Genomic DNA, 128,113 nt, shown 5'->3' with positions numbered 1-128,113 from the left:
AATGACTACTGTCCTTCCTTCCTTCCTTCCTTCCTTCCTTCCTTCCTCCCTTCCTTCCTTCCTTCCTTCCTTATTGCATCCCATAGCTGAAGCTCTCTGGGTGATTTACAACAATATATAAAGGAAAACAATAAAATACAGTACAACGACCATAAAAAGCAGCATTGCTAAAATCAATTTAAAATAGCTTAAAATACAGTAAAAGACTATCGTATACAAGTAAAAGGCTATTCTATACTTTGACAAGCTTCCAACGTTCAGTCTCGTTTACTCAGTCTGTTTGAGGCACTTCACTATTACAAGGAGTTCTGCATTGTGCCTTTGCAGAGCACACTGTCTGCTTTGGCATTAATGTTATGTAGAAAGATTTGGAGGCTTCTCACCACCCCACGGTAGCTGAAATAGCTAGAATTATTTCCAGTCGTTTCAGTGCATGGACCCAAAACAATCTACTGATTTTGTGGGGGTGGGGGAAGTCTCAGCTTTCCTTCCCAGAGCTACTGTGTAGGAATGCTTTCTTCAAACCTAAAGCTGTATGTGAGGTGATCATCAGAAGGTTACTGCTTACACTGAGGGGGGAGATAATCTTTACCTTCCAGCTAAGACCTTCCCCAATTTATTCCTGTTAGGTAGACTTTTTAAAATAGCACAAAAATTGAGGACTTTTAAAGACAAGTCTAACTGCTGTGCATGGAATGGGATAAGAAGGAAGCAGCTCTCAGACCACTTTCAGCCTAGGAACCAGCCGGGGGCCCTCTGTAATGACCACACACTGTGCTACCAATAAGGAAGTCTTTGGCCCAGTAGGGTGACCGAGGGGGGAATCAGAGGGGTGCTATACAGCCGGAGTAGCCGTTGCGCCTCTTTTCTGCTATTTTCTGAGACTGTGTGCTCAGGAAAATGGAAAAATGAAAGTAACCCCAATTATGAAAACATGGCGTTTTGACAGCTGTTGAAGATCAAGCTTCTTTTTAAAAGTGGGTTTTTAACAGGCTAATCAGGAGGTTTTGACAGGGACATATGACTATAAATATAAAAGAACTCCCTGGTGAATCTACTAAAAAGCCCATTTTTAAAAGCCTTACCTTGTCGAGCTAGCTGCCAAAACTTCCATAAAAGGGGTAAATCTCACTTTTCCGCCTTCCCAAATATCTAACATCTCAGGAAAGGATGGAAAAAAGCAAGGACACGGACCTGTTGCTTGTTGTTTAATTGCAAAGTCATGCCTGACCCATCACGACCTCATGGACAACATTCGGACAGGTTCTCCTGTCCTCCACCATCCCTTGGAGTCCACCCAAGCTCATGCCAACTGTCCCAGTGACTTCATCCAGCCACCTCATCCTCTTCCATCCCCTTCTCCTTTTGCCATCAATCATTCCCAGCATCAGGGTCTTCTCCAGTGAGTTGTTCCTTCTCATTAGGTGGCCAAAGTATTTGAGTGGACATGGACCTACTCACCTCAAAAAGGACTCAAACACAGAAGGATCACGCTGCAAACGGGTTAAGCTACTGGCCATCTTCTCTCACAAAGGGCCCTCAAGGCTTGGCTTGCCTGGACAGCTTACTTTTGACAGACAAACAGAGAACACAAATTAAAATGCAAAGATTGTTGCAGCCTTCTTTCTGGATGGTTCCTTCAGGAGAACTTCCCATAACATTGACAAAAAAAGGCTTTTTCTTACGATTACCCAAGGGTTCACACCTGCCAATGACTTGGAAACTAAGAAAAAGCAAAGGGCAATTTAACAATGTGGTAAATCAGTGACAGCTGTTCCAATGTGCTGCTTGGGGACTTTGGAGGAGCTGTCACTAGCTGTCACTTCAGCGATCACTGGCAAGAAGGACATGTTAAGAAACAAAAACCTTAAGTAGTCAATTTGCAGCTCTGAAAAGTAACACCAATTCAGATACTATTGTATACACACATACATATCATGTGAACAACATGATATAAAATAGTGGAGAATGTCTCTGCCAAAGTCATACATTTCTAGACTTGCTACATTTGTGAAACTGGATCTCAAACAGCATGTGCCACGTGGAAATGTTTTTGCACATGGCACATACAGGTGTGTGGCTGAGGGTAGCATATGAATTTCAAGGTTGACAGTCTTGAAAAGGAATGCAAAATAAACGGAGAGTCACATGTCGCTGATGTTCCAGGGAGGGAGGGGAACATGAAGTCCAGAAGGCTGGAGATGTTTGGCTGTTGTAGCCACCATAGCTGCTCTCTTAACCACAGAAGCTGCAGAAATGTGGAACAGATGTGCAAGTTTCTGACAAGAGAGTCTTGTTTTCTTGCTTCCATGTCAGAATGAAAGGCAGATTTAGAAAACTGTGGGTGCCCTCATCTCCTCCATTTGCCTAGCAAATAGATGGCTACCAGAGCAATGGGTAATTCAGGAAGTCGGAGCAACTTTGGAAATGGAGACAGGTTCAGAAATATTCCTGGGGTGGCCAGACTTGCTCATTGGAAGAGCCACACGGGGGAAGTGCAGATGTTTGATAGCTGCAAGTGGGCACCCACAGGCGGTGGCTGCGGGCAGCAAGTGGGCACCTGTGGTCAGTGGCTGTGGGCAGCGAGCAGCAAGCCACAAGCTGCAAAATAAACTCAAAGAGCCGCATGCAGCTCCCAAGCCTCAGTTTGGCCACCCATGGTAATGTGTTGTTATTTCATTTTGCTAGCTGGGAATCTGAAAGCTCCGGCACAGAATAACGTTGGCTGATTCTGGAAGAATTTTGAGGCAGAAGGTTAAACTTTGTGGACCTTTGTTGAGCTTCCACTGAGATGAGAACTTGGGTACCCAGAGGAATTTTTCCAGTGGGAGTCAAAGCGACAGAGAAGTTTTTGGTCCTAACAGGCATAGATAGGCACCACAACACACCTGTGTACAGAAGCCTACACAGAAAAGTAGAAGATACTGAAAACTGAACAGCACTAATGCAGAAGAGTGTTACATTCAAGAAGCAGTATGATCACTAAATTTATTTGAATTTGAAGCAAGGACTAAAAAGAAAAAAAACAGCAAGAGAAAAATGCCCGCTACGCAAAACAGTACATCTAGTATAGGACTATTATCTTGTGCGTTTCATGGCATCACTGCACTTTGCAATATTGACAACTTCACTACATTAGTTCCAGAATGGTTTCTGCTAGAAACATTGGTGAGCCCTCTCCAGCTCAGCCTTTCCCAAGCAGAAGTCATCCAGAAGTTTCAAACTGGAAACCTAGTATTCCCAACCCTTGAGCACCGTGACTGGAGCTGAAGTCTAAAATCTCTGAAGGAACCAGGCTGGGGAAAGAGGCTGTAGGCAGAAGAAGAAAACATCAGAAGAAAAAATTGGTATATGTCATGTGGTTTTAAACTTCTAGAGAACCCAGGGCATTATTTTCACGTTTCACATTGTTAGCCATTCTTCCACAACAGCCAGCAATACAACTTTTGCATGGCTTGAATGTCAAACTACAGCAATATTATTTTGAAGCTGCATATTTTTCCTTTAAAGGAACATTCTCTCTCTCTCTCTCTCTCTCTCTCTCTCTCTCTCTCTCTCTCTCTCTGTGTGTGTGTGTGTGTGTGTGTGTGTGTGTGTGGTTAATATTGGGATGGGGGGGTGAGGTGCCCTGCTCAGCTTGCAACACACCGGTAGTTTCTGCTCTAAAGGCATTGCACAATCGGTGCTTTATTTCTACAGTAGATTAGAAAACACTGTGGGGGCTGTGTGTTACACTGTCTCCGCTCCAAGACCAACAGTAAGAGAGAGATGAGAAGAGGCACACCTGGATCTTCCACAAGGGCTAAAAATGGCAGGTTTTCCCTCTGCCTCTCTCTCACACACACACCACATTCTCATCCTCAATAAATTGCACTATGGGTTTAGTAACAGCAGTCCTTTATTGTAAGGTAAAGCAAAGGTAAGGTAAAAGCAAAGTATTGTACATTGTAAAGGTAAGTTTTAAAATGTTTAAAAGCTCAGAAAAACATACTGTCAAGATTCATGTAGCAGTTGTTGCTGCTACCTTTTGTTTCTTGGTGGACATGCTACTGCCCAAACCCAGCCATGAGAAAGTCCTAGATTTTTACTTCCTTTTTAAATCAGGCTGCAATTACTTCTTAACAGGAATGACTGAAAAAATGCAATGCAGAGGCATGACCAGATTCCTCCATGCTGAAGTGGCTTCCTTCAGGGACTGGCTGCAGCACCTCATTCCACGCACACCTGCCTCATTCTGGTCTCTGGTTCCACAAAAACACACCCCAAGATGGGCAGGTGAGGCCCAACCAGAGGAAGTTGGTATATCAGCTCTGGGGTTGGGATTCCATCGCGCTCAGCTGAGAGGAGCAGCACCGTAAACGGCAGAGGACAGACTTGGAAGGGGCAGTGAGGCTGACTTTCTGGAAAGCCCAGCTATGAGGCACCAGGCCCTCTTAGGCCTTTGGTGTCCATGCAAGTGGCCTGCCTCGTGGAGCACTTCTTGCTGTCTGTCTGTGACTGCAAATCCTTGACTCTGACCACTCTACAAGGCATGTATCGCGGGACTGTGACTCTTCGTGCACAGTAGTTAGTGCGTGCTTTACAAATGTCACCCTCCCACAAGGCCTCTCCTGGAGCATTCCCATTCTTTTTTCTGGACTTGGATAGTGAGCTACTGTTCGGCTATCACGCTAAACCACACATGTCTATTTCTGCACCTGTGCTGTCCCACAATGCATAATGGAACATATAGGAGGGCAGAAAAAGAAAGACATGGCATGGGGGGAGCACCACCATTCCAAACTTCACCCATGCTTATGGATGTCTGCAGGAGGAGGGAGGCAAGCTCCATCGACCCCTCAGGGATAAGCCATTCTCTCCAGTCTCCCAGCTTGCTTGCAGTTCTCTAGCCTTTCTAGAGCCCAGGATACGAGACAGGATGTATAGCCACTATTCTGCTTCTTCGTTTTCTAAAAAGCCAGCCAGCTCCCCCTGTTAGCATTGCTACCCATTAATGAAAACATAGTGCATGTCCATGGATGAGGATCCATTACAATCAGTGATGCTGGCTGGGATGCCATCGAAGACACGGTGCATTCCCTGGAGTCAGCATCCTGCAGCATGCAGGTTTCACTTACATTGGTTCCATTCCTTTTGAATAGCTTGATGCTGGCATGCTTGCCTGAGCATCAAATACCACAAAGCCGAAACCTTCACAGCTGACGCTGACATCTGGAACATTACATAATGTAATCAGAGAAAAGCCTTCCTGTTTCATGTGAGCATCTGCAGTTTATTCCATAATAAGTAATCATAATTTCCACAGCCCTTTTTAATGAACAAAATGCATTTCATCCCTTCTGTCTTTCTATGAAGGAAAGATGAGGATAATTTTTTGATAGTTAAACTTGGCAGAGAGCATACAGAAATAAATTGCGATCATGGGGTGGGGAAAAGAACACACATAAAAAGAGCAATTAGAGAAAGAGATGATGAGAATGCCAGGAACCTTAAAGCAAAAATGGTGGTGGGAGGGAGAGATTGCAGTGGCTGGTACTGAAATAAAACATATTTATAGTGGGCATATTAGAAACTGGTTGAAAAGTGAAAATCTGTTTTTATCTTTGAATCTATAAAATCTGTAAGAAGTATAGTAGAAAGAGGTAGGTTGCTGTACAGGCCGGTACAGAAACAAGGTACTGTTTGACACAGCATTAAAATGTGAAATTTGCTGTCATGAAATAGGGCAATGGACTCTTATGCGGCTTTAAAAGAGGGTTATGCAACTTCAAAGAGGATGATTCTATTGAGAGTTATTAGCTGTGACATGGATGCAGCATAGCTCTAGATGTGAATTACTACAGGAATGGCAGCTGCCTTACTGATGGGCTTTCCTGAGACTTATGGCTGGCGGATCACTGTTGCAAACAGTGTGGCAGGCCCTCCTGCTGATGCAGTAGGTATTCTCACTCATTCTTACAGCAGAATCCTTCAAATTCACTGAAGTAAGTTTAAAGAGTCTCATTTTGGAAGCAAAGAAGTAACTGAGGCTGAGAGAAAATGGCTTGCATGTAGTCTTGATCAATTAAAACACATTTTCTGGAGTAGCAAAGAGTCCCGTGTCACCTTAAAGACTGGCAAATGTATTCTGACATGAACTTTCATGGAAACTTGTGTGCCACATTTTGATTTCATCTGCCATCACAGTTTACATCTATACCCTGCCCTAAGCCAATACCAGCTTGTGGAAATCTGCTAGTTTGCATCTGATGAAGTGAGTTGCGTCCATGAAAGCTTGTGCCAGTATATATTTGTTGGTCTTTAAGGAGCCACAAGACTCCTTTCTTGTCCTTTAATCCAAGACCCTGAACCCCAACTAATTCTAAACGATGGTTGTAAAGTTCTAAGGTCAGTTCAGTTATAGTGCAAAACCAGAAAGGATAAAAAGCTAAATAAATAAAAGTTAAAGATCATACTAAACAATCAGTGCAAAGTCCACAGACAATTCCTACAGCTGCGTATACGTGACTGGGTTGCTATTGTCTTCCCAAAGATAACAGAGGCTGGAGGTTTACAACAGGAATAGCAAACTCCGAGCCCTTTAAAGAACTTGGTGCTAAAAGAATTTAAGTGTCTTCTGTGTACAGCAGAGGTGAAAACCATGTAGTTCTTTAGATGTTTCTAGATTCCAACTGCCACCAGCCCAAGGCAATATAGCCAGTTGGGCAAGATGGTGGAAATTGTATTTCAGGATCTGGGGGGCTACATGTTCTTCATTTCTGATGTGCAAGTCCATTTATTAAATGAAGGCTAACACTAAACATTCTGTACAGTGTCACCTGGGACCTCTAGGGCTTTTGCAATGGGATACATACACAAAGCCCTGGAAGATTCAGCCTGCTTACTTTTCTGTATGGTAGTGCAAACAGTAAAAAGCAGCAGTCAGAAAATTCCCTCCATGGAAACTAACAATGCTTAGTTCAATGTTACATACACAAGGGTGTCTCACAAAAATCTCCCTTTAGATGAAATGGTTTGTTTAGAGCCATTGTTTTAATAGAATTCAAGAGAATGACAACATTTCATCTCTAAAAATGAGTGTTCTGGCTTGTTTAGCACTGTGCTTGAGACAGATTGATTCTGAAATGGGAATAAGAAGCAGCGGCTAGAAAACCATTAATGAATTGTTCAGATCTTTTCCAAAATGTCTACATCATTTGCAATAAAGGGAGGAGGAAAAGCTATCAGTGATTTCTATTATTGAATTGCAGTTGTTTTGGTTTACTTTCTGGGGAAAGAATTTTTGAATCGCCCACTCAAAACTTCACGTATCAGTTAGCTTTAAAACTGTATACTAATTATATCTGTAATCTAAAAAGTCTGTTCATGCTACATTTTCCAAGGATTAAAATAAGATTTTTAAAAAACCCAAGCAAGTTAAAAATAAAAATATTTCAAAATGCTACATTTGAAATAAATTTAACTTTTCTATTAAAAAAATCTACTATTTGAATTATCAGCTGCAAACAAAGACATCTGTTGTTAAGAACAAGATACCAGCTTAAACATACACAGTATTTTAAACAAATGGATTCATTCTGAATGGAATTTAGCACCCTGTAATTTAGTGGGCTGGAGGAAATCAGATCATTTATTCTTTGCATCATATCTGAATTTGAGTTGAATGTCTGTAAAAATAAATAATGGTATTTTGCCCATTTTCTTTTTATACATTTAGTAAAGGCAGAATTAAATGTGATCATTTTTAATTTTACAGTCAGTGTTTGAAGCATATGCTTTGCACTGAAGTAAATGTCATAAAAAAAAGAGACGTAATTATTTGAGGGTGCAGCCCTATGTCCTCCCAACAGTTGGCACAGAAAGAAACATACATTCTGCTCCTACGCCCACAGTTGCAACTGGGAATGGGATATTCCAGAGGAAGACACTGGGGCCAAGGGCTAGGCCAGGGGTCAGCAATCTGTGGCTCCGGAGCCGCACGTGGCTCTTGAACCCCTCTGCTGCGGCTCCGTCGCTCAAAACACTCGTGACAGCTGCTGATCTGCAGCTGAGGCTCCAAGTTACAAAATACCAATAGGTGATGATGAGGAACGCTGCACTAGCTGGTTAAGTACATTGCAACATTGCAGGGAAAGAGTGGAACAAGCTTCCTCCAGGCTCTCATGTTACACGAAACTGCTGCTGAAAGGATTCTCTTTGTCCCAATGTAATCTCCTTCATCTGAATGTTAAAAGCTGCGCTTGGGACCTGTCACAATTCACAGCACTTGACTGTTTATCTGCTAATCACTCACTAAACACACCTATATCTCTGTCGATCTGCAGACCCACCCCCACGCCAATTTATTGAGCCTCCCCCCCACCCCCCCGCATAGGCCAACCATGGATAAATTGAAGAAAAGTTTCTGAAGAAAACCAAATGTTTAATTATACATGGGTAGATTCATTTGCTTTTACTGCTGACGAACTTATGGGGTTTGCTGTTTAATGCACGCAGCCCTTTAGCACTGACTTTGACTCTTCAGGAAGCTGTTCTCCTATTCAAAATATACGAAAGGAGTCCTACTAGTTTATAATGTAAGATTAAAAATAACAGTTTTTAGTGACTGAACAAGAACTGCAGCTAAATCATAATGAAGATATACATAGCATTAAGGTAAAAAACAATATATGCAGTGTTATCTCCATTTTAGATGGCAAAAGGGTTTTGCGGCTCCCAGTATTTTCTTCTGTATGGGAAACGGGTCCAAATGGCTCTTTGAGTGTTAACGGTTGCCGACTCCTGGGCTAGGCCAATCCCTATCTGAGCTGCATTCTGCTTTCTTCCCCCCGCTGGGCACTTCATCCTAATGACCACGTGGCATAAGGTGCTGTGGCACTGCTGTGCCTCATTCCATTCAGAGGCTGATGTGCAGTGAGACAGTGGGACAGTTTATTCAATTCCCACCCTCCGATTTCAGCAGGCAGATAACCTAGGTGAGGCAAAGCTTGCTAGGGAACAATAATGGAGGAAGCCCAATGCTTTCCAAGAGAGAAAGCTTTCTTGCTGACAGTCTTGCAAGACCACGCCTGGCATTTTGAACTTTACATCATTTCCCTCTTGTCCCTCCTTTTGTGCTTTCCTCTTGTCCTTGAAATTCTCCCTTGTTCCTCTGGCTTACAGCAGAATTGCCAAAGAAAGTGTGGTAGAACTGCATTGAGTCTTAGAGGGAATACACACGGGGCACAGCTAGGCAGTTCAAACCAATTTACATTGATGGTGTTTTTATAAGCATCACTGAAGAAGGCTATCTAACCTTGTTTAACTGCAAGCATTCTCTAAAGCTTAGCATGTCAGTGTTAAGTGAAGGCGTGAAAACAGGTACTTCTTTCCCTTGGGGAGAAAGCGCATGTTGCCTGTGGCAGGGGCAAAGAGAAGAAGGAAAGGGAGGAAGTAGAGGAAAGGAGCTGATCAAGGCACAGATCGAAGTGGGGGAGCAAGATAAACAGCTGTGGATACAGGAGCTCCCTAATGACCGAGAGCATCTGGAGTTGTCCCTTTTATCCAACAGTTCCATCTACTGGACTCCTGTGCAGAGACTGAGAACAGCCATTAGGGATGTTGGAGTGAAGCAGTTACATCTGCATCATCTCGGGAGTAAGCTGATGAGACATCCTCTAGGCCAGTGATGGCGAACCTATGGCACGTGTGCCGCAGCAGGCACACAGAGCCCTCTCTGTCGGCACGAGAGCGAAGCCACCCCAGCATCGCCCCAGCAGCCGAGCATCGGATAACAGCGCACATAGGACCCATGTGCATGCTCAGAAAGGAGTAGCGGCACCAGGTGATGATGTCACAAGCCACAACTCATTAGCCGTGACTTGGCCAAGCTTTCGCATGGCCGGTTAGTGCGCTGCCAAGGATATATATATATATATTTGCTTGGACTGGTTGTGAGTTGTTTTTTCTAAACTAAAACCTAAGTATTCAGGTTTTATTGCAGTGTTGGCCCATTGCGATAAATAAGTGGGTTTTGGGTTGCAGTTTGGGCACTCGGTCTCTAAAAGGTTTGCCATCACTGCTCTGAGCCATACCCATATTGTGAGGTTTAATAATAAGGCTGACTCTGATGAACTGAGGTTAAATTACACCAGGCAAAACAAAGATGAAAAAAGCAATGCAAAGAATGGAAGATTCTGACAAACCTATTTTTCTGTGCTATATCCTAACTCAGACTTGAAAATAAATAAATAAATAAAATAATAGTCCAGAGAGTCTTCTTTTCTTCTCCAACTGAGTAAACACAATCAGGATCTCAGTATCTTGGGTCAGTCAGCCAAACTTTCATGTTTTTATTTGAGTTTGCATATTGATCCATATCTAGACAGATTCCAGAGTGGTGAACAATAAAAAACAGATAAAAGCCCAAAAATAATGCACTAAAACCAAGTAACATTAAATCCACGGTCATCTGCACCATGGCATAATTAGTTGTGTGGTCCAACACTTGAAGAATGGGCCTAATTTTTTCCAGAAATAACCTGAACTTATTTTTAAGTGTGCCATAGCTCAACAACAAGATAGGGCCCGTATGAGCATCCACCATCTTGAGCCAGGATCCCAGCACTCGCAGACGGGCTCCCGCAGATGGCTGCCCAGAGCGTCTTTCTCTCTTTCTCTGAATCCAGTGGTCTGAGCAAAGCCAGGTAGCTCCACAACATTCCACTAATAAATCCATTGGCTTTAACTTGAATTGAAAGCTAAAGAATCGCACTGTACAATTTGATGCACATTCATGTAGACTCATTTCTATCACTTTAAAACTAATCTTGATTATAGCTTCCTTCTCAGCAAGTTTTCTTAGTTTCCTCAACCCTAGTTGTAAAACAGGATGCTGTTTTACTAATTTGTGGACTTCACTTTTCTTCCATACTGGTTCTCAAACTCTGCAGAGCACTTGTGTTGTCTCGGGGTTTAGTTACCTATGGTGGTAGGTAACAAAAACAGTTTCCTGTAAAGTACAGTTTCCTGTAAGGAAATTATAACTTACTGATTTCTATCTAGGACAGTGTGTACAGAATTGATGATGAAAAATGACACTGGACCTTTTTCAGTCTTACAAGAAAAGCAAAGGTATCCCTTCTATCCAAGAAGTAAAGTCTAAAGGCATGCCTAATGAGCTCTCTCAGTTTGGAATCAAGGATCTGCTCAGCTGCACACAGACATTTATTTCAAAGCAGTAATTTTATGGCAGTACATCTCAGCGTCTTCTTTCCACTTTACTGGGTCCTTAGTTCTTTTTTTTTTTTCTTTTTGGAAAAAGCTTTGGTCAGATTCCTTTTGATAAAAGGTGGCAACATAGTGTCTCCCTCCTCCCCATGGACACATAAATGCTCCAGCTGCATTTGTTTGCTAGGGACAAGCCCTATCTGCTACTGACTCTTTTAGGTTATCTAGAAGTTAAATTTCTGAGTTGGATGCATGTTTTCTTTATCACACATGTGCTATGCAAATAAACATGCATGAACACTAAAGCACTATGCATGCATGGCTTGCTTTTCCATACTGGAGCTGCTACAGCACATTTGTGTAAGCACAATTTTTATTTTGCATACAATGAAGCCAACATTGTAACATAAACCAGCGACATATAGCATTTTGTTCACCATAGCCATTCACCAGATAACACCTTTGGATTTCTAGTGGAGCGTAGTTAACGGAGAGAAGATGCAGTTCAGTGGCAACTCCCTGGTTTGTTTGCAGAAGGCTCGTTTTGTTCCTTGGGATTTCCAGGCAGGGTTATAAAAAACTCCTCTCCAAACCCCTGCAGAGTTGCAGTCTGCGTTCATGGGACCAAGGGCCAGCCACAAGATTAGGCAGCTTCCTATAGTTCATATATTATGTCTTTTGTTAATGAAGGTTTCAGTAAAAAGGTCACGTTTTGCTATTGCTTGTATTAACCTGCTGCAGTGAGTCAGCTGTTCTGATAATGCTGCCATCCATATTTTATAAGCCAGCCTCGAACTGCGAAGCCCAAATGGGATCCACTCAGTGCAGTGCTGCTCAGTGTCTAAGCATGAAGCCGATGACTTCCTTTTGACTCAGGGGCTATATGATCTGCCTGCTTAATCGGATCCCAGTTCAGTCCTTCAGAAAGGCCTGTTTCTGCTCAGCCTGCGTTATACCTTCCCTCTCACTTCAGTTTCTGTTTCTGTGTGCTACTGAGTCATGTGCATGCCAGTCTAGCAGTGTAAGTCCTACAACTTTAAAGCTGTAGTTTTTCTACATTTCCCCCAACCTTTGCCTGACCTCAAGCAGGGGACAGGATATGTAGGACATGCATTTCTTTTCTTCCTGTGACCAGGTTGGATGATTAGTCTGTATAGCAAGCTACGATGACTCTGCAAAACGACCCCACTGAAAATAACCGCACCACCCTTGTTTCGCACATGCATTTACCAGACGCTTTAAAAGAAACCCAGCCGAAGCAACATGAATTCTTGCTTCTGCCACAGTTCTGAAACCGCACTGTGGCCTGTGTCATGTGCTTGCTCTGTAAGTGCAAATGATACAGTGCACACGACCTTTCAAACTTCTCCATAAGCACAACACTATGCACAGGGACGCAGCATTTGACTATACTATAAACAGAGCGGATGACATGCAGTATTCATTAACTTTTGTCCCACAAAGCAGCCGCTGAGTTTGAGAAACACACTGGCACAGAGGCGCCTTGTAAATGCACAGGACCGCACTACCAATCCTGATAGAATAGTGAGAACAGTCTCACTAGGCTGGTCTCCTGGCAGGGTCACCCAAGGAGGAGTGGTCAAGGCTGAGGCCAGACGAAGATGCATCCACCGTCACATCAACAAGAAGAATGGATCTCACTAATTATGATGGGGATGCAGAACCTTCTGAAGGGCAGCTACTGAGGCACAACAGTAGTTGAAGACAACACCGGCAGAGTGATGCTCAAGCTAAGTCTAGTTAATACTGCACAGAAGAAGCCAATGATAAGCCACTTGTGCCTATTTTTTACCCTTACAATCCTGTGATGAAACAATCCAAAATGAAACAAGAGATAGTGCCAGAAGATGATACCCCCAGGCTAGGAGACACTTTACGAGCTACTGGGGAAGGGCAAAGGACAAAGACAAGTATTGTTGTCACTAACTAGATCAAACAAGAAAGGGAATCTGTGCAGCTGACATGCACAGAGGTGAGAGTAAAGTCAAACAGTAGCTTCTTGCTTGTGGCACCGGTTAGGCATCAAGAGAATCAAATGTAGAGGCACACCCGTTTCTTTCAGGACCATCCATAGCTTCTTGCAAGCTACACAGTCAAAGGCTTTGCTGTAGTCAATAAGCAGAGACTGGTCTTTTTCTGAAATTCTTTGGTGCATTCCAGTAGCCAACATATATTTGCAATATGATCTCTAGTGCTTCTTCCTTTTAGAATCCAGCTTGGACGTCTGGCATTTCTCACTCCATAGAAACATAGAAACAGAGCGAGTCAGAAGGGGCCTCCCGGGCCATCTAGTCTGACCTCTGGCACCAGCCGGCTCCGCTCACGACATACCCACCATGTGGACGTCCAGCCTATCCTTGAACACCCGCACTGATGGGGCCTCAACGACCTCTCGTGGAAGCCCATTCCACATCCTTGGGGTCCTGACTGTCAGGAAATGCTTCCTGGCATCCAAATGGAACCTAGGCTCCCTGAGCTTTGCTCCATTGGAGCGTGTCCTGCCTTCCTCTGCAGGGGAGAACAGGTCTCTACCCATCTCCATGTGACATCCCCTCACATACCTGTATGTCGCCAACATATCCCCTCTGAGTCTCCTCTTCTTCAGGCTGAAGAGACCCAGTTCCCTCAGTCTCGCCTCATACCCCATCCCCTGCAAACTGGCCACCAACCTTGTGGTCCTACGCTGCACTGACTCCAACCTGGCTATATCCTTTCTGTAATGAAGGGCCCAAAACTGAGCACAATTGCGGGCGCACTAGAGTCGTGTAGAGTGGTAGTAATACCTCTCTTGATCTAGAAGCCACACTTCTGGCTATACAACCAAGGGTGGCGTTTGCCCTCTTGACCACCGCATCACACTGCTGACTCATGTTTAGCCTGCAGTCAACCAGTACCCCAAGGTCCCTTTCACAAGTGCTGCTCTCCAGCCACTTGTCACCTAACCTGTACTTATGACACCTATTCCTATGCCCCAAGTGCAAGACCTTGCACTTATCCACATTGAACGCCATCCTGTTGTCTCCTGCCCACTTCCATAGTCTGTCCAGATCCTTTTGGATCTGGAGTACCTGCTCCTCAGTTGTGGCCACTGCTCCAGTTTTAGTGTCGTCTGCGAATTTGATCAGCAGACTGTTCACCCCTTCTCCCATGTCGTTAATGAAAAGATTAAATAGGATCGGCCCCAGGACAGAGCCCTGGGGGACCCTGCTTGTTACTGGCCTCCATCCCGATGATTTCCCGCTAATGGTTACCTTCTGCTTACTGTCAGTCAACCATGCCCTAATCCACCGGACAGTGCTTTGGTGTATCCCAAAACTCCTGTTTCTCCACCAGGATATCATGGGGCACTTTGTCAAAGGCCTTGCTGAAATCCAGGTATACTACATCCACTGCATCCCCTCCATCTAGCCATCTGGAAACCTTGTCATAGAATTCCACAAGGTTTGTCTGGCAGGACCTGTTTTTGCAGAAGCCATGTTGTGTGGCTGTCAGCCTCCCTTCCCTATCTAGCATCACTAGATCTCTCTCTATTATGAGCCTTTCCATTGTTTTTCCTGCAATGGACGTAAGGCTAACCGGTCTATAATTCCCCATGTCCTTTCTACTACCCCTTTTGAAAATTGGGACCACTGACGCCATCCTCCAGTCCTCTGGAACTTCACCCATTCTCCACGAGGCCTCAAAAATGGAGGCCAGCGGGCGTGAGAGAACCCCTGCCAACTCTCTAAGTACTCTTGGGTGTAACCCGTCAGGGCCTGGCACCTTTGTAATGTCCAATGCCCTGAGGAGCCCCTCGACTTCAAGGGGGGTGACTCTAATCTGTGCCTCTAAGTCCCCACCCTCATCTAATCTCTATGCGGATATCCCCCATCCTGCTTTGGGGAGAACACAGAGGCAAAATAGTCATTTAGCATCTGTGCCTGTTCCCTCATATCAGTCACTGGATCGCCTTCCTCCTTATTTAGTGGTCCCACCACTTGTCTCCCCTTCCTCTTCCTATTTACATGCTGAAAGAAGCCCTTTTTGTTGCTCTTGATATTCGTGGCAAGTCACAGCTCATAATCAGCCTTAGCCTTGCGAAGAATCCTTCTGCAACGGGCTTCCTCCTCCCGGTATACCCTTTTGTCTATTTTCCCCAGTACCCATTTCCTACGGAGGTTCCTCTTTCATCTAATCCCTCTAACCACCTCCTTTCGCATCCATGGCGGCACTCTCCTCCACCTCCCCACCTTACTGACTAGAGGTATCGTCAAGGCTTGCGCCTCCAAAACCTCCCTTTTGAGTGCTATCCACCCCTCCTCAACTCGCTTACCTTCCAGTAACCTATCCCAGGAGACTTTCCCCAGTCTGGCCTTCAGTTGGCCAAAGTTGGCCCTCTTGAAGTCCCAGCTTCTAGTGCTCGACCTGCTGCACGTCCCCAGTCCCCTGATCTCAAAGCAAAGGATGAAGTGATCACTCGCATCCAGAGCTCCCCTAATCTGTACTTTATTTATTTATTTAGAAAGTTTCTATGCCGCCCCATTCGCCGAAGCCTCGGGGCGGCTCACAACATGAATCAATTAAAATAATATAAATTATAATAATATAAATTAACAATATAAAATAAGTTACTTCATCTATCAGTTCCTCCCTATTGGTCAAGACCAAGTCAAGGATGTTTCCCTCCCTTGTCGCCTCTTGGACCCACTGTGTGAAAAACCCTCCCTCTATAGCTCCTAGGAAGCAACGAGACCTGACTGTCACTGCCGAGTGAGTCTCCCAAGTAATATCCGGGAGATTGAAATCTCCCATAATTACTGTGACTCTCCCCCGAGATATCCTTAGAATCTGGCCTGTCAGGACATCATCCAGGGTCTCAAGTTGACCTGGAGGGCGATAAGATACCCCCACTGTCAGGTCTCTTTCCCTGTCAAAACCCCTAAATTTCTCACTCCATATACGGTGTTATTCTTTGTTGCAACACTTTCAGTATAACTTTGTTTGCATGGGAGATTAATACAATGGCCTTCTTCTGCATTTCCCTTCTTGAGCATTGGAATATATATTTGTTGAATGTTTTCAGTCTGTGGGTCATTGTTTTGTTTTCCATATTTGTTGATCACTGTAATAGTTAAGACAGAATATGAAGAAACAGAATGGTTTCCCTTAGGCAAAGGTGTCACACAAAGATGCATTTTATCTCCCTATTTGATCAATCTGTATGTAGAACCTATCATAAGGAAAACTGGTTCGTATGAGAGGCAGGAGTGAAAATTGGTGGCAGAAACACCACTAATTTAAAATATGCAGATGACAATCTACTACTGGCAGAAAGCAGCAATGACTTAGAACAACTCCTGTTAAAGTAAAAGAAAGCACTGCAGGTGAATATTAAGAAAACAAATATCATGTCCACAGAAGAATGACAGAACTTTAGTGCTATTAATAAAGAAACTGAAATTGTGATTTCACATATGTTGCCTCAGTCATCAATTCAAATACAGACTGTAGCCATTCAAAGGACTGAGACTTGGGAGGGCAGCAATGAAGGAACCAGAAAACGTCACCAAATGTAAGGACATTTCACTAGAGACCAAGGTCAAGATCGTTCAAACCATTTGATCACAATGGCTCCCAATCACAATGCATGGCGATGAAAGCTAGGCTATGAAGAAAGCAGACAGGAAGAAAATTGAAATTTGAAACATGGTGCTAGAGAAGAGCTTTGCAAATACCCTGGACCATCAGAAACTCAAACAAGTAGATACTAGATCAAATCAAGCCAGAGCTTTCTCTAGAAGCAAAAACAGAGGCCGTGATACTTTGGACACATCATGAGAAGGCAAGGCTCCCTGGAGAAGGCCACCATGTTAGGGAAAGTCAAAGACAGAAGATGAAAGGAAGTCCAAATATGAGATGGATTGAATCCATAAGAGAAGCCACAGCCTTGTACTTGGGAAAGCTGGATCGTGCTGGCATGGACAGGGCATTTTGGAGGGCTTTCATTCATCGGGTTGCCATAAGTCAGAGAAAACTTGATACCACATAACAACAACAAAATAGATTCTGCTGCAGAAACCTTTCACCAAAGGCTAATCAAAAATATAAAAAAGGATATTCAGTTAGATGCTTTCTGTTGTCTTGTTATGGCAGCAGGTATCTATGTCAAGTTCTTTGTTACATCTTCCTACTGTTTTATTTGTGATCCCAATTTAAATTAACTGCTTGACTAGAATATTCTCATCTAAATTAACTATAATCAGGAAGGTTATTTTAATGGAAGACCTAAATGCATGCACTTGAATGAAATTCCTTGGATTAGAACTGCTTTTTCCTCTATATATTGTGAATAAACCTTCTGATCTACAGCTCCTCTTAATTTAATTTTATATCACTGAAAATAGCCATTCTGGGTTTACATCACATTATAAGCTCTACAAAAAATGTAATCTTTGTCCTATTATGCACACAGATCTCATTACTGGATTTCTTCTTTTCCATCTTAGAAACATCAGAACCACTGTATTCATAATATTATATTCCCAGGCTGCTTATGATGCATTTAAAAATGCTTGGAGGTTAAGATCCATTGCATTGAATTGGAATGACTAGATTAACTGAACTCAGGTCCACTGAAATCACTGGTTCAGGATGGTCACTGCTTAATTTACATCCTGTTGATTTCTCTAAGGAAAAAGTGAAATTTAGTCCAGCTCTAACCCGTTTTAATTAAAATGAAATAGTGCTTTATCCAAGTAAAGATACTTTTGCATTTCTACAAAGAAATACAATCCTATAACTGTCTGCTCATAAATAGGTGCCAGACTTAACAATGGGACTTACTCTGGGGTAAGTCGGTATAGAATTAAATCACTTTCGCTTTTTATTCAGTTCACTGAGTGAACATGCCCTCAGCTGTCCATGTGATGGTAGCCCCCAGTTTAGACTACTGTATCTGGTGCTATCCTTGAAGCCTGTTCAGAAACTGTAGAGTTAGTACAAAATGTGGCTTTTAGATTACTAACAAGAACCATGTTGTGATCACACTAAGCCTGTGATTTGCCAGCTGCACTGTCTCCCCAGTTTGTTTTCCAACACCCTGCTTACTCGTTTACCAGTGGAAAAACAAGGCATGAGCCCAGCAGCTAGTGCACAGATATTATTCCAGTGCTCTGGGCCTGAATGGATGTTAACCCTGCACCTTCTGAGCACCACCAGAGCACAGCTACAGGCCATCGGTGCTTGTGCTCTTCTGTAGCCTTCCACGTAACTACGTCTCTCTTTACAAGGCATCCTTATCTCTGTGATGGGCAATACTGCATCTGATAGCCAAGCGAGCCTGCACTTTTAGCAGCATTTGCGCTCCTTGAGGCTTTGTGGCAGCTTGGCATTTGCCTCCGAGTCCCAGAGGGGGCTAAGCACGTCTTGGAACTGAATGCAGAGAGTGGAGTGCAGGCGATTCACTGATTGTTTACATAAACACAAAACAGCTGTTAAGAGGAACTATTATGTCATCCGCTGGAAAGCATCAGGCAGCAAAGCAAAGGCTCTGCCATTGGTAGAAAATGTGCCAGACTTGCAAAAAAAATGCTTATCAAATATTCACACACACACACACACACACAATATTTTTCAATCTTATCGCTTGCTAGTTAAACTGCTATATTTAACTGAGTTATGTATAGTAGTGTTTGTGAATCCACACGGAGAAGATAAAAACTCCCCAACCCCACTCACACCGCTAGGATGCAATTCTATCAGTCCAGAAGTGTTGGGCTAGGTGGACATTCACGCTGGACTTGATGGGAGTTGCAGTCCAATGCATCTAGCCGGCCTCGGATCATGGAAGACTAGCCTTGAGTGAAAGCAAGGGGCAACGACCACAAGACATCGCACTGCGACGACACCAGGTTTAAACTATAATGCACAATCATGTCCAATGTTTCCCGTGCAGCACTCTTGAGTCTGTAGCAGGAACTGAGTCCCGACGACGACACGCTACCGCCAGCATGAGGCGGTGTGCCTACGCACAGCAGTCGCTGGGGAAGGCGGCGCGGGTGCTGTTGCATGCACCGCCCGCAAGCGGAGGGCTGCCCGCCGCGCAAACGGAATGCTAAACGCAGTCCGATCCAGCATGGCTCGCAGTCCCTTCTCCGCGCGGCGGGCAGTTTGCGTGGCGAGGGCGCAGCGCCTCTCCCGCGGGCGCCTTCCCGGGCCAAAGCGCCTTTCGCTTTCGATCCCTTTTCTCCGCCGCGAGGGCGGGGCTCTCGCCTAAACGACGCTGCGAAGTCGAGGGCGTAATAGAAACATATATAGGTATATATTTAGCAACGTCGCCAGCGTTTTTTGATGCCGGCAGTTTGCGGCCTGCCTGCCTGCCGCCTGCCGACGACTTGCTCCTCAAGACCCGGGCGAGGCGGAAAAACCCGTGATTGGCCCCGAAGCCTACACCACTCTGTGGTCGGCGGCACCGGCGCGCTCACACGCGGACCGTAACTAAGAGCCTGCGAGCGCCCGAGGCGGGCGGGGGCAGCCTTTCCGGAAAGGCACCGGCTCCGTCGCGGCCGTCGTGCCCGCTCTGCTCGCGGCAACTTTTCCCTGGAGGATGAGGAGGACGCGCCGGCGCTCCCTTTCCACCTGCTGGGTGGCTCTGCTGGTCTGCAGCCTGTGCTGCCGCGGCTTCTGCGCGCTCCCGGCGGCCTCTTCAGGTACGGGAGCGGGGCTTCGGCCACGGGCTCGCCTTGGGGACGGGACCCCAAGCTGTGCGCGCACTGGCGCGGGCTGACTCGCCCCAGCCCCCGGGGACGCGAGCCCGGCGGGGGAAGGAGGAGCTGGGGGGGGGGGGGGGAACGAGTGCCGGCCAGTGACTGCGCAACCTCGCCGGTGGAGAGGCTTGGAAGCCTGCGGCGTGGCTGTGTGCCTCGGGATGTTGAAGCAGAGGCAGGAGCGATGCATCTGGAAGCGCTGCTGCGGAGGGGGCGAGCTCTTACGGCGGGGGGCGAGTAGCGGGCGTGGGACAGAGGGCGGGAAGTCCTGCAGGGAGACCAGCGCTTTCCCCTAGCCTGCAACGGGGATCCCCACGGCGAGTGGAATTTCCCTCGAAGGAGCTCTGGCCCTCGGAGAGTGGAATTATTATGTATTCCTAGAAAAATACATGTTTATCTAGGCGGATCAAACAAAAGCAAACAGCCGTTCCGTCAGAGCGCACGGACGGGGCGCAGGCTTTTTTCGCTCACTTGCGTATTCGGTGACAGGCTAGAGCAAAGTTTGGAGCCATGATTGGACTGGGCTTTTAGCTCTGTGACAGGGCTTTGCCCAGCTTGCGAAGTACTGCTAAGCTGCAGAGCATGTGTAGAGTACCCCGTCGCTTGGGCCAAGCGCTTCTGGTGTGTCTGTGGCGCAGAAGCCCCAGCGGCGTTTTCTGCCCATGAGCTCACACCGTGTCGGCAGGGCAGCCAAGGGTCGACTTTCGTTTTTGCTTCAGCAGCTATGGAATAAAGCGTTGCTGCAGGAGTTGCTTGCGCGTTCCCAGGAGCCGCTTGCGAGAGAACCCTTTCTCGGCATGACTCAGAGGCCGAGGGACTGGCCTGCTTCCAGTTCCCATCGAACTTAATATAAAGAAAGGAACGCAGCCCTTGGGCGGAGCAGGGGAATTCCAGAAATGGACTGGAGCTATAAGAGAAAAGCTGGGTGGTGACAGGCGAGGGCCCTGCTGATTGTTTTGTTTCCCTTCAGGGAAAAACAAGCTGCCTGCAAGCAGGCTTGACGCTTCCCCCATATCCTACAATGCCTATGTGCTTTGTAAGATACTTGCCTAACAGGCAGGGGTTCAACTCCCTCTGGTAACTATATTTCCATGGTGCAGGCAGCTGGTGCATTGCTTGATTTTTACCTGTAGTGCTGTGATAAAAGTCACTAGCAATAAGGGTTGTGGTACCCACGAAAGGTTATGCCATAATAAATGGTTAGTCTGTAAGCCATAGTATACCCACATTTTTCTGAACAGCAGGGCCCAATCCATGAAAGCAAATGTTGTGCCAAAATGTTGGTACATTGTTACCTCTTCCCTGCATTATTAGAAATTGTCCTTTCCCCCTCCATCTCCTGTGCAATTGCAGGACAGAACTAGCTTTTGAGGAAGCTGCTGTTTGGGCACACTGGGTGAAAAGGGAGGCAGGTATTTTGTTTTTCAAGTAAGGGCAAGCAGCCAACAAACATTAGGAAACGGGCATATCTGGTAAAAACAGATTATAGCCAGCAGTGTTAGGATGTGTCCACATGAGGTTTTTGACAGTGCTAGAATATTGATTAATCAGATCAGGATAAGCCACAATGCAGTCATACCATCTGATCCCTTTCTGATGTAAAGAAGTTATGTCTTGGTGGAATCATGGCAGCAGAGTGAAAGCAAAGGAGTCTTGATTAGCTTCAGGCTTTCCTGTTCCTTTCGAGTTTGGCAGCAGTCCTCCTGGTGGGAAGGGAAAGGGGACTGAATGGATTTTCCCTTGTACAAAGGGTTTGAGGATGGCTTGGTCTTGATTATTCAGTCAAAAGTTTTACAAAAGACTTGCTCCTGTTTCAGATGAAGATGATGAGTACCTGCAGTTCAAAACTTACCATCTCTGGTAAAGAAAGGTTTTGGAAAATCTTGTGCAGCCTAGCTCCTGGAGGCTGTTTTCTACTTTTGAACTAGCAGTGAAGCCCTGGATCTGTCATGAATGAAACTTGTTTGTGGACATAACCCAAGGGATTAGCTTTTTTATGTAAGAATTAGTTCTTGGATATAATAGGTAACCACTAGTGGTTGTAGAACTAAACAGCAGTTTAATGATGAAGTTAATAGGTTTAATAATGCTAAATAAAGTGTCTGCAAAATTCAAGTGTAAAAAGACTTCAGAGAAACTTGCCAAGCCAGCATTTAACTGACTCACACTTCCACAAAGGCAACAACAGAGAAAGTTGCTCAAATTTTTCATGAGTTTCTTCCACATTACAATTTAGGAACCTTTGAAAATTTCCAGGCACTCTTCCTGTAAGAGGGGAGAAATATGTAGGGCTGTAGCTAGTTTGTTTTTTAGGGGCAGCTCTCAGTAGCTCGAGCTCATTTGCATGGTTTGTTCAGACTCCTCTTGGTCTGTAACTGTAGTTTCCAGATGCTTTACAGGTTGTATTCAGAGCTCCTAGCTACATGATAGGAAAGAGGATGACTGCTTGTTTGTTTCTTTCTGGCAGGCAGTGACTAGTGCAGCCTGGTAGGACAGGTGTAACCTGGTAGGAAAGGGAGAATGATGAGAGAAAGAAACCAAGGGAGGGATATATTTATAGGTCTTGCACTTAGGTACCAAAAGAACCAAAAAGCCCAAGGCTTGAAGATACAACTCATAAATCTTACCCACAGACACGTCTGTGTTCGTTAGAATTGGTTCCCACATCTGTGTGTCCTTTCTCTGTCCTAAGATACATAATGAACAATTCTCAGGTTTAAAAAGACTCTTATCTGTGGTGAGCATTTGCCTGTGAACTAGAGTGGCATTCAGTTACAGTTGGAAAGGACATTCTGTCTAACAGCACTTTTGCTTTGTATAGTTTCTCTTTTCTCCACCAGTGGTGTGAACACTGGCAGCAGCCCTGATCCCTCTTCCGCTGGAGATATGCCCCAGGTATCTTTCCTGGGAAAGGGCTGGCGACATGGGTGTGCACAGCAGCCATAGCAGCAAGCTGTGTTACACAACATAGTGCTAGGCAGCTATGTGTATGGCTCTTATGTGTCTCCTCCAGCCTTTAAAGTGACTGGGTCATAAAAGGTGGGAAGTAGGAATAAGAGATTGGTGCAAGAACGTGGCCTTGCAGCACAGCACAGCCCTATCTCCAGTGCTGGCAGAAATTTAGGGTGCTTCCAGAGGGGTCAAAAGACTGCCACAAAAGGAGCATAGGAAACACAGGAGGGCTACAAATCTGTATACCTTGTAAATCCTAGCACAGTGAAATCCTAGTCTGGAAACACCTTTAATCTCAGGGAGTAGCCAGCCAGATGGTAACATTACTTTGGATTTATATAGCAATTTTCTGACAGTTCAATGCACTCCAGGTAGATCATCTTACTGATACTAGGAACAACCCTGTGTGAGTTGTTATCACATTATATCGACCCTATGTTGCAAAATAGTGTGCAAAGATGAGATGAACGCTTGATATTCATGGTTGAGGTAAATGACTCAGGTTTATCTGGTGAGTTCTTGGCTTTACACCTCTCAGTTTTAACTGTCACTCCAGTTCACAAATTGACAGAAAGGCTTATAAACGGGGCATGATTGAGATAACCACTTGATTTTCCACTGGCAGAATAAAGTTTGGGCATGTCAAATTGGGTTAACAGCCTTTCCTGACCTCCGTTTTCTTTATTGAGCTCTTTGTTTAGCACTTTACATGCACTTATCTAGCATATTGCATTAGAATGGTTCAAATAATGTTGATGTTACTTAGCCAGTTCTTGACTCACAGTAAATGGTAAATATTTTTGTAAAGTTAAACTTCATGGGACCGAATCCAAAGGATTTAGGATGCACTTGCTTTAGGATTTAGGATTCACTTGTAGAGTAGGACTACAAGTGAAATTCTCTCACATCATTTTCAAGGATTAACAAGGGTAAAGAAATCCTTATCTGCCAAAGGAAATCTTTCAATATTTGTTTTCATTTACATTAGTGTCTTTTAAAACATGTACTGCCAATTAGTTTCTTCATTGTAAATCTTCAGATCTTTTTAAACTTTGTAATTTTTCCATTTTTCTTCAATATTTATGGAGCAAGCCATTATACCACACACAATGTCAAGGGTAAGATTGTGATCACATTCTGTCTCAAAAAGACATTCTGTTTTGTGACATGTTTAAACCAACGCAAAACAGAAGCTGTATTTACACTGCTCAAGTAAAAAAAAGAAAAAATAAACATAGTGGAAGAACCACCAAATATAACACCCCCCGTTTTTGTTGCATTTTTAATGAAACGACTGAGCCCTAGGCCAGTAAATGCTTTCAAAACTCATGGCTTTCTGGCAAGCTGGAGTGAATGCTGACCATTCTTATACCCACCCCCCTCAGAATTATCTATGAAAAGTTATGTGGGCAGTGTGTGTGTGTGTGTGTGGGGGGAGATAGTCCATTTATTCATGTGCATGTTCAACAACCTGCTTTAGCATTGGATGATACTCAAATGGAAGTTGAATAGGGTGTTTCAGTTCAGCGCATTAAACACAGCATAATTGTTTTCTTCCAGCAAATTGCTAGAGGCATGGCTCCAGGGACTGTGCCATGAGTGGGCTGCAAAGGCACAAACATGCTTTTTTCCAGGAAAAAAATGTTACCATTCCGGCCAAATAAACATCTGAATAAAAATTTTAAGTCACTGTTAACTTGCTATTTTTGAAGGTTTTAAGAAAACTCCTAGTTTCCTTTAGCAGGACAATAAACATCATTAATTTATCACTAGAATCTTTAAAAAATACCAAAGAGTACAACACAGAAACACTCCTTTTTCACACCACAGAAGAGAGCTAATGTTCAAATAGTGGGGCTAGTCCATTTCCATAGAATGTGTTAGATAAGAAGCAAGTTGTCATCTGTGAGCAGTTTTCTCTGTGCAAGTTGGTAACATTCTAACAGATGTTAAGAGGCAGAGCACCCGGAGCAGGGCCTTCTCTGTGGTGGCGCCCCGCCTACGGAACGTGCTCCCCAGAGAGGTCCACCTGGCGCTGTCGTTATTTGTTTCTCGGTGCCAGGCCAAGGCCTTTTTATTCAAACGTTATTTTAATATGTTTTAATATTGAACTTTATTGTTGTATTTTATTAACTTGCAGCCAGAGTGGGTCGTCAGTTTATTTATGCTGTAAGTTGTCCAGGGATGCAAGTAATTGGACGGCATACCAATTTTATAAATAACAATAATAACAGTCACAGATTTGGGCATCATATTAACTTCAATTCCAAATGGGTGTTTGGGACTGAGATATATATGTTCATGATGAATGGGAGTTACCTTAGAGTCTGTAACCTATACTCTGAAATGCTTTTGTAAACATGCAGTGTTTTTATGTGTAAATTAATTTAAGCTCTAGAAAGACAGATTTATAGAACAGGGTAACTTGCCAGTTTATGCTAAATTTTAAAAATTTCCATTTAATTTTAAATTGAAGTGAGGATTTTGGGTAAGACTTTTTGAAAATATAAAAGTTCTGAAAATTATGTAAATATGTACAAATACAATAATCCTAATCATTCTAAATTTCTGAGAAAGAGTGAAAGGATGCTATTTCACAGGAAAAATAGATTTCCTATGCTTTGTCCATTTCTTTGATGGATTACATTGATCATTTTATCCTTGATCAAACTTTAGTAGCAGGTTTACCTTACATTGCTATGTAGCAGTAAAATTTACTGGTTTCAAAATCAGTGTGTTGAGATTTACATTCTGGTGAATTGGATTGTGTCTAATAAATTAAGGCTCCATCTAGGCAAGACAGAAATACTGTTCTTGGGTTATTTGTCTGCCCTGGTGAATGGTATTCCACCTCTCTCTAAAGAAACAGGTCTCACTCCCCCTAAACCAAACCTGATTCCAGGTGCTTGCTCTAACCTATAAAACCCTATATGGCTGGGATGTGCAATATTTGATGGAGTATATCTCCCATCCACAATTGACGAGTACAGTACAATTAATATCTGAGGCCTATCTTCAAATCCAAACCCCAGGGAAGGCTCAGAGGGCACAAGGAGTGGGCCGTTTGGTGTGGCAGCCCCACTGCTGTGGAATCATCTCTCTACTTGGACCCACCTGGTGCCAACTTTGTCATCCTTTTGGCACAGAGTTGAGAGAACCCTCTCTTCCAAGACACTGAAAAATATCTGCAATGATCTAATGATTTGATCAGGGTATCAGTGTATTTTTTTCACATGTCTGCTCCATACTAAATACAGCTTTAGTTGTTAACTGTTTCATTTTTTTAAACTGTTTTTTACATTTTGTATTATGGGGAAAATAATTGTATAGGGTGCAGAGATTTTTGGGTGGAGGATTATGGTCCTGCTAGGAACTGTTATAAACCCACCTGAAAGCGTCAACTATTGGGTGAGATAGAACCGAAACAGATAAATCATCTCACTTTGGGTTCCTGCAACACGTTATCTGTGGGCTTGTCCCTGGGGACAGTCCTGCAATTTGCTAGTCCAGCCTAGGCTGTATGGCATGGGACAACTTGAATATAGTACACCAGGTCATGCAGAGTGCCCGCTCTCAGCCTGTTCTGGAGCTCACTTCAAAGTGCAGCCTTCAACTTTCAGATCCTTAATGATTTGAGACAAGGCTTTTAAAGATCCCACCTTCTGCACCTTAAAAGGTCCTAAAATCATCTTTCTTTAGAGGTCCTTCTCCATGTGTCCCTCAAGTAATATGCATCAAGTGGCCTCCGTGGAAAGGGTGTTTTTGGGGTGGCATCCCAGTTATTGAACGCTTTCTCCAGTCAGGCTCATCTGATGTTCCTTTTGATATCAGGCTTTGTTTTAGAGTTCTGAATATTTAATAGTTAACATTTGAACATTTAATATTGCTAATTTGCTGTAGTGTTTTTTTACTGAATTGTGGTTACATTTTAATGTTTGTTATTGTAAGCCAAATTTAGAATGTTTTTATGAGGTGGCATTTACAAACACTGTAAATAAATAGAAAGTGCTACAGTCTTTTAGGGAGGTGTTCTTTTAGCGGGCATTCTGTAACATGGCACCCTTATAATATTGCCTGACTGCATCTCACAAAAGAAAAATATTAAAGCATATGCCTTTCTTATGCAGATAATAATGCTTTTGCCATCCGCCATGAAAAAACCAACACGTGCATCAAAGTTAAAAACCGGGAGATAACCGCAGGAGACTGTCGAGAGACAAAAGAGACCTTATGGGCCTGGGTCTCCGAACATCGCCTTTTTAATTTGGGATCCCAAAAGTGCCTTGGACTAGATACCAAATCCCAGAATACCTTGAAAATTGTGGATTGTGACTCGGACCTTCTTACACTGTGGTGGCGATGTGTTGATGCCGCAATACTTACAGAATCTGAGAAGAAATTGACTTTAAAGAATGGAATTGTGTCTGTAAGCATTGACGCTTCCGATATCTGGAGAAGAAGCAATTCCAGTGATTCTATTTGTAAACTTCCATACCATGGTATGTATTTTCTTTGTGTCATTTGTTTTTTTGGGAGAAAGATGGGATTTCAACATGGGTTTCATTTAGTAAATGTAGGTGCTGTTCCTAGAGCAGTGAACATTACGGAGTGAGTGGCTGTCAGACAAAACTTGCAGAATCACACTGTTTGCACCTGGCTTAGTGTGGTGTCTGAAAGTGACCTACAAGGTTTTGTGGTTTGGTTTGGTTTTGGTCATTGACTTTTAAGGATGCTGAATTGACTAGTAGGTAATTGGTGGCCTGGTCTGGACATTATGAAAGCATACACTGCAATGGACTTCAGGCTCAGATACTTGACTCTTCCTCACATGTGAAGACACTGAAAGTTTCTCTGTTGGCCTTGAATAAATTGTAGTACTGGCCCAACTCAGGAAACTGTGGATAGTCTAACTGTACCCGTTTTCATGATTTGAGATCTTATTACTTTATTAAACCATGGTTTACAGGAAACAATTTCCCTAAGTTTGAACACAGTGGGAAATTGAAACTAACTCAGGTGCACCATGAAAGCATTCCATCTGTTATTCTGATGCACAGAGGAGTAGAAAGGAAGGGGAATCCATGAACTGAAGGTTCAGTGTGAATTATTCTCATGACTCAAAACAATAGCTTGTTCTAAGTTTTATAATTTAAAGTATAGTCCTAACGTATGTTTAAAAAGGAAAAGGTTCAGCAACTCTCAGCGTTCCCTAGACAACTTTACTCGCAGCATCTGGGGGATGCTGGGAGTTGTAGGGTTTTGTTTTGTTTGCTTATCTAAAAAGGGATAGGACCACACTATTAGAATAAAAGGGTTAGCACGAAATAGCCAGCATACTAGCAGGTTTAGATACCGGTTAAAACCCATGTAATTTTTTTCTCATTGGCTGGGAAACTGACTAGGCAATAATGTGTTTCAGTGCACAGAAAACCCTGCTGTACAGTTCTTACATGTTCTGTCCCCTCCCTGTTCTTAAAAAGATCAATAATTTTGCAGCAAGTTGTAGTTCTTCTCTTGCCATGTATGCTACTCATCCACCTTTAAAAGACATCTAGGCCAAGTGCTTCAAGTGCTCCTGGCAGGCAGGGCTCTCATCACCTAGACCTGGATAAAAGAATGCAGCCCCTCTCTCTGCAGGTGCTGCTTCTGCTAACTGTGGCAATCTTACACAAGTGTTCCCTATTATTAATTTCATGTCTGTACCGCCCGTAGCTGAAGTTCTCTTGGTGGTTTACAACAAAGTATATAAACAATAAAATGTTATTCGGTAATTTGGAGGTAGGGGCTGAGGTTTCTTCAGTGAGGTTTCTCATTTTCATCTAACCCAAGTGAAGCATTTCCATCCTGAATCACTGCCTGTGCTTGATAATGGACTGGATAAGGGCCATGTGCCCATATTACCCTGATAATGCATCACTTGCACTGGCTCTGACCCAATATAAGGTGCTTGTTCTAACACCCAAGCCCCTAAACAGCTTTGGACCAGAATATCTGAAGGACTGCCTGCTCCCATATGTACCTACCTGGCCCCTAAAATAAGGCAAGGAGGCCCTTCTGAGGAAGCCATCCTCCAACAAGATAAGGAGGATGGCAAATGGAAGAGGGGCCTTCTAAGTTGCACCCCATCTATGGAACGTCCTTCCGGGAGCAGCTTGTCTGGTGCCATCTTTACAATCTTTCTGATGCCAGGAGAAAATGACTCTGTTGGCAAATTTGGCACCAGGCTGGCCATGGCAGGGAGGTTGTTCCAAAGATGGGGGCCACCACCAAAAAGGCTCCCCTCCCCAGTTGCCACCCTCTGAGCCTCTTGAGGGATTAGAACCCAGAGGAGTGTAGTGTCTGGGCAGTTGGGGCTGGGAGAGGTGCTCCAGCAGGGGTTGTGTCCCAAGCTGTGTAAGGCATTATAAGTTAGGACTAGCACCTTGCATTGGTACTGGCCTCATACAGGTAGCCAATGCAAGCGGGCCAGAACTGGTCTTCTGTGTTTGGGCCTCCAAGTCCCGGTTATTAAGCTGGTTGCCACATTCTGCACCGGCTGCAGCTTCTGAAACATCTTCAAGGACAGCCCCATGTAGAGTGTGTTGTAGTAAACTAATTTAGAGATTACCAGAGCATAGATTACAGAAGTCAGGCTATCCCTGTCCAGGTAGAGGCACAGATGGGCTGCCAGCCAGAGCTGGTAGAAAGCATTCCAGGCCACCAATGTCTCCTGAGCTTCAAGTGACAAAGATGGATTAATGAGTACCTCCAAACTACAATCAAGGAGCATTCCCAAGTACCTAGGTGCCATTCTGTGTCACACCACAGGCTGTATAAGGAATTAACAAAATACGTTGAGATACAAGTGCAATTTCATAAAACGTGAGAAATACTTGGCACACTGGTCATATACTGTCAGCTAACCATCTGTTGCGCGACTGAGGCAAAATACTTCAGGAATGCTTTTCAGTTGAATCTAAAGCTTGCCTCCTGTGGATGAAAAGGCTCCTCCTTCCTTCCAGAGATGGCTTCTGATCTGGCAGAATATCTCTGCTAGTGGGATGGAGAGGAGGCAATATTAGCCAACGTCCCCTCCAGCTGAAGTCCTCCGTCCCCCTTGAAAATCTGCTCTGGAGGATTGGTGGACCTTCTGGAATAGTTAGAGAAATGGTACGGAGGTCTGCAAGGGGATGGAGAATCTGCTTTCCATTCCTTTCCATGGAGAGAGTTGCGAGTGTCCTGAGCAGAACTCAGCTCAGGTGATGTCACCACTAGTTAAAGGAATCAGTCCTCTTGAACCATACCATCTTAATTTCATTCCGGCTCCATTTGCTAGCAAAACCTGCTCACAAGTTCTGGGCAAACTCTCAGTCCTCTTCATCTCTCTCCTCTTTTCCTTCTGCGTCAGGCTCCCTGCCTCCCGTCTGCCAGGCTGCCTAGTGAAGCTCCCTGCCCCATCCCCTTGCACACCCAGCTGTCTACCTCCCAAGTTGCCTCTGTTACTGCATACTCTGAACAGTGGCCAAGATCCACATTGGCTAGAAAGGTGCCTGGCATGGCTCTTCAGAAAGGCGGCCACGTCCAAACGCCTGACTTGAAGGCTTATTCCTCAGAGCCAGTAACTGTGGCAAGGGTGTCCCTGGAGATTTCTTGTACTGTGGTGGGAGCAACACAGTAGCGGCAGATTCTGCTGACAGGACTGGTGGGGAGATGAGCGGACAATTTGCTGCTTTGCCATCTTAATTCACAGGAAAGGTGGTCCTGCAACTCACTGTCTAATTCTGCAGTAGTTGGGTGCAGCCCTGCGTGCTTTGTATAATTGTAGGCATCACCCAACTGGAACTAGTAATCAAGGGGTTCTGTGTGGGGTGTTGGACTAGGATAAGCTAGGTTCAGCCATTCAGGCATGAAATGGGTTAGGTTCCCAGATAATGAGCCACTGGATTGCTTTAGCACCCTGGACATCTTCGGGTAGGACTGACTAAAAATGTAATAAAGGATTTGTTAATCCAGTGAATAAGTCAGATCCAGAGTAAATGATGACTTTATCATGACCAAGACAAATCCTGTTGATTTGTTATATGGTACTAAAGCATGCATAACCTAATTTGGATCCAACCCAATGTTAGTTTTTCAAAGCACATGCATTAAATCTGTTAATTTGCATTGTTACAACTTCAAAACATCAGTGTTTAAGAATAGTTGATTCACTCGATTGAACTCATCTTTTTTGACAAGTTGAATTTCCATTTCACATGTTAGCTTGTATTAGGTTTACCGATGAGGAGCTTGTAATCTGAGGAAATGTGGCTTGCACAAGGTCATGTGTGGCTGATCTAGAATTTCAAGTTAAGTGTCCCAGATCCGACTACAACTCTCCGTGCTCTGCTCCACATTTTAAAGAATTGCTCCTGGTAATAGGACTCAGTGGTAGTTCTTTTAATTAGAAGTTAATTACTGCTATAGTCCTGTACTCACTTACCTTAGAATAAGCCCACTGAACTCAAGAAAGTTACTTCAGTATTGTAAGATGTAGATTGCAAAACAGGAGGATAGGTCCTCGGGAATGACAGATGCTGCATGGAAGAAATAAACAAGCATGTCCCATTTTTAAATTACTACCATAATATATATCCTTTTGTTGTTATAGGCCATGCTTTATTTCTAGCAATACATGTCCTAGAAGAAAGGAACCAGGTAAATCTTGCCATGTAAAGCTAGAACAACTGGAAATGAGAATACTATAATGATTAAAGTTTCTGACCCCTTCCCCAGACTTCTGCATTTAGCACCCTTGAAGTATGCAGGTGTTATGGAGTCTTGCCAATTCCATTTTACCTAGGCATTCTCTATGACCGGCCTCACATAAAGTGCCTGTAGTTATACTACATCTTACAAGACATACTCTTTATGAATTTGTGGTTCTCACTGGGGAAAAACATTGAGCATGTCTGAACAAATAAATCAAGGCTGCCTGTGTCTTTCTCTCTTGTTGCTGCTGTGCAACTTGGTTGATGAAGTCCATGTTGCAAAGCATATTTAGTTTTCTGTTCTTCTGTAACTATAACTTAATACAAAAATGTGCTTTTCTGGCTGTTGTTTTCCTATTCTTTTCTTTTTTTGCGGGGGGGGGGAAGGGTTGTATTGTGTCTGTTAGCTAATAAGCCCATGAACAGGAATGTGCTTTTAAAAACTCAGTACAGTGTCTTAATTTAATGTAGAAATTCTTAATTTATAAATTAACAACTGTAATAGAATCCCAAAAGACGTGTTCATGGACTTGTGCCATGCAATAGGACGCATTCCCTGTACTACCCCAGAGTATTTGTATGTAGGCAAAATTGTTTGAGCCCCACTGTGGGAATCTGATGGGACTGTCAGGTTTATCATATAGACCTATTTTAATTACACACCTACAGTAAGTAAAGTTGTTGTTTCTTTTAAGTATGAACTAGGATAATAATGTTGAGTTACTATTCACTTACACATACAATTTCTGCAAAGCTCAATGGAAGGATATGCAGACTTGCTTTGCTTGACAAAGGAAAAAAACAGTCAAATTGACTGAAGCAGATGAAACTGTTAATTTTGTATTCCTGTTGAACTGGACTGAAACAACTGGAGAAGTTGATGTTCTTGAGAAACTTTTCACCAGCTAGACTGACATCCCTCTTTAAACTTAAATGCTTTGTGATCAGTTCCCATCTGTACCAGCAAGACAGCTTTTCAGTTTCAGTTTTAAATGGATATGTTGCCTGAATTACATTTTAATGCTTTGCTTTTTAAATTTGTTGTTGTTGTTGCAGAGAAGGAACATATAAGCCAAATAAAAAATACATATAAAAATATATTTTCACCAACCGAAGAACTTGCCTGGTTCATCCAGGATGTAAAGATTTTTGGCAAGCAGCTGGATTTTATATTTTCAAATCAACAATTGGTTTGATCAGCAACCGTCAGAGGATTCTTTCACTGAGTTGACACAGGCACTCTGAAACCTGAGGCTATCACATCACTTGGCAGAGCTGAATTTGAATGATTGCAAACCCTCCCTCTTCACATAATTTTATGACTCTGGCTGTATAGGTATCCTGACAACATTCAGAGAGCCTTTTATATCCCACACCCCCTACTAATCCGATTTTTATAACATCTTGTAACTTCTTTTTATAACATAGTACCACCTGATTGATGGTGGAGGCTCAAAAGCCTGAAAATTTTTGTGATCTATGAGTTAGCCTACTAAAAGTATTTCAGCATACAGTTTTTGAATACATGATATCCATGTGTGAATGGCATACAAACAGCCTCCTTGCATTAGAACTCTTTTCCCAGTTATGTCTTGATGTTTCCACTACAAAACCTGTAATGCAATCAACAATATGGTAGCACTTGTTTCAAAAGAATACATTATTTAGCATTACAACTGTGTTGAAAGCTAAACAACTGCTGTAGGGAGGAAGATCAGATAAACAGTGTAGTCCTGGAATTACTGCCCTTAAAAATATTAAGATAATGTGCTTTGAGAGTGATTAATGTTTTCAAACCTAAAATCAGTTTCCTTTTCCTTGAAAGCAAGAAGAATTTGTTTACCAAGATTTCCATAGCTTAGTGTTCCACCAGTGTTCCCAGAGACTTCTGTTTTGGTTCCAACTTCTCCTTTGCTGTTCTTCTTCTTATAGTTTATCATTTATATTAAAATTCCTTATTGGCAGTTGGGATTGCTTCGAAGCAAAGAGAACTTCTAGCTATTTCCATGTTTGTTTCCTATAAATTCCATGGGGCTGCATGTGGGGCCCTGAGACATTCCTAGGAAATGAAGATCATGGCGAGCTGATAGTTTCCTCCAGTGTGCCCATTTTGTGGTGGTGCCCAGAATAGCTTTTCAAATTGCTAAATGCGCCCGAATAGGTTGCCTAACTCACTCTAGCTTGGATGCGTCCTCTCAGGAAGGCCTGCTTCCAGGCTTGTGGCAATTTCTCCATAATGCTTCCCACCTAGATACCTGAAGGGACATATCATAGCAGAGGTCGAGCACTGCAATACCAGATGAGGACTAAGGCATATCAGTTTCAGGTCCAGTAATTTCTGCTGCTACTATGAGTAATTATGCCTTTGCAGAAGCATTATATTCATTGGCAGCTCTGTTAGATCATACCAGTTAAAACCTGAAAATATGTTTTGCCAGGAACATGATTGGGTGGACTCAAAGCGACTGGCATTGATAAGGGAGATCAGTCAAGCTGAAGAAAATTGTTAGTCTCTTTTTCAAGTCCATAAACAACTTGTTCTAATCCAGTTTCATAGGAATGCAAAACTGTCTGGCATGCCAGTTTTACTTGTTTTGTGAAGTATAGAAAGGCTCTCCTTGAATGGATTTTTGCAGAAAATATATGTGGAATTTTATGACAACTCAGCACGGCTTATTCCAGTTTGAGGACCATTCAAGAATTCTGTATGGTGTAATCTTTAGCTTGATCAAATCTTACTTCTTAATACATTAATTCAGTTAAAATGTTTAGAAGCCACCTTTAAGGATAAATGAACTCACAAGGCAGCTTTCAAGGTATCCACCAGAGACAATAACATTTCTATGATATAAACCAGCAAGAATGATAAAAACAAAACTATTCAGCCCACGAAATACAGAAATCCAGTAAATCATTGGGATTGTAATAATCAGCATTCCAACAAACTCCATCTCAGAAAAACCTATGTTGAACCCCACTGGGGGCATTTTGAACCCCACCTAGTAATAGATTCAGCACTATGCCATTTATCGTAAAACCCTATTCTTAGTCCCTTGGTTTTGGAATATACATTTGTGCTTCTCACAGAATACAGAGGAAACAACACAAAAACCATTCTGTCCAATTGATCCATTGATCAATCTCTTGCAATCCAGCTATGTCTGCATAACACAGAAGGACAAAAGGTGAGGTCTTTCCCACCATGTCATGTTGTTCTACAGTTATACAAACCCCATCGTTGAAGGCTTGAAGTTGCTGTTAATTTCTTACTTCCAAATGACCTGTATTGGTTGATTGATATATATTCTACATGCTAAATACTTCTCTGGCCTTTTCTCTGTAGTAATTTATACAAGGGATGGGAATTCTAATGGAAAGCCGTGTGAGTTCCCTTTCCTGATGAATAAGACATGGCATCATGACTGCATACGCAATGGAATGTTCGAGGATGGTCTGTGGTGTTCCACAACGTCCAATTTTGATACTGGTAGAAAATGGGGTTTCTGCTTAAAACCAGGCAAGTAGCATTCCTGTATAAAACAACATCTTGAAAAATTTATTTTACTTCAGTGTGTCTTGTTTATTTTTACACTTCATGGGCAGAAATTGTATTAAGCTCTTGTGTTGTATATCTGTACTTCTGTTTTTGTGTTCTATGTTATAAATTAGAAAGAGGATTTTAATTGTTTAATTATGGAGCCAACCAAATAATAAGGATTGTAAATGCTTAAAATAAATAAAATGTTCCAGTGTTGGTGCAGAACATATGAGGAATCAATGCTGTGATGTAGGACGTGATTCACTTGTATTCTATGTATTTTCACCTGGGTTTTCACTAGTGGGATTTGGGGACAGAAAGCCCACTTGTTACCCTGACCATTGGAACATGCAAGCAGACATCACAAGAAATGACTGTGTACCCCTTTCTTAGTCTCCACTTGTTTTACATGTGCATGGAACAGGAGGATGCTGGGTAGGGAGTCCATGTCCAGATGCACATGGACTTCTTGTTTGCTGCACTGCTTTGGACTACTGTCCATACACTATATGTCTGTATCATTCTCAAGTCAATGCCATTTTATTGAGGGCAAAACACAAATCTACTGAGTGCTTGTGGCACTCAGTGCTGCCTGCATGGGACTTAGGTTTTAATTATTCTTTTGCTTTCACCAGAGGATGGTTGTCAAAATACATGGGAGCATGATGCAGATTCTGGAAGCTGCTACCAGGTAAATACACAGGGTCCCCTTTCTTGGAAAGAAGCATATATCTCATGCCAGAGGCAAGGAGGAGATTTGCTGAGCATCACCAGTGCATCTGAGCTACACTACATTCAAGGTAGGTTCATTTGTGTACAGTGAATTCTAGAAGAAGCAGTTATTAACATAGGAGACATAAAGATCTTTGACATGAGCAGTAGTTTTGAGGTAATTTTCTAACTACCAGCTCTCATACCCTGAAAGAGAGAATGTCTTCTGTACAGCAGAAGCTCTCTTTTCTCTACACCTGAGCTATTCAAAATCCCTGCTACTCAAGTTTATTTCATAACACAGAAGGCAAAGTTGTCCATGAGGTTTTCTGAACCAGGAAAGGTTCTTAGTTTTCCCCTCCTTTTTTCTGTCATTATATTGTTAACTGTTGTGTACATACTTGCTGTGGTTCTTCAACTGTGCTGAATTTCAGAGTATGGCTAATCAAGTATTTCTTGCCCTTAGTAGTTGGGGAATATCAAATCTATTTGTGTAATTGCATAACAAGCTCTCAGGATCAACCAGGGTAATACGGGGTATCCATGAATAAGCTCTCCCATGAGGTATCTCTCTCTCTCTCTCTCTGTATGCAGGGAAAAGTTGGTTTGGGAAAGTTGGGGGTGGGATATTGCATTAATTTACCTACCCTTTACCATTTTTCCTATCCAGCATTCCCTCAACTCTTATTGGTCACACAGAAGAAAACATACTGGGATGTGATTTAGATAGGAAAGATGATGCAGTAGAAAACAATACTTCCCTTGCATTATTTCCCCAACTCAGTTCTTCCTTCTCCATGAAACTGCACAATGTTGCATCAATGTTTAGTGTTAGGAAAATAAGATCCTCTTCCCAGATTCTCCCGCTGTCCTCCCATGCGGCTACATGGAGAAGTTCCCATTTTAGATTAACCACAAATTACTGTGCCACTGTACCCCAAACAGTGGTAAGCCACAACTTACCATTAGGTGAAGAAAACTAGCTTCATCTGCTATGGTTTAAAGGTGGCTTGGATTTGAACAATGCAGAGTTAAGACTAAGCAGACTTTGTCTAGGCTGTGGTTAATCTAAAATGGAATGAAAAGCTTCAAAACTCTTCCATGAGGTTGTTCCAGAGCAGAGTATGTGTGATCTTAGGGCTTGCTGTGACTTATTCTCATTATACTAAACTGTGATGTCTGGACAAAGTCATTAACTACTTCAATTTTTAAAAATCAGTTAGGGGAACAAAACACCAGGAGATTTATGGAACAGGATTTCCTTCAATATCTCTAGCTGAGTCTTGTCCTATAGCTATTAAGTTTCAGTTGTGAGGATTCTGCATGATCCTCTCTGACGAAGAGGTTCAGGGAGAGTTCTGCACAGAGTACCTTAAAAGAAGTCAGTATTACTTAGTAAATAAAGTGCTAGACTTTGGCCTAGCAGTGTGAGTTCTAAAGTTCCTATTCAGACATTTTTAGCAACTTGGAACAAATTACTATATCTCAGCCACAGTTCTTCATTAAGAAAATGAAAAGTATGAAAGATAAATCATGTATAAAAAGTCAATAATGCAAAGCTTCAGAATTCATTTTTTTTCTTTTTTTGGTCTCCCTTTCTGGATGGCTACTTCTGAACCTCATTAAATGTTGTTCAGATTTGTTCCCAGGTGAATATTCCTACATATCCAAACTGCCCCTTGCTCCAGTTCATTCATGTAGATCAAGGTATATCTTAGCTTTCTACAGAATTGTGTTGAAGCTTGAATTAAAAATAATCTGTTGCATATAGAAACATTCTGTGTAATCCATGTTATGCAAGGATTAAGAAAGGATTTGCATGAGCAGTTCTGGTTTTATTTTCTTCTGGGTGGTATTCTTCTTGGGCACAGGGCCAAGCAGGTTAAATGTGCTCATTTTCAGTTAACTTAATCTATATATAACATAATCAGCTGCTTTTCAAAAAGCACTTCACAGATTCAGATAAGCCCCAAAAGTACAGAGATTTACCCTTGGCATACTTGCCAGAAAGTGGATCTTTGACTATTATGGCAGTTTCAGGTTCCTCCCCCCCCGCCTTTTGTAATCATAATTCTGCAACTTGCAAGGTTCACTTCCTTACACTGCAGTCTGTGCACATCTGCTCCAAGTAAGCCCCACTGAGTTCCATGGAACTTGCTCCCATGAATGTGTGAATGTGTACTAGGAGGGTAACCTTACTTTCTTGCCTTCATATATTTTATCCCTAGAGAAAGTGCAGGCTTTTCTCAACAACTACTGTGACAATAGTGACGCAGCGTGCAGCATTTAATGACACCACCATCAAGAGACCATAGGATTGTTCCCTTAGTGTCTTTTTTCTCTAAGCAAAAGTACATCCCATTATGTGGTAGTGGGATTGCTAGAGCTGGACTTAGGATAATCAAAATATATTGAATTTCTTACCTTAGGATAGTAAGGCAAATTCTACAGTATGAAAGACAGCAATATTTTATCAAGGATATAATGTTTTGCTTTCTTCACCATGTGTAAACTTAGAATAGCTGTATTTCTGATGTTTTGCGATGATGGGGTAGAAGTTGCAGCTCTGGAGCTATAGACCATTGCTGACCATGGCCAACAAGAATGAAAACTAATAGTTGCCATCTGTGCCCTAGCACTAGTGATGAGAACTTTACTCTAGTGTAAACCAATGCTAGTGCAAGGTGCCTAGCACTTGCAAAGGCAGTGGGGAAAAGTGACTTGCCGCTGAAATTCAGTGGCAAACATTGCCTTTGCAAGTACTAGTTACGTTGTGCAAGTGTTGCTTTGCAGTAGCACAATATCATTAGCACTAATGCTGGAGCATAGCATTCCTTTTAAAGGATATTAATTTGCCACTAAGCTCAATAAGCTTAGCATATGGACTTGCCCTTCATGCAGATTTATAGGGGCATTATTAGATTCCAAGTCAGAATTAACCTTGTTAAAAAGAACTTACATTTTAATACAAAAAAGTTATTAAGCAGTAACTTTTCAAAACAACCATAAAAGTTATCAGCTTTTCTACCATCATATTACAGATCATGCAGATCTCGAAAAGAATCCGTCTCCATAATTTCAATGCTGCTTTCTACAGGAAGCAACTGCTTAGGTCAGCGTTGTGCTTCTTGGCAGAGAAATGCTCACCTGCATATAAGTAATATGGAAATTCAAAATGCAGCATATATTTCTATTGGTCAGAAAAGGGTAAAAAATCCAGTATTATGCAACAACTTGAACAAATACATGTGATGTGTCTAGCCATGCTGTGTCATGCCCGTTTGCAGTGTTCTTTGTTTTAAACAGATCTGAATTGGCACCCCAAATATACTTGTAGCATCACAGGCATTGCTAGTATTTTGAAAATATTTAAGTTCTCAAAATGATGTCCTCACTTATCACTGGTGATTTCACAGGCACTGTCCAATAAATTCATTTATTGTTTGAACACATTCTACACAGCATTTATAACACCTGTGGGAACAGTGCCTGCATTTTCCCATGCTGTTGTATTGCAGCTCAGATTCTAATCATAATCATAATATCCCAGGTAAGGAAAAGCTACACTGAAAGATGCTGTTTGGATTCAGGGCAGCAGTTGAGTCACAAGTATGATGTTGTTGCTTGAACACCTATAATTATATCAACATCTGATATTTTTTTAACCCTCTAGCTAAAGATGACATTGCAGACATGTTTTGGATTGGATTAAACCAACTGGATAATTTTGGAGGCTGGCAGTGGTCAGACCATACGCCATTGAACTTCCTTAGCTGGAGTCCAGGTAAACGCACCTGTCGGTTAGTCAGTGTGATCTTATGCATGTGTACTCAGAAGTAAGTTCCACTGCGTTCAGTTGGGCTTACTCTCTGGTATGTGTACACAGGTTTGCAGCCTTATTAAATATTTTAATAGCACACTATCAAGAATATTATATTAAAACTTCCATGAAGTTTGTGACCATTTTTAAAAGGAGGAAGGAACAACAATGCACACGTCGGTTCTTCCAAGTCCTGTAATTATGCAGACTCTGATTTCTTATTCACTACTCTAAATACTAATTTTTATTCTTCTGCAGAGATGAAGGATTCATCCCCTCTGGATGGAACTGCGTGTGCAATTATGGATGCCAACAAGGGTGACTGGAAGAGTTATGCTTGTGAGACGGCACTTCCTTATGTCTGCAAGAAACAATTCAACAGCACTGAGTCAGAGCTCCCAGGTAAATCAGGATCGGTTTGTGGTTGCAGCTGCCTCTCACTATTAAACCACTGTCATCTTCTTCAGGCATACTTAGTTATGAAATTCTGTTTGCAATAAAAATAGCATTGCAAAATGTTCTCGGCAAAGACCCAAACCCATACCAAATATTCATCACAGTAGAATATAATGAGATGCAAAGGGTGAGAAAAGAGTGCAGAAGTTCAGTTTTTGCAGAAACCAAGTCTGGAAAGAGTTTAAGGGATTTTCACCATCACCCAAGAGTGGGACCATAATTACCAGTACTTGAAAAGTTTAGGCAAGTTTGCTCCCTAGAAGTGTGTGTGGGATTGCAGTGTGCACATTTACCTAGGAGTAAGTCTGACTGAACTCAGTGAAACCTCCTTTTTATTAAATACATGTAGGATCAGACAGCATGAATATCTCTTGGGCTGGGTTTCATTATTTGTATTAATGCAAGGTAGGAAGCTAATTGGAGAGTGGTAGCATTTTAAAATAAAATGTACATTCTTGTCAGCATTGGTATGAAGGGACAGAAGACCAAAGACAGAAAATCGGATTGAAGCTTCATGGGTAATTATGTGCCAATGGCAAGAGTGGGGTGGGAATCATCTCCTGTTCTTCTGTTCCGTGCACCAAAACCCTTCAGTCCACACACTTCAGCCTGCATGGGCTTCTTTCCAATCTTGGAAAATGCAGAAGTGGAGGTGGCAGAGAATGTACTGCACTTACATTCCAAGATGTGATGTTAGCATGATTTATTCTGCACTACTTTGATTTATATTTCTGAAAAGCATTTCAATGTGACTGCAAAATTGAGTGGGAGAATCTTTGCAGAAGGATGCTGCCTTATACCAGGTCAAACTGTCTCTCTCATCTAGCCAGGTATTGTCTACTCTGATTGGTAGCAGCTCTCTAGTTTCAGGCACGTCTTTAATGGCTCTTTTAACTGGAGATGCCAAGGTTCAAACCTGAGATATTCTGAATGCAAAACATGTACTCTGCCACTGAGCTACAGCTCCTCCATAGTGTATGGTCAGGTTGTGCCATGTTAGTTGCACGTTAGTTCTGTTCTGTGCTTTTAAGAGGTTGGGACTTTTACCATCACCTCCCAGTGTATATTGACCAGCAAATAATTCACTTATTCTCTTTATTCCCAGGAGTTCAAAACTATGAAGAGACCCAGTGTGACTCTAACTGGTATCCTCACAATGGATTTTGCTATATGCTAATGAACGCTTCCGCTTCCTGGAAAGATGCATATCACTCATGCAGTGCGAGCAGTAGTAGCTTAATCAGCATAAATTCCTTAGCAGATGTGGAGTTACTTGTTACACAAATCCATAATGGTAAGTTTGGCTAAACATAGCCGAGAATGATCTACAGTATTCAGCCTAAGCACCTCTCTCAATTTAAGGATAAGTAATGTAATGGAAATTAGCTTTCGATTAGTTATTATTTCCCATTTGTCACAGTTTCAAGAATAAACAAATACATAATTCAGCCTGGGTTAAATGCACTGTGTGTCGTGCCTGACGGCTCGGGAGAGACGTCTACTCATGAGGAAGAGACAGGAGCCAACAGTGAGAGTTTGGCAATGGACCAAGGAGACTTATATTTGAGAACCAGTGCTCAGACAGCCCATATACAGCCTGGCTCTCAGGCTACTGAGCAAGAAACCTCTCCACCACCTCATCCCTCGGCCCCTGAGCATACAACCCCCCGCAGGCTGATGGGGAAGCTCCTGAAGGAGTAGCTTCCTCTGATTCTAGCTCTGGGCTGCCTGAGGAAGGTGCCCCCCCCCCAGCTCCTAGCTCTGAAACTGCTGAACAGAGTTCAGGAGGGCAAAAGACATGACGGAGAGTTTGGCACATGCCCAAAACAGGAGAGCCTTAATGCGACAGACCCAATTACGACAACGGGACAGGGGTCTGCCACACCCTCGGGCGGAAAGATGAGACAGGAAGGTTTGATGCCACATGTTGCTTTTGAAGAGATAGGGAGCTCGTTAGTGGAGCTTATCAGTTAAATCGTAAATTTTGTAGTGAGTAGCAATAAAAGTTTTTAGCTGATATATGGTCTGCTGTATGAATTAATTGAAGCGTGAGTTACCTCATGACACTGTGGTGGCTACATCCTTTTAAATGTACTGTAAGAAGTCTTAGGAACTTCCACTCAGTTCTGGGAGAAAAATGTGTTCTTGTTCTGATTACATGACTAATCATGGACTCAAAGAATAGTTGAAAGAGGCCAATAAACCCATCAAGTTCACCTCCCTACTTAATGTATAACCACAAGTTAAAGCATCCCTGACCTATTGGCTGTCCATTGTTTCTAAGTGCCTTGTCATTCCATTGTCTGTATTCTTTTTTAATTGCTTGCTTGCATTTCTGAATATAGAAACAAAAGATAAAGTATGGACAGGGTTTATCAATGAGGAAGTTCCAGCCTTGTTTAAGTGGTCAGATGGCTCCGACGTGGTTTTTACCTACTGGGATCAAAATGAGCCAAAAATTCCTTCCAACAGCACTCCTAACTGTGTTGCCTACTCAGGAAAGGTAAGGAACGTCTATATTCTATAATTAAATGTTCAAAGTGCCTATCCCATTTCAGAGCAGGGAATAAAATTCATAAATTGCCTTATATTGTGCTTTTGTGTATGTGTATAGCTTGTTTAGTTTTGGAGGGGGTTATTATCGCATGTTTACTAGGAAATAAGGCCCTCTGACTTCAGTGGAACTTTCTCCCATGCAAATATGCATAGGAGTAAGCATTAAATATCCAGTTTCTACAGCTGTAGTTCATGTTAATGGACCTTAGAACAAGAAAATGACAGACCTTAGAACAAATACACAGGGCCTATCATGTCTTCTCAGTCGCTCACAGCTTTCTGTAAGAGGAAACATACACAGCCATCTCTCACCTTTTGTGGGACACCAGCTTTCACACCTGCTGATTGGTCTCTCCAAGGCATGGTAGATAAATGGGAGGTGCCAAGGTGCATAAGCAACAGTGATTAATGGGGGGTTTAGAAGGTGAGAAGGCATTGAGGAAGGTGGGAATCCCTCCTTTGAGGAGAAGGACATGGGAAAAGCTGAGAATTGGCTAAATCTGCCTTTATTCCAGTATTGAAGAAGTGTGTTTATATGCAACATAAAAAGAATGAGACTTTAGGTGTCTAACAAAGACAACCCCGCTTTTTCCTCTTGTTTATAGTGGGGCCGATGGAACGTTCTACATTGTGATGATAAACTCAAATACGTGTGCATGAAAAAAGGAAAGGTTTTGGATAAACCAAAACCTGTTAAGGATTGTCCTACAGATGGGGTAAGGCAATAGCAACAATTCTATTTTTAATTAATCTTGGTGATCTTATTTAACATAATTTGCTACCGTTTGCTCAACATGTTTGCCATTTCACATTTCATATTCAGTAATAATAAACACAGAAAATAAAATGGAATTATTTACAATTCTTATACTAAATAAAAGAGTAAACACCTGTATTGTGCCTAGTGGCTATTTTAATGTCTCAGGGGATGATCCTGTACGTGTCTATCCTGACATAACTATGGATAAGTTGTGTGCTAGTGCATGCAGCCTGTCCACTCCCCCTTTTCTCCTTCACTCCTACAAGTGCATGAAATTGAGCAGCAAAGAAGATCTTACTGTGCCACCTGAACCCAGAATTTTCATTTTTTGGTCCCAGGCAAGGTAGAATTGTAAGCTAGCAACAAACCATGTTGTGACAGGAGGAAGAAATGCATGCCTTATTCAAAGTAAGCCAGGAATCCTGGTTTAGCATTATGTGTGAATGTGGTAAGGGAATTGGGCATGCTGCATTTATCTAAAAGTAAAAGATTATCATTCTCCAAACTAGGAATGGAAGAAGCATGGAAATTTTTGTTACAAAGTCGAAGAGAATGAAGTCTCATTTGGAAAATCATGCAATCTCACAATAGGGAACAGGTATTGTGTAGTTTTCACTTTGAATGAATAAAATATAATTGGTGGGCAAGAGATAAGTCTAATTTGCTAACTCTTATGTACTTCTTAAATATATGAATGTGGAAAATACATACACTATATCCCTGTGAAGCAAAGTGTTCATTTCCCTCAAGTAAGATGTATTTGCACATTTGATATGGGTAATTACTCCTTAATCTGTAACTTTTGACTCTTACAGATTTGAACAAGAATTCATAAACAGTCTGATTAGAAAGTATAGCAGAGTTGAAGAAAAGTACTTCTGGACTGGCTTGCAAGATATCAAATCTTCAGGAGAATATAGCTGGGGAAGTGTTGATGGAACTATTGAAATGTTGACATATGCAAACTGGGGCAGATTTGAACCAGGTAAAATCTTGAAATTGGTGTGTGGCTACGTGTTTTGGAAAGTAGTTTTGTACAATGTTCGGTTTCTGAAAATAAGTATAGACAATGCTGAAAGTTTTTAAAATCAACATTCTAGCTCTGCTTGGAGGATGTGTGGCTATGTCGAGTGGAAAATACCTTGGAAAGTGGGAAGTCAAGAACTGCAAAACATTTAAAGCTTACTCTATTTGCAAGAAATACATTGGACCAAAAAGGAAACCAGACGTACCACCCAAAGTCACTGACCCCTGCCCTGAAGGGTGGCACAGTGGATCAGGTCTTGTTTGTTATAAGGTAGTATATCATTCCTATTAAAGTTCCTAATTGATCTAGTGTAATTTCATGAGAACATGTGTGTGTGTGTGTTAACAGTATCCATATTGTACTGTGTTGGTTTGTATTAAAGCCCGTAGAATATCTGGATATTTTTCTTTTTTCCTGGTCAAAAGTTTCATTACAGCATGTTATTTCATAACATGATTGCAGTAACTGATCAGTTTCTTTCTAAAATTATATTAATTTATTCAGTGAATGATCAGGCTCTGAGCAGACTATTTGGGACCCTGAGTTACCATTCTGTGCATGGAAAATCCTCTGTTTTCAGAAGGTCATTGATCCAGCTCCTGCTGGTTTGTGCAGAGGAAAGCATGTTTTACTCATTGCTGATTACTCTTGCTGCCCACAGTGAAGCTTCCCACATAGTTCCAGAGGACCCTCAATCGTCTGGAACAAATTTCCAGGGTACTGTAAGAGTGAGTCAGACAAAAAATGCCTTCTCCCTTTCCACCAGTGGAGTAAAGCTAAAATAATGCTCACAGCAGCTTAGTACCCAAACCAAAAAAATGTAAGATGTATTCTTGGCTAACTGTGTGTGTGTGTGTTTGATCAAGAAAGAATAAAATTAAATGCTTACACAGAAGCAGTATGAGTGAACAACAGACCATCAAGAGACTCAGTGTGATTGGACGGCCTAAAAATATCCCAAATAAATAAATCAAAGAATTAAAAGAGAATGCTCAAAATATAAAATTGATAAAGGATTGAGTCTGATGTTTTTATTTATTTGATTTATATGCACCCAGTTAGTCCTTAGGTTCTGTGGGTAGCTTACAATGTTTCGTTTCCTTTTATAAAGTTCTTTCATAAGGAAAGAGTGCTGAGAACCAGAACGTGGGAAGAAGCAGAGAGATTTTGTGAGGCTCTTGGAGGACATCTTCCTAGTTTTAGCCACGTGGATGAAATGAGGGAGCTCCATACCACATTGAGAGAAATTATCAGGTAATATTCTTGAGATCCTGCTGGTATTGTGCTGCAAGTCAGTCGATGAATCTGTCTGCAAGCTTGGATGTCCTGCAACTTTCTTTTTAAGGTTGATGAAATAGTTCACATGACAACCCACTCTGTAAACAAGCTATGCGGGATGAGTTGTTTTCTGTACTTTCTGTGGGTTGTCTTAGCCTCTGTCCCCTCCAGTCCTCTGGCTGGTACCCCAGGGTCCTGCACTGCAGAACCTGTTTCTTTTCTCACAGATCCCCACGTGGCTGCCAGGGACTTTGCCAGTCCACCTGTGCCCAAGCAGCATGTTGGAATGACTGTCATTGGCTCTGACTTGTTTTTTTCTCTAAGATTCTGTGCTGGCTGCTGGGTTCTCCCTCTTTCTTTCTGCTGCTCCACTTCTTTGTATTAGGGTTTTATGTTTTGCTTTTCTCTCTTTCAAACTCCAGCCAGTCAGAAATGTGCTTTTTGTTGATTTCTGGTGAAAACAGAATTCATTAGGGATTCAGCTAAAAAAGTGCGGAATGGAAAAAAGGATTAGTCATCTTCAAAGCATAAAATAGTTTGCTGTTTAAAGTATGCTGTTTAAAGTGACAGTTAAGTGGCAAATGGCAATGAAAATAGAAAAACACAGTTTAGCTATTTGCAGTAAAACTGTGGGGCTTTACTGTGTTATTCCAAAGTGGTAAACAGTAAACAAATAAAACAAATGAAAGTAAAAACAGTATGTTAAAAACATGGTAACATTATAACTATGGCTGGCCTGCTTCCCAGAGCAAGGATGTCTTCCGCGGGCACCCAAAATAGCGTGCTGTGGGGCCTGCCACACCTCCTGAGTGAATGGGGCTGTTCTGCAGGTGGGCTCCAGTTGGTCCGTGGCTCTTTGCGTGGTGCCTGCAAAGGAATGTCATCTGAGGACTTCGGTGACCAGGCAGGTCGGTAAGGGAGGAGGCATGCCTGGTCCCAAGCCTTGCTGTTATTGCTAGAAAACGGATCAACAGGAGGAGCTCTATTTTAATGACCTGGCTCTCAGAATAGGGCAACCCACAGTGGCTGATCAGCCAGGTGAGCGGTTGCGTCCTGCAACCCTAGTACAACCATACGGACAGCCCGTGACTTGCTGGGCAGTTCATAACCACATTGGCTTCCTGTGAGTCAAAGCCCACCAGGACACCTTCACTGGAAGTGGCTGAGAAAGGCCAAAGAGCCACCTGGCAGGAGTGGCAGAACCCGCTGCCGTTCTTCACAGTCTCACTAGTGCCACTCCCATCCTCCCTCTTCTCAGCCCTGCTCTTGAAAACCTGGAAGCATGGATAGTGGAGAATGTCAAGGCCTGTTTGTAATTTGTTTCACCGTTATTTTCAGTGCTCCACAACTGCACAAGAGGGAATGTGTCATTTCCCCTTAGTTTTACTGACATAAAATTTGCACAATTTCCCCCTTTGTGGTATTGTTTTGCCCTGAGCTTTCCACAACGTCCTTCCTCTTCCTTTTACAGCCTTGCTATGAGATTTGCATATGCCTCCCAGTCCAGGAGCGTGTAGCCCATGTCTGTGTGTCACACTGGAGCTAGCAGTGGAGGCTGGTGAGGGAGAGCAACAAGCTCGACGGATGGTGGTAGCCAAAAGCAACTGGCAGCTGTAGGGGAAATGGCACTTGGTGGGTGGGTGTCCTTGTTTCAGCAGAACATGAAGGAACTTTAAAAAATGTGTTCAGTAGCAAAGAAAACCCAACCTGGAGGCCCAGTTTACAAGATTGTTGAGCAGAGCAGGAGATGGATGTCTTAGTCATGGAGAGGTAGTCTTGTAACAGAGTGCAAGAACTTAAGAGAAAAATGTTGGCAAGCATGTGAATGTGTTCCTAAGGGCTCAGAAAATGAATTCCATTTGGTGATCTGATGGGAGTGGATTTCTCTTAATAGTTAGCAGCCCTACCAGATGAATTGCAGAAAAGTCTCGGACCAAGTACATGAGGAGTTTTTATGCAGAGCCACCTGAAAAACATACCAGAGTCTGTAGGAGGACTGAGGGGGATGGAAACATGCCATGGGAAACCACAGAGCTCATGATTGTCCATTGGAGTTAGCAAATGAACAAACAATCCATGCGGTCTTATTCTCAAAGTGGCATAGCATGGCATGAAAACCTGCTTAGAATATCTTAAAAGTTAATGCTTCTTATTTTTAATCAATTCTACATCTAAGTACTGTGTGCATGGTAAGGGGGTGGGACTGCAGTGCATCACCTCATGTTGAGGCTTGTAGGTTCTGCTTCCGAAGAGAGACAAACTTGCCTCGAGTCCACCACATGTATTCCAAATGCATGCCACCTTTCTGCTTCAGTGCTGAAATACAGATTCTGGCTTCCTATGGAAATGTCCATTTGAACACAAAAATGGCTGGCCCAGAGGGCATCTTGGCAGACAATACATATTCCCCACCATACTGAAAATTCAGAAATCTGCAGAGGCAATTGCTTTATAAGCTGACTGTGATAAAATACACAGCTTTAGAGTAATTGTGTTGAAATATAGCTTTGTACCGAAATGTTCTCTTTTTTCAGTGATGACAGATGGGTCTGGGTTGGGCTAAATAAGAGGAATCCAGAGTCACCAGGATCATGGCAGTGGAGTGACGATAAGCCGGTAAGTTGACAACAGTAAAGGAAGATCAGATCCTAACTGGGAGAATGTAGGTGGATGTGGAAGAAATCACTTGATTCAGAAGTGATCTAGTCCTTGCTTGTGGAAGGGCATCAAGAAACATGGAAGTTGCTGTCCACAAGAACTGCTGCACTTCTTACACCAGAAGAACCAGTTCCACAGAACACATTCCGCTTTGCTCTGTAAAATCAATAGGGAACCCTCAAGTTATGACACCTTGTATATTCATAGGAGTACATATGAAGCTCCAGATGGTAATGAGCTAACTTTTAAAGTTAACTTTTAACTTTAACTAGTGCTAAGTAAATATCAGAATGTGGCCTTTCACTTCCATAAAGGCCTATGTTAGTATGCATTTTTTGAAAGACTTTTTTGGTGCAATCCACCAAAGCACAACTTCACTAAGAGCCATTACCGGGTGGGAACTGCCTGCTAGCCCCCATTTGAGATGCTTACACTCTGTAGTACTGCAGGTATTGTTGCTACAACTTGCTGGTTCATATGAATTAAATGCAATTAGGTAATATGTTGCGCAACTGTCTCTTTCCTTTGTTTAGGTGTCTACTGTCGTCATGTCCCCTGAGTTTAGAGAAGATGACTATGACACTAGAGACTGTGCAGCTGTCAAGGTGCATTTAAACTGTTCTGATCACCAAAGCTTTCTTGGTAAAAGGGTGGAATACAAATCAAATAACTAAATAAGGCTATCCTATATGTGCTTAACTTAGCAGTGAGTCCAGCTGAAATCTGTGGGGCTTACTTTTGAGTAGGCATGCATAGGATTGTGCTGTAACTTTTACATAAAATTGTGCTACATTTTGTTACATTAATTCAGTTGCTATATTAATTGGCTGATAAACTTGGTCAACATGAGGTGCCATTTTTGGTTTGCTGTTCAGTAAAAACAAGGCACTTTTGGTTTACTAGTAAGTCCTAAGTGAGTTCTCCCAAGTCATCCTGTTACCCTGGGCAAGCAGCTGTGGCTTAACAGACCCTTCCTAAGTGGGTGGCAGGATGCGAGGTTTGGCTAGAGCAGGGGTCTCAAACTCGCGGCCCGTGGGCCACTTGCTGGGACAGGGGGGGGCACGGGGGAGGGGCCCTGCGGCCTTCAAAGCGCCGGCTGTGCTGGGGCCGGCCGTGGGATGAGCGGCCCACCACCACCGCGGTGGAGGGATACGTGATGCGGCCCAGCCTCACCCAGACTCTCCTTCCAGCGGCCCCCAGGTCAGTTGAGTTTGAGACCCCTGGGCTAGACGTTCCACCAATTTCAAAGCCCTAATAGTTTGCAAAAGCCAAGGTAGAAGGGAGGCATGTGAAAAGCCAGATCTTACCCTTCTGTGTTGCCTATGATTCTCTGTTGTTTCCCCACCTGCTCCCCTCCCCCCCCAGTGAGTTCCAGTGGGGGGAAGTCAGTTGTGCCAGCTCAAGGCTGGAGCTTCTGAGTGAATGAATAGAATTTGGCTCCAGTTGAACACCACTTTGTAGGACCTGGTGCCAGCAGAATCAGTACTGGCAGGATTGCTATATTTGCTGAGCTCTTCACAGGCTGATCCAGAGGAACAGATAGTCTACCCCGCCACCAGTTGAGCAGCATCTCTGGACCCTCCTTGGATGGATGGCAAAAGGGTTTTGGATTGCTCAGCCAAGTGCACTGTCAAATAAAAATTTAAAATTACGCAGCATTCATCAAATGAGTTTATAGATTTGAAAAATGCAGCAACAGTGGCTCTTTTGCAGTAGGTTGTTTTTCATTTTTGTATTTGAATGGCAGCATCCTCTTTTTCTCCATCAGTATTTTATTTCTAAAAACTTGAAAGCAAAAAGATCAGTGTTAACAATGCAAAGTAATTGCACAAACAAATGGCATTTGATAACCAAATGCACAGCCTTGATCAGGCATCACTGTGCTCCCGCACACTTTTAAGGATTGTGGCCGTGTCACATAGCTCTGTCCCAGCCCACCACCTGCTGAAGCACACATGTTCTTGTGTCGCATGTTATCGCCTTCAAGCTGCAGTCCTGCATGTATTATTGGAAGGCGGTTCCATTGGACACATAATTCTTATGCACAGGCCACTAATTAGTTGTACATTTTATCTTTTAAAGCACACAGGAGATAAATGGGATTTATTAAGAGCTGACTTAGGCATTTAGACGCTTCTTTAGGAGTATACTCCACTGAGCACAGTGGAATTTAATTGTCCATAAACGTGCATGATATTACAGCATGTGTGCAGGAAAATATACTGAATACCAATGCTACATATTTTCATCATGTTTATCTTCCTGTTGAGCAGACTCTTAGAGCAATGCGACGAGCAATGTGGTCATTTCACCTTTTTGGAGACAGAGAAGAGGATTTCTATTTAAAACCATTCCACTGTGGTGCAAAGCTTGAATGGGTGTGCCAGATTTCTAAAGGTAAATTTCAGTTGCAAACGTATTGTACAGCTCTGTCCTATGGATGTTCATTTAGAAGTTGAGTGCCACTGTATTCGGTATAGGTCCTGAATATAGCACACACTGTGGGGTTGGGGTAGGAAATGTTTTCACCTTCATTTTGTTATGTCTGCCAACACAAGCTGCCTACCCAGATTTCTGCAATCTGAGACACAGAATTTAATAAAGATTTCTTTCGAACCAGAGTTCTTTTCATCCAAGATTGAAGGCTTTCTTCTTTCTTTTTTATAGTGATGATTATAAGGGATGCATAAATCAGTTTTTGAATATTCACTGCTCAATTTTTATTGGCTAGAGAATTTTGTCTAAAAATTGCTCTCATACTTCCTATTCCATGTGACCACATTCATCAGGAGGAGAAGCCCCATCAGTAGGAAGAGGGAGGCAACTGCAGCCAGCGGCAGAATTTGGGCACCTTTGAGGGCAGCTGTTCATATATTGTTAGTGTGAGGAAAATATGCTGATTGAGTTAGCCACTTTATGCAGTAAAAGCAGCGTTTGAGGCCAGTGTTTCCAAACAATAAAATCCATGCTGGGTTGGCAAACCAGCCTTTACTGAAGTTGCACAGCAGCTACTCACAACCGGTTTTTCTCAGCCCTGCCTGAAGATGCTGAGGATTAGATCTGGGACCAGCGGCATACGAAGTATCCTGCTGAGCCTAAGTGCCTTCTCCTGGGCCAGCAGAATTTAGGAAAATAAAATGCACAGCATGATGCTACTGTGCTCTTTTCTGAGAGTTCCAACTGCTCCTTTGACTCCCAACTGCAAGGCCAAGGGAACCTGAACTGTGATGACATACATCACATAGCTTGATTTTATCCTTGCAACAGCAGCCCTTTGGGGTAGGTTGAACTGAGTCTGCGACTGGCCGAGCGTTACCCAGTGAGCGCCATGGCCAGGCGGGTACTAGAACCTGGATCTAACACTCTTAACCACCACACCAAGTCCTAGGCTTTGTCCAAGTCTTTCCAAGAGCTTCTTGGTATTTTTGACCAAGTAAAGCTGGATTTGCAGGGTGTGACAAAATCACTATATACTCTTGATTTAATTTTCTTTTAAATTATTGTTTTGCCCATGCTTAAGAGATGTATATTTACCACACTGCTTGTGCATTTCTGATAAAGAGACAAAGCAATTCCACACATTGTTTAACAAAGCTCTTGCGCATTTCTCTCTGCCCTTTCCGTTGTGACCAAGGCAAAATCAGCAGGCCCAATGACAATTCCTTCTTCTGTTCTCCACAGGTATTACTCCAGAGATACCAGAGTGGTATAAACCAGGTGAGTTTTCCCACATTAAGGTGGTGTCCACACATGCAACTGAAAAGTGCCTTAGATCTCAAATGAAATCTCTGACAGCTGGGCCTGGGCGCTTTGCTTTGCACCCTTGCATGCAGCTTGCAAGCAGAGGGAACTGTTGACTTGATCTCTGCTACACTGCAGCACCACTGCTTTAGACGGCCCGACAGTATACTTTAGCTTTCCACTGCTAGTGACACGAGGAACTAATAAGGTTGCACGAGGCTTTATCTGATGGCTTACTCTGGTATGAAGCCACAGTTTGAGAAATGGCGCACTCAGTTGTGAGCTGCTGGCTCCTTGCTCTGTACCCAGCTGAACCATCTGCTTAACTCCAGACCAACAGTCTCAGCAGGGACTTCGTTTAAGGGGATTTATAATCAAAGAGCAGCATGAACACATCACACATATCTAATATAATATATTTTGCAATATAATGTGTAATATATTACTTTATGAATGATCTCTTTCGTAGCACTAGCAGGAATTCTGTACTGAATATAATATGGAATATATATTTGCCCAGCAACCAATAGCTAACTGAAATTTGGAACAATCTTACACAGTTTTGTAAAGAAACTTGGCTCTGCCCACGAACATTTTCAGGGAGAGTGCTAGTACAGGCAGTGAGCAAGTGTGTCCGAAGTCATAATTGATTCATGGCTTGCAAGCTTATGGGGGCACTTGCATTTGCTGTAATGGAACGCGGGAAGGTGATATCTCAGGTATGTGGAACTCGAGTTGTTTATAAATTGAGCCCATCATGCCAGTCATTTGGAACACGTGCTTTCCAAAAGTATTGCTCATAGAATTACCGTCGTGGACCTTGATCCACATAGGAACATAAGCATGTGCCTTTTCTGTGCAGACTGGCTAGACTCCTTCAACTCATTCTTCCCCTCCAGGATTTATGTGCACTGACTGGAATCTGATCAGTCGCTGGAATCAGTGCCCTGTGTAGTTCTTTGATCGACCTCATGGCAGAACGGGGTTGTTGGGACACGCAAGGCTATGCCGCCCTCATGGCATGCCTATACTTGGGCATGCCAGCTGGGGAACTGGAGAGATTACTGTGCGAAAAAGCCCTGAATATCACACGCAGTGGCTCAGGGCTGCATTGAACACCTTGGGGCGTGTGCAGGTCATGATGCTTGCTATATGTACGGCTGCACTTTTAGATGCTATTGATTTACTTGGTGTGATTGTTACAAGGCATTAACCACTATTTGTTACACGTTCCAGAGTGGCAAAGTTTTGGGGGTTTGTGTATGCATGTAATTTTTATTGAATATAAATGCCTGTCTATGCCTGTTGTGTTTTTTGTTTTTTTGTAGATGAAGTTGGAATTCATGGGCCAGCACTGATTATTGATGGGTCTGAATTCTGGTTTGTGCCGGAAAAGCACCTGAGCTATCAAGAAGCATCTGCATTCTGCTCGAAGAATGACAGTGACTTGGCTTCTGTCACCTCGTTCACAGCACTGACAGGAATTTTGAACAGAATAGCAAATGTAATTCCTTACTTATTATGGATAGCTTTTATTGTGAATCATATCTATCCCGAAATAATGAAGTCTGTCTGCTTAGGAAGATGGGTAAGAAGTATGATACCCAGTGGTGGGAACAGAACCAAGGTTTTCCTCTATTCTGGCTTGACCATCTTCTACAGTTTTGTCTGTAGTTAACAAGGGTGCTTAGAGGTTAAACCCTTGAATGCGTGGTTCACGTAGATTAGAGCCATGTTTGATTGAAACCCATTAAGATTAGTCTTGTAGGAACATCCATCTTTCCAAAGTGCAGGAAAAACAGTTAACAGGGCTTGAGACTCTTACGATCTGGAGTGCAGGAGGAAGCCCATTTCAAGAAAGTCGAGGCTTCCTAAGCACCACATGAGGGTCTTGGCCTGATTCCCATTTGAGCAAGCAGTGGTCAAAGAGCACCAACTGTCTTTGCGAATGAATTGCCGCCACGCAGAGGCTTCTAATCAGCAGGCTGTAGTTTTGCTGCAGGGAAATCTTGCACTGCAATTCAAAGATGAAAATTAAAATGGCTTCATGCTTTGAGCCCCAATATATTACTGAGAAGCCTGGATTGGTGGTGGGATGTGATCATAAATGATCTAACTATGCAGAAGGTTTTCACTTTGTTACACTTACTTTGCTTTGCACTGTAACTGTACTGAAAGATATTTGGTCGTCCAGGTTTAAGTCCACATCTCCTTTTGCTTTTGCAGTTATCAGATCAGAAGCAGAATTGGTGGCTGAGATACACACCTTCTACAAGTCGATTTCATTCGCTGTATGTAGACCCATCTATCATTATCATTATATTATCATACTGCATTTCTTCCCTGTTTTTTTTCCCTTTTACAGGGAATCCAAAGTGGCTTACAAAGTTCTCCTCCCCTCCATTTATTCTCACAACAACAACCCTGTGAGGTAAGCTTGACTGAAAATTGGTGCCTGGCCCATAATGATCTAGTAATGTGAACAAGCTGCAGCACTAGGCTAGATGTTGGAGCTAAGAGTTTCAAGATTTATTCATCATCTGAAATTTGATACCACCTTCCACAGGAAATTTCCACAGGAGTTTCACAGATATTTAAAAACAAAAAACCAGTGGATTAGATGCACAATCTGCTTGGGTCACAAGCACTTCTGAAAATTTGTGGAAGTGTCCTTGGCATCGATACAAACTGATTGCAATGTAAGGCTTGCCAAGGGGCAAGTGCCTCAACGGAATATCTGTGGCAGTGTGGTGTGGTGGTTAAAGTGTTGGACTGGAACACCGGAGATCTGGGTTCTAATCTACACTTGGCCATGAATCTCAGTGTGTGACTTTGGACCAGTCACTGACATTCAGCTTCATCTACCTCACAGGGTCAATTTAAAAACAAACTGGAGAGGAGAATTATGTGAACCATCTTGGGTCCCTTGAAGGAAAAAGGTGAGTAACAAATTTAATTAATTAATAATCTTAGTGCTGATTAGGATTGCGTGCCAGCCCCTCTTCTTTATCCCAAAGCAAATCAGGAATTGCATGGACAGAATTTTTAGAATAAGCAATAAGTAAAGAGTCCCCAGATTGGAACTGCAGCAGGGCCAAAGTGCTCAAGGCAGAAAGTAACAGAAACCTAACAATTGAGGAACAATCACTGTGTTCAGTAGCTGCAGAAAAAGATGCTATCTCCATATCTCTGTTCTTCCAGCAAACCTGTTCTGCGTAATATAACAGATGCCAGATAAAGAAGCCAGCATAGCTCGCTTGTTACTTAGTCGTCTTGTCTTTCAATAACAACTGAAGGCTACTTTTAAAATACTTGTTTTCTTTGTTGTGTCTAGTTCTGCGTTATTTTCATACTACCATGAACGACACTTCAGGAATTGTTGGCATGTTTCTTATCAAACCTGGTTTAGAGGTAAGGTGTTTATTTTTAAAACAGGTCCTTTACAACCCTTAAGAGTTTTTTCTTTTTGGGAACAGTTTATTGTTCCCTATTAAATCTTTTTGTTTCGTTCAGCCACAGAGACTTTCGTGGTTTTTAAAAAATATATACAGAGACAGAACATTGCTTCAAATATTAAAGGCAATAAATATAGACTGGCAGGGCTTGTTTGTAATCTTAGAGATGGTCCTGCATTCAGAGTTCATGCAGTCTGTAGAAGTCAGTAGGACTTCTGCAGCTTTTATAACATTTCCTAACAGCACAGATAGCCAAGAAACAACTGGACTAGAGGCTCTGCAGGTGGCTGGCACAGCCTGCGTGCTCTGCGTGGTGGGTGCATCGCCAGTGTTCAGAATGCTCCCCTCTGTGTCCTGCAAGCCCGTCAAGCCAGCCGCCTCCTTCTAATGCCACTCCCATGCCAGTCAGGGTGCAAAGGAAAGGACTTGGCTGAGGCTTGCAGGACCTGACCCAAGGGTGGGGAATAGATTATGGGACAATATATACAGTATATGACCCAAGTGTGTGCGCATGTGCGTGTGTACATACTGAACTTGACCCCAAGGGATTTTCTTGATTACGGGAGATAACCAGCTTCCATATAGCCTGAGGTGCCCAATCCTGCCTAATCTTGGAAGCTAAGCAGGGTCAGGCCTGGTTGGTATTTGGATGGGAGTCTTGATTCCTGCATTCAGCAGGAGGTTGCGGCCGATGGCCTTCTAGGCCCCTTCCGACTGTATGGCTCTGTGAACTCCTTTCTTCAGGGGAATAGGGCGCACCAAGGCAGCATAACTTCTGTCACCAGATTGGGCATAGCTGTAGGCTGGAATTTATCTTTCCATGGTAACGTATTTCCTGACAGCATATTTCCAGGGTGGTTCTTCATGGTCTGTGTGCATCACATATATGGGGTTTGTGTCCGTGGGGATCTTGCGTTGGAACTCTTCTGAGCTGAGATCTTAGGCAGGAAGTCGGCCCGACTCCTCCAAAGCATGTCCAGAGGGCAGGACTTAAGAGACACTTACTTTGCCTCAGTCTGTCTTCGACTGCTGCAGCAGCATTGGGAGCCTTCTGTACTAAATCACGTCTTTGATGATGGAGCTGTGTATTTTTTTATTTTTACTCTTCCTAGTCTTTCTATCTACTGCTTCATAGCTTACCACTTTTTAACATTTCCCTTTATTTTTTGTGAGAGTGCTCTCTGATTTTGCAGTGTCTTCTAACAATAGCTTATGGCTCTTCGGGTCCCTCTCAGGGGTGAGAATTCCTGCTGCCTGCTGACTCCATTTCAGTTAATCCTATTTCCTGTTCTTTCATCCTGTTCAGTTTCTGTTAATTGAAGACTTGCTTTATCATCCTTTCAAATTTATTTGGCAGCATTGTCTGTGTTCAATATGTTTTGCTTCCATCTGTTGACTTGGACACTTCTAGTGAGACTGAAGTACTATATCCCTGCCGGTTTCCTGGCCAATTCCTTCCTGGAGCCTCTCTGTAGTTTTGTCTGCCTTAATGCCCAAGCCTTTCAAACTGCTGGCTTTGTGTGATCCCAGGTTGTTCACATGCAAGGTACGTTTGCACATTGCCATAACCTCCAGACATCGAGTGAGGTGCCTTCCGGACCAGCCTGAGAATTGTGGTCCTCCACTGGGCCAGGCAGCATGTAGGACAGATCCAACTTTCCTACCTAAAGTTTTGACACATTTTCATTTGAACCAAGCTTCCACTCTTCCCATCTTCTTGCCAAATGCAATCATAGCTCCATAGTGTTCTTCCTTCACAGGAGCGCAATGGATTCTATCCTACCTTCATGGGCCTGCTGTGTTTCAAAAGGTTCTGATACTTACTTTGTCAGTTACAGTGGCAAAAATAAGGGTGCTTTGATATTGAAGACCATCAGATTGGATCTCTGAAATGATCAGGCTCCAGTACATTCTGACTTGGCTCTCACTGTTGCCTCAGGCCCATTGTGTACCCGGTTGTTTCCCCCAGTTGAGAGGTGTTCTTCTTTAAAACCTATGCAAGGCCTCTGCCTGCTCATCGTCTGCAGCCTTTATATTAAGTGGTGCTGCTTCAGTGTTTAGACTAGCAGGGACGCTGCTTGCACTTGAACCCTTCTCCTTGGGTAAGCCAGCTGGCTTATCACCCTTCTGCCTGATGCACAGGGATTGTGAAGAAGGACACGTTGCTTACCTGTAACTATTGTTCTTTCGATGGTCCTTGTGCAGCCACACAGTCCGTCTTCTTACTCTGCTACAAGTATTTTGGGAAGTTTCTCACTTGCTTCCCTCAGTTTTTTTGGTGCTGCTATTTGAGGGAAACATTTGGAACATCACCCTCGAGGCACATGCTGCAGGAGATAGCATGAGCTTCCTGTCTAAATGTTTCAGCTCTAGGACATTCCAGCCAAGTCTGCATGGGTGTACAGCCCATGTTTTTGACTACACAGTAAACACCTCAAAGAGCTACAGTTTGAGGAGAGCAGCTCGCCCTTTCAAGCAGCAAGAAGCATTTCCCAACACTGTGACTAAAGTTTTTTAAACTGGAGATAATGTGAGTTGAACCAACAACTGTCTGCTGGCAAAGTGTGAGTCCTGCTTTTGAGCTCAAGGTTCTCTCTTGTTAAGTGTGAACAGGACCTCAAACGAATCAGTTCTGATGCAAAGTGTTGTAACCCCCCTCATAATCGGACACGCAGCCAGGGCATGGCTCGTCACGGGTAAAAAGCATGGTCAAGGTGTCCTGTTCGCGTGAGAACAAGGACAAGAACAAGGATGTGCACGCTACGCAAGGCTGACAACAAAGCAGGCTACGCTCCAGCATCACCGCAGACGTTACACCCTTGTACCCTCGCTTGCTTGCTTTAGCATGATAAATGTGCAAATGGGGCTTGGTAGCTTTCCCCTATTGTTCGCTGTTATTCAAGCATAAGTGTAAAAGAGTATAAAAGCAATGTCTTCCCTCTGCTCGAGACCACACTCCAATGAGTGCTTGGTCCCTGCAGGAAATAAACTGCTTCTCTCGAAAATTCCAGCTGGTCTCTGGTCTCATCCGTAAAACCGCGGGACACAACACAAAGATATTAACATTATGGTTTTACTTGTCTGTTTATGGTTCCTGCAGACAACACCATAGATTGCAGTGCCAAGCTCCCTTTCATCTGTGAGAAATACAACACATCGCTGTTGGAGGCACACGATCCGAATTTTCAAGCACCTCAGAGAAAGTGCCCGGAAAACTGGTTCGTTTTCCAGGATCAGGTAAAAATAAATAAGTATCCTTATCCCTTTATTTTTCAGACCATGTGATATCTATTAGAAAACTTTTAATATATCTTCTGATGTTAAGTCTCCAAATCAGTTTGATGGGTATTTGCAAGGTCATAGAGTGACCCTGAATTGTAACAACTTGTTTTTTGTAAGGATCTGCCCGATCCTGGATTGATGTTGTGCTTTGTCAGCTACACCTTAAACTAAGCATCAAAGAATTCTCACCGTAATCAGTTCACTATATGTTGCTTTAAGAAAAATACTCCTCTTTCAGTGTTTTCAATTGGTGCCACCTAAGGATCTAACGTTTAGAAAAGCGAGTGAATATTGCCATTCGTATAATGGGTTCCTTCCTTCAATCAAAAACCAAGCTGAACAAGGTAAGATGCTAGATTCCATGCTTCTTAGTAAGTATGGTTTAATCTAGAAAACTAGGCATTACATTGATCTCTGAATGTTTCTGGAGATAGGCGAGACATCAGGATTCTACAGATTTTCTAGCACCTGCTGTGGAAATAAGGGTAAATGGTGCTCTTTCCCCTGCCCTCTTGAACCAACTGGATCTTTTCTTAATATGCCAATATAGATATTTATCTCAGACATGTTTTGTTTATTCATATATATATATATATTACTTGGTTTCTCAACCCTGGATAAATTGAAGCTAAATTCAACCCTGAAGCTTACACTAGAAACAGAGTCAAAAGGGGCCTCCTGGGCCATCTAGTCTGACCCCTGGCTCCAGCTAGCTCCACTAATGACATGCCTACCATGTGCATGTGCACTACTATTGAAAAGTAGTGTGCATGTGAGGTTTGCTTGTGCTTCTAAATCTGGGATGGTTAAACTGCACATGAAAGTTTCTGCTCAGTGCAGCAAAATAGAAGACTGCTTGTTTCAGGCAAGAGTGAAAGGAACTGAATTGCCACTGATAAGAGTTTTTAACACACAATCCAATTTTACAGTTGTTATATTCTGCATCCTCAAAACAAACCCCGTTCTGAATAGTGAGAGACTATTTTTTTTCCATTTCATTACCTTGTGTTGCTCACACTTTTTCTTTCTCACTACACCTGTGTTCACATGAGTGTGAGTGTGTGTGTATGTGAGAGAGAGAGAGAGAATATAACTTTGCCCACTGAAGATATAGCTGATGGAATTGATTCTGCTTCATAATAAATTGCTATGTGACTTTACATTTTGTTCATTGAAAGAAAATGATTTTTTTAGCTTACACCAGTGAACCAGATTGGAAACATTTGTTTTTTAACACCCTAATTAACTCTGTCTGCAGGACAGAGTGGATTGCTCAACCCCCAGTAAGTAATGGCATGTGCCAGCTGCCATTTTGAATATGCAACTCTTGATTGGTGTAATTAGAGAATTGTCATGTTTTGTGGACCCAGCTGCTGTGGGTAACACAACCCTTACATCACCCTCTGTTTGTGGTATGGTTATGTGAAGGTGGTTTAACCCTCAAATAGCTCACAGTGACCAGGTTTGCATGATACGCAATTGAGAATTTCATATTCAAAATGATAATGTATCTCATTTTGGATTAACAAGCCATGGTGAGCCTGATATACAAACCAGGCCATTGTGTCTGAACCAAGAATGTCTCAACACACTCTGCTTCTTTGTGGTTTCTGTGACTCACAGAAATGGGTTACATGTTTGCACAAAACAGACTTTTAGAACATGCCAAAGCTAAATACAATTTTATGTGAGAGTTTCCCTGTCATGCAGCTTTGATTCCTGTCTGTCTCCCAGTTTGTTTTCACTCACCGCAGCAATTAGCATTTGGAACGCTATCTCACCTCTCCATTCTACCGTCCTCTTCTGACATGGTGAACAGAGTTTTCTTCCTCCATTTTCTTTTCATCTTCTCCTATTGTCTTTTAGTTTTTTTCTCCTTCTTCCTGTATTTGGGTTCCCACTTCAAAGTGCACAGCCTCAAAGGCTTTCTTCAAAATGGCACCTGCGTGTCAGAAAGATACCATTAACGGACAGGCACCGCAGCTGCCTTCTTGGAAAGGGCTGCTGTACAGACTGCTGGCTTTTGCAAAGCAGGTCAGGAGAAGGCAGTTTGCACGCCTAAAGGCCCTGCTGTGGGGCCAGGCTCTCAAGCCGCAGACCCGGGCTCAGGGAGCTGGCTTCTGCATCCTGCTTCAGCAGGCATTTACCATGACGCAGCGCCTTCTCTCGGCTTCTTCCTGTACACACTGTGGAGAGTGCTTCAGGGCAGCCATCCCTGAAGGGCAGCCAGTCATTCATTGACTTTCTAGTGTTTACACATTTTCCCCATGCTAAAAAGTGGAAATGTGTCTCCTAAGCATGAGAAGTCAAAATATGTCAGAATGCTTGTTATCTGGACCCCACATTTTGACCTGATCTTCTCCTCAACTAATTGTGGCCCTCATGCTGAGAGAAGTTTCTCACCTCTGATCTAAGGGTTGGAGTAAAAGATGAAGAAAGCCCTCTAAGCAAATTCAGAATTTCCTGCCATCGGTAGCTACAGACTGGTTTACTAGTATTGCACTAATTGCAGTTCGTAGACAAGGTGATTTGCAGCTGAAGGAAATGCAGTTGGCATAAGCGAAGGATGAATTGTTTTACATATGCAAACAGATTGTAGAATGTCTCTTCCGGCTGCCTGATTCTAAAACACAAATATTTCTCTTTCACCCAACAGATTTTATAACATCCTTGCTTCCTCATAAACCCCCAAATATTTGGATTGGTTTGCACTTTCGGGTTCACACACGTGAAAACAAGTGGGAAGATGGCAGTCCACTAAAATATAGCAATTTCCACCCGTTACTTCAAGGAAGGATAAGAAAGGTTCAGCTCGATGTAAGTTGTTGAGATTGTTCTTTTCATGTAGACTTCATGATAATTCCTGATAATTCATGAAGTTGGTTAAGGTAGAAAAGGACTACCAGTGTAGGGTAGGGAAAGAATTGTGTGTCCCACAAAAGAGAGAAGAAAGTAAAATCTGTCAAGGCTTCCTAAGTATTTGGTCTGTAGCTGAGTGCCTTCCTTGAGAGCTGGGATGGGCAGGGCAAAGCCCATGGACTCCTTGGCCCTTTTGTGCCACAGCATCCTTTCAGATTGAAGCAGCCCATCTGTGCCACTTGCTGCTGCCCAGTTGTGTCAGCACATTCAGCAGATAAGGCTGCGATATTCCCCTTCCGGGGGAATGTGGTCCTTTGACCCCTGGAAGTATGCCCTCCCGTTTTGGCTTGTACAGAAAGCCAAAATCCAGAATAATGCCACTGGGCAGAGTTTTCTTGAATTAAATGGAGTATAATTGTTATATTCAAACAAATAATTATATAGCATAAAGAAATATAATATTTTTAAAAGTGCATAATAATGACTGAGAGAAAAAAAATCTATTTACAGTCCTGTGGGTTGCACCATTGAGGATCATAACCTCTGAAACCTGGAGGCTTACAAATATGCAGTGCATAGTGGGAGGAGCAGTATAAACACTGCAGGCCATCTAGTTGAAACGCATTGGAGCAGGAGGGAAGGAGGCTGGGATATTGCCAGGATACCTCATATCATGGCAGACCCAGTCGCCTTTCCTCCTTGCTATGTTTGCATGCTCCCCGAGGTCACTTTCCCAACTTTGGAAAGGCAGCCAGTGTGGTTCTTTGTGCACCAACAAGGAATGAGAGACTTGGAGCATGGATTCCCAACTCCATGGTCAGATCTCATATTAAGAAATCGAATTATCTAATGCCCCTTTGTTTATAATAGTATGCTACACTATTCTGCCTTAGGCGGTTACAGGAAAATTTAATCCAAAGGCAAGGATTCTCCCTATCCAACGACAGAACTGAACAATATTTATCTTGGAAACAAACTAACTATGACACTTCTGAGCCTTTGCAGTGGTTAGACAGCTAACTTAGATGGCAGAGTGCTATATGTTTTCTAGCTGCACAGAGATAGTCATGGGAGCAGCAGCCACTGAAGACGGCATGTTGGCCATCCCTGACATAACAGTCACATAGTTTGGGAACAGATAAACTACTTTAGACAGTATATACTTGATTTTCATAATGTAAAAGGGCAATATGATGTCTTAGCTACGATGAAAAGAGTGTTTCCATATCTTTTCTGGTATATCTTAGGATGGTTAATTGAGTGTCTATCACTCCATCTTCTGGGTGCATTCTTTTCCAGTTCTTCGATGAGGAAGCAAACAACCAGTGTGGTGTTTTGCTCAATGATCCCAAGTCGTCATATCTTGGAACCTGGAATTTCACTTCATGTGCTGATACCAAGTCTGTGGCCATATGTCAAAAGAATGCTGGTAATGCTCAGAATCCCTAAAGAGTATCACATGTTTATGAGCCGAGAAATCCATGGGAATCCTGGAAAATGATTGACCTCTGTCTGCACACAGGCTGTTTGTTAAGAAACTGCTCATACATCATATTTATGTGACAGCCCAAGCTACGCAGAGTTCCATATGAGTGTTTGCTATAATACAATTTTCTGGCGCATGACCGCTATGCCATATGACAGGAGCCAACCTAGATGGTGTTTTGGCATCTTAACCAAGATATATTTGCTGAATGAAATGCTTAGCATCTCACGGAATAGGACATGGAATAATCAATTCGAGTTGTGAAAACCCAGATTCAGGCTTGCTATCAGGAACAGTTTTCTCACTGTCGGAGCCTTATGACAGTGGAGCCTGGAATGGTTGTGGATTCTCCCACAGCAGAGGCATTCAACCAAAACTGGAAAGTCGTCAGAATGAGATGGTGTAAATTGTTGCTCTGCAACAGCAGAGGGTTGAACCCAATGACCTACTATTCTGTGATTCTATGAAATCATATTAAATAGAATGACTTTTACTTTTGAGTAGACATGTAGACAATTGTGCTGTAAGCCAATTATCTACAAAATATTGCATATAGGAAAAATACTTCCCAAAAAAAGGATACTCATTTTTTTCTTAGACAATGCATGTATGTGCCTTACTTTACACAAGGCATTCCAGTTACAGGGAGGAAGGACTGTTTCTTAAGATAGTGTTTGCCATCTGTAATTTTTACAAGTACATGTATTATAGTATTTTAAGAAAAAAATATGAACCAATAAGGAATTTGTTCTAGTCAATCGAAGTGTTTTAGTAGTTTAATTTAAGCAATTGACTCAGTGTTGCAGTCCTTCCTGCATCACTGAAAATGCTATGTACAACATTATAAAGCTCCTTTTCAAGCTTAAAAAATATACTCCAAAACAGTATAGGAGACATGGTTGATTCTACAAAATTGCAGTGTGTGATGAATAGTTAGTCCTACTTAACTATTTGGTTTCTTCCTTAGAGGTTGCAGAAAACCAGACACAGCAAGAGCTTAATGTCACTGTGAACTATCAAAATGTCACATACACCATAATTCTGAAGGCCCTGACGTGGCATGAGGCACAGCAGGTATGCCTGCAGAATAATATGCAGCTGGTTAGCATCACAGAGCAATACCAGCAGGCCTTCCTTGCTGCTCAGGCTGCCCATCATAATTACCCACTGTGGATTGGACTCTCCAGCAAAGATGTAAGTTTCATTTCACTCTCCTTTGAAACATACCATTGGAATACCAAACGGGGGTGTGTACTGAGACAGTTTAAACCATATCAGTAAAGTATTCGCCCTTCGATGCTGCTTCTGTTGTTTGAACTGTGAATCATTTGTGGATGTCTGTTTAAAATGTACAGGTAAAAGCTATTGCACTTTTACACAATAGGAAAGAAATATACCTCCATTCCATCCAGTTGGAGGACTAACGTTAGCCCAAGGACCTGCAAAAGCAATTGTGCTGGCCATTAACACTAGGCCGATACATATAACTACCTACACACAAGTTCATTTATATCCACAAATCTTGGATATAATTTTACAAGAAATATGGTGAAGAATACACTTTACACATTGTACATTTCTCTACAGGGCTCAGTGTTCAGCCTTCCCCAGCTTGTAACCAAGATATTTTGCACTGCAAGTCCCAACATTCCTGACTATTCACCATGCTGGTGGGAGCTAACGGGAGTTGAAGTTGGGGAAACCTGTCATTAGTATGTCTTAGGGATAAGCTGGGGGGGTAGGAAATCTGGTGCCCAAAACAACTGGAGGACACAAAACTGTTCCTGATATTTAGTTCTGTGCAGACAGTATTCCATTTGTATAATTGAGTTTAGAGCTGTCATGTGGTTTAGTTTAGTTCGGTTTTATTGTTTAATTCTGTTAATCTTTTTAATGTTTATGTCACTAGGATGGAATACATTATCACTGGTCTGATAAAAAACATATCAGTTTCAGTCGCTGGTCTGAAGAAGATGGAGATTTAATTGACAGTTGTGTATATTTGGATACCGATGGATTATGGAAAACAGCTGATTGTTACAGCGAAAAACCAGGAACAATTTGCTACCAGCCAACAAGTAGGAGTCCTTGAATTATTGTTTTGAGAATATTTTTGTAAAAAATATTATTGAAAATATTTAATCATACAGTATTTGGCTTCTGTGTTTTAAATGTTATTTAAAATAGCAACATCATACCCTTCATGTTGTATTTCCAAAAGAAAGTGTGCCTTCCACTTACATCTCTGGATTTTAGCATTAACTCATGGTTTCCTCCTATACCAGAATTAGAAACTGTTGAAGTAAGCTTGCCTACCATGGCTATGGGTAGATAAATTTGGCTACTGTTAACTGTTGTTTGAATCACTGGACACAGAATGCAGAGCCATAACAAAGCCAAGCAAGAGAAGGGATGGGGGATTTACTCTGGAAGAGGGCAGGAGCAAGTATGCATCCCAGATTTGGTTCCTAATTTGAAAAGCATGGTTTTCAGGAAGCCAGCATTACATCCCATAATTTTCTTTCAGTCAGTGTTGCATCCTAGGGCAGCTAGTTATATTCTGAATATATTCTTGTGCTCTAAAGAAATGTGGTTTATTTTTACAGATGAAACGGAAACATCAGAAGCATATTATGATTCTATCAAATGTCCACACAAGATCAAGAATACACCATGGATAGCTTTTCAGAACAGTTGTTATACATTCGTAATCACAAAAAATCGATGGAAAGAATTGAAATCGGATGAAGCCCACCATTTATGCAGAAACATGAGTAGGCAGTTTTTTCTGAATTCTTATCTTCATATGATATTGAATGACATCTTTAGATCCGAAAGAACTTCTTAGTTTTCCTATGTGATCATGGACAAGAGCATAACTATGTCCAGACACATATACACTGAGCAATCCATGGAGACTGCTAACAGTCATTTCTATTATCACAGCCTCATATTTTTCTAGAGCTGAAATCGTGGGACTTCTACAGTTCCCTCCAAGTTACTACCCAGGTCAGACTAAGATTCCTCCATGCAGCTGTAAATTATTATTTGAATAAAACAAGCAATGACTGTATGTGTGAACAGGCACATAATTATTGGAGTAGCTCCACAGGTTATATTATGCTTTGTATCTCATTGGAGAACTAGTTATATTCATGGTTCTTTCTTGCCATATTTGCAATCTGTTGAAAACTTGGAAAGAAAAAGATCCACTGCTATGTAGAATTTCAGTTTGCTAGCATGAACTTTGGTGGGCATCTTTTCTTAGCAGAGTACATATAAGTGAACTAATAACTGATGAAGTGGGCCATGAATAGTGCCAGAATGCAACTATTTATCTTTAATATGCCTGTTGTTCCTTCTGCTGCAATAGACTAATGCAGATTTCCTCTAAGAATGGTGACATTTCTCCTGACCTTCTGGAGAGTTTTCTAGGGAAAAATGCTGCTGGTGTATGCACCTTTAGTGAGACAGAGTTTTAAAAGTGTAGTTTCGTATAAGGTCAAGATACATAAAACCTAAGAGTCCAGCAGTACAAGACCAAAGGCCCAACTAGTCAGCATCCTGTTTCCAGCAGTGGCCAGCAAGACGCTTATAGGCAAGCCATGAGCAGCCCATGATGGTCCCCTGCAGTTGCTCTCAGCAGCTGGCACTTGGTCTCATCTAGCCATCAGGACTACTAGCTGTTGATGTCTCTGTATGTCATGAATGTGTTTCATGCCCTATTAAAGCCATATAGTCAAGCAGTAATCATAGACTATATATTCATAGTCTGAAGAAGTGCCTTCCTTTGGTTTTCCCTGTTTCTGCTGCCCATTCATTTCAACGAATGACCTTGCGTTCTAGTAATATGGATGGAAGGGGGGGGGACTTTCTCAACACCATGCATAATGTTCTAAACCTCTGACTCATTTCCCCATAGCCAACTTTTTCAAAACGAGAAAGTCTTAGCTTCTTGATCATTTTGGTTGCCCTTTCAACTCCTTTTCCAATTCTGTATATTGCTTTTTTAAATAGTGAAAACAGATACAAAGATTTATATGAAAGCATTATTAATACTTTTTTAGTATTTAGTATCAAGCGTTTATTATTTTCTACAAATAAAACAAATGATCATTCAAAAGACGTCGGACATACTGGGTTATTATCTTATTCACTCTACAATTAATGTATATTTCAGCCCTAAGTATAATCCTGTTTCTTTAGCCCTTGATAAAAGAAGTTCCAAGTTTGGTAATAATATGTTTCTTCTTTTTCCTTGAGAGACAAGGTCAATCTATCCATTTCTGCACAGTCCAGTATTTTCTTTAAAATTAATTCTTCTGTTGGTATTTCCTCATTCTTTCAGTGTTGTGCAAATACAATCCTTGCCGTTGTAATTACATGTAAAGTCAGATATGCGCTTTGTTTGTCGAGAGCATTATTAATACTGTTAGAATGTCAGTCCCTTAACTAATAATGTTAACATGGAGTTTGCCTTTTTCATCAATACTGAATGCTTTGTATTCCTTTCAGTGAACCACAATCCCAAGATCTCTTATTTGGGAAGTTGTAGCCAGTTCAGAAACTATAGGACTATATGTAGCTGACAGTGTTTATCATCTTATACTTATTTGCATTAAGCCTCATTTGGCATTTTGTTGCCTATTTACTCAAATTGAGATCTTTTAGAACAGTCTAGTTGGGGTTTCAGTGTTCTGAGTAACATAATAGGTGAGTCTCAAGGTCATGCTGAGCCATCTTGCTAATAAGCTACTAGGATTGGATTTTTTTTTTTTTTTTTTGCTAAACAGCCCACAGTACTCCTGGCAGATAATTGTGCTTCTATAGCTTGTTCCAGTTCATTTATTCCCATTCAGTACTCCTGAGAACTCCAGCACACAACCCTCAGGCATCTTTGTGACACAATTTTTGGTCGCATTGGTCCCTACATCAGCAGCCTTTCTGCAGTTGGCCCACTGGAGTTGCTAGCTTCTGAAAGAGACCGCCACCCCCCCGTCTGCCCCCCCAGATCGCCAAATGGAATTAATTTTTAGAGCCCTCGCAGCTACAAGAACACATTCACCAGTGGGCTGGGTTGGGTTTCTTTTGTTTGGAATTTCACTGCTACACTTAGAGTGGCAAGACTGGTATTTAGCCCAGCATACTGGTATCCCAATAGGAGATTTGCACAAAATGATTTTTTCATACCTGCCCCTTTCCAGAAATAATATGTCCACTCATTTCAGGTTATTTGTAGATGTGCAGAATCCCCTTTGCACTTAATACTGTGATTTCAGATTCTTTTAATTAAAAACTTACATCTAGGTTATACCTTACTCCAAAAGAATGTTAGAAATTGTCAATTGAATCCTTCCAAATTCATTCAGTGACTTCTTTTTTAAAAACTTCTTCAACAGATTCGAATGCCTCTCTCTTGATTATCAGGGATGAATATGAAAATGATTTTGTTGTGGAGCAGCTTCAGTCTTTCAGTGGCCTTGCCCACTGGCTGTGGTTAGGTCTGGTGTATGAGGCTGACGGTAAGTTCTCAGTTATTTATAGCTGTAAAACCCTGTTACTACTGCGTCCCTTTATAAATGTACAAAGAGACCAATGCTACAATGATGCAATTTGCAGCCAAATTCTATTAGCAGAGAGAAGTGAGACTGAATTTGTATCAAAGTTATGTTTGATTAGTTGAATTGTCAGATGAATGTTAATGGGAAAGATTCTCTAAACTCATTTGCTTTGGAAAATTGTGCTGTTAGTTAAGGCTATTTTGGCCATTGCAAAGAATGAAAACTTAAAGAAGATGCAGGCTGGGTAAACATTGAAGCCTCTGTGTAGTTGAATGAAATTGCCTTTGAGTCCATAAGAAATAGCAAATGTGTAACGTTCTGGTTTTCAAAATCCTATTTGCTAATTGTTCTAGTACAGCAGTTTTTCATTTCCAAGTCTTTCAGTACACGTGCACAGCCTGCTTTAAGATCGGTCAAATATTTAAAATCTCATACGTGGATGCTTATTATTTAAGTGTTGCATTTATGCAGTCATGTTTATTAGTTTAATTTCTTCTGGAGTTGAAACTGAGAAATTTCATGAAAAATGTCTCAAAAATACTGGATTGTTTTCAGGTGCTGTTCTTCTGCAAGCCTAATGGACAGGATACCACCAATATGCCACACAGCTGACACAGAATTTTCCCCTTTCCTGCCTCACTTCATGCTCCCCAAACCCATCCTGTAGATTTTGGGACTGCAGAGGGAGGAGAAGGGAAACTCCCAGTGCATGAACAGAAGTTCACTTGTGTAACACTGAATTTAACCCAGTAAAACTTTAAGCAATCCACACTACTTTCCAATGGGGAGAAATAGATACATCCCTTCTAGACCAATCATTGTTAGCAATGATAATCAAGTAATATTCCTGTTGTTAACATTGTCCAGGCATGACCTACTTTGAGCACTGCTGTCTTTTCAATAATATCAGTAGTGCTCGGTATGAAAATGCCGTGTCTTTTCCCTGCAGATAATGCTTTAAAGTGGTCTGATGATACACGCTTGACATACAATAACTGGAGAATGGGGAGACCTTATATAAGGAATAACCATTTTGTTGCTGGTGTTCACCTGGATGGCTTCTGGGATATTTACAATGACACTCGCTGGCTACCCTTTCAGTTCAAGCTACACAGCGTTCTCGTCTGCAAAGTAGAAATGGGTAAGGAATATTTCTCATTTTTGTTGAATTTGCAAACACCCACAAATATTATCTTACACATACCTAGGCTGAAGAAAATGTGCAAACATTTATCCATTTTTTATATTGAAATAGGACCAAAGGAGGACAAACCACCATTGCCTACACTACTACCCTATAAAAACACATCATACTGGATTCTTCAAAAACAGATCAATTGGTACGAAGCATGGAAAGAATGCAAACAAAACGGAAGAGAATTAGCAAGCATACACAGCGAATCTGAACAAGACTTTCTGAAAAATATTGTAAAGAGTGATGGATTTCCACTATGGATTGGTTTATCCAATCATAATGTAGGTCTGATCTCTACTTTCATAGCTGCGTAGTAGTCATTAGAGGTTTTTAGTCTCTTGTTCACATGTACATGTTTAAATGCATTATACATTAATTTTATTATGGCATTGCATTTATTATTTTGTTCTTTATAATATATTATTTTTGCCTCCACTTTAAATGCTTTCCTTACACTTAAATATGTTGAGCTGTCAATGAGGATAGGAATGGGATGAAGAGATTGTAAAATTGTCTACAATACAGTCAAATACAGTAAGATCATAGTTTGGTAAAACCTGGAGTCAGAGATCAGATTGCTATCATATTTCCCGTAGAAGATTGTTTCATTTAATTCCTCTATCACACAGAATAGTGTTACAATGACTGGCAGACAGCTCTATTCATATTTACTCAGGAGTAAATCTCATTGAATGGTGAGGGGTGGAGTGGGCTTAGCACATGGTAAGCAGCCACAGGATTGCAGGCCGAGTCTCCCTTCCTCCTCTGTATGCAAAAGGTCTGGGAGAGCACCAGAGTAACCCATACAGTGTGAGACTCCAAGACAGAGGACAGTTGGCAAATCAGGCACATTGGAGGGTGGGGTAGACTGTGTATGTGAATAAAAATAATTGCCTGAAGCTTCTTGCAGAGCTACCTGCCTGTGAAAACAGAAGCTGCCAATCCATTGACAGAATTCCCCCCACAATTACAAGTGCTGTAAGCTACACGCAGCTTCATGCTGCTTTTGTTCCTCAGAAATCAAAACATTTCTTAATATCCCAAATCATTGTCTAAATCCAATGCATGTTCAGTCAGAGAAAAGTCATACAACTTGCAGCGTGCCCCAGCCAGTAATGCAGGACCCTGGCAGTGAGGAGGAAGGGTTTAACTCTTCGCCTCCTCCCCTCCCCGCCATCTCTCCCAGTCTGCAGAGTCTGCTGAGAGAGCCCCACCTGCTATTGTTTTCAGAGAAAAGCTGTGAGAGTTTTCTCCTGGTGCTGCTGGCAGGTGTGTGGGACCTGCTCTGAACCACAGGGAGGTAGAAGCATTGAGTTAAAGTCTTCCCTTCCTGAACCCCCCGTTATTTGCAAAATTCAAATTGATTTATTTACCCATCTAGTTATTTTCTTTTATTTACAACATGCCTACACTATACCTAAACAGATTCCATAGCAATGAATAATAACAATTAAAAAGAATAAAGCACGGTGTTAAATGTTTTTAAAAACAGTAACAATAAAAACCATGGTTGGTCAAGGGTTTCTTGAAATTAAGCTGTTTTCAGGGGGTGCTGAAAGCAATGCAGTGTTGGTGCCTTCCTGATTTTCAGAAGCAGGGACCTCCACAATGATGGCTTTACTGCAGGTGGATCCCAGTTGGTGCACATGTCCATGGGGAGAACCACCAAGAGCATCCTGTCTCAGTGGACAGCTTAATAATGGGGTCTTGCCATATCTAATTTGTCCCTGTGGGCTTTGCTCTCAAAGCATATCACCTGTTCTGGCACCAGCTTAGTTCAGTGCACTCTGCCTCGGATAATTTCTCTGAGAACAAATCTGGATATTGAAGTGTAATAAAATTCAAAGCCCCTACATGAAAATAAGGAAGTCTTGAGCCTCTGCAGTTCCCTTTTTAGCCATGATGCTCATTTAGCCAAGTGCTTGATAAGAAAGAATAGCATTAACCTTTGTGCAGCCTGAATTGTATTGTTCATTTCCAGGAAAATGATTCCGATTTTGAATGGTCTGATGGGAGCACATTTGACTACCACCCCAGGGAATTTGAACATTCACCTCCTCCTGGAAAATGTGTTGTCTTGGACACAAAAGGACTTTGGAATCGCGTGGAATGTACAAAGCCCGCTGATGGTGCTGTTTGCTACTCCCCTTCAAACAGTAAGCCTGCATTCATGCACCTTGATGTTTCCATGCACCGCATACTCTGAGGACTCTAAATCAAAACAACAACAAAATTGGAGGAGTGATGTCCTTAGCTGCTGCTAAATAAATGTCCCTAGAATGAGATCCCACTGTTTTCAAGGTTTCAGGTCATGTGCTAAGGACTGCAATGAGTTATATATCCATCAAAATCAGTGTGACTTAGTTTATTGTAAGTGTCCCAAAGTAACATAGGAGATGTTCTTGTTTTGGTTGTTGCTTTGCTGTTGAGAGTGCGTACGGATGTGATTATCATTTCACAGTTGTTATGCTGGCCTAACGGCAGGCGAGTGGCCCTGACATATCAGGACCATCAGATTAATCTCCTTGGCTGCAAAACTGCCTAATTGCTAAACGGTGTGTAATTTTCCTTCCAAATCAATGTGACTCGAAGTACTGAGTTTACAAGAAAATGCCCACCATCTGGAGAGATCAGAAAACAGCAGAAGACTGGAGAGACACTGTGACATTTGAACAGCCCCAACACTGTCTCTGCTCACCAGACGAATGCTCCGTGTGGCCAGCTCTGACAGAGCTCCCTCGGAGAAGGGAAGCGAGCCTCAGAGCACAGCCTGGCATCTGCCTCCTCCCCACTTACTCCTCAGAATCAGCGTGGGAGCAGCTGATCTGTTCACTGTTGTCCTCACAACTGCAGCAACAGATATGCACATAGGTCTGCAAGGGGGAAATGCATTTGTGTGGGGACACACTTTTCTGAGAGTGCTTTTGCACACATCCATTTCACAGGATTAGGTTCGGGTTTATGTTTCAGACAAAAGGACACGACTCTGCACAGCTGCTTATCAAATCAACAGCCTTGTACACTCATCACTGCAGGTCGAACTGTTTCCGAAATTGTTGTCTTCATGCCTTTTAAAAAACACAGAGAAGCCTTGTTAGTTCTTGAGAAGGCTCCTTTCATGTAATCCTATTGACCTGGATGCAAAAGACAAGGAACCGCAAGGAGTTCTGGGCCATACAGTCTGCAGACTATACCACACTGTACAGTTTGCAGCATGGAAAGAGGAGCAGGAAATCCATTGACCAAATCCATATGAACCATGGTTGTTTCTTTTCCCCATGCTGCATGTGCCTCGTTTCCATAATTATCTTCACAGGGCCCAGGTTGCCATGTGGTCCAAACCAGCCAAGTAGGCAGTCAGGATAACTTCCAAACCACCCTGCAAAGCACCCATGCCAGGTTTGGATGGCATGGCACCCTGTGCCCACAAGGTAAATTATGGAAACGAGGTGTACTGTGACTGGCATGTGGGAGATGGAGAAAAGAAGCCACAGTGGCTTCTCTTTCTTCCCTGATCGTATCAATCCCATCAACACAGAAATCTCCAAGCAACACCTTGTATGCTTGCAAATAATTCATGAAAGATTTTTTTAAATTTTCTCATGAAGGTGTATAGTGCTGCATCAGAGAAGATAACTAGGTCTGCGAATCAAATGTCATAGCTGTACTTTATTTTAAACTTTGAATTACAACATGAAACTGCCTGTTAAATGAAGAGCCTCATTCTGTCTGACCTGTGATAATGACAGTAGTTTCATTTTCACAGAAATGCAGTCCAAGCAAACTGAAATTGCAGCCAAGTGTCCACAACCAGCTGCTGGATCACCACAGTGGATACAATATAAAGACAATTGCTATGCATTTGCTATGGAATTATACAATTATTCAATATATACTGCGGGTGATGCTAAAGAAGTCTGCAAGAAGCTTGGTATGCTCAAATAATGCATTGTCTCATAGTTAAAAAGGAGATCATAAAACCCCATGTAATATTTTGGATGAGGAGTTAATTTTTCATCATTATTATATTTTAAATATATTAAATTTTGTTCAAGAAGTGAATAATATATAAGTAACAGTAAAACCTATTTTCCAGTATAATTTTAGGCGCTGTCTTTCCATCAATATTATTAGGAAGTTTAAATGAATATCTCAAAAAGTTTTTATCTCTTTTGACTGCTAACATTCTCTCACTAGACCCGTCCGCAACACTTTTGACTGTCAAGGATGCTGAGGAAAACCAGTTTGTGAGTATGCACTTGAAAGAATACCACTACATCACTGGAAGAGCATGGCTTGGAATACAGTCTAATGGTAAGGAGTCTCTCAGAAACACAGAACTACAAAAACTACGTGTGATAAGCAGAGAGATAAATTTTGAGGTGAACTTAGATACATTTGCGTTGCATCCTTTAGTTTCATGATTTTAATGAGACAGCATTTGTATTTGGATTGTGTTCATGGAAATCACTGCAGAAATCACATTAATACAGAAATTAATGTGATTGTTAATTCTCAATGTGTTATTGAGAACAAGTGCTCAATAACATTGTAATTAATAGAATTTAAAATAGATAATGTGTCTTACACATTTGGTGGTTTAAATTTAAGCACAGTGAATTTGAGTCAAACTAGAGGCCAGTAGCCAATATTTCAACTCAGTATTTTAAATTCATCATATCACCTCTGCCCTTTCTCACTATGTGCCGGTTTAGAGAGAGACTTGGTTCTCGCACTGTTTCGCTTCATCTTTCCTATTTCTGCTGCTTCCATACCTCTACCCCAAGTTTAGGCCTTTCTCCTGGGATCTCCCTATTCCCTAAGCCAGCTGCTTTCTCTGCATTCACAGCATCCTTTTGCTAGCACTGCTGCTTTTTAGAAGTGGACCTGTCCAGTCAGTTGCAGCCAGAACAGTGTAGGATCAAAGCAAAGCAGCGAGCAGCATTCAGAAGAGCCTCTTGCCTACCCTCCCTCCCTATGATCCTAGAGCAGCTCAGGCAACATCCATTACAAGAGTTTTCCACACCACAAAATCTTTCTGTGTGGTACCATACAGATAGCAAATGTTATGAAGTTCTATACAGAGTAAACAGCTGGAATGCCAAGTAGCAGTTAGAACAGGCAAGTGGGCTAGTTTTGTGTAGCTGCACAGCTTCATAGCTGGCTGTTGCAGAGACATAAATGGTAGTTTTCTTTGGTATACCTTCATGTGCTGGCTAGCTACGTGGCCAGCCATGCCCTGGTTTTGTAAAGTTTTGTATAGTCAGCTCTGTCCTGCCACTCAGTTATGCTTGCATTGCCCATCTGTGAATCAAGACCTGTGCCAGCATCAGAGTCCTTGGCTGGATGTGGCAAGTCTCCAGGAGAGGTTTCTTGCTGGTCCCTTCCTTTTCAACATTATTAGTCATGCACCTTCTTCTCCTAAGGTTCAGCACCAGTGGGAACACAGAAAATCATGATTTCCTCTCTGTAAATGTACTGTTAGCTCAGGCATAAGCTGATCCTTGGATAATTTCTGAAATATTCTGAATATCTGTGAGTGTCTTTGGATTCTACAAGTTTGCTGTAGCTTCTTTCTGTTTGCCTGACCTTATGTTGACATGTGTTTTTCTGCTCCGTGGGGCTGTTTGAGACTGTGCTCCCCACTGCTTGACCTCTCAACCTAAGGACACCCTGTGTTTTCATGGGCCACTTTGTTTTGCCCTCAACAGGCCAGACTTCCAGGTTCACACATCACAGGGAACAACTCGGACATCCCTGGGTTGTTCACCACAGCAGAAGCAGATGAGCAACCAGGAATCAGGGTGTTGACTTGCCTCCAGAGCCATGATTAGTTAACTGTAGGTTGCTCGCTGCATGCAAACCAGTGTCAGTTAAAATTCTGTAGTATAAGGTAGTCATTTTTACTTGTTCTTGGCTTGCACACTGATACCAGACTTAGGGAGCTATATTTAGACAACCTGCAAAATAGCAGAATGGACCCTCCCAATATTAGGCAGACACCTGACCCTGAATTGACTTTGCGGGATCTGAATAAATAATAAATTCTTGTGGCTTTTATTTACAGCTCAATCCTTGAAGTGGCTTGATGGATCAGAGGTTAAGTATACAAACTGGGCAAAGGGAAATGAAAATGTTCGTGGTGAATGTAGTGTTATCCTTACAACAAATGGAACCTGGTCCAAGACAGACTGCAAAACTGGCAAAACCAGAGTGGTGTGCAAAGCTCCTCAAGGTGGGTAGGGTATTGTCTGAATAAGCTGTATATTTTTAAAGAAACTACTGGCACACAGTTGTGTTAGCAGCATCTTACATCTCTCTCTAGCTGAACACAGGAAAATTATCTCCACAGAACTTACTAGCAACTTCTTTCCTGTCATTTTTCCTCCTTGGCCTCTGGCTATGCATGACTACCTGTGCATCTCCATCTGTTACATCAGCTATTACAGGTGCTTCCAGACGAGTCTCTGTCATACAATTTCCCCTGCCTCGTTCATGGAATTTTACAGGAATCCGGTTTGAGGGTGGGAATCGGTCAGCTCCCCAGACTCCAGCCCCCTTTCTCTGTTCCTGGCAAGGAGCTGGTCTCTTGCATTTTGTTATACTCATGGAACATGGATGGTACCATTTTAATAATAGCAGCAGCTATTATTAGGGAGTTTGGGTCAAAAAAAGGAGCCCACTTACCCACATAATTTCCCCCAAAATGGGTAGGTGCTCACTATTCACAAAAGGCTTTCCCCACTGAAACTGTGGGGTAGCAAGCATGGACCTGATGCTTCACGTGGCAGTTGGGATACAGTGTGCTTGTGTAACCATTCTGCATATAGAACATGATTTGCAATGGAGCTGCTCTGGAGTAATTGTTCTTGGTGTTTGCTCTTTGCAGTTGCAAATCGAATGGGAGGGGCAATAGCAGTCGCCGTTTTATTCATTGTGGTCCTGCTGGCTGGACTGATATGCTTCCTGTATAAGAAGAAACGACTGCACTGGAGTGGATTCTCTTCAGTACGCTACGAACGGGGGATGTACGAAGATGAAACTGACAGCATGTTCACCAGAGATGGTGACTGAGGAATAATTCTTGCAGGTTTTATTTAAACTTTTTCTGGAATGGGCTGTTTTGGCATCTTTTTAAAGGTTTCCTTTGGGAAACCTATGCCAGGTGTCTTAAGTAGCAGAGAAACTCTGACTTCTGGATACTGTTTTTGTTTACTGTTCAGGGTCCCTCAACAGCAACTCTTTCTCCAACTTTAAGAGACAAAGTGTACCTACCCTGTCTGATTAACCATTTAAACTGCAGCCTTTTTCTTCATTTTTAATATTTGCACATACAGGAGAAAAGGTACATGATATTATCTTGATGTTAAGATCAGGACATGCTCCATCTACTGATACAAAGTTCAGCGGCAGACATCCAGGGAATTGTTTGAAATGTAACTTACTTTGTATAAAACATGGAATGTGTCAGCTTGTAATATCGATCATGCTCTGTTTTACTTAAGTTCTCTTGGTACAGAGTGTTGCTGTTTTTAAAGCCCTCTTTTGAAATTGTGTCCCTTTTCCATTGTAAGCACCAAAGATTGCATCTTGGTCAAAGAATTTTAAGCTGAATAAGCCATACACAATAGCTGAAAAAATTAAAGCAAGAGCTAAACGAAAAATTCAGACTCCTATATAAATTATCATATTCACTAGGTCCAGCTTAGTGAATGGAAGCTAGAGAAGCAGACATTGTGCAGCATCTTGCATTCATTTGATATTTGTACTTATTCTGATTACTTATTTCATTGTCAGATACTCCAATGAAGGTACTAGCCTGTTTTCCTTTATTTACAAGTTAAATGCATTGCCTGAAATGTAAATAGGTACTTGATAAAACATTTCCATTACTAGGGCTTTCCAAAAAAATATTCTGATCATAGTTCTTTATGCTGCACTGGATTGATTCCCTTCCCCGCTTCTGTGCCACCACCGATCCCTTGTACTGATTCTTTATTTGGTGGTAACATGGAACAATTCAACCATATTGTGGCACTGTTTCATAAGTCAACAAAGGAGAGCCATTATATGTATTGTCATCCCATTAACCTAAGAAAAATGCACCAGGGAAATGCTTAACCAATTGTTCTGATAATACTACTGATTTTTTAAAGGAATGCTATCAAAATTGATGGCAAAAATAAAAAGAATTGGTTTACTGCTATTAGCTCTTTTAAAAGGTGATAGAGATGCATATTTTGAACAGTCTTGATAAACAGAATGTTAAATTATGTATTTAAATGCTGTGCCCCTGATCCAGAGTCCCACATGGGCAGGAGCTCCCCATGTCATATATGAGGAGAAACAGAATTAGCAAGCATTAGAAAAGCTATGCCCTCCATGGGCGTATCAGATTGCTTCTCCTACATAAAAATGGGAAAACCTTGTATGCATGGGGTTCTGCATTACAGATTGTGGTCTAGTGTTCTGTATATTATGCACAGACATAAGACCATGTGATTACTGAAACGTGCCCTAAGTAGTGGGGGGAAATCTGTTAGTTTAGTAATGCAGCCTTCTCTGTAGAAGAGTGTTTGGAAATCCCTTTTATAAGACTAGAACATCTTACGTGTTAATGTATACATGAGTAGGCCTTTGTGTGTACGCAAGTAGTTTTCCTGGACAGACAACAATCTCTCTTCCTGCTTTCAATCTCTTCTCTCAGGGTCTTTCTGCATGATCATTTGAAAGATGTCATATTTGCATTTTAGCCATTGAAGGATATTCCATATTTGCAGTGACCATAGCAAAGTATTCAATAAAGGAAGGGGAGAGCTTGCTGTGTGAGGAGCAGTAACATAGAAACAGAGCGAAGCAGAAGGGGTCTCCTGGGCCATCTAGTCTGACCCATGGCGCCAGCTCACGACATGCCACCATAGCTGCATCTCTTTGTAAAAGAACTTTAAAAAAAAGAACTATCGAGATAGATGCGTGCTTGGATCAGAAGTCATAACTAAAAACCCCAGACTACAACAAAAGCCTCATAGAGACAGGAGTGCTCTATCTGCATACCATCTGAGTCACAAAATCCAGCAAGTGTCCGTGATGCTTACACAATAGCATTCCACAGAGGAGTTGCAATGGGTTGAATCCAACTTTAGTCTAAGTTAAGCCTCATTAATTTGGATGGATGTACACTAAATAGGACAAGCATTAGACACAACTCAGTGACTACATGCTAACATTTAACATAAATAAATACATATTTATGTGAGCCGTCCCGAGGCTATAAGCGATGGGACGGCTTACAAAAACTCTAAATAAATAAATGAATAATAAATAAATAGCTGGAGAATGTATTGTAGTTTCCATGATAATCAAGTACTGGTCTTTGAGTACTTGGAAACCATGGCAGCCTTGCAATGAAAATAGCAAGGGCCTATGGGGGTGGCAGCTTCTTAGGGCACAACCTTGTGGCTTCCGGATGTTGTCTGGAGTGCCCTAGGAGTTCCACATATTCTCAGTCCAAGCTCCTGCAGTCTTGGGCCATGATGGCCAAGCCCATGCCCCACCCCCTCACAGCCAGCATAGGAAGAACTGCAGCAGATGGCCGTCGGAGAGCTGAAGTGAACCTTGGAGAGGGAGAAATGGAGCTTGCGGTGGGGAGGGGGCTGGTGCCATCTGCCTACATCAGCTCCCAAAGCCACTTCAGGCTCCTTCCTTCCCCTTCCTTGTTTTATCTAGAGTGCTGGAAGGGCCATTCCAATGAAATGAAATGCACAGGGCAAGCCATGGCGGCACAGTGCTTCCAGCACTCTTGAGTTCAGAGAGTTACACACACTAAGGGCAGAGACAATTGGATTGTGTCCATGCTGTATCAAATCTGATTGTGCAGAAAGACCTATAATATAGTGCCTATATTAATAGCCCATGTGAGACTGCTGAATAATACTGATGCACATGTATATCCACAGTTAGAAGACATATGCACTTTGCCTTCACTGAAAGCATGATTTAGATAATTGAAATGTCCTTAACCTGCAGGTAGATGTGGGTGTATACTCCATGCACTACTCCTTTGTGGACTGAGTAGTGACCAGGGTTTGGGATAATTTTCAGTTCTCTAAGTCTGCTTAGTTACTGAATTCATGACTATTTGCACTCCTGGGTTTCTTTTGATGTGAATCTATAAAGAAAGTTTATTTTAAATATGAGCGTTGTTCAATTATGCAAGATAGGATAAATATGAACAAAACTTTCAAGTGTTTCTATAAAATGTTTATTTGTATAATATTCGAAAAGATATACATTTTGTAAGTTATGTTTTTAATTGTGTGAGCTTTGTGTGGGTCCCTCCACCCGAAAAAACCCTATTCCTAGTCATGTTGTGAAATGTTGTGTGAATTAAGACAAATGCCTTACTATATCTAATTAGACCAGTTGTTGAAACCTACCTATGGTCTGAGTAATAGCAGTAGATTTAAAGATGGCTTCATGGGTTGCTAACTTAGACTTGTGCTAGAGAGAAAATTAAGCTGACTTGATTCTTCTCACCTTATTAAAATCTTTTTGTACCCTTCAGTATTTAAAGAAATCAAAAATTAATGTTAATAAAACTTTTAAAAAGAATCCTATATTATTCTGATGAGTTTCTTTTAGAGGGGAAGAAGACCATAGGCAAGTTGTAAACAGAGATTGAATTCAGAACAGATACTTGAGTAGCAAGGCAGAAGAATTTCTGTGCCTGCACAGAGTGCCGTACTGTTCTCTATGATGAGCTGCACTATCGGCCCTGGAATCACTGAACATCTGTCAGATGGGAAGGGGCCTGGCACATGCTCTGCTTCTCCTCTTTGTGAAATAACTGACAGTGCAAGAGGAAGCGTCACAGCTCAGTGGGAAAACACCTGCCTGGTATGTTGAAAGCCCCCGTTTCTATGCCTGTTATTTCCTGAAAAGGCTGAGAAAGACTTGTCTGAAAATCTGAACAGTTACTAACCGTCATCGTAAAGAATACCACGGTAGTTGCACCAAGAGTTTCACTCACTCTAAGGTAGCTCTTTGTGTTCCCATAGAACTTCAGAGAAGCTCACCCACCATTCAGAGAAGGCTCTTTCCTTCAGCAGAGCTTCTTGTGGATTAAAGAGCAAGGTGGAAAGCAGAAAGCCCCCCCCCCCTTTCACTTGCAGTACACTCATGTCACATCCCGTGCTTGTTCCAACGGGTCTCCAACTCTTTGGAGCAGATTTGGGGTGGGGGAAATGTAGAGTTTGCAGAAGAAAGGGGGAATCAGCAAAAAATCACCTACACTGAAGAGCATTTTGTGATTAAGTTTAGCGCCAGCCACCACATTTTGGAACAGGAGCTGTTCAAGGGCAATCTTATGAATCCAAATTCTAAACACAGGCTACAACAGCTTAAATGGTGAGTGCCTTTCTTTCAGCATACAGATGTTCTGAAAACAGCAAAATCCATAAAAATGGTTTATAATTAGGAAAGGAACTGAAAATAAAGCTGCCAAACATAAATTAAGGTGCACTTAGAATACTGTGTACAGTTCCGGTCACTGCATCTAAAACTGGATTATGGTGAGGAAAAAAGTGGATGGGAAAACATTTTTCTCCCTCTGCCATAATACTAAAACCCGGGGCCTCCCATTTGTGGTTGTGGGAGTTCAAGACAGATCAACATGAAGTACAGATTGTATCGTAATAAGTACTCCCCACAGCACATTACCTGTGGAATTCATTTCCACAAGATGTGGTGAGGGCACCAATAAGGGCAGCTTTAAAGGAGATCAGACAAATTCATGGAAAATAAACAGCTACTACTCCTTTTGATACCCCCAGTATCAAGCCCAGTATGTCTGTGTACATCATTTGGTAGGACAAATGGGTAGGGGAGCGCTTTTGCACACATGTCCTGCTTGTGGGTTTCCTATGGGCAGTTGGTTGGGCACTGTAAACAGAATGCTGGACTAGATGGCTGGTTGGCATGACCCAGCATAGATTGTTTTACATGTGTATGTTGCACCACTGGGGAATTTTTAACAGGATTTAGATGAATACGCTTGCCCCTGAAGAACTCTACTATTCCAAATAAATTTTCATTGCTGGGCTTTCTGAGAACGATTTTCTCTTTTTGCATTCTTTTTCAATTACTCCTTTTGGTTTTCCAAAGGAGCAAGAGTGATGGAATGCTGTTGATGACAGAGTGCTTTCAGAAAGTCAGTTCTTTTCCCTACCTATCAAAACTTGTACAATTATTCTAGTCTTATCCAGCTTGGGTTAAGCTAAGAGATTTTCCATCTGCTGCAGCCTGCAGAGGCAATGGCTGCCTTTATTGGGAGCTGTAGTCCAAAACAACTAGAAGGCACCAGCTTGGGGAAGTCTGAGCTGTTCCATCTTTCCAACCAGATATTTTTTGGTAAGAAAAAAGATAGGAGACCTGATAGGATAAAACAGGTTGCAGATAGAAGAGTAGGTTTCTGGTGGCTGGACTTCCATGTTTGAGGAAGGGATAAAAGCCCCATTTGAAGCACCCATGGAATACAGTAGCCAGAAAATGCCTGTCTGTGAATGGATGTAAATCAGAGGTGTAGCTGTTGTTTTTTAACACAAATATGAGTTATTTATTTTGACATAAATAAAGCTTTGCAAATGTTTTAACTAAAACCTTGTTGAGCTGTTTTGTATTTTAAGGATGGTTTCTGTGATTAAAACTCCCCATTATTCTAATGAGCATATATTTTCTTCAGGGCCCAGACTAGTCCCAATTGCCCTCCGTTCCTGGGAGAATCAACAGACCTGCTCTGTAAATGGAAGGACTTAAAAACCTTAGAAAAATAGTTTGTGTTTCCTGTTCATTGGATTAATAAAAGGGAGTATAATTTTAAATAATGGTTCAGACCTTGACTACCTCATTTCCAGATAAAAATACAGAACCTCCATTTTGGGTACGTTTACCAGGCAAGAGTTGCCTCATACTTAAAATGAAGAAGTTAAATGGAAAACTCACTTTAGCATCAGATGGAACTCAGAATATGATCGTGAAAATAAAGGGGTGAGGCTGCAGTTAATGGTCCCAGTCCCTCTCTCACAGAGGGAGGGAGGGAGTTTAATAGCGTTCTACAGGATAAAATAAATTGGCTCCAATCTAACTGAACACAGCAAATGGTAATTCATATCGGGATCATTTTATTCTCATTGTTATCACTCAGTACAGCCCATGATTTTCTCCCATGCTTACACAGGTGTGATTCCAAAACAAACAAGCCCACTGGTTCGGGAGACATTGTCCCTAGTTTACACAACACAGCTGGGCTCATTGGGCCTTTTACTCACAGTGGGTCAAGGTGTGTGACAGGTGACATTTCGAATATGCAACACCTGACTGGGGTTTGCTATGTCACAAACACTCAACCAGTATGGATTACTTCAGATTGTCACCCCAACACACAGAGACATGTCCCATGTCTGTAGGTTGCAATTCACTTTGCCTTGGTTACAATTAAAGTATGTAATTCTGTATTACTATTGTCTGAGTTTTTCTACAAACCCTCACCACTGGACATCCTTGGAATTACAGGAGTAAACGCAACTTTCTCTGAGTATGTTCAAACTTGAAACAAATACTATAAACATAATTGTAAGTATTTTAAATATTCTAGGCATGGGTAATGTGCTACACCACACAATCTAATGTAATGCAAAGTCTAGTGCACTTGTTAACCCCATTGGGTTGCATCCAGATATATCTGCATGCAGTTAGACTGCAAGAATCAAACCTTCCTGCTGCCTTCTCCCCACAGTATTAAAGTATTATGTTTTAAAGAGCCTATCATACCTCTTTAAAACATAATACTGGAATATGGGGCCTTACTGAGGGGGATCTCCTAAATCGGATATGAAAACGTCCTAAACACTCCACCATTTAACTTTTTGGGGTGACCCCATCTGAAAAAGAGAAAAAAAAACTCTCTACACAATCCTATTGGATCATAGCTTTCTTAATTTATAAGTTATCTACACATTAGTACAGAGGAAGTAAGCACAACTGGATTTCCTCCCATATAAGCAGGCATAGGGCTACAGTGTAAATCCTCCCCAATTTAAAATCAGTTAATGGCGGCAGATGCTGAGAAGATGGTTAATACTTGATTGCTTTTGAACTGAACCATAACAGTAGCATCAGATCATGAAACATCCAGCCATTTCAGGAATTAAACCCATTTCTTTTATAACAGGATGCTTTATTTAACTAGAAATGAAAGCTTCTAAAATTTGATTCATTATGAGCAAATTTTATATTTATTCCTTATGCTTCCGAGAATGGACAGTGCAAGCCATCTCTTTGAATGCAATTGTATCTCCATGACAGCAACTGGAGGAAAAGCTTTATACTTTTTGCCTAAAACAAAAGGCTCTCCATTTAATACACATTAAGAATACATTAGCAGAGCCATTAAATTCTTTTAAAAACAGGCAGATAACAAGGATGGAATTTCTAAGGCTGAAGGGGCAACATGACAATGCAGAGTTGTAACTGATTAAATTGTTAACTTCTGTAAATAAAATACATCTATAACCTCTTCATTTTCCTTTCTTCCTACACAGAAGATTTGGGGTTAATTCCTATAACCAGTAGGCATTTAGTGAACACTGGAACACAGATTGAAAATCACTGAGCTATTTGGCAGTGATAAGCTTGTGTTATATAAGTATACCACACATGGGTCTGAGGGTTCAAATTAAGATGGGAATTGGGTGAATATCTATCAAACATAAATCCAGATAAAGATACACAGCAAGGCTTCCAAGCAATCACATACAGGCTCTGGCTGCATCAATGGTCAAGTGAAGGCATTTAAAACACCTGCTCTTGTACACAGTGGGAACTTGGAATCGGCTCTTGAAAAGCAGGCTATTTTTTTACTATCTCAGGAAAAATGGCATTGACGCTATTTAAGACATTAAGATTTCCACCACTCATTCAATGAATTGTGGTGGTGATGTTAATTTATATCCTGCTATGTTGACACCAGGCACTGACCAAATCCAGACCTGCAAGTCTGCTGCGTCATGTAATAACCTAATAACCTCCAGATGTTTTTGACCACAACTCCCATAAGGCCCAACTAGAAGAGTGAATGGACTCTCATTTTAGGTAATAGCCAAACCTTTTCTCTCCAGCTGCATGGAAATATTGCTTGTACAGTTGTAGTCCTAAACATCTGGATGGAGCCAGATTGTCTACCAATGCACAGAGTATTATTATAGTTAGTTCCTTTTATTTAATTTCTATACCACTCCAATAGTCCTACAAGACTCTGAGTGGTTCACAGTCACAACAATATAAAAACAGATAATAAAACAGTTAAAACAGTATAATATAGCAATAATAGAAACACAACAAATGTAACAGCTGAGAGTATTAATCAAAGCATGGTGAATTTAAATCATTTTAAAAATTTGTTTTTTCTTTTAAAATAATTGCAATAAAAGTCAATTATTGAAATGTCTGGATAATAAAACCGTTTTTGCCTGGTGCCAGAAAGACTGTAATGAAGGTGCTAGGCAACCTGCTCCTGGGGGCTATTTCAACAGGGGGGTGCAATCACCAAAAAGGCCCCTCTTCTCATCTCCTTAGAGGATGGCTCTTTCAAAAGGGCCTCTGAAACCAATATAAGGGGTTGCATAGCTCTAACCCCTAAGTAAGGGATTGTCTATGTTAAGTTGCATATTCAAGATGAGCTTGAGTAGCACAGTAGATCAGAGACAAGTATCTGTTATGAAAGATTATACAGAAAAGTAAGTGCCAGTGAAAACAGCAAGGCTTCTGAGGAAACATGGTTTGAAGCAGGCCGTATTATGTGTTTGCCTGAAAGAAATACAGTCCAGCCAGTATGAGGCATTGTGCAACCTAATATTCCTACTTACATGTGCTTGTAAATATAATTAGCTGTCTGCTGGTAACTACTCAAAGGGTAGACAAAAACAACATTGGCAAAGCACATGTCTTCACACAAAGCTTGAGGCAAAACATCTGGAACTATCTGGGAATGACTTGGTGATTTCATGTGGGAAAACAGTGGTCAAGTGGGAGGAATGCTGCTTTCTCTGACCACTTTGTCTTGCACTCTGCCTCTGGATTTTTCACCCAGCTGAACTTATTTTTTATCAAACATCAGCTGGATTTAATAACTGGAAAAGAGAAAAGTTGAGTAGATGAAGGGTTCAGTACCTCCTATGTACCAATTTTCCCACCTAAAATCACTCTAGTTTCTTACTTTCTAGGTGTTTGGCAGGAATCCACGTTTAATGACAAGACTTCTGCCATCATGTGCAGTTCTGTTCTATGATGCATAGGGTTACAGCTTTTAAATTGCCATCACACTAACAGGTAAGGTCTTGGAAGTATCATAAACCCTCCTTAATACTTCTACTGGATTATTTCAAAGTATGGGTTAGATGTAAAACTGGTTTAGAAAAATAGTTCGTTATATGATCAGAACTGAATCAATGCCAATCGGAAGTAATCTTTCAAAAATCAAGTACTTTCAAGTCATATTGTTTTCAGTGGGTTAGTTCTTACTACAGGAAAATAATAGTAACTTTGGTTGGATTGTATACACTGTTATAGTAAATAGGTCCTGCCCATATACTGCTGGTGCATTAGTGAAAAACACTGATACCCTCTACTGGCCTACATGCATATAACGCTTAACGAAAGGAGCAGCCCTGTTCTGTGAGCTTGTATCAATGTACTGGATTCATTCGACCACTGGCCAATTTTTAATGAACTACCATGATACCAGCTTTTTACTGATATTCTTTGCAAAGCATCTTCCTCTGATCCAGCACAATCTTCTGATGTTTTACATTCATTTTTGAGCAGGAATATGGATTCGGGATCACTTCACACAATTTATGTTTTAATTGCTAAGCAATTCTCAGTACGCACTCTGTCTTTGTACATTTAAGAATGTAAAAGATAACAGATGAGAAATATTAATGCAGATAATATCAGCTCCAGGGATGAGAAGTATTAATTGTTGGACTGCAGTTCCCATCAACCCTCACCAATGTTTACATTAACTATGGTTGATGGGAGGTGCAGTCCAAGAACAGAAGAAAGAGCTCTGGAGGACCACACATTTCCCAACCTTTAGTTCAATGCGTGACTTGAAATGTAATTACTATACTGAAAATTGAATGTAAATAGACATGTTAAGACAAGGCTCAACTTTGCAATAATGAAAATATATTTCATTTTTTAAAACTTAAAGGCTTACATGAGAGTTAAATCCAATCACTAATATGATGTAGATTACTTAGACTTCTTTAGTATATTCAAATTACTGATATTTGCAGTGATACAAACTATCACTTCCTGCATTTTAAAAAAAAAATCAGGGCTTCAATTTGCAAGCGCATAGCTATTATGCATGTCTTATCTATTTATTTAATTCATCAAGTGACATTGGCTTATAACACATTTGCAACCCATGACCAAGCTAAAGATTCCACCTGTGGTATAAAATCAAGGTGGCGTCCCAAAACATTAATCTCATGCATGGCAGTAAATGCCACACACCAGCTGACAACAGACAGTATCTCATTGGTGGCTTTGAGTGACACTGACTCTTAGCCTAATCTACATCACAGGATTATGATGATGATAAAGTGAAGGATGGCTATGCAAGCCACCTTGGGATTTTTCGAAGAGGGAAAAACGTGTGACACACATAAACAGCTTTCAAGCAGCCACGTGGTGGGTAGGGCCTACATCAGCTTCTAAAAGCAACCTGGGATTGGAACTGTTGGTATGGAACTTGCTTTTTTATGTAGCAGAAACAAAGGGATGTACAAGTGCAGCTATATAGCCTGCTTTTGTCCTCCCAAAAGCATAACTGCTTTCTTTTCTGTGCCAGCGGTGGGCAGAGCTTCGCACAAGAAGGTACAGTGAATTTGTAAAAGACTGGGATCTACTTAGAGATCCCTTGGGTGATTTAACGTAGCCTACAAGCATTTCTAATTCCCAAGTGTTTAGCAATGGGAACCAAATGTCTCTTCCCCGTTACACTACTGAAATAAAAAGAATGGAGCTGGGGGCCTGAGAAAACTTCTGCTAGTTTATTTCCATACTAAAATACCTGGTGCCCTAGCTCTCCTGCTCGGAATAAATTCCAGGGCTCAGGATAACATGCATTTTGCACCAGGCTTCGTTTGGTGGCTCACCAGGTTCTCATTTAAAAAGTATTCTGAAAGACTAGGCCCTGACCACTCTTGCTCGATGTAGTATCGTTTCAATGTCATGCAATACATTTCAGCTACTACTAATATCCATTTTACCTAAGCACCCTGAACGTGTTTCTTGTCAGTTCTGATCACAAATGCAAGTCAGGAACAGGGATGGTTACACAGAAATCCCCAAGACCAGGATAGGGTCTTTCCACAGACCAGCATCATAGTCAAATGAGTGCTTGAGTGAAGTACAGCCGAGTAATCCCTCTAAAAGCGCTTAAATGTTATCATCTGCTATTTCAACTTTCAACAAAAGGAGCGAGGAATTCCAGCTCATCTGGCAAAACCCTGTGTACCTTCGAACTGCTGTGCCGGGCACCAGGTGTATAAGCATAGCCCATGCCAGGAGAAGCTGTGCCAGTTGAATTTTTACGTACTTCAAGAGCTCCATCAGGAAAACGTGGTGCCCTAAGAGGCTGCTTAATGAATAGCGTCAGCCTGCACCGGAGTGCTTCCTGATCTTTCTCTGCACTAAGAAAGCGGGCCAAAGCACATAAAACATTAACTCTGTCCAGCAGAGAAGCCTTTTTCTGTTCTTTAATTTTCTCTCTAGGTTAAGTGCAGGGCGCCTAATTCGGATTTCAAAAACACTAGTACTCGCACCCCACGAGCCTGATCTGAATCAGCGCCCCTACAGCTACTCCCAAGCAGCAAGAATAAAACGGAAAGCTAGATCCGCAGTCGAAGTAATGCATGTCTGACCAAGGGAAGAATGCCGCCCGCGAGGCGGCTGCTGGGCCCGCCGCTCTTCCCCTTCGCGCCTGCCGGAGCAATGGCCAGGGCTCGCCCACCAGGCCGGGGTGACGCCTATTCGGCCTTGGCGGGCCAGCATTCGGGGAGCGAGCGGCGGCCGCACTGCGCTGCTTGGGTCATGGGCGCCCCCTTGCTGGCAGCTCGCTCTTGCCTCCTGAGCGGACTTCTGCTGGCAGCCGCAGCGCCGAGCCACGGAGCGGACGGTAAGGCGGCGCCCCGCCGCCCTCTGCCCAGCTGCCGATCGCGGCGGCTCCCGAGAAGCAAGGCCGCCTCGGGCCTGGTCGCGCCAGGGAAGGGGGTGGGGTCGCGGGCCACTCAGTGCCCCCCATTCTGCTGGGAGAGGCGCTCCGCGCTGCTCAGGAGGCCCGCGGGCGGCCGTGCACGCGGAGCGGCTGCGGCGCGATCCCGGGGAGGGCGAGCGAGAGCGAGAGCTGGGCGCAGCGTCTTCGGCAGGCGTCTCTCTCAGCCCAGCCTGCCTCCCCTGGAAGCGATGGGTTGTGCTGGCCACGGTGGGGAAAGGGTGCGATAAAAATACATTATCTCGCCATTTCGAGATCGATAGATAAATAAATGAATGCTTACTCACAAGCATGCTTGTTAATTGCAGCAAGGGTCATTCCCACGTGACATTGTTAGGACTGAAGCCTTAATTTGAACCAGAGCGATTCCTTAGAATCTGCCCTTAGCCGCCAAGAGTACAGTGGAAACCTATTCATATCTGCTTAGAAGTCCCATTGGCGTCAGTGGACTTAGGTGCAGATAATTGTGTATCGGATTACAGACTTACAGTGCAAACCTGTAGGTGTCTGCATGGAAGCCATTTTCATAGAGCGTGGCCTTAGAATAGCCCGTGAATACCCTGGATCGAAAGAAATTGTACCAGTGGGTCCTAGATCAAATCAAGCCAGAACTTTCTCAGGAAGTGAAACTGAGGAAACCCAGCCTGTCCTGTTTTGGACATGACAAGTGAAGGCAAGACTCATTTGACATGTTAATCATGAGGAAGGCTCAAGAAGAGGAAGCCCTACTGTGCAGTGAACCTATTCCATAAAGGAAGCCACAGCCTTGAATGTGAAAGAGCTGAGCAGGGCTCTCAAGGAGAAGATATTCTGGAGGACTTCATTCATAGGGTTGCCATAAGTCAGAGACAGCTTGATGGGTATTGTAACAACAATTGGCCTTAGACTCGCAATTGAACATCTATATGTTTTTCCTGTGAACTGCTATGGCTTTTAACTGCACCCAACTCCTCTGGAAGCAGCTGCAAGGGCAGGAGGTCTGCTTGCTTGCTTAATTTCTGTCTCTTGCAGCTATGAAAGGTGCAATTGCACTGCTAGGTTTTTTGGGGGGGGAGGGGGAAGCAAGCATGGGAGATGGAAATGACGGGTGAGTGACTTGAAGCATGTACAGACTTATTTTCAGCAACAACAACTGGAGGACCATAACTGTTGTACAGGCCTGAGTGCTGTTACCTTTCCCATTAAGAAAAAAATAATAGCTTATAAAACAACAATTATAAAGGAAGTGACGTGGGATCAAAAACTAAAGGGAAAAAAATGGGTAATTTCAGTGCTTAGTGTGTTTTTTCCTCCTAAGATTTGCTGGTGTGATTTTACTAGGAGCACAGAATGTTTCAGTTGCTAAGGGTATAGGCTGCTGCTTTTGTTACATGCCATCAAGTCATCACCAACTTATGGTGACCCTATGAACGAATGTCTTCCAAATTGTCCTGTTCTGCACAGCACTGCTCCGCTTTTGTAAACCCAGGGTTGGGATGAGATGGACTACTAGTTGGCCTTGCTCTTCCTCCTCTTGTGTGTTCAACTTTCCCAAGCCTTATTATCTTTTCCAGTGAGTCTTGCCTTTTCACGAGGTGCCCAAAGTACAACAGCTTCAGTGTCATCATGTTTGCTTCTGGGGAATGTTCTGGCTCAATTTGCTCTAGGACCCACTTGTTTGTCTTTCAGTTGGTACAGCAAATTTGCACAGCTCTCTTCCAGCACCGTGTTTCAAACACATGACTTGTTTTCCTGTTGGCTTTCTTCACAGTCCAGCAGCTTTCATGCCCTTACATAATGATTAGGAGTACAACAGTGTGGTTATCTTGGCCTTAGTCTTCAGTGAAACCATCCTTAACACTGTATAATTCTGTCTAATTCTTCCATTGCTGGTCTTCCAAATCTCAGTGTTGTTCTAATTTCTTGGCTTCAGTCTCCCTTTGAATTGGCAATTGAGCCAAGGTAGCAAAGTCTTTTACAATTTCAATTTCTTCACTGCTGACTTTAAAATTGTGTCATTCTTCCATACTCGTGATTTTTGTTTTTTTTAATGTTGAGCTGCAGTCCTGCTTTTGCAACATCTTTCATTTGCATAAGGAATTCAATTAGGGTATAGGAGTCTTTTAATTTTATTCCAAAGTGGTTTCTGTCTTTGTGGGATAAAGACCAATATAAAAGGGAAGGGTGCATATTTAGACATCAAATGACTTACAATGCATTAGAAGTCATTAGAAGAGGGTTTTTTTTTTAAATTTTAGAAACCTGCTTCTCAGTCTCTTTGGAAACTTATTTCAGAATGATTCCCATTCACTCCATTCACTTTAGTTTATCTGCTGAGAACTGAATGAAGCCAAGCGGTTTGTAAAGATGAACTCGTATGTGCTAAAATATAGCACACTACCTCATATTTTGGGGATTTGATCATCACAGGAAGCAAATAAGATAATGGACAAATTAATTTCCTGTTTTCTCTGTAGCAAGATGAGAAAGTTGCATTATTCTGGAAAGATTTTTTTTTTACCCACCTGACTGGTATACTGCTGTTGATGCAAAGACAGAGGGCCTGAAAAGAAACCCTTAACAGAGCATTGAGACATATTTCATAAAGTCCATGCTAATTTCCAGCTCTAATGCTAACGCATGAGCATACTAAAGTAGGAGTCTTTGGTCCTTAAGACCCAATCTCTCACCCTATGAGCATGTTCAAGGGACAGTATAATCCTGTTTGCATGATTCCGTCTGCTCATTCTGCTAATCAAAGCCCTGGACTCTGCCCCTAATAGCACCACTGCTCAGATCAGTTCCTTATGCTGACTTTCCCAGGTTGTGCAGCAGAAGAAACAGATTCACATGTTCCATGCACACAGTAGATTTCTCCTGAATGGGGGCATGTGTGTATAAAGTGTGAAATAGTTACTTTGATCGAACACTCTGGCAACAGCTGTCGGGTCTATTTTTTATGTAGTCCTCCGGGTTCCTTTGTCCTTTGATACCTTTTGCTAAGTAGCAAGGACGAAGTCATCATATCTCAACCTACCTAGCAGCATCTATTACTATAGAGACTCTCCTAATGGAAAGGAAACCTCATAGCTGTCTTTTAGTAAAATTGGAAAGCCCTTGGCTCATTCCAGTCTTTAGCCAGCAGTATGGGAGCTCCTTCAAAGGAAGCATCCTTTGCTGTGGCAAGAACTGAGAAATCAAGCCCAATGCACAGGCCACAGTGTTTCATTCTGATTTGATCAGAGTAGGGCATTCGTCCTTATCCAGTTATTTATAGAAGGAGGAATAGATACAGATTTAGGTGTATGCGAGGAAGTGGATGAAAGCAGACTTTGGCACACACTCCTCCCAATAACAAGTGCTCCAGCCCCTGGATATGCTACACAGAGGTTGAAGAGCCTAGCTGGATGGGGTGAGCTGGGTGGAGGAGGGAGGGAAACTGTCAAATTGGGTGAAGTAAAGTTCAAGTTTGAGCTGAGCCCTTCCATTTATAGACAAAATATCCCGGATCCAGATAAGACTCTTTAATGGAGACCTGATGGACTTTGGGGAGTTATTCTTGTACCCACATCAGCCTGTGGAAACTGCAGGATGTGATGGCCCAGTGGCCTCTGCTTATAGCTGTGAAGTTGTGCTGGCACATATGGGATTTGGTTTCTGGTAAGCCAGCAGTGACCTATCAATATGGAAGTTTGCAGCAGCAAACTAAACCTTCCTCCCAGAACTCTTAGTCATGGCCTGTTTCATCTGGAAGTCAGTGTGGAACTCCAAAGACTGCCTTAGCTGAGATGATGCGTAGAAATCACCCTCCCTGGGTGGCACTGGGCCTGTTTCGTTCAGGCTCCAGATGCAATGTGTCAGTAAGGCAAACAATCTTAATTCTACATAGTCAAATGCTTATCTGGCTTATTTACAACATGAAAAAGTAACTCGTATCTTGACATAAAGAAGAGTGTCTTCTATTGGTTATTGTTCCCACAGTAGAAGTGAACTTAGAACTGATTTAAAGAATATTATTTTGTTACAATGTTCCTAAAACATATGGTATTCATCTTGGAGAAGAAAAAACAAACATTTACTGCTTACTTTCCTCTAAACTATTCATTGTGGTTTGGAAGAGGAACAAGCAATTCTCTTAAAGTAAGCTGAAATTTCCTTTAGAGTGCAAAGCTGTTACTGGTTTTCCAAAGCACTTTCAGTTCTTGTAAGTTATGAGGAATTAGGACTGCTTTATTCTGTTCCTAGCTGACATGTCTGTTGGCTGTTAGTTTCTGTAAATCATATTTGCTCGGGACCATTTCTATTTCTAGTGTATATGTCTGTCTTCACACTGAGTAATCCGGATATCAAGAGAACAGGGAAGATGAAAGATCTAAACTGGTGATTTAATATGAATCTTTTAAGGAAACGGTGTAGTGAGTCTTCTTAAAATTTTATTTCTCGAGGCATTTTAAGATACACATGGCTCAGCCAAGATCAGAATCCTTGGCACAGACAGTAAGTGCTCGGAAGCCATGCTCACCCAGTATCCATTTTGCTGGAAAGGCAGTCCCAGGTTAGCAGGGGTGCGGCGTGATTCTGAGCTGACTGATGCTATCTCCAAATCCAAACAGCAGGGGGAGCTCTGTCTGAAAAGCCTATAGGCTATAAAATGCGCCACTTGACAAAAGTTCAGCAGAAACACCCCAAGATATTGTTAGACAAAATCCAGTAGTTATGCCCCTATGGTAAAAATGTATATGAAATATTGGCCATTTGCTGCCCTCTAACAGTACTGCAAAATCTGTTGCCTAAGGTACAGTGTCTCACCCGGCCTAATAGTACAGCTTTACTTTTGAGTAAAGGGAGAAAAATCACTTGTCCACTAGCACATTTTAAATGTATAACTTAATTTTTTGATGTTAAGATAAAGAGTTTGAAGTTGACATAAGAATCAATAAGAAGCCAATTCAGAGATTTAAGGATATTATAACAGTTTTAGTAATGAAAAGTGACCTTTTGCTAGAGCAGCTGAGGTCCAAAATGCTAGAACTATGATGAACTATTTACATAGAAGACTTTATTGTATACAGAAGACTGTTCTTAACCTATTAAAACTAAGTGTAATTTACAAGTGTGATTGAATTTAACAGAAATTGCTTTAGTTAGAGTGAAAATTGCTAGGGGGATCCATTTGTTTCTCTTCTAGAAAGTTAACAGGAAAAAAAAGGAACAATATAAAGAAACTAGATTGCAATGTGCCTTTTCAAGAGAGCCCCTTGGATCAACAACTGCTTGCAAGGCCATCAGCAGATAATGCAAACCAGACTATTCTTCAGGTTAGCGAGCACCAGTGGAAACTGGGAAGCACACAAGATAGAATCATATAAAGATCCAAGCTTGTATTAAACAAGCTTTCCCCAAGCTGGGTCCCTCCAGATGTTCTGGACTACAGCTGCCATCCACAGCGACTCAGTGGTCAAGGAAAGACCTGGGTTGGGGGAGGATGCATTAAAACAATGAGTTAGCTAGCATTTGGCTCCCAAATGCTGCAGACACTTGTGGGAGATGAAATCCCATTGGCATCCAGATATAGGTGTGTTTGCGGAAGGAAAAACATATACCCATGTAACTGCAGTGTAATACAGTTTGGGCATTATCTAGAGGCCACCTTGGCTAAAGTAAAGAGCACTACTTAAATATTGCAGTGAAGATCCATGATTGCACTATCAATTTTAAAAATAAAAGCTTCAAGAGAACTCATATGGATCGAGACTATGGTGCTGGCAAAAGGCTGCTTAATGTTTTTTGTAGTGGCATTTTTTTCATTTAATATCTCTCCCTGCCCTATCTGCACCATTGCAGAAGAATGTGATTGAAGATCTAGTTTTGCTCTTAGACATAGAAAACACACATCTTCAAGTTTAATCTCTGGTCCTGTTGATTTTGAATGGGTCTTGATGGTCAACTTTTGCAGGGTTATGCATGTTGATTGCTACTGTCTTAAAATACATGCCTGAGGTACCAACTGCACTTTGTTTTATGTTACTTGGCAAATGGCCTGGGATATTAGCATTTGGGGTGGCTATATAAACAGAACTGTCTATAGAAATGAGTGCACAGTAGCACTGATGGTGATTGTTCTCTTCCTGGCATAGCATGTCCTTCTTTGGCTTGGATTTTATTCGAAAGGAGCTGCTATGCTTTGCTTCCAGGACCATTGGAGACACGCAGCATTGAAGATGCCAGGGAATACTGCAGAGGCAATGGTAATGCAGCTGATCTCTCTCGGGTCACAACCTGCCCATTTTTTATTCACTTATGATATGTGGGGAAAAGTGCATTTAGCATTTGCAGTTTATTTGTACCTTTGAAAACTCTGATAATCATAGGGATTTGCACCAGTGTCAACATTCAGTTCAGATCCTGATTTGGAGAACAGCTCAGTGGCTGTAATTCCTTTTCTTTTTGGCAGTATTGTCAGCACATTATCCCTTTGTGAAGGGATGGTGCATGCCACATTTCAGACAAATAGATCCAGTATTTTTCTGATAGTTTTCTTTAAAGTTTGAGTTCTTTTAAAATTGAATTTCCAGTACCTTTTTCAATTTCTTGCCAGAACTGGATTATATTTCTCTAACCCTCTCAGTCCTCTTCTGCCACATTTCAGACAGAGAGGTTCAGGGAGTTGAGCAAGAGCAACCTTTATTGATCTGATGTTCTCCCTCCAAAGATGAACATATTCCCATTCATTTTTTTGTGGGACATTGCCATGAAATTGGCATATTCCATAAAAGCAGCCCTGAAGTTAGTTAAGAAACCTGACAAATTTAAGAAATGTGTAATGGTCTTTATCAAAGAGAGTTTATTCCATTTTTTGTGGGGGAGAGTTATTCAGTTTCCCTTCTGGCTGTGTGCATTTTTTGGAGAATTTGTATGAAAAATGCACCACAGAGGTATCACCAGTCAAAAGGATTATGATGATTAAAATAAAGTGAAAGGGCATAATCCCATGCATATTTGGACAAGTTTGACAAGTTTCAGTCTTCCCCAGCCAGCCAGTGGACTATAGGACTTTTTCAGTTCAGACATGCACAAACTGTGCTCTAAAGGCATTTTTATTTCTAGTCAGTTGGCACCAAAGGCACAAAGTGTGGTAGGACAAATGGGTGATGGATGAAGAGAGGCTGAAGGTCCTGAACATCCAGCATTTTCCAGGGAAGCATCTACTGTTACAGGTCCTCCAAAACTCCTCTCATGTTCCTGCTCCTGGGAAAGAGAACGAGCAAAGAGTACTGAGCACAGGAACAGCCCTATGATAGATGACTTCAGCATCCCTTCCCCAAAACACTGAGTGGAAAGCTCTGGTGAAACCATTTATTATCATTGGAAGCTAGAGCTCTTGTGCTTAGCTCTGTCTCCCTTATTTGGAGAGCTTGGGGACAAATGTATCAATTTTGCAGGCATATTGTCTACAGCAGTGTCCTTTCTATGTGCTAATCAATCTTCAGGAGAGTTCAGGTCTTACAGCAGTGGGGGAGGGCTCTCTGTTATTTGAACATTTCCTGAATGTTTCTGAATCAGCCCAAATCATTTTGGGATTTGGCCAAATATGAGGGTAATTATAGATCTTAGACCAGCATCCCTGAACCTGGTGCTTTCAGATATTTTGAATGACTATTCCTAGCATATGTGGGAATGCTGCCTGGGGCCTATCAAAATGGGTTCAAAACTTCTGAAAGACCCAAGATTGAGGAAAACTGGCAGAAAGTGTGATACAGATTAGCAGAGATGATTTAAGCATTTTGCAGTCAGAGGCAAAGGCTAAGATGGAACCTTTTCCCCTTCCATCCCACATTCCATTCCGATTCAGTCCAGCCAGTCTTGTGTTCATAACAATCTAGCAGGCTGTTGGCAGATCTTTCAAGGTAACAGAATTTCAACAAGCCTTTCACTGTGCCCTCTGGCATATCCAGTTGCGGGTGAGAGGAGAGCAATTGCAGTGTCATTGTCAGCTCAAGTGTTTCTAAAACATTTTACTTTGAAGAATGCTTTCCACATGGACTTGTCCGCCACAGAAGAGTTGCAGTCTGTTGCAGATGACTCCAGCATATTTGAATGTGTGCCTTAGCTGCTGTGTCTTAGCACCCCACATGCTGCAAGAGAACCAACACACTCCTGCAGACTGCAGAGAAAGAGAGATGACTACTGGGCAGGCAAACTATCTTTCAAGCAAACTTCTCTTCATACATACGTGGTGGTTTAAAGCAATCCCTTAAGAAGCTTTAACTGTGCCAGAGATACCCAGGAACATGGACTAAAAAACCACTGACCTAGCCCAGTGTGGTTACCCAACTCTTGGGCAGGTTTGCATGCCACACCAATCAACCTTGGCAATAAACTGCAGGAACAACCTACAGAGTACCCAACATACACTTGTTTGAGCTTATTTGGGTTGTCACACCACTTCTTGATCTGTAAAAACTAATCTGGATGCAGTGGGAGTAAAAAGGTGGAAGAGAGTTGTAGTGAGCCAGAACAGCTCCCCAACATGGTGTGGGGAGGGCAGTAAACCGGTGCCAGCCACTGCACAACACCACTAGAGCACTTTTAAAGACAGCAAGGGGGTTTTGTCACTCTTGTCGCACAACTCCCTTGCTGTTGGACTTCACCCATGGAGGAACTGGTCATCTGACATGACAACCACCTTGAGTAAAATGACACCTAGAATAGTCCATGGGTTTTCATGGTGACTTACTTGAAAAACAAGCTGTCATGGGGCTATACCAAAGTATCTCTCATGGGTTGTTGTACTGCATCAGTGAGGTCTGTTTAGAAGTCAGCTCTTAAAATCCCCCAGTATCTGGTAGTTCTAGTGGGATATACTTCCAAGAAAATTAGTTAAGAATCAGCTGTCAAAGATTAACTTGACAGCTGTTAAATTGTGCTTGCACTTCCCACTGATGCTTACAGGACTGAATGGTACAAAACTGTGACGTATTATGCTTTTATAAAAGACAGATGAGAAGGAACACAACTTTGTGAGACAGTACTTAAACAGAGGGCAGTGTCCAGTTTTGCCTGACTGCCAGAGGGTACCATCTTAAGCACAATGAGCAGCTAAGCAGTTGTTAAAGCAACCCAAAATGATCTAAAACACTTAATTCTGGAATGGTGTAAATCATTTCAGTAACTCATAGCAGGATGTCCCACTGACCTGATCCAGTGCAGAAACATACGTTTCCACTTGTTTTCAGAGTTCCTAATTCCCTGTTGCACAACCAGTGGATCCCATTAGTGTAAGGCAATCAGTGGGATTGCAGTGGCTATGTTGGATTCTGGTCATTCCTGATTAAAGGCATAGTCTGAGGTCTGTTTGAGTTCTCGTTTTAAAACTGAGATTTGACTTTGATTTGCGTGTTTTTCAAATGCAGCATCAGGAGCAGATATTATCAGCATAAATAACAAAGAGGAGAATACTTTCATCAAAAACAGTTTCTGTTCCCATTGGCATGGACCTGAATATATATCGTTGGGCATGTTTTTTGACACAGATGGTGAGTGACGCAAGGCTTGATGGTGAACTGATCTGACATAGCCCTATTTTTTGTTGGGGAACTTACCTCCATTAGGGCTCCTCTAGTGTCTTCAAGGAAAAACTCACATCAAAATAACTACTTTCAATATCCCCAAATGTAAGAAAAGACCAAGGTAGGCTCTTTTTCTGTAAGGACTTATTCTTGCCCAGAGCTTGGGAACAGGTGCCAGTGCGGTTTACCGAAAGTCATCCCTGAGAATTGCAGTGTCATCAAACAAAGGAAATACAAAGGATGCTACATAGTCCCAGGCATGGAACTAACTGGGAAGGAAAGTGAAATGGAATGGCAGCCCAATAGCTGGAAAGACTCAGATGTGGAGAGGCAGTTTGGTGCCTACAGGCACCAGTGTCCCCTGCTTTCCTTTCCTGAGGCCCACCAAGGCACCCTGTCCCTCCCACTGTTTTAATCTTTTCCTTCTGGTCACTGCGACTGTTGTGAAATAGCCTTGTGTTGGTGCTGAAAACTGAGGGTTTTTGTTTGTTGGACTTCAGACCCAACTTCAGCCTTAGATTCAGGACAGGTCTCTTGCCCTTTGCTATGCTCCCATAGCAGCCATTTGGTGATGATGCCCAGGACAGTCACTTCGGGTGCATATTGTTCTTGTAGTCAGTTTGCCTCCCTCGTATCAAGATCTTATTATCTATTAGCCAGTGCATGGGTCTGTAACTGAGGTGTTATCCAACCGAGAACACACAATGCTTTTGATAAAGACTTGAGTCGACAAAAAATTATAGCACACTAAAGCCACATTAATACAAGCTTAAGCATGTACTCAAACAGTAGGTGCCTCTGTGCTCATTGGGGCATATTTTGTAGAATGGGATGAGCAACTGTGAGAGATCTGTGGACTGTTTCTGGAAAAATCCCCCCACCCTGGCAATTAAAAAAGTGGCAAGCTACTCCACAGAACTACAAGGATTAAATTTAGCTTGTTTGGAAACACTGACCTTTGCAGGTGTCCACAGCAAGTACAGATCACTGAAACAGTCACATTTAACTTGCAAACAAGCAGTTCTGACCCATGCAGTTCTCTGTTGTCTTCCAGATTTATTTCACTCCAGCCAGGATAATGGGGTCACATGTAGAGCACAGGCTGTATGTTGCCTACCCCTGACAATTTCTATTTAAGGTGCCAGAAGCTTCTTTGCAATGTTGAGGACAGGGGATGTATAGCATCCCAAGCAGTTTTTTTTTAATTCATCTGTCCTTCAGAAAAACAAAAAATTCTTACCTTTTTTCCACTTTACTTCATTGCAGATGATGATTTCAGATGGTTCGATGATTCAGAAGTTAGTTTTACAAACTGGATGGAGGAGGAAAGCAACACAGAGCTCCTCAACACTTGCGCCACTATGCACACTAGCTCAGGGGGATGGAAGAAGACAAGCTGTGAGCAGCTACCGCTGACTGAAATTCTGTGTGAAGCTACTGGTATGTATGTTACTTTACTGACACCCTGAAAAAGGTTTCTGTCTCACACAATACATGGCTAGATTTTATAAGGAGTTGAGGATATGTCTTGGAAGGAGTTAGTACTATGATAGACACAATGGGTCAGAACCAGGGAAAACATAAAAGGATCCCCTCAGTGGAAGATTCTTTGGTGGAACCTTCCACTGAGTGGCTGGAATTGGGAAGTAATTGGGGAGGAGGAACAATTCTCCCCTTCCCCCTGCAGTTTCCTGAAAATTTGTTGGGGGGTTGGTCTAGATCTCCAAGAAAAGTGCGGTAGGTGGAAATGGAGGCTGCAGATAGAGAGGGAACCAGCGTAGAACGCCTCCCCTGCTTTTCTGCTAGCAGCAGCATCCCAAGCAGCACTCCACTTGGGACACTCCATCACTGGAATGGAAACTCTGGATCCAACTAATTCTTTCTTCTAAATATGCTAAAAGTGAAAGATGCATGTCCTACTTGCAGTTGTTCAGCTAGAGTATGTATTCACATCCATTTTTTATTTATTTAGCGAGCCATCCTACAGTCCATAGGAGTACATCCCAAGACCGTGGGATTTTTTTTGCAGGGGGTGGATTCCATTTGCTGAGGCACCAGGCCTTCCTATGAACTTTCAAGTGGGATCCCTTCCCCTCCCAGCCCCCATGGGAAAGAACTGCAGTATATTCCCTTCATGTCAAAGAGTATGAAGGCTTGCAGGATTGGGCAATCCATAAAAGCACCTACATATTTCAAGCTTTTCGAGAGAAGTTCTTAGAGAGCACATGACTTCCAGCACTGTAGATACCATGAAGACAGGCATGAAAGACTCTTTTGGAAAGCCACTGGCTTTCATCCCAAACAATTTAATTGGATTAATAATTCCAATATGATAAAGGATACAGTGCACACTGTAACACCCCATATGAATGCAGGTTTTATTGGTTTTCAAAGACTTATACAGACAGGTGCTCTGTATTTACTTAATGCAAATCATTAGTGTATACTTCAATGCAAGGGTAGCATCATATCTGTTTTGTGTGTGCATAACTGCTTTTCAAACTAAGGTGAATGGGAAAGTTTCTTGCCTGAAAAGGTGTGTTCTTCAGACACTCAAGAGTACACTATTCAAAATAAGGATTTGTAGAATTTGGTGTATTATCAATTTATAATTCATTGCAGCAAAAGCTAATATGGGATATTATCTGTACTGCTAGAAAGTATACAGAAAAATAAATTGCAAAATACAATTCATTGTCCAGATCATAAACAGGCCAACACAGTCCAAGCTGCATGTTATAATGTGTACCTATTAGTCCTAGAATGTGAATGCAAACCTGAATCCAGCTGCATGATAATCTGAAGAATGTACTCTTCTTTAAAAAATAGTACTCATCAGTGCCTTTTTATTTTCTTTTACATGTATGCTTGTAGTTTTTAATCAAAGGAAATATTTACTGGGTGAGTAGAGTCTCTCTCTCTTCTTTTTTCATGTTGTCCAGTAGTCAAACTGTGATTAGATACTGCTTTTTCCTAACTGAGAAAGGCAGGTTGCTCACCTGTAACTGTCATTCTTCGAGTGGCCATCTGTGCATTCACACACATGAGTGCTGTGCCTGCGCAGTGCCTATGGCGGGAAAGATTCAAAGCTTAACGGTTTTGGCGGGAACTCCTCATCCCCCCGGTATAAAAGAGCAGAGTGCCGGCCATTTCCTCAGTCTACTGAAGACCGATTGTTTGCCCCCTCGTGGGAGCAAGAGATATTGCAGGGAACTGCTGAACCGGAGAGAAAAAATTACCAATGAAACCGTTATCAAAGAGAAATGGTACCATATAAGCCCATTCACCGACACCGAGTAGGGCCGGCGGGTGCGTTGTGTGAATGCACAGATGGCCACTCGAAGAACGACAGTTACAGGTGAGCAACCTGCCTTTCTTTGTCGTGGCCTCTGTGCATCACACATATGGGTGATTAGCAAGCTTACTAGACCTGGAGGCAGGCGGTGTCATCATTGAAGAACAGAAGAAAGGATTGTCCAGCCAAAGGAGCAATTGTGTCTGGCATGCACATCAAGACAGTAATGCCTGGCAAAGGTGCAAGGAATCGTCCAAGTGGCAGCCTTGCAAATGTCCTGGATCAGAATGCCAGCGGCAAAGGCAGAGGAAGCAGCTTCCACCCTCATAAAATGCCCTCTGGGCATGACAGGTATGTCAAGCTTGGCGAGCTGACACGCTAGCTCGATGGTCTGTACAATCCACTTTGAAAGTCTCTGTGAACCAACAGGGGAGCCCTTATCATAGTCTGAGTATTTAACAAAGAGGCGGTTAGATTTACGGAAGGACTCCGTGCGAGACCTGTAAAAGGCAAGGCAGCAACGAATGTCGAGAGAATGTAATGACCGTTCTATTTGTGTAGCAGGCGTAGGAAAAAAGGCTGGTAAGACGATGTCCTGGTTAATGTGAAAAGGAGACAGAACCTTGGGTAAGAATGTCGGATCAGTACAGAGAATGACTTTCTCCTTATGGAAGTTAAGGTAAGGAGGATCTATCTAAAGTGCACAGAGTTCACTAGCCCTTCGGTCAGACGTGACTGCAACGAGAAAGGCAGTCTTCCAAGATAGGAGGCGTAAGTCAGTAGTTGCCAGGGGCTCGAAAGGAGTACAGGTGAGTGCCTGAAGAACAACCGAGAGGCTCCAAGTAGGGATAGCTGGGCGAAGTGGTGGTTGGAGGTTCTGTAAACCCTTGAGGAATCGACGTATGAGGGTATGAGAAAAAACCGAAGAACCCCGCACCTGTCCGCAGTAGTGGGAAATTGCAGCTATATAAACTTTAATAGACAATGGCTGAAGTCCCGATTGATGGAATGATAAGAGAAATTGAAGGATATTTTCAACAGAGGCTGAAGAAGTGGTAAAACTGTTGCATTCAGCAAAGGATGTGAAGCTCTTCCATTTAGCCACATAAGATCGGTGAGTTGCAGGTCTTAGGGCAGACTGGAGAATGAATTGAGTATCGGGATGGAGAGCACTTGGATTCGATGAGAAGTCTATCGGTATCGGGGAAGAAGAGGCTGTCTCGGGACGGTGTTGGACAAGTGTAGGAGTCCCCAAATCCGCTGGTACCAAAGGGACCCCATGGTTCATCGAATGTGCCAGGCTGTCAGGCTGAGTGAGGGAAGATCTGGGTGACGAACAGCTCTGTACTGTTGAGTTATTAGATGAAGTATGAGAGGCAGGCGGAGAAAGGTGCTGCCAGATAGACGGAGAAGAGTAGGGAACCACGGTTGACAGGGCCACCAGGGGGTGATCAGGATCCCCGTGGCACCATCATAGACAATCTTGGCTAGGACCCTCATTATGAGTGGGATTGGGGGAAACGCATAAAAGAACATGTTGGACCAAGGGATCATGAGTACATCCCCTGTCGATCCCGGACTGATGCCGGCATGAAAGCAGAACATCTTGCACACCTTGTTCGTGTGAGTGGCAAACAGGTCTATGTGCAGAGAACCCCAAGTCCGGAAGAGGCGATGGCAGGTCAGACAATCCAGTTCCCATTCGTGGGTCGACATCTGCCCATTGAAGGCGTCGGCCTCCTCGTTGTCGGTACCAGCCAGGTGAACAGCGAGGAGGGTGATCTCCCTGGAGATGCACCAGTCCCACAGCTGCATTGCCAGGCGGGCCACGGGGGCCGACTTTGTCCCACCTTGTTTGTTTATATAGAATACAGCGACAATGTTGTCGGAGGCAATTTGCACAACGTGCTGCCGGAAAGTGTCCTCGAATGATCAAAGGGCTTTGAAGACCACCAGGAGTTTGAGGTAATTGATGTGTCTGGTGGTCTCCTGATGGTCCCAGGTGCCCTGTGTACGGAGACTGGCACATAGGGCTCCCCACCCGGTAAGGGAGGCATTGGTAAACAAAGTCAAGGTCAGGTGAGGCAGACGAAATGGGTCGCCTCCGGACAAATTGTGCCGCATAGAGACTGGAGGACGGAGGTTGGAAGGCGGAGGAGACAGTGAGGGGTTGAGTCTCGTTGGGGTTGAAACATTCAGTTGAACCACAACTGGAGTGGTCTCATCCGTTGTTTGGTGTGGGAAACTGTGGAGACTGTAGAGGCCATGTGACCGAGAAGTTTCTGCACTGAGAGTACTGGAACAGCTCTGTCCATGTGGATTCGACAGATCGATGAGCACAGATTGTCTTGTCGACTTTGTGGAAGAAAGGCTCTCATCAGCGTGGAATCGAGACGAGCTCCAATGAAGTCGATGATCTGTGAAGGAATAAGGCACGATTTCTCATGATTAATGCATAGACCCAAATTGTCCAAGAGGATACAAATAGTCTGAAATGATGGCCGAAGACCTTCCTTAGATGGGGAGAAGATCAGCCAGTCATCCAGGTAGGGGTACACTTGAATGCCTTGGAGCCGAAGATGCGCACACACCGGAGCCATACATTTCGTAAAAACCCGGGGGGCAGTAGCCAGTCCAAACGGAAGGACGTTGAACTCAGAACCGACAGTGAATCAGAGAAGACGCCTGTGGGACAGGTGAATGGTAATGTGAAAATAGGCATCTTTCAAATCCAGAGAAGCGAACCAATCCTCTCTCCTAAGCAACGGAAGGATATTTTGAAGGGTGGTCAGACTGTTCGCCCTTGACAATGTGGTAGAACTTGTCGGTATTGGGATTGAAGCGGTGCTGGGCCTCGATCTCAAGTGACCTTGTAAGCCTCACCATCAGTTCTCCAAAGGGTTCCTCCAGTGAGCTGGGACCCTGTGTAGAGATCACCGCGTCTGGTGAAGTAGGCGCCACTTCGGAGTCCTCCGAGTCCAAATCATAGTGAGGCGGGAGGCTAGAAGAAGAGTCGATAGGCAAAGAGGGACGCCTGGACTGAGCCGCCCTCAAAATCAAAGGGGCGTCTCTCGGTACCGGAGAGAGGGTACGATCACACACCGGTGGGTAGTAACCGTAGGGTGGATAATCATCCCATGTCTCACGATGAGACGGCCTATGGGGTGGTTGCACCCATTCTTCCGAGGGGTGCATGGAGGCGCGTTGCTGATATCACACCTGCTGAGGAGCAGCCCTCGGGGAAGGCTTGAGTGATGGTTGGGGGGTAGGTGAACGAGCCATTGGAGGAGAGTCCCGAATCTTTTCGTCGGAGATTGATCCCAGCAAGGGAATGTCCCGTTGCTCAGGGGAAGACTGGACAGAAGGTGCAACCCATCTTGGAGACCCAGGCAGTGTCTGGTCGGTGTCGGTACTGAAGCAGCCATTGGGATCGATGGGGCAGACGAACCCAAGTCACGGTACCTGGAATGGTCGAGTTTTTTAGGCTTGCGGGCCGACTTATCCGTCTTAGGCTTCTTACGGCCTGAGGACTTGTCCAATCCACTATGCTTCCTCTTCTCCTTCTGTGGAGATGCAGAGGAGTTTTGACCCTCTGGCAAAGGGGCACCATCAGCCGATGGGCGGGGCAGAAGCATGGTGGAAGAGGAGGACGGAGGGGCAGATTTGCCTGCCAGTTGGTCTGATTGAAGCAGGGCTTGGTCCCACAAAAGTTTGCGTAGGCGATTCTCCCGATTTTTCCTCGCCTGCTTAAAAGCCTGACAATGGCCACATTTATCGGTCCTGTGCCCTTCTCCAAGACAGAGAAGGCACAGATCGTGCAGATCAGTAGGTGACATTTTGGACCCGCACTGAGAGCACTTGCGAAAAGCCACACACTGCACCATCAAGGAAGAAAGAGAAGATAGCAAAGTAAAGAGAAAAGAGGAACAATATTGTTTTGTTTTTTGTTCTTTTTTTAACAGAGAAAAGGGGGAAATTGAGAAGAAACTTCTAACAGGGAGGGAAAAACTTGGAATCGTAACGTTTAAGAGAGATAATAGCAACTGGATAAACATGTACAAACTGTGAGACAAAAGGCTCGAGGCACAGCAAACAGTGGTCACAAGAAGACTGAGGAAATGGGGGGCACTCTGCTCTTTTATACCGTGGGGGGGATGCAGAGTTCCCGCCAAAACCGTTAAGCTTTGAATCTTTCCAGCCATAGGCACTGCGCAGGTGCAGCACCCATATGTGTGAAGCACAGAGGCCATGATGAAGAACAGCTGTTCTAACTGAAACTGAAAACTGCAGCATCCACACTTAGAATGGTTTGCCTCCAGATGCAGCCATATCCAAAGTAGACTCAGTGAAGTCAATATGAATTAATTTGGTGAGGTACTTAGTACCAATGATTTCAATGGCACTACTCTAGGTTTGACTAAATCTCGATAGGATCCCATGTTCTCTGTTTAGATATGCAAGTGGTATGTTAACAGTCTCTGCTTAGAGCCAGTGTGGTGTAGTGGTTAAGAGACTGAGTAATCTGGGTTCCAGCCCCCACACAGCCATGGAGCCAACTGGATGACTTTGGGCCAGTCACAGCCTCTCAGGCCAACCTATTTCACAGGGTTGCTGTCGTAAGAAACAAAGTGGGATATAAATCTCATAAATAAATAATTTAATTTCCATACCACCCAACAGCCAAAGCTCTATTTGTTGTGCTTTGTGTGTATCAAAGATTCTGTGCTTTCAGGTCCAATCAACTTTGTTGCTACAAGATAGTGGTAAATATAGTACAGCATTTTCCTAGCATTTTCTATTGTCAGCTTTTTTGCTGACCCAGCTACCACCCTGATTTGGTATTGGTTCTCTGCTGCTTTATACAAAACAAGTTTTTGGCTAGCATGTATTGGACCTGGTAATGCATAAGTCAAAATATGATGAAACAGAAGTAATCATGTTTGGCTCATGAATAACCTGTCATAACATTTGCAGACCTTACAGTTCTCCATCCCCCTCAACTTCCCACATTGTGTGAGATGAAACAGTTTAAGAATGTTCAGCTGTTTATGAACATTGATACAGTACTGCATGCTGGTCTTCTGTAGCAGGCTTTAGAACTGAAATATTATAGAAAAGGTCATAAAGTAAGTTGCCTAAGTAAAGATCCAATAACTGCTAACATTAGAAGTGCTAAATTAGTGCAACAGCAGATGGACATCTGTATCGATATGGACTATGTGTTTTTCATGGATTCATGGTGTTATTTCAGGTGAAACAGCATGGACAACTGCCTTAGTTATAACTTCGACAGTAATTGTTTCAGTAGCTGCAGCAATTCTCTGGTTTCTTTACCAAAGGAGAGTTTCTTCTGGAGCAAGAGATACAATACACAGGTCTACCAATCAAAGTCCATATAATGATGAAACAATGCTTATAGAGGAGGGAAATGAATATACTGCCTAGATTTTATTTATAAATGTATAATTATCTTGAGAGTAATAATGGTAATTATTAATTACTCTAATAAATAATAGAGTAATAAACCATGACACTGCTATTCCACATGAAACTGTTAATTAGAAATCTTAAATTGTTGATGTAATTGCTCTTACCGATATATGATTTTCTCTCTGTGCAGATATCGTACTTTTTCACAAATTGCACTTCTATCATGCAAACGTTCTCAAATACTCATCGGGGAAGGTGTAGTTTTTAGTTAAAAAAAAAAAAAAAGGAGATATGTGCTAGCCAAAATCAAATACTCAGCTGCTTAATCTCTCCAGCTGAATTGTGGAACTTTTGACGGCACAATCCTATGTGGCTGCCTATAGCACTTCAGTCACAAACTTACGGGCATCTAATAAGTGTGAGAGGAGAGCAGAAGCTAAGATTGCCTCTATGCTTCCCCTCATCTTCAAAAACATGGCCATCTAAATGTTTGTCCCTTTCTTGTGAGGAGCAGCAGCAGAAGCACTCCCTGGATTCATCCAGCAAAGGTGGCGCTTCACTCTTCTCCCTGGAAGAGAGCCCCTGGAATGTGCTCCCAGCATATGCCTCTCTTGCATGTGCAAGACTGTAGCTGACACAGGATGAACCATGCAGGCTGCAAGGGTGGCAAAAGACTGTGCTGACATCCAAAAACAAAGTCCTTGCTGTGTCCTTGGAAGGCTTTTCCCAAAGTGCAGTAGGGACTCTGCCTTTTCCTATGGCTGGGCAGACAGGTCCTAAGGGACTTTAATTTCAGCTAGAGAATGGTCATTGTTTACAAATCACCCTAAATGAGAAGGCAACTATGTACAGAAATCCTTAGTGATCCACCCTGGCTGGAGAAAGCCTTCTGCATCTATGTATTTCTGCCTTAAAAGCCACTGTACTGAATGGTTTTTAAAGTCAGTTAACATATCACCTAAATTGGCCCAGAGTTTGACAAACTATAAAAGCACAAACTGGCAACCACCATTATAAGTCACACTAGAAGTTCAGTTGTTCAGCTGGAACTATCTGCTTCAAACCTTTGGTTTTTCTATCAGTTCCATCATAATCCTGATGCCAAGTTCAAGGCAGTCACATGCCCTCCTAAGAAGCTGCACGTGTTTCATTAATTTCAATGACGGCCGTGCAAAACACTAAAACCTATGTGTTGTACCTTCCTACTGAAGGCGGACATATTTTGTATAAATGAAGGCCAACTAGTTTTGTATTAACATGGATATGGAAGAAAGCCAAGAACCATCTTCATACAAATTCACTTAACATATTTTTATATTCCATTATTAAATAAAATGTTTGTCTAATATGTAAGCATTGTTTATGTTGAGATTATACAGAAAGCAGAGCACGATGTTTTGTAAAACATAACAGGAAAGGAGTCTTCTTAGAATTGTGTACATAAAGCAATTCACTGTTTACAATAAAATACTGTGGCAAAGTGTTAGAGGAATATGTTTCCTTCATATTGCAATGGTAATTCCTAAAATGGATGAGCAGGTGAAATAACTGGTTAATGGGCTATTTATTACATATTAAATTGCAGCCTCTAACTGTAGGCCCATTATAAGCTGTCTTGTACCCGAAGAGAGCAGAATTTGTACCACCGCAACCTCTGTTTCCTGTTGCTTTCCCTTCTTCCCACCACTGTGCATCCCACTAACTTCACTACTTCACTGAAGTTCTCACTAGATCTTCACAGAGCCTTGTGAAATGGCCAAACATTTCATGAGGTTTCAGTTCAGAGGCTCACAATAAGAGGGCTACAACTGCAGAAAATAGCACAGTGGGAGAGTTGCTGGTAGGGCTCTTCAGAGCACTTGCTTTTAATGCACCAGTGGACTTCCTTGGCTGAGGGCCTGGCAAGAGAAGTGGCACAATTTGCCATTCCTCCAGTTTTGCCACCTCATGCAGATACCTCACCCTGTTTCATGGGTTGGCTGGCTCTCAGCAATTCTGTTTGCTCCTGTGCAGAATTACACTGTAATAACGTATTGTTTGACTGCACCAGAAAAACTGGTATTTGTTAAACTGTTATTTTCCAAGTCTCAATATTTCAAGTTGAAATTCACTGTAAAAAAATTACACAAAATTAAGTCCTGTGCTCCTTCATGGATCACTGCCTTGTCGTGGCGAAGGGGCTTGCGTGGCTCAATGAAGCTATGAGCTATGCCGTGCAGGGCCACCCAAGACAGACAAGTCACAGCAGAGAGCTCTGACAAAACGTGATCCACTGGAGAAGGAAATGGCAACCCACTCCAGTATCTTTGCCATGAAAACCCCATGGACAGTACCAAAAGGCAAAAAGATATGACACCAGAAGATGAGCCCCTCAAGTCGAAAGGTGTCCAATATGCTACTGGGGAAGAGCGGAGGGCTAGTACTAGTAGCACCAGCAAGAATGAAGCGACTGGGTCAAAGCCGAAAGGACACTCAATTGCCAATGTATCTGGTGGTGAAAGGAGAGTCCGATGCTGCAAAGATCTATACTCCATAGGCACCTAAAATGTAAGGTTCATGAATCAAAGCAAGCTGGATGTGGTCAAACAGGAGATGACAAGACTGAACATTGACATCTTAGGAATCAGTGAACTAAAATGGACAGTATTGGGTGAATTTAATTCAGATGACCATCAGGTATACTACTGTGGGCAAGAATCCCTCAGAAGAAATGGAGTAGCCTTCATAGTCAATAAAAGAGTAGGAAAGGCAGTACTGGGATATAATATCCAAAATGACAGCATCATCTCAGTTCGAATCCAAGGCAAACCATTCGACATCACAATAGTCCAAGTCTATGCCCCAACCACTGGTGCTGAAGAGGCTGAAGTTGACCGGTTCTATGAAGGCCTACAACACCTTCTAGAATTAACACCAAAAATGATGTCCGTATCATCATGGGGGATTGGAATGCTAAAGTAGGAAGCCAAAAGATAACTGGAATAACAGGCAAGTTTGGCCTTGGAGTACAAAATGAAGCAGGGCACAGGCTGGTAGAATTTTGTCAAGAGAATACAATGGTCATAGCAAACACTCTTTTCCAACAACCCAAGAGACGACTCTACACATGAACATCACCAGGCGGTCAACACAGAAATCAGACTGACTATGTGCTCTGCAGCCAAAGATGGAGAAGCTCTGTACAGTCAGTAAAAACTAGACCAGGAGCTGACTGTGGCTCAGATCATGAGCTGCTCGTTGCAAAATTTAGGCTTAAATTGAAGAAAGTAGGGAAAAGCACTAGGCCACTCAGGTATGACCTAAATCATATCCCTGATGAACATACAGTAGAGGTGACAAATAGATTTAAGGAATTAGATCTGATAGACAGAGTGCCTGAAGAACTATGGATGGAGGTTCACAACATTGTACAAGAGGTAGCAACTAAAACCTTCCCAAAGAAAAAGAAATATAAGAAAGCAAAATGGCTGTCCGAGGAAGCTTTACAAATAGCTGAGGAAAGAAGGGAAGAGAAAGGCAAGGGAGAAAGAGAAAGATACACCCACTTGAATGCAGAATTCCAGAGAATAGCTAGAAGAGGTAAGAATGCCTTCTTAAATGAACAGTGCAAAGAAATACAAGAAAACAATAGAACAGGGAGGACCAGAGATCTCTTCAAGAAAATTGGAGATACGAAGGGAACGTTTCATGCAAAGATGGGCATGATAAAGGACCAAAATGGCAGGGCCATAACAGAGGCAGAAGAGATTAAGAAGAGGTGGCAAGATTACACAGAAGAACTATACAAGAAAGAGCTTAACATCCCTGATAACCACGATGGGGTGGTCACTGACCTCAAGCCAGACATCCTGGAATGTGAAGTCAAATGGGCCTTAGAAAGTCTGAGCAACAACAAAGCTAGTGGAGGTGACAGTATTCCAGCTGACCTATTCAAAATCTTAAAAGACGATGCAGTAAAAGTGCTACACTCAATATGCCAGCAAATTTGGAAAACTCAACAGTGGCCACAGGATTGGAAAAGGTCAGTTTACATTCCGATCCCGAAGAAGGGCAATGCCAAAGAACGTTCAAACTACCGCACCATTGCACTCATTTCACATGCTAGCAAAGTGATGCTCAAAATCCTACAAGCTAGGCTCCAGCAGTATGTGGACCAAGAACAACCAGAAGTACAGGCAGGATTTCGAAGAGGGAGAGGAACTAGAGGTCAAATTGCCAACATACGCTGGATCATGGAGAAAGCTAGGGAGTTCCAGAAAAACATCTACTTCTGCTTCATTGACTATGCTAAAGCCTATGATTGTGTGGATCACAACAAATTGTGGCAAGTTCTTAAAGAGATGGGAGTACCAGACCATCTTATTTTTGTCTTGAAAAACCTATACGCGGGTCAAGAAGCAACAGTGAGAACTGGACACGGAACCACTGATTGGTTTAAAATTGAGAAAGGAGTTCCGCAAGGCTGTATACTGTCGCCCTGCTTATTTAACTTATATCCAGAGCACATCATGAGAAAGGTGGGACTAGATGGAATCACCAGTTGGAATTAAGATTGCTGGGAGAAATATCAACAACCTCAGATATGCAGATGATACCACTCTAATGGCAGAAAGTGAAGAGGAACTAGAGAGCCTCTTGATGTGGGTGAAGGAAGAGAGTGCAAAAGTTGGCTTGAAACTCAACGTTAAGAAAACTAAGATCATGGCATCTGGTCTATTTGCCACTTCCTGGCAAATAGATGGAGAAGAAATGGAGGTAGTGACAGATTTTATTTTCCAGGGCTTCAAGATCACCGCAGACGGGGACTGTAGCCAAGAAATTAAAAGATGCTTGCTCCTGGGGAGGAAAGCTATGGCAAATCTAAACAGCATACTAAAAGCAGAGACATCACCCTGCCAACAAAAGTGCGTATAGTCAAGGCCATGGTTTTCCCAATTGCAATATATGGCTGTGAAAGCTGGACCATAAGGAAGGCTGAGCGCCAAATAATTGAGGCCGTTGAATTGTGGTGCTGGACAAGGCTCCTGCGAGTCCCTTGGACCGCAAGGCGATCAAACCAGTCAGTCCTAGAGGAGATCAACCCTGACTGCTCTTTAGAAGGCCAGATACTGAAGATGAAACTCAAATACTTTAGCCACCTAATGAGAAGGAGTGGAGAAGAGCCTAATGCTGGGAACAATAGATGGCAAAAGAAGAAGGGGATGGCAGAGGATGAGGTGGCTGGATGGAGTCACTGAAGCAGTTGGTGTGAGCTTAAGTGGACTCCAGGGGATGGTGGACAGGAAGGCCTGGAGGAATGTTGTCCATGGGGTCGCGATGGGTCAGTTGGACACGACTTCACGACTAACAACAACAAAGTCCTGTGCTAAGTTTTAATAATTTGCTTTTTAAAAAATCTGAATTGTTTGTGGCTTCTATTTGCACAGCACAGCTTTTCCTCTGCTCCCTGCAGCTTTTTATGATGCTGTAGAGATTTACTCCAGGCTCAGTGGATAGTTACTAGGACAACTTATGTTTATGAAATACTAGCATGGATTGGAGATAGTGGGTGTTTCCAGTGAAACTCAGTTCCTATTCTCCTGCAGAAAAGGTTTAAAAGGTAGTGCTAGGAGACAACTGCTCCTTTCCCATGAGATCTCTGACAGAGTTCTCTCTCAACCTCTATGCTTTCACATCTTTATGGATGCACTAAGGTCAAACAATCTAGCAAACTGGAGTGTAGTCTTATGAAAACAATACCAGCCTCTCTTCTTCCCTCCGTGAAAAGCTACCCCAAATGTTTATCCAACACTGTAGTGGGAAGAAGGACTCTAACTCAAGGTTAACATAAATTGGCTTTTGGTGGCTTTTTGACAACTAAAAGACTAATATTGCAACAACACTGGAAGGATAAATGACTCCCTGTCATTTATGGGTGGAAGATTTCATGAAATTTTCTATTCTAGGTGTAATCTAGATATTTGGAGGGCCTTTGTCAGAATATAAGTATTATTATTTTAATTATTATAATATATTCTGCTATATACTAATATAAAGGGAATATATGTAATAATTTTTAAATACTATTCAAATATGTTCTTCCCTTTCCCCTCTTTACTTTTTTCCTATGGTGCAGTTTGTTTTTGTCTTGCACTGTAAAAAATAAATAATAAAAAAGAATGACTTTTGATGAGGGATTCCATAATTTACTTTAGCTGGAATGGCACACCAACAGTTACCTGAAACTGCACTGCTGCTTCAGGATCCCAAGCTGCTCTGTGGGAGTGTTTAAATTCATTTAAAGTATTCAGTCGTAAGGAATTTTAGGGCAGCATAGTTGTGCCTTATATGACTACAACTCAGGAGTAAGAATACCATGTGCCATATAACCCAAAAGGTAAAATGCTGCCAGTAAGGAATGGTATTCAAGGATCTTCTGTGCTTTAAGATGAGCATCAGCACTGAAATGACCACCCTCTATTACTGCTCCACCCCAAGAGATTTCTAATTAGCACCAAATTACTCAACTGAGAAAAAGTCCCAAAAAGACAAGGACCACTGCAGCAGAATTTTATAAGTTTAAACATGCTGTATTCTACCATGTTTAGGATTCAGTAGATTTTTAAAGAAGCAGACAAATGAAATGCATTGTAATTTTTATTTAACAAGTGACAACACTAGAAAACACATTGATAACCAGTGCTTCAGCAATGAATGTGGGTTCTAAAAAAGGTTCATTAAGATAAATAACTTGGTTAAGATTCTAAACCATAAGTTTTATTCCTTCCAGGAATGCTGAAATGCCAGTGTTTACAGCTGTAAATCCATATTGGAAATTCTACATAATATTATCAAATATAATCCGCAATTTATAAAAGCCGTCATTAACACTTATTAGTAGCCCCTTGCAAGTTTATTGCTTTGAGTTAAACATTCCTCAAGAAAAAAACTTAGAAACTTAACACTAATTTTGACAGAACCCATTCATACCCTCATTCAATCTAGGTTGTTAACACTGGAAGCAAAGTGATGAGTCTTCCCAGAGGTGTTTTTAAATGGAAAGCTAACACAGAACAATCCCCATGACTTGAACTTGCAAATACACTTAATATTACCACATAGTGCCAGTAGAAGATCAAAACTTGAGAAATGTTTCCCAGAACTTTTAACTGATTACTGTAAGAAGTTTATACAAAAGGAAATCTTCCTTACACATAAAAATCTGGTATTTAGAAGGCATACATGTCATAATCTCAAAGGAGAAACAACACACTCTTGCAGATTGAAGGTTCAGGTCTCTGGATACCAGCATGCAACAGCAGGTTCTGAACTGAGCAATCTAATAGTAATCACTGTATTTTACTAAATAAAAATAATAATGATGGTACTTGTGTCAGCTGAGCATCCAGTCCCTCTGTTCGCATTTATGCAGCATCAAGTGTTCTGCTGAGATCTCCATCTTCAGAATCATCATCATCTGAAGCTGCTGGAAGTATAGGACATAATCAAAATTCTTTCTAAAAACCTATGGTATGGGAAATTTATCACTTGCGTATGGCATATGCATTATTTAATATGGGGTATGTAATTTTCGAATTGGGATTGTTACTAAACTGAAAGCCACAGTCTTGTTTCACCACACATATCAATCTTATTTTTCAGGGTGGATAAAAACCAATGATTAAAAAAAAATCTCAAACAGATTTTTAACATTTAAATTGGATTGTTTAAATAATATGCTAAAGATGGTTTTCTATCTTTAAGATAAGATACATTAAGTCCAAAAGTTATTCATCATGAAATAAGGATTAATTTTTTTAATTATGAAGCATGAGGCTGCATATTCATGCAATGTTTAAATTTTTTGGTAAATGAATTCCATTAATCCATTCACAATGTCATGCACTTCCAGAAGTTTTTGTAAGATTATTGGGCAACTTTTCTATCTAGAAGATATAATCACAGATGCTTGGTTTTACAGTTCTCAAAACTGTGAGTTTGCATCGGCAGAGATCACACGTGTCTTCTTCACAGCAAAAATGTTATAAAATAAACATACAGAGTTGAGAAAAAGACCTTAATCCCATTGTTCCTTTGCAAATTTATGTACACAGTATCAACCCTTCACGTCTTAAGTGCTAATTTTCAAACAAATCAATGAATAGAAGAAGATTGTTGGGAATGGAATAGATCTGCACAAGAAGCTAAGTGTGAGGAAGGATGGGCAAGCTGTAAAAATGTAAGTGAAACCTTTTGAGCAGAATACTGTGCAAGTCTTTGAATCTTTTTGTGTCTAGCCTAAGGTTTATCTTATTATTCTTTCCCTGGAAAGGAAAACCTATAATGGCAGCAGGCCTTAAGAGATATTCCTAGTTTGGGAATATTTTAATGAATATGGGATATTCATACCTATGAGTAAGGCAGGCATGCATGCAAAATGAAAACACCTTGCAATGCTTTCATAATTATCTATCTATGGTGTGGTTCTAATAGTATAACCAAATCAGTATTTATATAATGGTAAAACTAATCTGAAAATTTGTTATTCTAAAAATGAAACTTTCATCTGATTGTAAATATTAAGATTTTACCACCAAGAATGAGTCTTTATGTAAAAAACCATGATTTAAATCTATTTGATTTAAATATCCCACCCCCGTTATCACTAGAATTAAAAATGGAAAGACACACACATATACTATATGTACTTATGTTAAAATAAAATCAGCTTTTAATATGCACATGGATATAGAGTGAAAAGCAACAGAAGTTTTTTAGTCACATGGACAGGGTTATATGCTTTCATTTTTTGACTGTATAGTGCAGAGGTGACCAGTGACTGTTCCTGAATTCTACTTTGTACTTTACAGCTCAGAAATGGCAAAAGGCCAAACTGTTATCTGTGCAATAAAAGAAATTCTGCATCATGTGTGATTTTACTTTGGTTTTATGTTCAACTGCATGTTTATGGATGGCACTATAGAAATATTACTAACAACATCAAAAGGCTTCTTTAGCACTAGCATAGGGACAGTTTCTAAGAAAAGCCATTAAATACATAATTATGATTATTATGGAATCTCCCATATTAAATGACATGGGACATAAAAACTTTTAAAAGTACCATCCATATTCTCCCAATGTGTATCAACAGTCTAGATATTCCCAAAGCTCCTTGAACTGGAAGGCAAAATTCCTAAGTGGAAGAAATTTTATCAATCAAATGTGTTTAATAAACAGGGTTTGAGTTATTACAGTAGTCATCTGTTGGAACAGAGGCCAAGAAGAATAAACAACAGAAAAGCAGAAAGAAGACTGGCAACTACTGAAGACAGATTTAGACAGGATATATTATTGTTCCATGGGGGATGGAATGGTACCTGGATCCTGGTCATACCCCCTACAAATGTAAGTCCTTCCCCACAATTATTGGGAAAGTTCTGCTTTATGGGCCAGCTCACAAATTCCTTGCTCCTGCTGTGTCCAGCTTGGCCAAGATCAATATCAGCTGGTATCAAGGAATGTTGGGATGCCTATTCATTGGGAACAAAAAAAGTGGGGTGGGCATATATACTTGCAGTCAGGTCTCTGGGAACAAGATGTAACATAACTATATATGCTCCCTGTTCCTAATTTCCCACTTACCATTCCTCTAACAAAAAGCACAATAGCCAGTAGTGCCAAGCAACTGTAGATACACGCTCAAGGATCCCAAGAGATAAGTGCCTGAGACTGATTTGTGTAATGTATCATCCTAGAAGCATAAAATACAGCTTGTCCTTACAGACTAATACAGCCAGGATCCAAAAAATATATGGGGGAAAGCTTAATAGCTAATAGCAAACATATATTATACAGCAGTGGGATATCTTTAAATGGAACAATCTCAAAAGGATACTTCTTTTGTTGAAAGCATATACTTCCAGAAAAACAAGTATGCTCCTCCTAGGCAGTCAACTAATTACATTTCTTATTTCCACTTGAAAGCCATTTGCAAAATCTAGTAAACAAAGACATTCACCTGCTTGTCTTGGCTACACTGATATGGTTTATGGGCCAAAATCTAGCCCAAATTAAACACTTTACAATCCAGTGATTTCAACTAAGTATGTGCTTAATATAGAGTTTTTCATACTCTAACTGGATTATGTCACCTATTCTTTTGCCCTTTAAATTCCTCTAACATGTAGCAAGAGAATGCAAAGTGTAGCCTGAATGCTTCAAAGCACTTTGCCTGAGGTATTTTGTTTGAAAGGTATTTCTGAAGTCCTCCTTTCACCTTTACAAGATGCTAAAATTTGACATAAACCTCATTCTTTCATTTTTATTTGGTGTTCCAGTCACAAATACATGAACATTACAGGTAGTCTCAAACACTTGAATACTTAGTGCTATACATTTCAAAACAGATGAGTTTATTCCTTGGTTCTTTTAACTTTGAAGTAAAACTAAGCAAGGGAAAGCCACCTACTTTCAATATCATCCATGTGTGCCTGAAGAGTTCTTGCAAGATTAATAAACTAGAAGCAATACAGAAAGAAGGCAGTTTTAAATGTTGTAGATCACCAAGGATTTTAAACCTCTATAAATGCCATTGTTGCCCTTCAGAAATTTAAGACATTCCTCATTTTTCATCTACATGTGAGCAGTCCAATTGTCTCCAGGAACTGTCTCCATATATAGAAAAAATATGTGAGCTGAAGGGATCAGAACTATAGTCAGCATCTCTTAGTAAGTGCATAAGTTAGAAAAAAGCCTGTTGCCATCATGGAATGGCTGCTGTCCAACTGTGATCCAGCAGGTTTCACTTCTCTATTAAAGTGCCTGGGAGTGTACAGCTGAGTGTACAGCTAGGTATTACTTGCATGCAGGAGAACGGTACTGTATGAACTCTAAATACACGGAATAAAGGTCCATTTGGAAATTTCAGACAGGTTATCATATAAGAAAGATGAGCATGTACAGTTCACTGAAATACTTATGCATATTTTCAAACCCTGAACTAGAACTATTCAAATTTTTTGAATTTGGGTTGCTTGAATATGAAGGACACCCTTTGAACTTGCAAGATTTCAAGAAAAATCTGCTTAGTTGATCTAACAAAATGAAATCTAGTATTAGGAAGAGGAAATGCCTTTAATTAAGTAAAGGGTCATGGAGAAGTGAAAAGGTAGCTTTAATTAACCTGTATCTATTTTGTCATTCCTGATGGAACTAGCCAGACTGAGAACTTTATTATAGTATATAAATATCTAGAAGAATCAAATAACTAAAAGAAAATCCTTTCCCAAACAGGTACTATTCTAGGAATTCTTAATGGTCAGGGTAAGGAAATGTGTCATGTTCAGATTTGTTCAAAGAAAGTATGAAGATATAGAAAATGTTCAGAAGAGGCAACAAAAATAAAGAGTTGGAGCAATTTTCCTGCAATCAGAGGCTGTTTGTGAATATCTAGTTCAGAAAAACAGACAACAATAGGCTACAACAATGCCCACTAGCTTAAGATAGTTTTTTCAGAAAATGAAAATGTATGGAATTTATCCTCTGGTTTAGTTTGTCAGTACTGTAGCTCTCAACATAATCTTGAGAGATCAAGTTACACTCAGGGAGCACCCAATGCCTGTTTTGTGTTGTCTGTCCCAGTATGCTTTAAAATTAATTAGGTGTTACACAGTACTCTGGGAAGTTACCAATCGATCAAATGAACCAGAGGGCCCTACATGCAAGCAGAAGAATTTCTCTGTTCGACCGTGTCACATTGGTTTCTCACACTAGTTGCATTCCCTGAACTACCAGTGGCTCCAGAGGGTAGTCTGTCCTTTACAAGCAGTGTTTGTAAGACAAGAGGGACTGAAGCAGGAATGGGCAGAAAGCCACAGTTGGAAACATGGCCATCTGATCCTGGCTAATGTAAATTTTGAGGAAATATGAAAAGCATGCTTTAACAGGCGTCATAATCAGCCTCTCCCACAGAAGCAGCTCACACCACTTACCCGAACTCGTGTGTTGGCCTCACTTGTAGTTCCCAGCATGTCTGAAAAGCGCTGTTCACACAAGTGTAACAACACTACAAGGTAAAGCCCAGAACTGATAAATTCATAGTCTGCCTAGGAAGAGAGGGCATTATCAAGTCAAACATGTCTGAAATGCACAACTGGTACTACATTTTACTGATTATTTTGTCCCAGTACATATATGCAGGTATGCTCTTCTTTCAGTAATTTCTATTGAAGACTCAGATCTTAACATGGTTGCACTTTAAATAACTGCTCTGACTAGATAGATCTGACTCCCAAGTTTATCTCTCAATAAATTGGCTACCTCTATGCTTAAGTAGCCATCTTGAAAAGATGAAGCTTAAGATCTTTATAACTAGCAGCAAATCTTATGGGCTCCTTTTTGCTAAAGAAAGGTGCCCTAGATAAACATTCAGACCTTAAGCTCCAATGATTTAAACATGGATGGTTTACACTAACTAAGCAGCAAGTATGAAAAAGCAGAAGCAAAGTAAAATACAAGTATACAAACTCATATTGAAAGCTTCATACTACTTAGTATTTATATAGTACTGAATATACAAGATGAAAGTATCCTACTTTTTCTATTAAGATGTACAAGTCTTGCAGCTCAGCCACTACTAATAGCAAGGATCTGAGTGAATACATTACTACTATCACCAGCTAATTGGCCTGTTTTCCCACACCATTTCCCACAAAGGCTCTCAAAACTATCACACTTCCTTTCCACCCTTTTGCTATGCATTTTTTGTAAGTTTGCGCCAGTATTAAGATGACAGGGGCACAATGTAGCAGGGGAGGGAGAATTATTTGTGGTGTCATCAAGAAACAATGGTGATGGATACGGATGCAGCAATACAAAGAATCTTTTCCTACTGACTATGTATTGCCTTACTTACAAATAGAAACACAGCATCAGATCATATGTCCTGTTATAACAACATAGCATAGTTATGACTCATGTTCAAGAGAGTCATAAGATTGTATCCTACAGTCCTCTTCAGAGACAAAAATCCATTGTACTGCCAAAATATAGTTTGTGTCTGCCTGAAAAAATAGTGCCTGCCCTTTAACTCTCAAGACTCCTTACTCAAATAAGACAGCAAGTGGGGTAAGTTTATCAATGTTCATTATGGCTTCCTATTTATATCAGTTTCTATTTCATCTTTTTCCAAGCCTCAAGACAAACAACTGATCACTATGAAACACATATAACCCAGCCTTTATAAACACACACCTGAAGCAAAGGACAGAATGTGTTCTACAAGGTGATTATACAATTAAAATTTGACCTAAACAAATGTTTTCTTCTAGGGAAAAAAGTTGTCCTGAGTCACAGCACTAAACTGACACTTACCAAATTAGCCAAAATATACTAACTTGTTCATTTGCATGTGCTCTATGAAGCTCATGGATATCAAAATTGTCAAGATTGAGATGCAATTTCTCTTTGCACAGCTCACAAGTGGTTACTGCTTCCAAAGAAGAACCTAAGAAAATAGAACAGTTATACTAATAGAACAGAAAATACTCCTGAAAAACTAAGTAGACATCACTCAGGTATGTGAAAGCACAACATGGAACAATGGTTCAGCTAGGTTACCCTTGCATACACAAATGTAAACCTAACTACACAGAATACAGGAACCAGTGACCAAATAGCCTCCAAGGGCGAGCTGCAGGGGACTAGGCATGGCCACACCTTACCTCAGTTGTTCTATAACCAAAGATCCCAATAGATCTTACACCCAGTGCTTGAGCCAGGAGCCAACATTTGTCATACGTACATGGCTTTCCCTATCACCTCACTGTAATCTCCAATTTGTAAGGGAGCCCTTTCCCCTTATTTTATGCAATTCCAATGAGTGGCACAAGCTGCTTCAGGTAAGGTGCAGAGCCCACAGTATAAAATTACTGTACCCCTTCTTATATTGCTACAAGGTATTCTCGTTTCCAAAAAACTTTCTCTCTCTCTCTCAAAAGTAAGGAGTCTCTCTCTACAATAGATAGCTTCTGCTACGCAGTCTCTCCCACTGCTTTCATTAAATGATCCACTCCACCTTCCATTTACAGTAGCTTCTATGAGATTGGAAGTCCTTCTGTTCATTAAAAAACAACTCAGGGTCTAAGCCATTATCTGTTTCCTGTATACTATTCTAAACCACTCCCTTACCTGAATTAATCTTGGACTGTAGCCACTTTTTCATACACTCTTGGTGAACATACTGCAGACTTCCAGTGCATTTACATGGCTCTATTAAGAGGTTAGTAGCAGATGTGGATGACATCTGACAAATTCTACATAAGTCCCCTTCTTCCTCTTCTGAGTCTTCTGAAAGGAGACTAAAATGGGAAAGGGGGATTAATCTGTAGAACTGAAATAAGCATTCCAAATATTTAAATATTAATCATATTATCTAAGACAGTAATCAATATTGCAACGGATAAACAGTTCTCCCAATCCAAGTTGTCAGTGATGCTGCAGGAATGCCACATAGAGAAGAGTCTTATGCTGTCCCCAGAAACATAGGCTGAGATTGCAAATTTCTTTACATGAACATAAAAGAGCCCCACCCTTTCTTCCGTATACAGTATTGTATTCCCTTCCAAAAGCTTACTCCTAGGAATTGGTGGAACTCTAGGAATGGTGGAGACAGCTGCACAGAGAAGAATTGACTTTTTTTCCTCTCACACCCACACGCACGGGCATGCACAACCCAACCTATGTGAATTAACTGCTCAAGGAAAGTTGTATCTTTTCCAAAGGAAAGTTGAAGATTGCATGGTACATGTGGACTTGCATGGTACATGTGGTTTATACTACAAACCAAGGGTGACATGAGCATGGTTTAATGTGGCCAGATTTAGTCAACAAGCCACAACCCTATCATGGGTTGCATCTTCATAATGGTAGCTTCATGTGCCCATGCACACCATGGCTCGTTGTGGGTTAAATAATCCATAGTGAGCCTAGTGTATTGTACAAAACAGATCAATATCTTCTTTCAATTTTATGAAAACTTCATTAAAAATCTATGTGTTACCTTTCTTTAATTTTTTGAAGCCTTTCAGGATCTCTTGAAGGTGGTATTTTAGATTTGTCACTATCTTCTCCTCCAGGTTGATTCCAGCCTGAGGGAATAATATCTACTGTTATCATAACATTGTCAGACAAGTTGTTTCCCAGTGTTGGGGGAACTGCAAACCGGAAAAGAGAACCAGGAAACATTCCTGATATTCCTGAATTTCTTCTACCTTGCACAGAATCTGGCCCCGAGGCAACAGATGTAGCACCATTAGGTACTGCAGGTGTTGATGGCCTAGCAGCAGACCTGGGGGAATCATTTTGTGCTTCAAGAGATGTCTCCCCAACAGATTCTCTTCTCCTAAAAAGATGCAGTGATCTAGCAGGTGTTTCAGAGGTAGAGGTTCTTGCAGTTTCATCTCTTCCTTCTCTCCTTCTTCTGGAAAATAAAGGTGTACACCTGTTCCTCAGAGAAGATGACAACCAAGAACCTGCATTCCTATTTTCTGAATCATGTCGGTAACTTTCAGCTTCCGAATCATTACTAGAATTTTGTGAAACACCTGCCAGGCCCCATCGTCTTCGAAGAAAGCTAAATCCCTGAGAAACATCAGGAGTCTGAGCTTCTGTATCATCAGAATTTGTAGCTGTGTTCATAGCACTAGCTTGGGTATAACCCTGAGCTCTAGGAACAGTTGAATCTTCAGAACCTAGAGGTCTTGGTGTCAAAGAGTCTTGGCTAGACCTTCTTGAAAAAAATGTGGAAGACATACTAGAAGCTAAACGAGACAGTAGTTGCCGAGTTGTACGCCTTCCTTCAGTATCTGCAGGAGGTTCACTTAATGACCTTTGGGATGGCATAACCCTTTCAGAAATGCTTGAGGAACTGGTTCCACTTCTCATGGCACCATGGGAAAACTCTGGCTGTATATTCCTTTGAGTAGACTCTAATTCTCTTGAGACATAGTTAGATCTTGAATTCCAGCTATGGTCTCTAGACAGTAATGATGACTGATGTTCAGAAGGCAACTGGCGGTTCATGGATGTGTTCAGCCTCAAAGAACTCAATGAGTTTTCTTTTGGTCTTGCTCCCTGTGCATATGAAGAAGCAGATCTTTCCTGAAGATCTATCATAAATCACAGAAACCAAAAAGCATAAACTATTAAGATAATAATCCAGCACAGGATATGATTATGAGTTAAACTAAACTAACCTGGATTAACTAGACCCCATAAAAAACTTTTTAAACCAAATTATCCTGAAAACATGGATGGTAATGTTTACTTAATTTTTATTCTGCCCCTCTTCCTAGGAGCTCATGACAGCATGCATGGTTCACCCCTTCTCCTACCCCACGAGCTAGTACTGAGACTCAGCTGCCAACCCAAGGTCCACTGGGTTTTGTGGCATACAGGTGACCAAATCTGGGCCTGTCCAATGTTATTCCGGCACTAACTACTATAACATACCAGCTTGAAAATAAATCTCCATTATAGGCACCATGAACATAAGGTTATCTGTAGATAACTGTTCTGAGAGCTCTTTCACTAAATAGCAGTACATAAAAGCTAGAAATAAATAAATAGTAATACACCACAACCAAAATTGTGGTGTATTACTATTGTGGTGTACACCACAATCAAAACATCACAATTATAGAAGCAGCTGTCCACTTGGCTTCCATAAAAGCCAATCATATCCAATAATATTAATATGACAGAAAGGCATTTTTACTGGAATTATCTTTTTAATAGCCATTCAACTTTGGAAGGTGGATAACCCAATACTAATCATGAATTTTCATTGAACATCAGTTATGAGTTAACCTAATGAATAAATAAAGGAAAATTGTTATTTCTCCCTTGCAACTGTTTTTGTAATTTTTTGTCTAAACACCAACGTGTTGGATCCAGGAAATGGACAAGCAGAATTCTACTTGCACAATGGGTTTTCCTGGCTCCTCTCTCACAAAGTTGCCCCTAAAGATCAAAACTGAGGGGCTGCAGCAGGACAGGGAAATTGAAGGAAATCAGAACTATTAGTTCACACAAGTGCCTTTTTGCTTGCACAAGCCATTTCTGAATCAGTAGTAATATTCAAAGTAACTCTAATTAAAAGTGAAGTTAAATAGCATAGTTGTGTAATGTAAGGTATAGACATAAAACTAATATTCCTTCATTGGAAAATACAATGCTAACCAGACAGATAATTCAAAAGTTCACCAAGTTCTGGTTTCAATTTAGCTAGACTTTAACCTTTGGAAGGTAATTCCACTATTAGTGCCACAGTCATTGGAAAAGTAATTCAAATCCAACAGGACCAATGGCTTTGTTAGCTAGGAAGTAATCATGTTCCAGTCCTACACATCTGGAACGTTCCATGTTGAGGAATGCTGAGTTACTCTATCCATTAATAATCTAGGCCACACAGCCTCTTCCCAGAAAAACCAGTCAATGAACATTGGGTGGAAAAAATTTTTGCACGTCTGAACTGATTCCAAGTCTGTGTTTCTTCTCCAAGTGAGTAAACTTATTTTATTAGTCCAAACTAGTGACAATGGATACTGGTGAAAAGGGATATGACCAGTACATTAAATGCCCACAAATATAAACCAGCTTCAAAATAATTTGTCTTATAAAAAGAAACAATGCAGAACTGTTCCTTTAGAAAATAAAACTGAAGTAGAATCTTGCAACCACTGCACAACCTAGTTACATGTATGAACCAAGAGCAATGGCTTCAACTAAACAAAGGCCAGATGACTGGCTGTGAACACTACAAATGGAACCAACCAATGTGCCTGAAATTCTCAGGTTTCCAATACATACATGATGAAGATGGGAAATCACCATTCCTGTGACTACAATCCACAAGACTAACAGATGGATCTGTTCTTTCTAGCTCTCTCCTCTCTCTCACAAGTTCAGTTCCTAATGATCCAAGTACCATAGATGAAGATCTGGACACATCATTGTACCTCCATGAGGAATCTAAAACATAAGTTAAAGCTGTTATGTCTTCCTGCTTCCTTGCTACAGGCTTTAAACCCTAATGATGCTATGTTCAATGAATGTTCATATTTTTGTTTGGACGACACTTCCCTTTTCTAAATGTCGTTATACTTTATGTACAGTGAGGGAAGCAGATCCGAAGTGACTGAACTGAGCACAGAGGAGGTAGGAGAGGAGCATTATCCAATTTCCCTGGAATACGTTAAGAATGAATCATAATTAAGGCAAGATTTTAATGTATTGCTCTCAATCCTTCCACAACCAGCTAAGCATTTTTAAATTTCTAGCTGCACTAGTTTACTATTACAGTTCTGCACTTGACGGTCAGAGTCATTGTATTCCAGAAATTCTGAACTGGGAATAAAATCTTTACATTGTCACAAAATATCCCTCTTGGAAATTTGTGTGTGTGTGTCTTGAGGACAAAAAAGTCCCTTGTTTGTTCTCTGACCATGAGAGAGACAGGCAACACCAGCAAGCAGTTTTATATTTTAAAAAATTCTTTATTGTAGGTACACACTAACAGTTGAGTGAGCCCATCTCCACTGGGGACCAGCTGCCACAGTCATCATGCATGGCAAATGTATATGTTTAGCTTTTTGCAATGGTTACTTAACAGAAAATATTCTTTTGTACATGCTTATCTTGACCTACACTTCTTTTTAAAACATCTGGTATCAAAACATCTGCCTCTGGGCTAATCTTTACAAATTCTGACCTTCTTGACAGAGATTTATATTTTCAACCTTCTTGTGTCTGACAGAACACTAAGCAACTGACCTTAGTTTGGTTTTCAGGGAAAAATATATTATTCATATACATCTGATAAGTATATGTATGATGCATCTGTCCACAGACAGTTGTATTTGGGTAAGCTCAAGTCTATGAAAGGTCATTTCATAATAAATTGTCAGAATTGTATCCAATGGTGGGAATCTACTAATGGATGTTTTTGATCCAGTAGAGGCTTCTGTCAAAGGATTGTGGAAGGAACTGGTTTTTGCCCATTTCCCCAGAAAACTGTTTTAGGGGCTTAGGAAATCCCTTTGGAACCATGTGGGAGGTGGCACAAGGTGCAAGGAAAATCAAAGAAAATCACCTTCTTCCTCATTCTTTGGATGGAAGAGTCCTTTGACAGTGGAAGGACACTAATGATTATAACTCATTGAATCTTCTTTGGTTCCTTTGCTTGCAGCCTATTGTTTAGGGTATAATACAATACCATACAACTGTTCCTAAGGAGATTCTGGGGTACTTTTGTGCCCTGGACATGTTTTGGTTTATGGGGGGGGGGAATGTTAAAGAGCGAAGGCTGAAATTTTGGGATGGTCTAGCCACGACACTTTGTGTCTAGGAGAACACAGTGTCCTAGAAGGACTAATTGGTGCGACTGCTTATGTGCAAATTAAACTACAAAATGTGATCTGGGGGATACGTGTGATCCTCTGCTTATGCAATGAGGGTTACCAAGCTTTGGTATAAGCAAGATGAAGATAATACACTGTTTATAGCTTCAGCACATTACATACCTGAGACTGTGTTTAAGCCATTACTTCTCACACTAGAGGTAGATGTATAAGAAAGTTTGGGTCTTTTAGAATCAGTATCCTGTTGCTGGTTATGAAGCCTTGAAGAATATGCTCCCTGAGTTCTTTCAGATTCACCAAGCCAAGAAGATGTAAGAGGCGAAGATGATGATGTAGACTACAAGCAAAGTATTGGAAGAGTTAATGTTTTTCTGTAAAATAGCACATAGTCTGTAACAGTAGGTTAGAGAAGACTTAAATCAAAATATTAAATGAATACATCTGGTAAGATAAAAATAAACATTTGCACACAGCTGAAATTAAGAACAAACTAATTTTTCAGGTATTAGATACTACCATTAAAAGTTTATTCTCAGTTCCTTCCATCCACTTACGTAGTCTTAATGGAAGTAGGCTACGTTACAGAATCAGAAATTAAGTTCAAGTGACCTCCTAATTCTACAACCATAACCTAGTCAGAAAGTGTTACACCTGTACCATCCTCATTACAAAACCAACTGGGTATCTAAAGGAACGCTTGCGTCCATATATGCCCTCCCGCCCCTTGAGATCAGCAACAGATGCCCTTCTCCGGGAACCCTCTGTGAATGATATTAGGAGGGTGAGTACCCGGAAGGCTTTCTCTGCGGTGGCGCCCCATCTATGGAATGCGCTCCCCAGAGAGGTCCGCCTGGCGCCGTCGTTATTTGTTTTTCGGCGCCAGGCTAAGACCTTTTTATTTAAAACTTATTTTAATTGTTAATTTATTATGTAGGTTTTTTTTAAATTTTAAGCCAAGATGCACCGGGTTTTAATATTTTTATTGTATAATTTTTATATGCTTTTGTTTTGTTGTGAGCCGCCCCGAGGCTTTGTTGCGATGGGGGCAGCATAGAAATGTTTTA

At 41.9% G+C, this 128,113-nt stretch overlaps 3 protein-coding genes across 13 annotated transcripts in view; 2 read left to right on the top strand and 1 right to left on the bottom strand.

Annotated features, from left to right (window-relative positions):
* Positions 1-19,517: 19,517 nt before the first annotated feature.
* LOC123021722 (lymphocyte antigen 75-like) lies at positions 19,518-80,648 on the top strand. Its single transcript, XM_044426760.1, has 35 exons — positions 19,518-19,916; positions 27,053-27,424; positions 34,998-35,171; positions 35,828-35,992; positions 39,577-39,687; positions 39,982-40,125; positions 41,285-41,473; positions 42,525-42,682; positions 43,341-43,451; positions 44,005-44,093; positions 44,311-44,480; positions 44,596-44,792; positions 45,634-45,776; positions 48,335-48,416; positions 48,992-49,063; positions 50,732-50,855; positions 52,140-52,175; positions 53,528-53,703; positions 54,426-54,490; positions 55,534-55,610; positions 58,755-58,891; positions 59,175-59,280; positions 61,593-61,753; positions 63,095-63,224; positions 64,249-64,475; positions 65,191-65,359; positions 65,888-66,055; positions 68,681-68,803; positions 69,792-69,983; positions 70,098-70,318; positions 72,019-72,193; positions 73,804-73,968; positions 74,235-74,351; positions 76,105-76,272; positions 76,927-80,648. The coding sequence occupies exons 1-35, from the start codon at positions 19,814-19,816 to the stop codon at positions 77,109-77,111; spliced, it is 5,202 nt and encodes a 1,733-aa protein (XP_044282695.1). The 5' UTR covers positions 19,518-19,813; the 3' UTR covers positions 77,112-80,648.
* Positions 80,649-89,036: 8,388 nt separating this feature from the next.
* LOC123021725 (CD302 antigen-like) lies at positions 89,037-107,918 on the top strand. Its single transcript, XM_044426772.1, has 6 exons — positions 89,037-89,280; positions 95,493-95,603; positions 98,769-98,891; positions 100,191-100,364; positions 101,799-101,825; positions 107,471-107,918. Exons 1-6 carry the CDS (start codon positions 89,037-89,039, stop codon positions 107,662-107,664), a joined length of 873 nt encoding a protein of 290 aa, XP_044282707.1. The 3' UTR covers positions 107,665-107,918.
* Positions 107,919-114,272: 6,354 nt separating this feature from the next.
* Positions 114,273-128,113, bottom strand: part of LOC123021723 (E3 ubiquitin-protein ligase MARCHF7-like) — a 27,940-nt gene continuing 14,099 nt past the window's right edge. For 4 of the 11 annotated variants that reach the window (XM_044426762.1, XM_044426761.1, XM_044426771.1 and 1 more), the window contains 8 exons: positions 127,212-127,386; positions 125,500-125,661; positions 122,690-123,797; positions 121,819-121,988; positions 121,026-121,135; positions 119,622-119,735; positions 118,100-118,148; positions 114,273-115,114 (listed from right to left, as the gene is read on the bottom strand). In XM_044426762.1, the coding sequence (XP_044282697.1) occupies positions 115,053-115,114; positions 118,100-118,148; positions 119,622-119,735; positions 121,026-121,135; positions 121,819-121,988; positions 122,690-123,797; positions 125,500-125,661; positions 127,212-127,386 (1,950 nt within the window). In that variant the 3' untranslated portion in view covers positions 114,273-115,052. The other 7 variants (XM_044426768.1, XM_044426764.1, XM_044426767.1 and 4 more) reach the window with 7 other exon arrangements.

This window comes from Varanus komodoensis, unplaced genomic scaffold, assembly GCF_004798865.1.
Source record: "Varanus komodoensis strain SLA01 unplaced genomic scaffold, ASM479886v1 scaffold178, whole genome shotgun sequence".
Lineage (NCBI taxonomy): Eukaryota > Metazoa > Chordata > Lepidosauria > Squamata > Varanidae > Varanus > Varanus komodoensis.
Note: the sequence above shows the minus strand (reverse complement) of the source record. Positions and strands in the feature narration are given on the sequence as shown.

Coding starts and splice junctions, on each gene's coding strand:
- LOC123021722 (XM_044426760.1), top strand. CDS start 19,814: ATGAGGAGGACGCGCCGGCGCTCCCTTTCCACCTGCTGGGTGGCTCTG. Junction 49,064..50,731: donor GAGACTGTGCAGCTGTCAAG/GTGCATTTAAAC, acceptor CCTGTTGAGCAG/ACTCTTAGAGCAATGCGACG. Junction 74,352..76,104: donor GCTTGGAATACAGTCTAATG/GTAAGGAGTCTC, acceptor TTTTATTTACAG/CTCAATCCTTGAAGTGGCTT.
- LOC123021725 (XM_044426772.1), top strand. CDS start 89,037: ATGCCGCCCGCGAGGCGGCTGCTGGGCCCGCCGCTCTTCCCCTTCGCG. Junction 100,365..101,798: donor AATTCTGTGTGAAGCTACTG/GTATGTATGTTA, acceptor GTATGCTTGTAG/TTTTTAATCAAAGGAAATAT. Junction 101,826..107,470: donor TCAAAGGAAATATTTACTGG/GTGAGTAGAGTC, acceptor GTGTTATTTCAG/GTGAAACAGCATGGACAACT.